This window comes from Zingiber officinale, chromosome 8A (genome assembly GCF_018446385.1).
Source record: "Zingiber officinale cultivar Zhangliang chromosome 8A, Zo_v1.1, whole genome shotgun sequence".
NCBI classification, from domain to species: domain Eukaryota; kingdom Viridiplantae; phylum Streptophyta; class Magnoliopsida; order Zingiberales; family Zingiberaceae; genus Zingiber; species Zingiber officinale.
Window position 1 is genome coordinate 15,841,798 of NC_056000.1, and position 111,191 is coordinate 15,952,988.

At 37.4% G+C, this 111,191-nt stretch overlaps 7 protein-coding genes across 10 annotated transcripts; 4 read left to right on the plus strand and 3 right to left on the minus strand.

The window, feature by feature from the left end:
- The first annotated feature begins 9,086 nt into the window (after nt 1-9,086).
- On the plus strand, nt 9,087-14,248 carry LOC122012796 (F-box protein At5g67140-like). Of its 2 annotated transcripts, none has more exons than XM_042569434.1 (5): nt 9,087-9,287; nt 9,367-9,504; nt 10,512-10,647; nt 11,500-11,598; nt 13,878-14,248. In XM_042569434.1, exons 1-5 carry the CDS (start codon nt 9,199-9,201, stop codon nt 14,082-14,084), a joined length of 669 nt encoding a protein of 222 aa, XP_042425368.1. In that variant the 5' UTR covers nt 9,087-9,198; the 3' UTR covers nt 14,085-14,248. The 2 variants fall into 2 exon arrangements, with proteins under 2 accessions (XP_042425368.1, XP_042425367.1); XM_042569433.1 differs by having other exon boundaries at nt 9,089-9,287; nt 9,358-9,504.
- Nucleotides 14,249-14,754: 506 nt separating this feature from the next.
- LOC122012715 (putative chloride channel-like protein CLC-g) lies at nt 14,755-19,082 on the minus strand. Its single transcript, XM_042569342.1, has 7 exons — nt 18,756-19,082; nt 18,057-18,257; nt 17,793-17,970; nt 17,151-17,413; nt 16,398-16,667; nt 15,167-16,295; nt 14,755-15,007 (listed from the first exon to the last, which is right to left on the minus strand). Exons 1-7 carry the CDS (start codon nt 18,932-18,934, stop codon nt 14,861-14,863), a joined length of 2,367 nt encoding a protein of 788 aa, XP_042425276.1. The 5' UTR covers nt 18,935-19,082; the 3' UTR covers nt 14,755-14,860.
- Nucleotides 19,083-23,709: 4,627 nt separating this feature from the next.
- On the plus strand, nt 23,710-30,077 carry LOC122012716 (probable ATP synthase 24 kDa subunit, mitochondrial). 3 transcript variants are annotated; one of them, XM_042569343.1, is made up of 8 exons: nt 24,982-25,300; nt 25,400-25,432; nt 26,240-26,342; nt 26,436-26,580; nt 27,453-27,563; nt 28,986-29,132; nt 29,551-29,673; nt 29,852-30,077. In XM_042569343.1, the coding sequence occupies exons 1-8, from the start codon at nt 25,262-25,264 to the stop codon at nt 29,913-29,915; spliced, it is 765 nt and encodes a 254-aa protein (XP_042425277.1). In that variant the 5' UTR covers nt 24,982-25,261; the 3' UTR covers nt 29,916-30,077. The 3 variants fall into 3 exon arrangements, with proteins under 3 accessions (XP_042425279.1, XP_042425278.1, XP_042425277.1); XM_042569345.1 differs by lacking the exons at nt 24,982-25,300; nt 25,400-25,432 and adding an exon at nt 23,710-24,002; XM_042569344.1 differs by lacking the exon at nt 25,400-25,432 and having other exon boundaries at nt 24,978-25,300.
- Nucleotides 30,078-31,097: 1,020 nt separating this feature from the next.
- Nucleotides 31,098-37,373, plus strand: LOC122012717 (IST1 homolog). The gene is made up of 6 exons (XM_042569346.1): nt 31,098-31,288; nt 31,662-31,794; nt 31,908-32,011; nt 35,539-35,710; nt 35,821-35,961; nt 36,029-37,373. Exons 1-6 carry the CDS (start codon nt 31,239-31,241, stop codon nt 37,058-37,060), a joined length of 1,632 nt encoding a protein of 543 aa, XP_042425280.1. The 5' UTR covers nt 31,098-31,238; the 3' UTR covers nt 37,061-37,373.
- A 437-nt stretch (nt 37,374-37,810) lies between these two features.
- On the minus strand, nt 37,811-61,303 carry LOC122012718 (shikimate kinase 3, chloroplastic-like). Its single transcript, XM_042569347.1, has 10 exons — nt 60,738-61,303; nt 40,620-40,684; nt 40,467-40,521; nt 40,314-40,386; nt 40,121-40,208; nt 39,756-39,838; nt 39,546-39,675; nt 39,120-39,198; nt 38,367-38,431; nt 37,811-38,269 (listed from the first exon to the last, which is right to left on the minus strand). The coding sequence occupies exons 1-10, from the start codon at nt 60,955-60,957 to the stop codon at nt 38,183-38,185; spliced, it is 945 nt and encodes a 314-aa protein (XP_042425281.1). The 5' UTR covers nt 60,958-61,303; the 3' UTR covers nt 37,811-38,182.
- A 4,035-nt stretch (nt 61,304-65,338) lies between these two features.
- On the plus strand, nt 65,339-65,929 carry LOC122011646 (transcription factor ILI5-like). Its single transcript, XM_042568024.1, has 2 exons — nt 65,339-65,518; nt 65,594-65,929. The coding sequence occupies exons 1-2, from the start codon at nt 65,417-65,419 to the stop codon at nt 65,747-65,749; spliced, it is 258 nt and encodes an 85-aa protein (XP_042423958.1). The 5' UTR covers nt 65,339-65,416; the 3' UTR covers nt 65,750-65,929.
- An 18,194-nt stretch (nt 65,930-84,123) lies between these two features.
- Nucleotides 84,124-92,383, minus strand: LOC122007917. Its single transcript, XM_042563456.1, has 13 exons — nt 92,062-92,383; nt 91,688-91,804; nt 90,178-90,242; nt 89,492-89,597; nt 89,332-89,400; nt 89,051-89,110; nt 88,794-88,923; nt 88,521-88,714; nt 88,226-88,407; nt 87,832-87,956; nt 87,387-87,571; nt 86,209-86,452; nt 84,124-84,984 (listed from the first exon to the last, which is right to left on the minus strand). The coding sequence occupies exons 1-13, from the start codon at nt 92,296-92,298 to the stop codon at nt 84,248-84,250; spliced, it is 2,451 nt and encodes an 816-aa protein (XP_042419390.1). The 5' UTR covers nt 92,299-92,383; the 3' UTR covers nt 84,124-84,247.
- Between the last annotated feature and the right edge of the window lie 18,808 nt (nt 92,384-111,191).

The following is a 111,191-nucleotide window of genomic DNA, read 5'->3' on the forward strand; positions in this document are numbered from 1 at the left end:
TGGTTACTAGGACTTATCCTATACGTGTAGAATTTGAGATCGATGCAAATCTCCTTGACTTGAAGACAGTTATAATGACTCTATAATTGAGGTGGGTAGTTCCTATTTTGACCTATGTAGTTCTCTTGATCTTAGTGTATGATTTCGTTATCTATATTTTATACGTAATAGTTACTTATGTTATCTTTACTCTACTCTATATATTCCTTAAGTTGACTTTTCTTGTTTGCACTTGTTTTAGTCTATTTTGATGTTCATATAGTTTCGTTGTTATCCATACTATTTATGGTCATTTATGCTTGTACTTTTATGCTAGTAAAATTATGCCATAACATAACTATTGAATATTGAACAAGGTTACCAGCTTGATATTTATCCATGCTTATGTATTAGTGCTAACATATCATATGATAAAATATCGAGTATCCTACTAGACCTTGATTTGTTATTTAGGCTCATGCCTATATGCTAGATAGGTCAAACCAAGATGTAGCTATAAAACATCATATTGGATGTGATTATTTATTTTCTGCTTATCATTACGTGGTTATATCCTAACAACCAATGTCTCTTATTTGTAGTTGAGAGAGTCATTAGTGACTGTTAGTATATCTTGTCGACCATTGTCTCCCATTTATGATTGAGAAAGTCGTCAACGATCATGATACATACGACTGCCCACAGGACCATCAGTGGTAGTGTGTTGTCGCCCGCAGTTCATAACTAGATAGCTACACGTCCTATCTGCCCACTAGACCAGATAGTGGTAGCGTGAGTTCGCCCGCAGATAGCTAGTGACATTTATACGCTCTATTTGCCCACTTTGCCACTAGACTAGATAGTGGTAGTGTAATTCTACCTGTAATTAGTAGTTAGGGAGTTTGATAGCTACTTCATCCTGTCTGTCCACTAAACCAAATAGTGATAGCATGAGTTTGCTCGTAGACAGTGACCCTAAATGCCTACTAAACTAGATAGTGGTAGCATGAGTTTACGCGCAGTTAGAACTTGATATATGTTTGTTATACACTTGTTATATGGTTGTTTTATGTAGGTGGTTTTTGGATGTATTGTATATACTTTCGATTATTAGCTATATGATAAAATACCAAAACTCCTCTCAACACTAAGGTGACGTTTGGTTTAGAGGTTTGGGAATGAGGGAATGAATTCATTCCCAAACCTTGTGTTTGGTTGATGGGAATGGAATCAAGATTTTGGAATGAAACCCAAAAATTTGGGTATAGATGAAACACACCCCCTCCCTTGGGTTTTAATGGAATGAGAATAAAAATTAAGTTTTGGACGAAAATACCCTTAGTATATTTGTTCAATTTTTCTTTCATTCCACTCTCTCTCCTTGTTCTCTCTATCATACTTTCTCTCTCCTCATTCTATCATCACATTTTCTCTCTCAATATAATTCTCTCTCCTTATTCTCTCTCATCACACATTATCTACCATTTTCTCTCTGTATTCTCTCTCATCACACACACTCTCTCATTATTTTCACTCTCTTCATTATCTCTTCATTTTTTCATCATACTTTCTCTCTCATCATTCTTTCTCTGTCTTCAATCTCTCTTACCATACTCCCTCTCCATATTTTATCTCATCACACTTTCTCTATCTTCATTCTCTTCCATCATACTCTCTCTCCTTATTCTCTCTCATGACACATTCTCTACCATTTTCTCTCTGTATTCTCTCTCATCACACACACTCTCTCATTATTTTCTCTCCCTTCATTCTCTTCTCATTTTCTCATCATACTTTCTCTCTCCTCAATCTCTCTTGCCATAATACTCTCTCTCCATATTTTCTCTCATCACACTTTTTCTCTCTTCATTCTCTTTCATCATACTCTCTCTCCTCATTTTCTCTCATCACACTTTTCCTCTCTTCATTTTTTCCCATCACACTTTCTCTTTCATCACATGTTCTCATCATACTTTCTATTCTCAATCTCTCATTTTCTCTCATCACACTTTCTCTCTCTTCATTTTTTCCCATCACTCTTTCTCTCTCATCATACTTTTTCTCTTCTCAATCTCTCCTATCACGCTCTCTCTCCTTATTTTCTCTCATCACACTTTTCCTCTCTTCATTTTTTACTATCACACTTTCTCTCTCATCATATGTTTCTCTCACATTCAACTTTATCTTCCATCTAATTTTTTCTCTTATTTTCCTCTAAGGGTAAAAAAGAAAATTTAAGTTCATTCTGATTGAAAATATTCAACAAACCAAGCATTATTTTTAGGAATGATACTCAAGCTCATACTCATTCTCATTCTATAATATTATGATACTCATTCCCATTTTAATTCCTAAGAGAGAACCAAATGTCACCTGATATAGCATAGGAATGACCTGGATCGTCTCTCACAAGAAATGTAGACAATGAATTCTAATCTTAGGATTGAATTGTTATTAGGTTTGAGTTCTAGGTTTTAAGATGTAATGTTAAAGGTGAGTAATGAAAGACAACCTAATCTAATCTAACATATGATTGTAATGGATTAAGAACACAAGGAATTTTAATGAACTTAATCTAATCTAACCTATTGATCTAATAGACAATAATGGAAACTAACTATGAAAATAATTCAACTCATGAAATTTAAAAGAAACAAGTAATTAACCCAATATGATCTAATGGATAGAATGAAACAAGAAATACAGTAGCATCAAGGGCGAACTTAGATGTAAATCAATAAACATGGAGCAAGCAAATTCAAATCAAATGTGTTCTAGAATTTAAAACAAAGCATCCATCACATTGATCACACTAATGGAAACTCCAACAAAAAATAAATGAATCTAAGGATCTCAAGGTGCTTACAACCCAGCTAGGGCATCCCAAGCGTAGATTGGATCAGACTCGGAAAGAGGCAGAACAGATGGTGATGCAAATCATAAATAGTGTCGACTGGAATGGAGATGTGGAGGTTGAAGATCAAGATCAAATCTGCAAGAAGTGTAGGGTAACTCCCCTGCGCTTCTGCATCTCCGGCGAGGTCGAAACGGTGGTCGGAGGCAACGGAAATAGAGGAGATAAAATGGCAAATCGACGGTCAAATATGGATTGAGGTGGCTTGAAATTTGAATATGGAGAAGGAGGGAAGTCCCTTTCCTCTCCGATGATCAGATTTCGATGGTCAGGATGAAGCTCTGATAAGGTGATGGAGATCTAGTGACTTTCTCCTCTTTGAGTGCGTCCTATATTCCTTGTTAGCGCAATATATCCTGGGTCAAAGTTGATCAGTTTGACTGAGCTTCAGTTGACTCAAGTTTATGTCTTGATGTTTGAATTTTGATGTTTGACAATATATGAAGATTACTGGTACAATTGTCTATATGGAGATTGATGATCAAAGTCTGACCAGAAGTCAAGTAGGTTAAGATTAACCGGATACTTGACTAGAAAGTCCTAACCAGAGGTTAGGCAAGGGCAAGCCCAACTGGAAGGTTGGTAGAAAATGAAACAGTGTTGACAGACACTTGGTGTAGAAGTCTTGGTGAGTGAAGTCAGACAACTAGAAAGTCCTAGTGAGTGAAGCTAGACAGATAAAAGTCTTGGTGAAAACAATTTGGAAATCCTAGTGAGTGAAGCCAGGTAGTATGAAAGTCCAAGTGAGTGAAGTCAGGTAGTATGAAAGTCCTAGTGAGTGAAGCTAGGCAGTTGAAAATCCTGGTGAGTGAAGCCAGGTAGTTTGAAAGTCCTGGTGAGTGAAGCTTGACAGTATGAAAGTCCTAGTGGCTGAAGTTAGGCAGATAAAAGTTCTGGTGAGTGAAGCCAGACAGTTTAGAAATCCTTGTGAATGAAGCCAGGTGAAAATCCCTAGTGAGTGAAGTTAGGCAGAAGGAAAACTCTGATGAGTGAAGCCAGACATGTGAAAATCCAGGTTAATTAAGGTTGATCTAACACAAGGTTGATCTAACACCTGGTGTTTGGAAGTCCAAGTAGGTCATGGAGGACTGGATACTTGACACGGGGAGAAAAGTCCAAGTGGGTCAAAGGTTGACCGAACACTTGGCACGAGGAGAAAAGTCCAAATGAGTCAAAGTTTTGATCAAACACTTGATGATGAGCTCTTAGCAGGTTAAGATTGACCGAATGCTAGGCATAAAGAAGTCCCAATAGGTTACGATTTACTAGATATTGAGTAAAGGAATCCTAGACTTGAATGGAGCAAGTTAGAGTTGCTTAATCGATCAGGTGATCAATTGAGCTAGAGTCCAATCAATCAGTGGATCAATCAAACAATGCTTTTTGACACAGGGAACTCAATCAATCAAATGATCAATTGAGAGTAAGTCACGTGTGCACAGAAGGCTTCCAAATCGATCATCTGATCGATTGGGAAACTCTAATCAATTAGGCGATCGATTGGGACTTTATTTCTCATAGTATTGCGAGGAAAGCCGGAATCGATTGGTCAATCGATTCCGAGGACTTTTGTGACAGCACAGAAGGATTCTGGATCGATCAGTCGATCAATCCAGCTGCTCCCAATCAATCATCCAATCGATTGGGAGATGACCATTGCATAAGTTGGGAGGTTTGGACGGCTAGGATCGCGCAGATTTGAGGTGGCAATCGATTGAGAGCGGGCTCAATCGATTGGGAACCCTAAGAGCTCAGATATAAAGGTAACAACGAGGTTCAAACACAACAACGCTTACACATCTCTTCACTCCATCTTCTCCGCCAGTTCTTGGAAGCTTAGGGCTGAGGTATTTGTCGATACGGTCTGACCTGGCTGTTGTTTTGATATTGACACTGATTTAAGTTTGTATCAGATATTAATTAAACTCAGATTGATTACTGATCAATGTTGATCGGTGGAAGGGAAAAGTCCAAGTATGAAAACTTGGCACGCGAAGTCAGAGAGGGCTCGGTAGCTCGTTCTCCGGACTAGGTCAAAGAGGGCTCGGTAGCTCGTTCTCTGGACCGGACGAGGTCAGAGAGGGCTCGGTAGCTCGTTCTCTGGACCAGACGAAGTCGGAGAGGGCTCGGTAGCTTGTTCTCCGGACTAGGTCAGAGAGGGCTCGGTAGCTCGTTCTCTAGACCGGACGAAGTCGGAGAGGGCTCGGTAGCTCGTTCTCCGGACTAGGTCAGAGAGGGCTCGGTAGCTCGTTCTCTGGACCAGACGAAGTCGGAGAGGGCTCGGTAGCTCGTTCTCTAGACCAGGAAGGCTTTAGGGTTTAGGGCTGGGAAGTTCTAAACCTACCTACATAGGCATTGGATCGGTCTGTTGACCGATCCAGTGATACTATGGATATCTGATCGGTCTGTTGACCGATCCAGTGATACTATGGTTATCTGATCGGTCACCAGACCGATCAGTAACCAATCAGTAACTCACTGTGAGAATTACTGATCGGTCTGTAGACCGATCAATAACCAATCAGTAACATTCTGTGAGATTTACTGATCGGTCTGGAGACCGATCAGGAAGCGATGAAGTTGGGAGAGAGTATAGGGGATCGGTCTGTGGACCGATCCACCTATAGCCTGATCGGTCCATAGACCGATCAGAACTCTCCTGGACCGATCAGGCCATAGCCTGATCGGTCCAACAAGCTATGGATCGATCTGTTGATCGATCCACAAAACTGTCTGAAGTTTCTGCTGTTTCTCTGCAACTTCTGATCCATCTGATTTAACCATCTGTTGTTAGCTTTTTAAGTTACAGATTGCAGGTATCATGCCAATGCTCAAATTCAAATTAAGTTCCATCAGAAGAATAAGACAAAAGGTTCTTTCTGCTGTGTTTCGCTGCAAATGGTGAAATTGGAGCATCAACGGTTACTGGCTGCGATCAGGCTGTGATCTGGCTGCGATCAGTTGGGAATCAGCTTGACTCTTGCTCATTGATTCGAGCTCAGAGACCCCAGTAAAGACCATGGGTTCTATTGGTGTGAGTTCAGAGAACCAGAGGAGGAGGAAGAGTGATTGGCGATGTCGTAGCTTGCAGTAGGGATTTGGTGCAGGTTGACAGCAATTCGGGACAGGCTGAACGCAGTGGAAGCAGAGGCATAAGAAGAAGGATGAAGAGAGGTTCTAAGAGAGAACTCTCGGTCGATCAAGCAAGGGTGCTGAGCTTTGAGTTCTTGGTTGTGCTTCCTTCTTGTGCTCTGTTTAACTGCTGTCTTTGCGTGGATGTGAACGTCCTTCCTCATTCTCTTTAGCCACTGATCTGTAAGTCTTGTGCTTAATTTTTACATATTTTCTGAGACTTTGTGGAGAGGTTACTCCACCGAGAAGGAGAAATCTTTAGCCGGTATCTATCCGGGGTGTGATCTACCGAAAGATCAAGGGATCGTCCACCTTACGGACACGCCGAGGAGTAGGGGCAAGTTATCCTCGAACCTCGTATATACTGGTGTTAGTGGTGTGTGTTTTTCTTTTCCTTGTATTAGATTTTCATGTGCATATTTCCGCTGCGCTAACGATCTGATTGAAGAATTTAGTTAAGTTTTAGAGGAGGTTATTCACACCCCCCCCTCTTTAGCCATCCGAAGATCCTAACAGTATTGTTATACTTCCAAGCTTGCAAGAGGCATTCACAAGCAACAAGATATCAAGCAAGAAGGTTTTTCATTTATATTTGTGTATTACTTTTTATTTTGAGTTGTATTGCTTGTGTGAGTTGTAAGAAGTTTCTCCACGTCCAGATTATTTCTGAGAATGAGTGTTTTTGATAGTGGAGAGTGTGCTTGGTATGGATCCTTGGATTAGTCACCTCTTCTTGAAGTGGATACTAAGTAAATCCTACTATTAGCATTGGGAAGTTTATCGCTTTGAGTTTATCTGCTGCAACATCTACGAAGCGAGCAAGACAAGCTATTCACCCCCCCTCCCCCTCCTCTAGATTCGGAGTGACCCAACATTCCTCTCCCCAAAATCATGATCCTGAGAATTGTAGCTTCCCTCCCATTAATTTTGAAATCGATCCATATCTGAATCAATAGCCAGAATTACTCTGGATCTGGATTAATGGCTGGAACCAATTCAAATATATATCCAAGGCTTCATATCTTGATTGATGGTGGTGATCTACTCTATTGACTTAGATGGACCATATCTTGATAGATGACTCAGATCTCCTCAAATCTTGGATGGACGATCCAAATTTCTCCAGAGCTTGTTCTCCTCATTTAACCCAGATTTAAACTCAATTTGATCCGATTTGACTCGGGTCCATGATCCTTTGATGTGTACAGAGAATGCATTCGAATATTAGCATCAAATATCACAAATATAAGATAACTCAAAATTAAGTCCAAAAATATATGCAACTTATGAAATATGATATAAAAATGAAATTAACATATGAGAGGATCAAAAAGTATACCTATATGAATCAAAATATCATGATAAAATGATGGTTATCACTAAACCTGGTGGAGCAGGTCAGTGAAGGATTATGTTAGTTATTATTTATTTAGTAGATGATTTTATGTTAGTATTCTTACTTTTGTAGTAAGTATTATTATCTAAAATTATATTCTTTGATCTCCTTATATTATATTGTTCATGCACTATCTTCTTATACTCGTTGAGTTATTGTACTCACTATTCCTTGCTTTTCCTTTAACTTTCAAGTTAATAGATTGAGGATGTGTTGTGTCGCTCAGAAGTCCTGGTTGTTGATCCCACTCGTTTGTATTTTCTTTTTGAGTTGCTTGGTTTATTTTATACTACTTGTGTTTGTAATTTCTGTATATATCGATTTTGAATTTTGTTAGAATAGTATGACTTTTACCTTCTTCAGTTGAGTATATTCACATTTACATGTATATATACATGCATTAACATTTGTAACTTATTGATTTTTATTTTGCATTGATCTTTATTTTGCTTGATCTGAGTTCAATTCGATATCATATTTCTGATATTGCCACTAGGGTACTGTCTGATTTGACAGGCAAATATACCCTTGGGGTGTGACAATATTTCTTTCCATACTACTCAACACATCATTGCAAATAGTTCGAACTCATCCTTTGAAACCATTATAGATAGGTAAATGTCACAACGCATGATAGAAGTCATATTGATCGTGTTAGGATAACTCCAGAATTAGGTGTGTTTTCATATACTTCGGACCACTGGAAAAAATAAAATACAATGACTAATGGATTCATCGTGGGACTTATATAACAAACAAAAACCCTCAATTGAAACATGCATTGCTTTAAGATTTATTGTTTTAGGACTAATATCTTTGGATGTCCATCACAAATATATCTGAACCTTAGGGGAAATTTAAAGTTGTTAAATAAATTTCCACTATGATTGATTGGCATGAGAAGATTGAAAAGGAAAGAGATATTTAAAGTTGTTAAATAAATTTTTACTATGATTGAAAAGGAAAGAGATATTTAAAGCTGTTGAATAAATTTTTATTATGATTGATTGGCATGAGAAGATTGACAAGGAAAGAGATTTGAGATGTTCACCTCAGATTTAACTGTATATAGATTATTAAAACTTCCCTACTAAAATTGAATATTTTCAGTTCCTTGAAATTCAACGGTATATTTCAATTTTAGTATGATAAAATTTATATGCACCATTTAGTCATCCTACATCCCGTCTGTGATAATAGTAAACTTAAATTAGATTAAACAAGTAAGTGCATGGGAAAAAGCCTTTAACGATTAAATTTTTTAAGAGATTTATTATGAAGAGGCATTTACATTTTTTTAAAATATAATTTAAGTATTCAAAATTCCAGTGGTAGATGATCTACCTTTTAATTCATTTATTGGATAAATTTCAAGCACATATTTAGAAGTCATCTCATTTACAATTCGAACCTTATTATTTCTCTTATGGCTTTATCGTTGAGAGAAGGCATTTTTAAAGATTATATATATTAGTAATAATTGATTATATGGGCAACTTTGGGTAATTATCATATGTGAGGGGTTCATGTGATAAAATGTCTTCCGGTCGAGGTCGACAATTCCAAATTTTCTACAGAGTTCACGTGGCTCTTCTCCTACACGTACCTACCTCACGGATGGCTGCATGCTCGTGGGACCAACGATGATACCTCCAATCAAATCGCTACTCTAATCGTTCGTTATGACGGCGTTGTAAGGATGAGGCGGACGTACAAATAGCGAAGAGGCGTCGGACACTTTCCCGTTTAAACTTCTCGACACCGAAGGCCGGTGACGATGGAGACGGAGTTGGAGATAGAGCGGCTTCCGGTGGACCTACTCGCCCACATCTTCTCCTTCATCCTTTCCTTCAAGGATTTGGCACAGTAAGCACTCCTGGAGCCCTAGTTACGTGATGTTGGTTTGACTTGATGGGTTTGATTTGGGATTTGGAAGGGCGAGCAGAGTGTGCTGGAAGTGGCGGCGAGGGGTGAAGGAGTCTCTTTCGAGGAAGGAGCGTCTCAGCTTTGCCGGATGGAAGGTGGACGACGAGTCGGCCGCCAGGGTGGTGCGGGCCGCCTACAATATCAAGGAGCTGGATATGTATCTACTTCTCTTCTTCTTTTTTTCCCCTTCTTGTTCCCTTTTCTTGATTTGTTTCAATTGTTTCTCCCCTTTTTTGTGATGCTCTTTTACTCACGAGGCTAAAGCATTGCCTTTTGTAGTCTCGTATGAGATTCTTGTGCTTGAAAATGCTGATTTTTTTGTTCTCAAATTGATCAGTAACGTGGATGAAGGGATCAAGTTTGGTCTTATTCAAAAACGTCTACATATCAAGGAGCTGGATATGCATCTACTTTTCTAGTTTCTATCGTATTTTCCCTCTTCTATATATGGTGCTGTTTATGCATGAGCTCAAACTAATGACTTCTCTAGTTTCGTAATCGATGCTTGTGTTGAATAAAAATGATGATTTTGGTCTCAAATTGATCAGTAACGCAGGTTGAAGAGAAGTAGTTATTTGGATGTCAGTTTTAAAACGCCTACAATTCGAAGGGGCTGAAAATGTATCCTATTCTCCTTCTTTAACCACCCACCCATGACCCAGCCCCTCCGTTTTTCTTGCTTTGCTTCGATTTTTTTCTCACTGTCATGGTGCTGTTTACATACAAGGTCAAAATATGCCTTTGTCTAGTTGATGCATTCTTATACATAAAATTGCTGATTTAGATCTCAAATTGATCAATAACGAGGTTGAAGAGATCAGGTAGTTATTTTGATCTCATTTCAAAATGCCTACAATATCAAGGAGCTGGATTTGTATCTTGTTCTCTCTTTCTTCCCCATTTATTGCCTTGTTTCACTGGTTTTCCCTCTGTTATTGTGTTTTTTATGCGAAGGTCAAGGTACTTCTTTTTGTAGTTTCTTAATTCAGTTTTGTGCTTAAAAGTTACTGATTTTGGTCTCAAATTGACTAGTGACGAGGTTGAAGAGATCAAGTAGTCATTTTGATCTCATTTAACTAATTTGTTTTTCATGTAGGTATTTGACAGTCTTCTATCTTTTTTTCACCTTTTGATTTGATCAAAGCTGTAATTCCTTTGGTGTAGATCAAGGAGCTGTTGGGGTTGCCAAATAACTGATGAAGGGCTATACAAGATTTCGCTGACAAAATGCGTCGGTAATCTATTATCGATATCAATGTGGGGCATGGCTGGAATTACTGACAGAGGAGTAATTCAACTGGTAGTACTATATTATGCTTACTGTAATATGGCATTGGCTATGAGTGTCAACTTTTCAAAGTTCAAACATACCTTAAACCATCTGTCTTGTTATATTTGGCATAGTTGTATGCTTAATGAGTTGGTTGAGAAGGCTATAAAAACCTGTACTATTTACTTCGTTCGGAGAGTTAGGTTGATAGAATAACCTAGTGCATATATGGAATCCTTTTAGGATCAAAATATTTATGTAATTGAACCATATACTCTCGTTGGGGAAGAGTAGCACTGGAAGAACTGAGTCAATTTTGGATGGTTCTTATAATCTATGGTTCTTTATTTTCCTATCATCCCATTTTTAGTTAAATTTTCTTTGCTCCTCATGTTTCTTCTCTACATCATGATAAGTTAAATCTCTTATTGAAATCTTCTATTGTGCTCTCTCAGAATGAGAAGATGTCTAGAAAATTTTGACAAATTTTTTATAATCAAACTAATGAGAATCAGCCTTAGTATCAAACACTACAGGGATCCTTCTTTTCATAAATTGTTCTACTATGATAAAAGAAACTGATCAGAGTCAAATCAGCACTAGCAAGTAGCTTTATTTAATAAAGAAAACAAATGCATGTGCCACTTAAGTAGGAGTTAACAACTAATTATTGTGCTCCCTAGTTCTGATACATGAGTTATCTCAGGAAGCTATACTTTACATCCTTGTTTATCTGAGTATATTTATGCTGCATCCAATTTTTGAGTCTGTATTCTTTAAAATTACATGCTATGAACTTGTAGTACCTTGCAAATAGTATATATTGTGATTTTTTTCCCTCTATATTTGTACTTTCATTATACTACTATTCACTTTGTTCAGGTGACTCAAGCTAATTCCTTACAGCACCTGAATATTGGGGGTACATTTATTACAGATGAATCCTTGTATGCAATCGCGAATAATTGCCCCCAAATCAAGGTACTTTGACAAGTTCTCAATGTGTAATTTTTTAAGTCCTTTCTTCTATTCCCTCACAAGAGTCTACTTCTTTGGATGAAAGACATAAGCGATAGAACTCAGGGGGCGTTTGATTCTTTCTTAGAAATTGAAATTGAAATGAAAATCATAGTATTATGGAATGTAAATGAATATGAGAACATGAAGAAAAAAAGACAGCCCGGTGCACGAAGCTCCCGCTATGCGGGGTCCTGGGGAAGGATCCATTGTATGCAGCCTTACCCTACTTTTTGCAAGAGGTTGTTTTCAGGATTCAAACCCGTGACCTTTTGGTCACATGGCAATAACTTAACCATTACGCCAAGGCTCCCCTTCAATATGAGCATGGATATCACTATTAAAAGTAATGTTTGGTTAGTTGAATATTTTCTATCGGAATAAATTAAAATTTTCTTTTTTACCCTTAAAGGAAAATAAGAGAAAAAAATTAGATATGAGAGAAAAATATGATGAGAGAGAATAATGAGAGAGAAAGTATGATGGGAAAGAATGAAGAGAGGGAAAGTGTGATGAGAGAATGAGGAAAAAGAGTGTAATGGGAGAGAGCATGATGATAGAAGATGAGAGAGAAAATATGATGAGAAAGAAAGTATGATAGAAGAGGATGAAGAGAGAGAAAGTGTAATGAGAAAAAATAAGAAGAGAGAGTCTGATGGGAAAGATTGAGAAGAGAGAAAGTATGATGAAAGAGAAAACGTGATGAGAAAAAAAAAGAGGAAGCGAGATTGATGAGAGAGAAAGTGTGTTAAGAAAAAAGGGAGAGAGTGTGATAGGAGAGATTGAGGAGAGAGAAAGTGTAATAAGAGAGAAAATGTGATGAGAGAGAAAGTGTGATGAGAAAAAAAAAGAAAAGAGAGTGTGATGAGAGAGATTGAGAGGAGAGAAAGTGTGTGATGAAATAAGGAGAGAGAATAAGGAGAGAGAAAGTGATATGAAAGAAAAATTAAATAAATATATTTTGATATTTGATATTAAGAGAGGAAATTTTAGTTTTAGGTCAAGGGTATTTTTGGAATAAGGAAATATTTTGATTGTTGAAAATAGAGTAATGACTCATTGAAGGGGGACATGGGAATGAGTCATTACCCAATTATAAGGATTCATTCTCTTATTTGTATTTCCATTCATGTAATCCAAACATTAACAATGACAATCAATGATTGTTATTCCTATTCCCCACTCTTATTCACCTAAATCAAACGCACCCTCAATGTGTAAGAGCATCTCCAATGCAAGCTTTGTCAAAGGTTTGTAAAATTTAAAAACCTCATTAAAAAAGCTTTTATGATTTTGTAGGTGAGGTTTGAGATTTTTAATTCAAAAGCAAATTTGAGTTTTCAAACTTGCTTTTTCTTTTGAAGGTGGAGTCAATAATTAATGTACATGATTGACCCTTTTTAAATAATTTAAAAATAAATTATTTGATGAGCTAATTATAATGTTTCAGTTTATAAATAATTACTAATAATTAAAATTATATTTTTTTCTTTTAAAAATAAATATATTTAAGATAAGTTAAAAAAATATACAAATGACTATAATTAAATTGAATTTATAAAATAATTAAATATTAAATAAAATGATAAATTATAAATTATAAATTTATTAATTTTTAATTATAAATAAATTAAAGATTATAATTAATTAAAATGTCAAATGGAAATTATATAAAGATATTAAATGAAAAAATTGTATGCAGATTTTTTTTTTAATTGTGGAGAAAATAGTAGATTTGTATTTAAATTGATGTAATATGTATGGAGCCATGCATATGGAGAGAATTAAAAAAAAAAAACTCACTCAAACCCATATAACTAGGTGGGTTTCATTCCGATTTCCATTCCACTTTCCTATCAAACTCATATCCATAGTTATTCTCATCATTTAACCAAACGTCACCTTAATGATTGGGAATGTTTCAATGAGTTTTTATAATAATGAGTTTTTATAATGTTGATGTGGCATGTTAAAATTCTAAAAAAAAAAATTATTCAAAACTTTAACGATTGGAGATGCCCTAAGACTCTTTCGCTCTTTTCCTTCCTATCTTCCACTCTAGTAATCGGACCCTATATTTCGCTGGGTAACTTGTAGCTTAAGTTTTTTCTCTTAGCGTTCAACCCTAATGTGATTATGCTATAATCTAATTCTTGTTCATCCTATTCCATCTATTACTTGTATACAACAACATATAAATTAGGTGATTTACTGCAAGCTAATCTTTGGCCCTACAATTGCAGACTATCATTCTATGGAGCTGCCGCCATGTCACAGAGAATGGCCTCAAGAAGCTCGTCGATAAGTGTTGTAAACTCAAATCGATCAATGTTTGGGACATGAAGGTTCCTGTGGATTGTTTTTTGAGATTGCTTGCCATCAACCCTACTTTGGAGTTAAAACCTCTCACTCAGCATCTGGGTGTTGGAAGGATTTGGCCAGCATCATAAACAAGATTGATTGGCTGCTCTATTTAAGCAAGTGTGTGTACAAACTTTTAAGTTAAAATTCATACAGTGACGGTATGCAAATGAAATAATAATTAAGGGTGTAAATTGACTCTCCATTTTATGTTGTTTATACATGTAAGGAGTTAATTCTTCAAGTGCATTAATCTTATAGTGCAACTAGAAAGTTTAGAAGTTTCTAGTTTAAAAGTATCTCTTAGAAAAAGCAACGTGAAACCCTAATTATTTATCAAAATGTACCATCAAAGGATTTATTCTTTGTAAAATAACAAGGGAAAACCACAAGGAATATTGCAAGAATATGACAGGAAGTCTCTGCTAAGTATTTAACTGTGAGCATGATATTTTACAATAAATTAACATAGTTTACACTAATACTTTGAAACTCGAAACCCTAAACCTTAATCAATTGGCCAAATTGATTATAAAAATAAACACCACATCTCATTCTTCCATGACCTTCATTGGGGAAGCAATTAATTTCTAGGAGAGGAGCTATTAATTTCTTTGGAAGCAATCTTGCACTTCACCCAATATATACACTTAATGCATCTCTGGGTAAGACTGTTTCAACAAATTCAAAATCAAATTGTTCCTACTGGTATCGCAAACTGTAGGGAAGGAACTTAACAGAACTTACTGGCCAAAAATATAAACAAAATTCATACGAAGCTGATTTCATCCTATATAAAGCAATTGTATCAGAAAGCTAAATGATGAATTCCCAATCAAAATAACATTGCGTTTCAGTTCAGCTGTCATTTCTTGAACAAACTAAGATCACTAGAATTCAATTTTCTAAACCATAATTTCTTCCAGCTGCTCCTGCATAGGAAAGGATGCAATCCAAGTATATGCTCGGGCATGAAATCGTGCCTCGTTAATATGCCAACTACAGGTGCCCTCTGCATAGTCCAGAAAAACAATGCCATGAAGCCATACAATTAACTGAAAGGATTTGCTTATTTTAAAAGATAACTGAGTTAAAAGAAAAAAGAAAAAAAGTTGTAGAGTAAGTAGATTTGACTTATATACAGAAACATCATGCAGCTGAAGTTTCATACCGAAGAGGACTTGGGGATAACCAAGAGATGTCTCAGACCAACTTCTCGAAAAAGAATCAGAGCTTTCGCCAAAGACATCGTCTCAACAACAGTGTAAGGCGAAGTGTTTGTGAATGGGTGTAAATCAACATACATATTCATCTCTTCAGCAGTCAACTCAATGCCTTCAATAAATTCATGCTTGCCAGATCCACGTTTGGCAAAATCATCAGCTGAGAGTTGTATTGAAGCTTCGGAACCTGCAACTGTGCGGGTACAAACAAATTGTTTCTTCTTCAACAGAACAAGTAGATGCGAACGAAGAATCAGACCGAAAAGAACAGGTGTATCAGACAGAGGAGGCTCGTCTATCACAGGGAAGCCATGATGTCCAGTGCTCTTCAGCACATGGAATATGTTGCTAACCTTTTCAATCCCATTGAATAACTGCAAAGGACCACTAACCACATCACCAACTGTAAGATGTCTCATGTATGGCTCGGCATGAGATTCAAGATAAGGGAGCCCCTTCAATTTCACAATCAAATCATAGACATCAGAATTAAAAGCATCAGCTACAGTCTTGGATATAAGCAAAACCAGCATGACCAGGGGAAGAAGTAGAAGGTTGTTGGTTAATTCTAGCATAATTACACAGACTGAAACAGTCATTCTCATTGAACCAGCTAGAAGGGAAGCAGAACCGAGGACGGCAAAGAGACCATGGTTAAGAGTCGAATGGGAACCCATAAGCATACCTACAAGGCGTCCAAAAGTTGCACCGCATAAAATAACTGGCACAAAAAGACCAGAAGGAACTGCCAGACCATAACTGATAATTCCAAGAAAATAGGAGGTGACAAAGAACAATAATACTGAAGATTTCTGGAAAACATTATCTGTGCCAGCACTGTAGAGGTTTCTGATTGTATCGTCATTGGTGTTGAAAAATAAACTAGCCAAATCATTATAGTGGTCAGGCGCACACTGAAACTTCTTGAAATTACCAGATCTTCCTATTGATGGACAAGCTTCGGATAACCCAGCCGGGCAAGGTTTACAAGACGCAAGCCAAGGTAATCCAAATAGGCAACAGGAGGTGAATATGGAAACTGAAGCAGCAAGAAAAAATTTGTATCCATGGCCTTTCCTGAAAATGAAAGTTTGAATATGCTCTTAAAAAATTGTTGTAGGAAATCTTTGGGACACAAGTAGAACTACAAGTTCAAATCTAAGAAGCGAGAATACATACTTGTGAATAAGATTGTAGACTTTAAGAACCTTATCCAGCACAAAATTGTAGAAGCTTCCCAAAATTCCACCTATTACTCCTAAAACAATGACGGGAGGTAGATCAACAAGGTGATAAGACACATCAGCAGAAGTGACATCGAACATGATAAGTCCGCCCTTCCCAAATAAGCCACATTTACCACTTCTACAAATATCAATCAATGCCCTGAGCACAACTGCGACCATTGCTGTAGTGAAGAATGCTCTCCATAGCAATGCACTTCGCCACCTTCAAAGGCAAGTAAATTCATATCAAGAGATATTATTTGAGATTAAATGACTTCAGAATAATAAGTAAAAGGCATATGGTGGAGCTATATCACTCTCCAGTATAGAGCACTTTTTACCATGACTAATGTGCCCAAACATTTCAACATAAACTCCAGTATGCTCTCAAAGACTCAAACTCAGATTTAATATTCTTCCCATAACTACGCCATTCGACAAAATGATATATCAATCCGCAATAGTCAGTTTGCAGAGACCATATGATACAATTGCAATAATCATACACAAACCTCAACTTATTTGTACCAAGTTCTCACCTGATGTCAAAGTAAACTTACAGTATCCATTTACTACAATACCATTGAGAGAAAAAAAAACAACCTTGCAGCTTCCTAGTGGGAAACTATGAATGCAATCTTTATTTTAATAGAATACACAGAGAAAAATAATGGTTGCATCAGGAAGATATCAAGAAGTATGATACCATGAGGATACACATTCCAATGCAAAAAGAACACCGCCAACTGGTGCACGAAAAGCAGCAGCAATTCCAGCACCAGCTCCGCAGGTTACTAAATCCCGTCGATCTCTGTCATTCTTGAAGTACCTCAACCATCTCCAGGTTAGGTTGTACTTCCGAGATCCTCCTTGCCCGAGTATGGATGCAATGCAGGAACTTGTATGAACTAACGGACCAGCCTTGCCCACATGAAGAGATGAGGACACCGCAGCAATGGAACCTACCACCTGTTGATTCATTAAAGTCAGATCATCATCTTCAAGACACTATACGGGCAATGGTTTTTCTTTTTTCTGTATAATTCGAACGATTGGAAAATGCTTTTGCATAGACATACAAAAAATGAGCCAATCAGATTAAGACATTAAGTACTTGTTGAGTGTTCTTATTTTGTACAAAAGAAGAAGAAGAAGAAGAAGAAGAAAACTCGTTGTTCAATCTGTTCTGCCGATCAGATATGCTCCACAGATGAGTGGAGTAAAAGCAGTTCAGCATTTAGAAAAAAGAAAGAAGCCAAGTTCATTTACTTCACCCCCATTATAGACTGGACAGTGAATAGAATAATAGGAAACTTTTTTCAATGCAGAAGAAGTCCAAAAACCTCACCTTCACACACAACGTCTTCAATGAGAAAATTTGAGGAGCATCGACACCGTTCAGGTATGCCTTCACTTCAGGAATTCCAGATCCAGCTGCCGCTGGCGAGATGAAGATGGTGATGGCCGAAGCAAACATGAGGAGCACAAAATTTGACCCCGCGAACACCGCAAATGCCCATCCATACCTGCTCCAGCCAATTGAAACATCAACCAACAAAATAAGCAAGAAACAAGAGAAGTGTCTGTTCTATTTGCCAGAACACGACCGTACTTGCTGGCAAGCATCATATTGGAGGTAATCACGAACTTGACACCAGCGATGTTCTCGACGGCAAGGTTGTTGAAAAATCCAACAGCGCCGGACAGGGCGCCGACGAGGAAGCACAGAGTCCACTTGAGGATGACGTATTGCACGATGTGCACCGGCTCCCGGCTACGCCAATCCTGCTTGAGGAAGTCATTCTCGATCAACCTGCAACTTCTCCTCTTTCAGATCTCCGATTCCGTGTTGCCACAACCCAAATTTCACAAAAGAAAAAAAAAGTTCGTATTTTGCTCAGGCAACAATCTTAAACTGGGGATCGGAGAAAGATAAAATTCGATATTTCAATTCTGCTGTCAAAGTCAAAGATGGAGAAACAAATGAAAACATTCATGCTTTTTCACCCTAAAATTCACACACACACAAACACACACACACACACAAAAACCGTGCTTTAATCATCCTACAATTTCAAAGCCGCGAAAAAGATGGGGGGTGGGGGGTGGAACATCCATTAATCTTCCTACAATTTTAGATACATTAATAAGCAGCAGGAGAAGCAGGCGACAAAATTCCAAACTTTTCATTCCGTACTTGCACAGAAGGGGGGATCCGGCCTTTAATCATTCCGAAACCCCAAATCGAACAAACGAGATGGAAACAAATCAGCCTTCCACAATCTCAAGGAGAAATAGAGTGAGAGAGTACTCGTAGTCGAGGCTTTCTATGGGGCAGAGTTTGGAGCCGATGATCGCGAGCTGAGAGGTGGTGTTGGAGGCCATGCGGCGAATGCGGGAGGCGCGATGCTCATCGAATTGCGAGTCACCGGAGAGGAGGGACGACTCCAGATCGCCGCCGCCGCCGCCGCCGCCGTACTCGGCCTCCATCGGCAAACGCTACCTTCCACTGGCAGTCGCAATCGACCAAGTAAATGGGGAAGTTGTTTGATGTTTGTGCATTCCCTTTGCTTTATTAATAGAGAAGGAGAAGATCCAGAGAGATGGATTCGATTGACTCCTTGACCGAAATAATTACTAGCGACGAGATGGAACAACACGCAGGAACAGAATTCCTAAAAAAAAAACCAAAAAAAAAAAATTGATAATTAAACGATTTTTTTTTTTTGCAGGGAAACCTAATTTTCTGTATTATAAATTAGCACTGATGATGTGAAACGTAATAGAGACGTGCAAGATATGGACACGATCACACGACCTGACCAATCGTGCTGGCCTAGTGGCTAGTGCAGTTCGAATATTACACATCATTTATCGACACATTTATTTGTTTTTCTCAACAATTTCACTCATTCAAGTCCTCTGAAATAATCAAAATAATATATTTTATAATTGATCTCATCTATCTTTCTGCTAAATGATAACAATATATATACATATATAACAATATATAAAATATAGACTGCAGATTAAATTGTATATTGATCCAGTGGAGCAGGTAAGGCGCGATAAAAATTTTTATCGCATACCCATTTCGTTCAGCATAATTAAATTATCGATATTGGAGCGAAGCTAGATGACCTTGATTGGGATGGGGCAGGCGACCTCACACGCAGCGGGGTCAGCGGGTTTTTTTCTGGGGACATTTGCTTAGCTGAAGATTAGGAGATAGATGATTTATATTTATAATTATAATTAAATTATGATTTTAATTTAACTATAATTAATTATGATCTCTTTATAATTCATTATCTCTTAATTTTAAATTATAATTTGGATCGGGACGAATAACCGGAGATCGTTCAAAAACCGTCAACGATGAACAAGTGGTCAGATAATCTGACGTCAAGCGAGAGACGACCTCCGAGTGACCTCCTGTCACAATTTAATCATAATTATAAATAGTTCATTCCCTGATATACCCATTACACATAATGCGAAGGTTGCATATGGTGCTGTATAGAGATATAAATAATGATACCTCATGCATGAAACTTATAATTCCAAGTTAATCCTTTGGATTTCGCCCTACTCTTTAATACATTGGTTAATAAAGATCTTAAGCTGTTGATTATGGATCGCTAAGATCTAATGATAATGCCAGCCGTCTGAATTAATATCACGTGCATTGTCTATAGACAGTTCGTCTTTGCTAATACTTTTCTAGAACGCATGCGGGCCGTGAAATATTAGTTTACATGATAGAGAAATTCATTTTAACCATTGATACTTATCTCTTTTTTCAAAATAGCTTTTTAGATTTTAAAATCATCAAAATATGCATGAGTTTTTTTTTTTTGAGTAGTTACTTTTAATTATTTTAATTATTATTGTTATTAAATTTTATCTGTTGGGTTAGGGTCATAAACAACTCAATAAAGTTTTTAATTTGGAAGTATTTAAAAAGTTAATGGTGAATAAGAGAATGTGACATTAAATGACTTTAAAATTTGAGAGGATTTTGAAAATAGATAAATATATGGAGCATAGTGAAAATTTTCCTGTATTAAACAACGATGAGGAGAGTTGGGAAGCTAGAGGAAACATTAATTTTTGATGTGGCATGCTACAATTATTTTATTCATTTGAAATAATTTAAAATTATTGTGATTTTTAAATAAATTTAAATATCAATGGATCACGGAAGTTTGAATCCATAGCATTTAAATTACTAAAAATATATTAGTCTGATTTAGATATTATTTATTTTTTTTATGAAATTTAGTAATAGAGATAAAAAAAGGAAAAAAAAATAAGAGGGGATTAAGCTTTGGAAAATTGTTTTAAAAATATTTTTAATGTTTTATGTAACCAAAAATTATAGCCAATATATGTTTTTAAATTAATATAAAATTTTCTGTAATAATAAAAAATTTTAAAAATCTTAGAAAAAACCACAAGTTCTTCATTTTATTAATAAATTATTATTTATCTTTTAAATTTTTTTCTCTTGTTTATATATATTAATCCATTTAGGAAGATAAAAAAATTATTTTAGGAAAGATAAAAAACATAATTTACTATTTTTCTATAAAAAATTCTTCTAATAATCCTGAACTTAATTTTTATAAAAAATTACGTGTTGAACTTTTATATTTACAGGCCAAAGTTTTGGTACATGAAAATCAAAATATATATATTTTATTCTATACAAACTCTATGTTTTTAAAAATCCACCGTGATGGTGAGAAAAATTGAAAAAGGTTATTCATGGTGCATTTGCTTTTGTCTTTTTAATAAATTTCTCTGTTTTGCTACTGGAAAAATCTATAACATAACTTATGTATAGAGACAATTTTTTTTTCCTCCACATAAAATACATATTCTATTAACACAGGATGCCATTAAAATATTTTAATTATTATATGTATATTTTGATTTATAACGTTAATGATAATATTTGAAACAATAAGCCTTCAAAATCAAATCAAATCAAACTAATCAAAACTAATCAATTGAGTTTGTTTAACAAACTAACTAAACTTTTTAATAAAAATCAAATAAATCGAATAAAAAAATTGAAATAACGATATTTTCACCCATGATGATATTGTGGGAGATTTATATATTAGTTACGAATTTATAGGTTCACTTACTTAGAAATTTATCTATTAATTTTTTTTTGGGAGTTGTTTGATTTATTTAATTTAATCGAATAAGGGATTTTAAAACCGAAACCTAGAAAGGAAAATTTAAAATTTAAAATAACTAAACCAAGTTTTTAAATTCAATCGGTTTGCTCAGTTTAATCGAACTTTTATTTATCTCTACTACTTCATGTCCTCTTCCTTCATCAATGTCCCAGGAGTATGAATTAAGTTTAGATGTTTAATAGGGATATCATCTTTTAAGTGGGAGAGATTTGATACAATAGTTGTCTATCTTATTCTGTTTCACCAAATACTTATTTGAACTCTTTTACTTGATTCAACTATCTTTGATACATCGAACTAATGAATTCTTATAAAGTTTGCTTGGATGAAATAATAGAACTCCAACATAGGATATTAGAATTGAATAGGCATCGAAACAATTGGGCTTTGTTTGGGCCTCACACACTTACCAATTTGGGGTGATTCTAACTATGAGTTGAACATGGATTTTTAATGTGGATATATCCTTCAAGTGAGGGAGATACTTATTCGAAAATTATATTTGTAAGTTAAAGAAAGAGGTAAGAATGGGTTGACCATATCAAATATATACAAGGAAATTCCTACTTAAGGGGAAAAAAGAAACTTGCTTTGTTATCAGTTATTTCAAGTGAGAATGAAGATCATTCAAAGAGATCATTAAAGAATGGAAAATATATTTTACAAGAAGAGAAAGGCAGTAAATGTTACTAGCATAATTGACGAAACAAGTGTTTTGTTAACCACCAATCTAAACAAAAAAAAAAAAGTGAAATTGCAATGGTACTCAATGAAAATGAACATGCGAATTAAATGCATGGAGCCATAGGAATATTCAACAGGGTCAATAGCAAAGAATGTTTCATTACAATTTGGTGTACATGGTGGGTTAATAAAACGAGTTTATAAGCTTAGATAAGTGTTGTTATTGACTTGTGCTTATGCATTTTAGGTTAATAGTGGAGAGCCATTTAGTTCTCTCATACGCTATGGCAATTGATATTAGAGTATATTTAATCCCAGATTTGGTAAGATGTTGGAAAGGATAACAAAACCACCATTGGACCCCACGTACATACCAATTTGGGATGATTGTAGCTGTGAGCTGAACTTAGATCCTTAACAGGGATATCACCCTCTGAGGGAGATTTGACACATTAGTTTTGTCCATCTTTCTCTATCTCACCAGATACTTATTCGAACTTTTTTACCAGATTCAACTATCTCTGCTATACTGAACTAACGAATTCTTATATTGTTTGCTTGGACGAGGTAATAGGACTCTAAAATAGGATATTAGAATTGAATAGGCATTGGGAACTATTAGAAATGGTGGATAAAAACATAGCGGCGGAAATCAAACTAATGCCCACATGTCCAAGGGAAACCGTGGCGGTGGAGGACTGATTGCATACCCACAAGATTCTTGCAAGACGCGGCTATGCACTTTGTATGAAAGGAATGGACAATGCCGATTTAGAAGTGACTGTCACTTTACTCATGGCGCCGTTGAATCTGTCTCACCTTGCGTCTATCATTTGTACCAGACCAAATGATATTGATGATATAACTCAACCCCTTTCCACTTACCTCATCAATTACCATACTTTACCTCTTCCATTTATTTTTTCTTCTTATAAATATATGCTCACATTCTCTTAGAATCAAAATCAATTTTTTTCAAACTAATCAAATTTTATAATAAAAATTGAATAAATTAAACTAATAAAATATCAATTAATTGAGTAGAAAATCTAAATAATCAATTTTTTAACAATATGGATATTGTGGAAGATTTACTTAAAGTTTTATATGTTCTTATAAATTTACAGATTAATTTTTTATTTTAATTTATTAAATTTAATTAAATAAAAAAAAATTAAATAAAAAAAATTAACCGATACTATTATTTTTTTATTTTAATTTATTAGGTTTAATTAAATTTTTCTCATGCATAGATGCTTTACTGACAATGAACAATGAATTAACTTTTTATTAAGTATTTTATTATCTCTCCATCTTTGCTGGGCCAATATAATTAGAAGTTCAACTCACACCTCTCATCTCTAAAATATAAAAAAGCAGGAGAAGGGTGAAGAGTATCCGAAACTAGCTGTCTCTCACCGGTGAAATGTACCGCCAATAGGCGTCACCTGCTCACCGGATTCCTGACGGAGATCTCGATTCCGGCGGCAGCCGTCGGGATCATATTCGCCATCGTCCAGTAGCTCTGGTCTCCCAGGTCAAGCTCACCCCCGATCAAGAACCGAGGAACGACGGCGTCTCCGAGGACTTCATCATGGAAAGGAACAACGATCGCAACGTCGTTGCGAAATGCAAAGCGATCCAGAGCGCCATATCCGAAGGTAAAAAGTTTCAATTTTTTTTTTCCCGTTTGGTTTTAGTTTGATGTGGCATTACCAGCCCTGTTTTTTTCCTACTGCATTCGCTTTTGGTAAAGATAGAGTTTCTTTTTGCCCCTTTTTTTTCTCTCCATAATTCTTTGTTTTTTTTAAAAAAGTCTTTTGCTGCTTTCTTGTGCAAATTCCTCTTTCTGTTTCTTCTCTTTCAATGAAAGACTTGCGAAATTTCGTGAGAAAAAACTTTTTTCTTTACCTTCCGTTGGGAATACTGCGGAAAACTTCATGATTCTTCATGGATCCGCCTGGTTACTTGCAAAAAGTGATTATGCTGCCTACGTTTTAAGATTTGCTCGCTTCAGGGATGTGTTGTTCATTGAATTAAGACAGACATGTCCCTTACGTTTGAGTATTTGCAGTTCTTTATCCGCTGAACTTCTTTCTTCTTTTTGAATTTGATGATAGCTTTACTTGATCTTCTTGTTGATGATTCTAACTGGGCATCGTTTAAAAGGCATATCAAATGAGGTAAAAATTATGGGAAGTAGAAGATTAATTATGGCAAAAATTATGATCAGTCAGAAGATTAATTAATTTGATGGTTTTAATGGCCTAACTTGCAACGATCAAAATTTTGAGTTCAACTTTGTGAGTGGTTTTTGTTTTTTGAAACTTGCAATGGCCTAAAAAATATTCATGTCATTTTTTGTTATAATATTTTTAAAATTAGTATAAATTATTTATTTTATTAACTTTAGATAATTATTTTTCACTATATGCTATTAGATATCCTAATTTTTTTTTTCATTTTTTTATTATTTTTTCTCTCAAAATATTTACTTTTCATTAATAAATTAAATAACATTTTTCATATTTAGATAATGTATTTTATTTTTTAAATTTAGATAAATATTATTTTTTTAAAAAAATTTAGATAATGAGTAAGATAGTTGATATAATTTTTTTAAAGTAAATTATAAAATTTATAATAAATCCTGTGTAAAAAAAAATTTGATATGGATAATCTAACGGAGCAAATCGAATATTGCCCCCAAATCGGCTCAATGCAGTCGACCGGATCACAATTAGTCGATTTAATCCGCTACTAGGCCGGATTTTTCTAATCTTCAACCGTGCGATGCTGATGCAACGGTAGTAGATATCAACCCAGTAGCGTGTTAATCTCGCTGAGGCTGACGGGAAGGTGCAGATCACAGACGGAATTCGTGCAAAACGAAGCCGGACTGCTAATTACTGCAGCCGACATGGCGTTGGTTCCTCGTCTCCTTTCTCGATCCCGACAGGTGCACCATTTTATCCCTTCTCTCGTTCTCGTTAACCATCACGATTGGCATTCCTCCGTCTCAAAAACCCTAATATGCATTCTTCGACATGATCTCCAGATCCGTTGGAAAGGGCAGATATCGTCCGATCTGGTAACAGTCGCAGTCTCCGATGTTTTCTCTGAGTTATTTTTTATTTTTAAAATCATTTATGTGGCTATGGGTTTTGGGCTTTGATCCTTCGACATCTCGAAACGCCAGTTACAAGCTATCTGCGAGCACATCTATACTATTTCTGACTAGTCCTTGATTTCGACTTTTCTAAAGTGTAGGATTGGGGTGGAAACAATAGCGATTAGGTACTCATTTGGATGCGATATTGTTGCAGATTGTCTCAGGAAGATCAATTTACGTACTTGGAAATTTAGTTTGAGGTTCTAGAATTTGAGTCTATACAGATTGATGTGTTAGTAAAACGGAGGGTGACAAAACTTCCAAACCGTAGTGTGATGTGACATTATCATCATTTTCTCCCTACTATTTGGCTTGGCTGCCTCCGTTGAGCTTTATGAAAGAGTGATATTGACTAATGTGACAGTAAAGACAATATCAGGATCCTTGTGCTGTGAAAAATGGCCTCATGGATCATGGCTTGGTCACGCCAGCAAATTTGGCTGCATACTGACGCTTCTCTTACGTGCCAAATGCCTATGGCTTTTATTACTTATATCTCGGAAGCAGGACAACTATAAATTGCATGTTAGTTTGTCAAGTCAGTTACTCCAAATGCATATGTTTAGAGTTGGAGTTACCAGCTCCAATAGTCTGTGTCAATAATTTTTCCAGTTTGGTGCTGGCTGCTTAGCTATCATTCTATATCAAGATACAAATTGCACAAGTTTTTACAAATTTTATAATTTTGTATGATTGTAGACTTGTAGTTAAAATTTTATTTTGCAGTTATATGCTGGTCAGATAATTTTGCAGCATGATCATCTTATGGCAGTTCGATCCTTTGCAAAAGAAGCTTCACCTTCTAATCTTCCACCCCTGAAAGGAGATGGTGAGATCCTTAGGTTGGGTTTTGGCTGATAAATATAAGTTTATTGTTTAAATCCATCTCGTAGCTCATTATATCAATTTCTTGTGTTTGAAGAAATATTGAAGAACATCTTTTATGAGGTCAAAAACAAATATGAAACTGCGTTCGGTGTCCTTCGTAAGGAAAAAATTACTATTGATCCTGATGATCTGGCCGCTGTTTCCCAATATGCAAAAGTCATAAAGACAATAAGGGAAAAGTAAGTTTCTTTTCCCTTTTGAAGTGCTATTGTGTATGTATTATACTTTTATCCTCCATCCATGCAAAGCCATGATATATTTTTTTTCTCTTGATTTTTGTTGTGCTTTATTCTGTAATCTGATCAGAAATCTAGAAGGTTTTTTTACGTGAGGCATTTCACAAGATTCTTAGATTTCAGATGCTTTTAAGGATTTTTTATTAGCTAATTTAATAGTTTGATTTCTAGAGTCTTCCTGGTCATTTCATATATGCGTTTCTTTTCGGTATACCAAGGAATCTTGTACATTTTATTGTAACTATTCTTACGCCAGTACAAATATTTTAGGATGCTGTGACTTGTGAACTCCTGCAGTGCAACCTCCAATATTCTAGCTATGCCAACAATCAGTACTAATTTGCAAGTACTGCAGGATGTGAGACTTGTGACAAATTTCTCTGTAGCTCACCTTGCTTCTTGGCTATGGTAACTGTCAGATATATGTCTCAATTAGGACAAATTTTCTATAAAAGCATGGCAGTGCTTTCTGTTGAATGGTAATTTGTTGCATCATTTCCTTCAACATGGAACCAACTAATTATACTTAAAAAACAACTTGAATGTTATAAATTGAAAGGTTTTAGTTAATTGCTCGGACTTTATAATATTTTTCTTGTATATGGAAAATGAGAATTAGGGATTCTATCTAAACTACCTTCAACACTTGGTTTTACATGTTCATTCTGTTGTAACCTATAAATCCATCTGAATTTGAGTCCTTCACAATGTAATGTTGCTGCATAAGATTTCTTGTATTTTGTTATTCTTGTGTTCATGATTTATTTGTTACCATATGTTCTTGCGTAATAACTTAACAATTTGTTATCCTGCAGAGCTGATCTACTATCAGAATCTCAGAAAATTAAATACATAATCGATCAACAGACACAAGACATTCCCGATGCTAGAACATACCTGTTGACGTTACAGGAGATAAGGATCAAGTATATAGTAGTTGTGGACCTCTCTCTCTCTCTCTCATTGCTAAAAAAAAAAGGCAGCTTGGTGCACAAAGCTCCCACCATGCGGGGTCCCCGGGAAGGATCTATTGTACACAGTCTTACCCTGCTTTTTGCAAGAGGTTGTTTCCAGGATTCAAACCCGTGACTTTTTGGTCACATGACAACAACTTTACCGTTGCGTCAGGCTCTCATTGCTAATAATATGATATTTGAAGGGGTGCCTCGATGCAATGGTAAAGTTGTTGCCGTGTGACCTAGAGGTCACGGATTCGAGTCTCAAAAGCAACCTCGTGTAAAGCAAGAAAACATTGCATACAATAGATCCTTCTCTTGGACCTCACATTGGTGGGAACTTTGTGCATCTAGCTGCCCTTTTAATAATATGATATTTATTTCATGTTTTAATCTTTATTTATATGTTTGGTTCTCATAATCATATTGGTATTAATGTTTGTACTTCTTATGTGTAGCAATTAAATCTAGAAATGCTTTTTATATAGGGAAATGTTGAGAATTTTTTTGTGCTTTTTTATCTCACAAGTTCCTGAGAAATTAAGTTTAACTTCAAAAACTATTGTTGAATAAGATAATTACTAACTAAATGAATTCAATATTGATGATGCATTAAGTACCATTTTAATCATTCAACTTTTATGTAAGATATATGTAGATTGCATTGCTTTAACAAACAATATATGGTGAGTGTTAAGTTTTACCCTGCAGTAGGTACTTGATATGATGAAATTGATACTGTGAGGGATAATTGCATAGCTAATTCTATTGATGGTTGCTGAAAATCTCTGTAATTAATAGTTCAAAAGGCATACTAACTGTTGCTTATATGCACTCTATTCTTTATACATCAAATTAATAGGAAATATATCCATTTTTATAGTCACCTATTCGGTATGGGAAAAACACCTCGAGCAACATTTATGTTTGCCAACAACAACTTATATTTTCTTATTTTGAAATTATTTTTTTCATGCTTATATTAGCAAATGGAGCATTGCTTTTAGATGAAAGGTTGGAACCAAGTTGATAACAAGATCTTTCTTTTCATGCTATTTTTGAATTTTGAAAGTACAGGACCAAAATTTGTGGTTTTTAAATATGATTAAAAATATATATATAAAGCTAAAAAATAAAGTATTAGATAACTTCATTACTAAGTAAACCTTTTTCCTTGTATGCTTCTATTCTGGATTGTATTGTAATCAAGATACAGAAACCCAGGAGAGGTAGCAGGAGAGTTGCTGTATGTTTGTTCTGACTATGCAATAGTTTATTGGTTGCACTGCTTCATTTTTATACATGTAATTGTTTGTAGAATGAAATTCTACTTTTATTTCATGTCACATCACTTCATTCTTACTACTATGATACTACAATTTGCTTTCGCAGGAATGGCCTTACAGATGATCTTGGTGCCGAGGCTTTGATGATGAAAGCTTTGGAGAAGGTTGAGAAAGAGATTAAAAAGTCACTTCTCAGATCTGACAAGAAGAACATGGCCCTTCTTTTGGCTGAGTTTGACAACATCAACAAAAAGTTGGTGGATATCTCTGTACCATTTTGATAATGGCTTTCGGTTTTTCTCGACAATTTTGTTTCTTGTTTCTGCATATCAACGATGTGCCTGTTTTTAATGGTTTCAAATTTGTTAATTTGACATGCCCTTGCAGTAAAAAATATCTACTCATTACTACCGACAGTATAGTTTGATACTGTCAAATTCTATCCTATCAAAAGAAAACTGCAGCATAGAGTTGCAAGCTTCCTTTGGCATTTAACTTGTCTTCTTATCATCATTGTGACTTGTGTAACGCCAAAGTTACATTTCTAATCTACCCATTGATCTAACTTTCAGATTAAATCTATTTACAAGCCGAAGATTGATAGTTTTCTGCATATATTGATAGGCAAAAACCAGTGTATTAACAATCTTGATTTCTTAAACGTGAATTAGGCTAGGGATTAGGAAGGAAGACCTTCCCAAGTATGAAGAACAGTTGGAACTTAAAATCGCCAAAGAGGATTTGGAAGGTCTGAAGAAGGATGCTCTGGAAGCAATGGAAATCCAGCTTAAGAGGTCTACCTTCTCTCTCACTGTAACTTAAATAAGACGAGCAATTCTTCTTGTCATGTTAGTTAGTCTTTTGGAATATTTTTAGAAATAGTTTTGTGCTTACTTGTCAAGTACTATAAAGTGAGTGAGGTAGTTGAATTAGTTTTTAATATGCACTGATGATAACTCGAAACTCTTTCAGGGAGGAATTCAAGGACGAGGAGATGGTTGATGTCAAATCGCTAGATATTAGAAACTTCTTATAAGATGGAGTTTCTAATATTATTTCCTAAATCCTGAAGTGGGCCTTCTTTTCTCTCTTAGTAATGTTTTAATCTGCTAGGGAACAATAATGTTCCGACATGCATTATTTGGACAATTCCTTATTTCATCCTAATAATACTAACCACATGAGTGAGCTTTGATTTCTTCGGTTGTTTTACAGTTCATATCGGTGAGAAAATAGGTTATCGAACTACCAGTTACCGGTCTTGGCACAATAAATCAGGCAACTATTTAGGAAAATTTATTGATTTATGAAATTGTGAGACTTTGCAGTATTAGAGTTAAAATTTGAGAAACAAGATTAATGACCATAAACTGTCCTTGTGGGAGGCCAAGAGGTTTGTTTACAAGGGAATTTTACCTGTTATAGGAAATAGTTTTTATTAATCAATCACTGCTGCTGTAATCAGGGACGATCTGCTCACCCATTTAACTATGCACACACGAGGATCGAAGGCAGTATAGTGTCTACGGAGCAGAAGAGCTGAAAATCATAGTTCAACATATATAATTCGCACAGATTATTGGAATATTGCTTTTCTTATGAATGGATAGTGTCTCTGAATCTTGCTCTCAAGCAAAGTACTTGCATGTAAAAAAAAAAATCACAATATTGAAACTCCTTTACTGAAGACTAAATTTTGACTCAAAGATTGATGAAGCAATTGCATAAACGTGAGATAATTATTTTGTATAAATTGTTTGAACCCATTCAAATAAGGGTAAAATGAAGCAATGAACGTTGATGGCCATTTATAATACACTTACAATAGTAATACTTAACCAAGTATATATCAATAATATAACTACTATTCTATTAGTATTTTAAGTTTGCATATAATTTCTTAAATTCTCTTTATTTCAAATTTATTTGTGTCCATTAAACCAATATAACATAAATAAATATTTTTTTTTTGAAAAAAATAAAAGATTAAGGTAAGCTTTGGAACGAAGAGTCTTGAGAGTTTGCTGGGCCATTCTTCCCGCGTGTCGCCTTCATCCCCATCCCAAAGAATACTTCGCGACGAAGTTTATCACCTATGTTCTCATCACAACCGCGCGAACATTCGTGCCGGACAATATCTTCCGTTCATCTACCATTTCTCGTGCCGCATCTGACGGTCTTGATGAATCCAACCCCGCAAGGGGCGATAAATATCACCGCCCGCGGTCGGAAAACCGCAATTGAACTGCCCCCTCTCCTTTTCTGTTCCTGGTAAGCAGGTAGGGTTCGATCTCCGGAGGGCGGTGGCAGTCATTGGATCTGGTCTAAAGGTGCGGTTTCTGAGGAACACCGAATCGCCATGTCGATGCTTGACGCTTTCTTCAACAAGGGTTCCAGAGCGGCGAAATGGTAAGAAACTCATCATACATCAACTTCCCGATTGGCTCTCGGTTTCTTGCTTCTTGCTTCTTGCTTCTTGTTTCTTGATTTGTATGATACCCCCCTCTTGATTCTTTGCGAACGCTGAGAAATTTTGTCGCAGAGGATTTCTAGATTCTCCATCTTCTTAGTGGCGGCATCTGGGTGGTATATAATCTTGTTTTTCTAGGAAAACTCTTTCTTTTTCGTGTGCTTTTATTTGTAAGATTATGAAAATGAAACTGGATCTTGTGGATGTGATTATAGAGAAACCAGAATCGAGCTTTTTGAGAACATAATGTGGTGGAAGGTCTTTTTGATCGAAGCTAATTCATGACTGATTATTATCCGTTTTATGACTCAGTAAAACTCTGTTGAAATTGGCGATTCCAAGAATAAAGTTGCTGCGGAATCGAAGAGAGATTCAACTGAAGCAGATGAGGAAGGATATTGCCAAGCTTCTTGAGAATGGTCAAGAAGCCACTGCTCGGATTCGGGTATGATTTGGGGAAAAAAAAAAATCTTCTTAGGTCTAAGAGACTGATAGCACTTGTCCAATGTTTGTTCGAGGTTCCATAGACTGAAAAACAAGTAAATCTTTTCTTGAAAGGTAGAGCACATAATCCGTGAGGAGAACATCATGGCGGCGCAGGAGATCCTTGAGCTGTTCTGCGAGCTAATCACTGTCCGGCTTCCAATAATAGAAACACAGAGGTACATTTTAGCGCTAATCACACTCTTGTGTGTACTATGATTCTATACATGTGCATGATATTTGATATTGAACATTTTCCTTCCAACGTCAAATCTCACTGTCACGCTCTAGTGTATGCCATGATTATATTCCTATTCTTGACATTTTGTTATTGAACATTTGCCTTCCAACAGCATGTCTCACAAGGGATTTTTGTTTGACATGTGTTTGAATTCCATAAACTGAAAGATTTTGTTCCTATTTTAGTGAACACTTATCTTCGTATGTTCCACACATGATGATATTCAGCTAGCTCTAAGAAACATGCGCCCTCATTTTTGCTACACATTAAAGTTTACCTCCTTTTTCAAAATATCTTTTAAGAGTTTTAAAATTGTGGAAATACTCCTTGGAGTTTTAAAACTCTTGTCATTTCATCTTTTGATCATTGACACTATTAATTTATCTAATAGAACAATGACATAGAGGGAATGCCATGTTTGTGTAGAATCACTTTTCTATCAAGTATTTGTTAACCGATAGCCATGAGATGACAACAACATTCATTGAATATTTGACATAGTTTTGACGCTGGCTGGCAACCTAACGCAACCCTTCTCCTTTATCCGGGCTTGGGACCGGCCATGACTGGTCGTCATGGGCAGAGATGACAAGAGTTTAAAAATTCTGCAAGGTATTTAAATGATTTGAAAGCTCTGGAGGGACATTTCTGAAAGAGGGTAAACTCAGGAGGGTTTCCTGTCTGTTTATCTCTTTTGCACTGGTTACAACAGCAAGATGAGGGTTACTATGGGGTCAAACCCTTGGTTTCTTTTATCCAATTGAAAACTACCCCTACAATGCAATTAGTGAAACCAAAAGCAATCCAATCTGTTTAAATTGCTACTATCAAACTATGCTTAGGGACAACAATATCTCTGCACATTAGTTCCTATATACGGCTTACCTGACAAAGCAACTGTGTAAATTATTAAAACTTTTGATATCTCTTTTCCCATAACATTTTCTCTAACTAAAGAAATTGTCATTCAACCATGCTGCCTTCAGATATAACCCAAAACATCGTTCTCATCTTAGATTTCAATTTCAGACATGGGCGGGTCTAGGAATTAAAGATGGGCTGGGCTATACTAATCCCAATTTAACTGAGTCTCTTAAGGACATTGTAGAAGTGGTCCAAGTTCATTTCGCATGCGCACATTACTATCTTGCCTTTTCCCATATTTCACTAAATTTTAAATTTTTATAAATGATTTTTTTCATTATTTATGAAATTATTAAGTTAATTTACCAATAATGATATCTAATTCGTAGATATTGAAAAATTTGGGGGTCTTGACGGAAGACTTGGCCGCTAACATTGTTTTTAGAGAGCGTGTTGCCGACATTGAGGTAGAGTTAGTCGGTTCACAAGCACGCGTGCTTGGGCATCTCGCTGAAGATCTTAATCCACAACTGCTCGCCTTCGGCGTTGATGTAAGGGTATGTCAGAGTGGAGGACACGTCGATTCAGTCATGGTAGTTGCGGCCGAGGGCGGCCATGTCGACGACTATGCCTCTGGGGGCGAGGATTTGACCACAGAGAGAGTGGTCGTGGCCGTGATCGACAATCAAGAAAGGGCATAGGGACGAGCGAGGTGAAGGAGGGAGGCAATCGTCGAGGAAGGACGAGTATAGGACGACGGCGGGAGGAGTGGGGGGAGTGAGGCGGCCAAAATCAGAGGAGAATTGGAGTTCATAGCCGGAGTTGGCTACTAAGGAAATAGCAAATAAAAAAAGTGGCAGCATGTTTCAAGTTGCAAGTTTCATCTAAATGGATAGAAAAAAGAAGTTGATTTGTATTTACAATTACAATAAAATGGAAAACAAACTAATTAAATAAATATATAATTGAATTAAAAATAAAATTATAGGGTGTAAGAAATATTTTGTCAAAGTTACGGATAGGGATGACAATTTCACCCGAACCCGATGGGTAATCCAACATCCGACCCGAATGGAGGAGGATATGGAGGGAATTTTTATACCCGATTATAGTAAATGGGTATTCGGATATGGGGATTTTCAGGTATGAGTATGGAGGCGGATATGGTAAAATCCTATCCATACACTACCCGATATATGTGTATATATATATATATATATATATATATATATATATATATAAGCCTCATTTTTTATTGGGAAAAAAAAACTTTAGCCCTCTTTTTGCCTTGGAAAAAAAGACTTAGTTTGCCTCTTTATCCAGTCATCAACACGTATCTCATCTTCTTTTTCACGAGAAATGTTCACCCAATCGAAGCAGCGCGAGACAAGGAAGAGCAGACAAGTACATTGAAATAATTTTTAAAAAAATGAGAATGGTAGGGAGTAATAGGATGATGGGTAGGATATGAATACCTGAACCTCTAACGGGTATGGGGATGAGTATGAAAGTTAAACACCCGATGGGTATGGAGATGAGTATGAAAGTTAAACACCCGATGGGTATGAGGACGGGGATGAGTATGGGGATAGATATAATAAATGAGGATGGGTAAGGAGGATATGAAATTCTACCTAAATCCTACCCGTTTCCATCTCTAGATACGGAGGACAAAGGGCAGAGATACAATAAATTTATGTGACCACATCTTGAGAACTTCTTGGTAAATTAAAATATTTTGAATTAACGAAAAAAATTGAAAAAACAGGCACAACACATGCTTTTTTTCCCCTTCACTTGGTAGTTACTTGTGTGGTTGGGGAATTCATTGATTGGTCTTATTTTTTTTTCTCCGTGACTTGGTACTTAAGAGGGCTGGCTATAGCCCAGCACAGCTCATGAAGAGCTCCGTCTCTGATTTCAAATGTTGATTGTGGCATCTACTATTTACAACACCAACTTCTAATAATTGTTACTCCTATGTCATCAAAACTTTTTGATGATATCAGCTTATTTTACCACTTGGATCCAAATCGAAACACCAGTATCCATGCTAATCTACACTAGTCTCCGGATTTAATTACACAAACTATGCTTTCATCACCCTTCCTTTCTTTTTGAAAGAAAAAAAGAATATACCTGATATATAGGAGACATATATATGTGTTTATTTATACTTTAATTATCCTACTTTTATCACATGAATAACGCCTTCATCACGTTTGCCTTTCTATTTCAATTATTTATCTAAATTCTATCCTTTATATACAGTTTGTTATTCTGAACACAGTTTCCCTCATCCAATATGATTAGTTTGTATTAATCTCCTTGAGTGTTCTCTGGTATTGTTATTTGGATTTTAGAGAAGTTTAATGTCATTATTCTTAAAAAGCTTAAAAGAATCCTTAATTTTACTTTGCAAAAAAATGTTTAGTATACCTTTTTGTTATATGTTTCTGAAGGATTCAAACTAAAAGCAGGAACTGTTTGTCTGTTAGTCAAATCCAATATTTGTTTAAAATACTGTCCAAAATTTTCCAATTATTTGTTTACTCCTTGTCCCTTTATGAACATTGAATTATGTAATGTGCCAATTTTTAGAGAATGCCCATTAGACTTGAAAGAAGCAATCTCCAGCGTCTGCTTTGCGGCACCAAGATCTGCAGATTTGCCGGAACTTCTGCAAGTGCAAATGTTTTTCACTGCCAAATATGGCAAGGAATTTGTCACTGCAGCAACTGAACTGTTGCCAGATTGTGGAGTTAATCGTCAGGTAATGCTTACAGAGAAACATTATATGTTGATTCTGCTGGAGCAAAATCTTCTTGGGGTAAACTGGAAAAAGAGTACACTTAGCAGCGTCCATCTTGATGTTTCGTACAGATAATTGAACTGCTGTCAATTCGTGCTCCCTCAGTGGAATCAAAACTCAAATTGTTAAAGGAAATAGCTGAAGAACACGAGGTAGATTGGGATCCTTCTGCCACTGAAACTGAGTTCTTAAAGCCACACGAGGATTTATTGGTAAGATAAGGCTATTGCATTTTGAAATTACATAAACTTGAGGAACTAATATTTATCTTCTCATCAGAATGGACCACCTCAGTTCATGAATGGTTCTTCTCTGCCTCTTCCACCACAGAAACATATTGCATTATCTTCTGTTACTGTGAATGAGGCTATCAAATCGGATTCAGATGAAGAATTTGATTTATTGGGTCTTCCCGAAGTACCAAAGGATTCAGTTCGAGCAGCATTTGATGGTCCATTGACCACGGAGAATGATCCTGACCTACAATCTTACGCACATGATATTGACATCAATAAACATGAGCTTAACAAGTCCATTCCAAAAGAGGATTTTCCATTTGCTCCACCTATGGAACATGCAGTCAATAGTGATCCATCCGATGCATCCCTAGAGAATCTTCATCTTGAAAATAGAAAGTTCATTCCATTTGTTACTCCTCCCTCATTTCCTTCTTTTGTGGAATCCTCAAAGCAAAATGATCGTGCAACCCAGCCAGTACCATCATCTGCGGATTTGTCATCAAAGCAAAGTGAGCCTGATCTTTCTATTCCACCATTGCCTTCATTTCAAGAGCATCTGGATCTAAATGAGAAAGCATCGTCTACGAAGCAGAGTGACCCAATTTCTTCTGCTTCACTTTCTGCAAATAAGATGGAGTTACAATCCTCCCTCCTGTGGAACAAAAGCGAGATAAGGGCCGACTTACAGGATGTCTTAGTAGCTGCACAGTCAGCTGCTGAAACAGCTGAGCGTGCGGCAGTAGCTGCTCGTGCAGCTGCAAATCTTGCTCAGGTAAAAATTAGTGAACTTGTCGCCAAGAGCAGCAGTGAAACATCAGAGAGCAGTCTAAATGAGCTTCCTGAAGCTAAATTCCAACAATATTCTTTTGGACGCAATGACACTATTGCAGCTTATGATGAGGAAGGGAAAATTGAATCACCGACTATTCATTCTGGTGAAACCCTACTATCTTCGCATGTGCCACAGCGCTTGCCTTCGCTAGAGGACGATCCATACTTCTCATACCCCAACTTATTCTCATCTAAAGATGCTGATGTCAAGTCAGTTCATGATTTGTCCAACCATACTTAAGGTTAATCCAAGGTTTGTTGATCTGCAACTCCTATGTATCATGCTGGTACTATTTGGCATCTTTCATTTGTGATGCTGTGACGAAATGTTCATGTCATGTCTCCTATGTTGCATTTTGTGCACAAGAAATAAAGTTATGCAATGTATTGCAATTAGTGTGTTAGTATGTGAGCTTTTCTCGGTATAGTAGCAAGAAATAAAGTTATTCAATGTATTGCAATAAGTGTGTTACTGTTTGAGCTTTTCTTAGTATAGTTGCAAGAAATAAAGTTATGCTATGTAAATATATTGTTTCACTGGTGTTGCTTTGAAAGAGTCTTCCTATTTTGATGATGCAGTCCGAATCTATAGTTGATGCTGAAGTATATCAGTTGGATGCAGTTGAATATTTGTTTGATCCCTCAGTCAAAAGGGTTTTTTTTCCCCTCTGTCAAAGGGTTGCTTGCCCCCGTGAAAGGGTGTTTTGAATGTTTTTTGCTCTTTTTTATCAGGAGGCTTTCGTGAAGATGAGAACAGCTTGAATTTCAATTTGTTTGTCGTTCTAGATCCCGGTTGTGTCGTACAGGTCTGCTTGAACCAATTCGTTGGTTGGCTCTGCTGCTGTTACACTGAGCTTAGCAAGTGCTCATCCTGGGCCTAACAATGCCAACCCAAACATGGCACAGGCCCAAGCACAGTACGGAGCTTATTGAGCTGAAAAAAAAATTCTAAAAATTTTACCATAAAAATTTCAAAATAATTAAATGGACATTTGAAAATAAAAGGACAAGAAAAAAAATTTAGAGATTTGCACTACAAGATTTTTATTTGAGACAAATGTAGAACTGCCACATCAACGGTTCTCCTAAAGTCGATCCCATGGATATAAAGAGAGGTAAATGCAGATACACAGGCGGAGACGTTAACCCCAGACAGTGACACCCCGAGGATCGATCCCTGGACTTTTTAGTCACAGAACTATGCACTCCCCATCTATGCTACGCCCTGGGGACACAAGGTTTTTATTTGAGACTACAGCACTTAGAGATTTGACCGAGGATGTTTTTGAATGAACAAAAATCATGTACTGATAAAACAAGTTTCAAGAATTATAACTTTTCCATGGTGAAACATGAGTCTCAATTAATCTCTTCTTGCGCCTGTGAAATTATAGCGGCTACTTGAAGCATATGCATTGTCCATAACATAGTTCTCAATCTGCAATAGTGCCTGAAAAACAGGGACAGGGTGTAGTGAGGCATCTCTTGATTGTTCAAAGAAGAGGGAAGAGCCAAGTGACAAATTCATTTGGAGGATTGATTTATACCTCAAAAGCAATATCGGTTGGTGTAAGTGTTGAGACATCTCCATGCCCCTTTTTAGCTGCCATCTCTGCAAAATGGGTGAAGAAAAAAAATTATTCCTTTGAATTATGACTCTGCTACAAGTATTTATAATGTTATTGGGTTGTGAATGACAATAAGGGTTAAACTCTTGCTCCAAGCAGGAGTTTCAATCACTGGCAGAAATATAACAGTACGAGTTTCATGCAGGTGCGCCAATAAACAGAGAAGTGACTGAGATATGTGTCCCTGTGTTAAGTTTCATGTCTTGGATTTTTGTTGGAATGATGGGAAAATATGCAAGAAGCCTAACCCAAATATTTGACACTAACACGCTTATTATTTAGTGTTTTCATTTCAAGGATTGAAATTTCAGCACAAAATTTCAATCTTTGAAATGACAACACTACAATAATAAGGCGTGTTAGCAACAACTATTTTGGTTAGGTAGCATCCATCTTTTTCCATCATTCAACTCTATGCCATGTAATGTCATTAAAATATTTAGATCTTTAACATAATGACTGTCGGATTCAAATTGAAGAAAATAGTCTGAGGTTATTGTAGTCTTGAGTAAGTGAGAGAATACCTAACACAAATCCTGCAACCTAACGAAGATGAACAAAAGAAACTCAAAATTTTCAGTGCAAGGAAACTAATAGATGCGTAATACTTGCAACAAAACGTTGCAACAAATACAAAACAAGAAGAAGCATAACAGCTGCATGAAGGCTTACCTCCAAGGGAGACTCTTGCATCGGCATTCGCATATGCCTCGCCCCTTTCTTCAAATAGAGAAGTAAGCTTTGCTAAGGCCTGTGAAAAATAAAAGGCATGAATTGCAATATCATGTTATCAACTTATTTTAGCACTGAAATTTTCCTTTTCGCTGACACCTTACCATAATAGACCATGCATTCACGTTCCTTACCATTTTTTTTCCTTCTAAATGAATTATCTTAATATATTCCAAGTGTGCAAGGATAGGAGAGAAAGTAGAGATGCAAGTTATGCAGAGATTGTCAGGGAGAGTAATGGCTTTTCATGGTGCGTGTGGAGGGGATGGTACGAGGTATCACAAAGATGGTGAGTCATGGGATATGCATATTAACTAAAAATCAAATAAAAAACAAGATATGACTATTCAGTAAGGAAAAGGTTACCTTGGAGTAAGGATCACCAGGTTCATAATGCAGAAGAGGGCGAGAATCAGTACCTACAGCAGCAATCCGCCTAGCGAGAGCTTCTAGAGGAACATCTAGCCAGACGGATATCCCATGCTTCATAAATTTCCTATCAATTGAATCTACAATACTCGATTATATTGTTAACACAAAATTTATTAACAGAATTATGCTCATCCAATGTTTTACCAGTTAATAGGACGAATAACCGCTCCACCACCAGTTGCAACTACCAAACGACTCATTGAAGATAAATCCTTCAGGACCTCACTCTGTAGTATGGAAATAGAATCCTCAAGGAGTAATCCCACTGTTACAGATTTTTTGAACGAAAAAAAATCTGAAAGTTGGAACCGACTAACAATTTACTCCCATTGCGAAAGATGAAAGGATATAGAAAACAATCAACAAATTATAAGGTCTTTTAGTAATACTAACAATTATGGCTTGATGAATTCCATTGACACATTTAACAGAAATCACCAATATAATTGGATTTCATGTCATCACAAGCAGATATAACAATTGAAATGAACAAAATAAGTAGCAATCACCTCATTGTCCCTGAAGAAGGCTTCACTGTACTGCTTAAATATCTGGGCAACTGAAGATATACCAACTGTTTGTTCGACCAATTTGTCACTTAACCAAGATAAGCATAGAGTATTAAATAAAATAGTCATAGACAATGCTCTACTTTCATCAATTGATGGAAAATGTGGAGTATAAAAAAAACCAAAAGTAAACCTGTCAAAGAATGAATAACGTAGAACTTCGGATAAGATCTTTCCTATTGTAGTCTTACCTGAACCCATCATTCCTGTGAACAAGTAAAAAAATATTGAACAGTCATACAGCAATTACTATTCAGTCATTTTTGCTCACACACAAGATTCATACCAACTAGATAGATACAACGCTCATTCAAGTAAGGGAGAACTTCTTCTGATTTACTCTGAAATAAGACAAATAAAGGGATCAAACAGATGGTGTATAAGAGCCAACACAAATAAAGTCATTTTACTTGAGATAACAATAATAAAAACACCATACCTTAAGTAAGAGAGCTTCATCAATTGACTTGTGGTAGGTCTCTGTGCTTCTTTGACTGAAATGATCTGTAAGTAATTACCAAATGAATATAAGTATGTCAAAAAATTAATTAGGACAATATTTGAATACAATAAGTGCAAATAGGACAATGATCTCACCAATATAATGTTATATTATTGCAACACTGGTAAGATCATCCATAATAGGAGGGATATTTCTCTTAGATATTTGTGGTCCTCATTTCCACATTACTCTTCAAATATCTCACTCTTTAAATATCTCAAATCTCACAATCCAATATTTCACCAACCAAACATTTATGAGTCTCAACCATTAAATATCCCACTCTTAAATATTTCTAATTTCACAATCAAATATCTCAACAACTAAAAATTTATGGGTCCCATAATCATTTTATTAATTTATATCTAATTTTATATTTAAATAAAATTAATTATATTGTTCAATTCTTCAATTTAATATATTTCATCTATTATTTATTTATAAATATTTTTTACATATTATTTAAAATAATATAATAAATATTTAATATTAATATTTTATTTAAAAAAAGCAATACAAGACATACAAATTAAAAAAATAGTATACCATAGAAATACAAATATTTTACAAATTCTAAATTGAAATACATTAGTTACAAACCATATTAAATTAATAAAACACATAATAATAAACCATAGAAATTATAAACCACAATTAATAAAATAAACAAGGAGTTGATAAAATAAACAGATTCATTACATATTTAATCTTTTCTTCAAATGCTCACATATCCCTAGATGGTTCTGAGTTGTTCACTGTCATGTAGTCCATTACGAGAGTTGATGTACTTGGATGAGTTGATCCATTTTCTTACTGTTTATTATACTCCTTCAAATGTACTACTGACTGTTGCATAGCCTGATTCAATTCATCAATTAGGCCTACTCTTTCTTTGCCTTTCCTCTTTGTTGTCTTCTATCCCATTAGACGAGATTGAGCTTTTCTATCATCCACATCAACAGTTGTGTTAGGATTAGAAGAGTCATTATGTACACCTGATGATTCTGATTTCTTATTTTCTTTGTTGCCCGTCGCTCTAAGGATTGAGGAGCGTACGTCGGATTATCTTTCACAATCCTCCACATATGTTCATATTGAAAAGTAGATTTAAAAGTACTCTTGTATTCTTCATGAGCATGCACCATTAAATCATCGTTGTTCCATCTGCTTGGTCAATAATTGTACAATTTATTGTAGATTCCATTATATCTATTCACCATATTTTCACCGAAGCCCAATGTAATTTTTCTTTATCCGCGATTCTCTTTTTAGCTCCCTTATCTCAATTGGTATAGTAGTATACTGTTGGTGCAATTTGCACTAACGGTCTAACTCAGATTTTGATGAATGTCAAGTGAGTTAAGTTAGGTGTTATCGTAATCTAACCTTGCTATTGAGTGTGTAGGGTTGACTAACTTGATGGGTTAAAAAGACCTGACACTAAACAGGAAGTCCAGTCAGGATGTTCGATTCCCGAGTGGCGAAGTTCGAATGTGCGATTCCGGCAGGAGATCGGGATGTGCGATTCCCAAGTGGCAAAGTCTTGATGTGTGATTCCGATAGGAAGGCCTGGTGGATCGAATTTGTTGGTGCAATTTACACTAATAGTCTAACTCAGATTTTAATGAATGCCAAGTGAATTAAGTTAGGTGTTATTGTAATCTAACTTTGTTACTGGGTATGCAGGGTTAACTAACTTGATGGGTCAAGAGGACCTGACACTAGGTAGGAAGTCCAGTCGGGATGTGCGATTCCCGAGTGTCGTAGTCCGGATGTGCGATTCCGACAGAAAAACTTGGTGGATCAGATTGATGTCAAGAAGGTAACTTGACACACGGTAAGTAAAGGTAAGCCACTGGAGGAGAGTGGCTAAGTGAGGACGTGTCCTGGTTGAGGGGGCAATAGGCGTCAATCCAATTTAAGTATATTTTGGAAACCTAAATTGAGACCCTGACTAGATCTTGGTCTGAACGACAGGATCTAAGTCATAAATTAATTATATTATTATTGTGCTAACTTTGTTTTGCAGGTTAGATATTGTCGTGTTGGACTAACTTGACTTGCAGGGCAAAATGAGCAAAATGACCTCGGGTGAACAGTACCCGAGGCACCTTCAAGCATTGGAAGGCGCCTTCGCACTGTTAAGACACCTTTGGTGCTATGGAAGGCGTCTTCCAAGGGATAAAGTTCAGACTTCGTCACAGATAAGGAACGAGTTCCGGATCAGATTTGACATGTTGGAGGCGCCTTCAAGGCTTTGGAAGGCACCTTCTATACCCTTTAAATGGGTGTCTCGACCAAACCGTCTTCAACAATTTCTATATGAGTTTCTATACGTCCGATGACTGCTCCGGCTTCCTGCTGCTGTCTTGCTACAACTCTGCTACGCTCAACTGTCACCGAGAACTACACGAAGGGATTACGGACTCAAGGGTAACGAAACGTGATCTATTATTGAATTTTTTTATTTAATATTAAAATGCAGGACGGAGAAACCGCAAGCCAATTACACGCGAAGATCAAAGATATCCTCAACGGTCTACACATGATCGGATATCAACTCGAGAATCAAGATGTAATCAGGTACGCTCTGAATTCGTTCTCTCGAAACTCACTTGGGCATCGATCGTAGATGCCTATAAGGTTTCGAGGAACCTCTCTAAATTAAAACTAGACGGATTATTTTGTGAATTAAAGCTACATGAACAAACTAATGACCCAAAGGTCGAGAAAGGAATTGCTTTTCTTGCAGGTACTTCGAAGGGAGCTAAATCGGAAGCAAAAACTGAATCTGAATTAGACGAAGAAGAGCAACTAGTGAACCTGGTAAGAAAGATGTTCAGTAGGCGGAAGAAAAGTTTCATCAAACGCGACATGAAGAAGATGTCCAAATCTGCATACAACAACTTAAAGACAAACGTCACATGCTACGGCTGCAACAAGAAGGGACACTTCAAAAACAAATGCCCAAATGAAGACAAAGCAAAAGAAAGTACTAAAGACGACTTGGGATGAGTCTTCTCCAGACAGATCGAGAGTAGACGGACCAAAGCAAGCGAGTTACCTCGCACTGATGGCAACCAGAAGTGAAACGGATCAAGACGACGAGTCAGAATGCAAGTCGAGCAATGGATCCGCATCCGGTTCAAACGAACCAACTAGGGTAAAATTTAATTACACTGCAAATTTCTTTAAAATTATTTCATGCCTAAACAAAAAGTTAAGTAAAACTGAGAAACACGATAAACTCCTCCTTAAGGAAAATAACATCCTTAAGGAATAACTGAGTTTGATCTCTTTAACTGACAAAGTTCAAAACAGAAATTCAACTCAAGTTGTAAATCTTGAGGAAGAAAATTCTATTTTGAAAAATCAAATTAAAGAGTTAAAAGAATAGTTGGAAAAGTTTATCTCAGGATCTAAGTATTTAAATATAATACTCGGATCTCAAAGAGTTGTATATAATAAATCCGGACTCAGATACAATTCTAACTCAACAGTTAAATCATTTTTAATTCTAACTCAAAATAAAAAATTAACTAAAGCCTGAGTTCTGAAAGCGTGTCTAATCACACAATTAGGATTCAATCAATATTATATACCAAAAAATAAAATTCACTATATAAATTAAAATAAATCAAATAAATCACTCTTAACCTTAAAAATTAAATCTCCAAAAATAAATTTAAACCTAAAGACTAAAATAAAAACAAATAAACCTAAAATAATTTTTAAAAAAATTTAACCTAAACTCAAACTATAACCAAGTATATTATAACTATAAAGCAAATGGACACAAACCTAAAATCTAAAAGTTCAGTAATTCAGAGGGAGACTTCAAATTAGTTGGTACCTCCAATAAATAAGGACAAAAGTTTAACTTGACAAATGGTACTAGAGAAGTTTTTGATGATAGTAGGTTAGGAAAGCTCTGCCTATGCATGTCTAGGAAGATATGATTTCGACTTTAGCATTTGACTTAGTGGAACTAACTGAAGTTACCTCTTACTAATCCTAACTGGTTAGACCAAAGTTTTATATTAAGTTCAGTGGATAGGATTATTTGAAAATTTTTCAAAGGCATGGTTACTTTAATAATGTCTAGGTGACTCACCATAACTTAGAAGTTTATCCAAAGAATGTCTATTTGTTGAACCTAAAACTAAACTTGAATTTAACACAAGTTAAACAAAACCCTGAAATTCAACTTAACTCATCTCACAAAATTATAGGATTCCCTGATTGAAAATATAAATCGGGTGAGATAACTAAGGATTAAAATTAAAATTAAATTCAAATCAAAATTCAAATTAAAGTTAAAAATAAATTCATATTTAAATAAAATTAAAATTAAAATTAACATTAAATTCAAATTCAAATAAAATTAAAATAAGTTAAATTCAAATTAAACTCAAACAAAATTCACACTTAAGTTAAAATTTTCTTTTTCCTACTCTTTATAGGAATCTAGATGGATATTGGACACTGGTTGCTCCCGACACATGACCGGGGATCAAGCAATGTTCACAGAATTAACCTTCAAAAGTCTAGGAACAGTTGCCTTTGGAAACAATGACAAATTGAAGATAATTGGGATAGGTAACATTGAGCTAGAATCTAATTTCATTAATCATAAAGTACTACTTATTGAAAATTTCAAATTTAACTAACTCAATGTCAATCAATTATGTGATTCAAAGTATAAGGTTAGGTTTACATCCACTGAATATGTAATTAAATATATGAAAGACCATACAATAAAATTAAAAGGACTTAGGAATAATAACATTTACACAATTAACTTCACTTAAATGTCACCTGACACAAAAAGAGGAATGTGGCATAGGAAAATATCCCACACTAACTTTAGAAATCTCATCAAACTAAATGGAGGACTACCAAAACTACCAAACTTAGACTCAACAATTTGTAATATTTGTCAACAAGAAAAACATACCAAGTCAACCCACAAACTAACTAATCAAACTCAAACCAATTCAATACTTGAATTAGTACACTTAGATTTATTTGACTCATATGAGATTAAATCTATAATGGAAACTTATACTGTCTTGTAATAATTGATAATTATTTAAGATTCACTTGGGTAAAATTTTTAAAAAATAAAGATAAAACATTTAAAATATTTAGTAATTTTTGTAAACAAACTAAAAATGAAAAAGATTCAAAAATTAAAAGAATTAGAAGTGATAATGATGGGGAGTTTAAAAATCATAGGTTTACTAAATTATGCTTAGAAAATGGCTATCATCAAGAATTCTCATGTCCTAATACACGTCAACAAAATAGAATAGTCAAAAGGAAAAATAGAACTCTCCAAGAAGCCACTAGGACAATGCTTAATGAATACCAATTATCAAAATATTTTTGGGCAGAAACTGTTAGTACAACCTGCTATATACAAAATAGAACAACAATTAATAAAAAATAAAATAAAACCTCATTTGAAATTTACTATAATAAATTACCAAATATTAAATACTTTAAGGTATTTGGATGTCCTGTATACATGTTAAATATAAGAGAATACTTAGGAAATTTTTTTTCAAAAGTAGAAAATAGAATCTTTATAAGATATTCCCTAAACAGTAGAGGATATAGAGTTTACAATAAAACCATTCTAAGAATTAAGGAAACAACCAATGTAAGATTCGATGAAATTCCCAAAGAATCTAACTCAACTTAACCTCAATACCAACCAATTGATTTCATTAGAACTAATACTGATCTAGGGGGAGAAAATGAAAATCTAAGATACGAATATGAAGTTGAACAAAATCAACAAGAAAATGAACAAAAACAAGCTGAGCCTAGAACAATAAGAGTCAACTCAGACCACCTAATTGAGCAAATTATAGGTGATCCAAACCTAAGAGTTCAGACTAGATCATCTTTCAGAAACCTAAGTCAAATATCATTAATTTCTAAAATCAAACCAAAAAAGTTGAAGAATCCCAACTTTACCCAGACTGGAGCATAGTCATGCAAGAAGAATTAGCCCAGTTTGATAGAAATGAAGTCTGACATTTAGTATCATTACCTAATCATAAAAATAGAAATAAAATAGGTATTTAGAAATAAATTAAGTGAAAAAGGGAAAATTGTTAGAAACAAGGCTAGACTAATAGCTCAAGAGTTTAGTCAAGTAGAGGACCTTGACTATGATGAAACATATGCTCCAGTAGTCAGACTTGAGTCTATTAGAATGCTACTTAGCTATGCAGCCCATAAAGGATTTAAGCTTTATCAAATGGATGTTAAATCCACCTTCTTAAATAGGCTAATAAAAGAAGAAGTTTATGTTGGTCAACCACTTGGATTTGAAAGTATAGCTCATTCTGACCATGTGTTTTGATTAAAGAAAACCTTGTATGATCTTAAACAAGCACCTAGGCCTAGTATGAAAGGTTGACAGTCTATCTAATTTTCAAAGGGTTCAACTAAGGTCAAATTGATCCATCTCTTTGTAAAATCAGTCAAACAAGATATCTTCATAACCCAAGTATATGTAGACGACATAATTTTTGGGTCAACCAACTCAGATTTTTGTAAGATTTTATAACTTTAATGGAACAAGAATTTGAAATGCACCTAGTAGGTAAACTAATTTATTTTTTAGGATTACAAATTAAATAAACAAATAAAGGAAATTATGTTTACCAACAAAAATACATTAAAAAATTACTTTAAAAATTTAGAATGGACAATACCAAAGAAATAAAAACATCAATGGCAACTAACACAACCTTAGATAGCGATCCAAATGGAAAACCCGTAGATCTTAAATATTATAGGAGTGTCGCAGCATTTTATACTTAACTACAAGTCGACCTGATATTTTATTTACAATTAGTATGTGTGCTAGATACCAAACATATGCTAAGGAATCTCACTTAACTAATGTAAAAAGAATTTTTAAATATTTGAAAGGCACACCAAATGTTGGAATTTGGTACTCTAGAACACCTAATTTTAAACTAATAGGTTATTCTAACTCAGATTATATCGGCTGTAAACTAGATCATAAAAGTACAAGTCGTGGGTGTCAATTACTTAGACCATCACTTGTGGTTTAGTAGAAAACAACACTGTGTTACTTTATTTACTACTGAAGCCGAGTGCATAGCTATGACTGAATGTGTAGCACAACTGTTATGGACAATGCACGCATTAAAAGACTTTAACTTAGAAAATAAAAATATAAAAATTCATATTGATAACATCATTACAATTAACTTAACCAAAAATCCAGTGCATCATTCAAAAACCAAACATATTGAAATTAAACATCACTTTATTAGAGATCACGTCGCCAAAGGAGACATTGAACTCGACTATGTTGAGTCCAAGTCAGATTTAGCTGACATTTTCACTAAACCACTACGAGAACCTGAATTCATCTACGAAGACGACTAGGAATGTGTACGATATGTTGGTGCAATATCCCTAAGTCAAGGTTGACCTGGTTGACTAAAATTGAGTTGGCTAACGCTTGAGTCTTGATTTTTTAGTTTCGATGTTTGACAATACATGGAGATTACAGATGCAATCGTCCATTTGGGGAGATTGTTGATACAATTCCCCTCTAGTCAAGGTTGACCAGTTAGATATGAAGAAGAGTCAAGTAGGTCAAAGGGTTGACTGGATACTTAACTAAGAAAGTCCTAACTGGAGGTTAGGCAGATGGGAAATCCTGGTGAGTGAAGTCAGGTGAAAGACCTAGTGAGTGAAGCTAGGCAGTTGGAAAATCCTAGTGGGTGAAGCTAGGTGAAAGTCCTGGTGAGTGAAGCCAGGCAGGTGAAAGTCCCGATGAGTGAAGCTGGGCAGTGGAAAGACCTGGTGAGTGAAGCCAGGCAGGTGAAAGTTCCGGTGAGTGAAGCCGGGCAGTGGAAAAATCCTAGTGAGTGAAGCCAGGTGAAAACCCTAGTGAGTGAAGCTAGGTGAAAGCCCTGGTAAGTGAAGCCAGGCAGATGGGAAATCCTAGTGAGTGAAACTAGGCAGATGGAAAAACTTGGTGAGTGAAGTCAGGCACGTGGAAATCCAGGTGGGTCAAGGTTGACTGGACACCTGGTATTAAGAAGTCCAAGTAGGTCAAAGGATTGACCGGATACTTGGCACAAGGAAATCCAGATGGGTCAAGGGTGACCGGACATCTAGTGGAAGGAAGTCCAAGTGGGTGAGGACTGGACACTTGGCACGAGACAGTAAATCTAAGTGGGTCAAGGAGGACCGCACTTGGTGATCAGAAGTCCAACGAGAAATTGGCAAAGAGAAAGTCCTGATGGGTCAAAAGTTGACCGAATATTTAGCGGTCGTAAGTCCAATAGGGAGTTGGCATGGAATTAGGAAGTTCGGACGTAGTAAACTTCCGAGGGTCATAACTTTTGACTCGAATATCGGAATGAGGTGATCTTGGATGCGAAACGAAGCTCATTTCAAGCTCTACACTGTTTTCTGCTTGTCAATCGATTGAGGGTTCAATCGATTGATTGACGTGATTTTGTGCAAAAACCTTCTTGATCGATTGGGTAATCGATCAAAACTTCCCCAATCGATTGGTCAATCGATTGGGAGAATTTCTGAGCGAATAGTGAGCTTCTAAATCGATCAGTTGATCGATTGAAACCTCCAATCGATTAGCCAATCGATTGGGAAGCTAGAAATCGTGCGATAGAGGCTGAATCGATCGGGCGATCGATTCAGGCGTTTTCCAGAGAGTACAAAGGCGCTCTGAATCGATCAGCCGATCGATTCAAAACCTCCCCAATCGATTGAGAGTCATTCAATCGATTGGGATCCGACCGTTGCGCAGGTTATAGCCGTTGGCGAGCGTCTTCTTCGCGTATTCCTCTCCAGCGACTACAGTGCGATCTCAGCGAGCTTCTCCACACTTTCACAGCCAGTTCTTGAAGACTCTTGGAGACAAGTGTAGTCATACTTCCAAGGCTCAAAAGGCAACAACAAGCAACAAGTAAGCAAGAAGAAAGAGTTTTCATTTGTATCGTTTGTATTTTCTTCTTGTGGGTGTTATATATTGTTGTGTGAGTTTGTACGAGACTTCTCCGCCTCCGGCTGTGACTGAGGAGTGTTTTGATTAGTGGAGTGTGTATCGCGTGTGGATCCTTGAATTAGTCACCTCTTCTTAAGGTGGATACTAAGTAAATTTCTTGTGTTAGCGTTGTAAGTTTATTTCTTGTTCATTCCGCTGCACATCATCACCAAGAAGCAAGCAACGAGACGCGCGACGAGCTATTCACCCCCACTATTTCGACCCTAAAACGATAGAGTAGGACTACTATTTTCAAACAATTTTCAAATGATTTGCAAGTTCTAGGGAAAATTCTTTACTTATATTTTCCAAAAACTTCCCATTTCCTTAATATTTCAAAATTTGTTTTGCCCTTAGTTTAGATTAAATCCATAGAAAATATGTTCCTAGGTATTGAACATCTCACAAACACAATAGGTGTATCTTGATTGTGTATTCACAAACATAAAACGACGTGAGATGCATAAACTCATTGCCTGGACTTTAGATGCTTATATCATCAACACAAATCCGGGTGAAAAATACCAAAATTACAGTGATCAGGTTAAGTAATCTATTTTAGTCAAACACTAATTGGATACATTTACTTAACTTGACTAACCGAGTGAACATTACTATCTTTTGATAGTTAGTTAATAAATAACGGTTAGACATTTAAGGCCGAATTTTTAGATGAGCATTGTTTATATATATCAGGTTCAGGGGAGGATAATTAAAAATGATTTTCAAAATAATTCATTTCCTAATACTTGTGGCAAAAATCACTTTCAAAATTGCTTTCAAAGTTCTTTTTGCAAAATACTTTCAAAAATTACTTTTAAGATACTTACTTTGCACAAATTCTTTTTCAAACCAACTGTTTTGAAAAATACAAGTGTTTTAAAAATTATATTAACACATGTTGAACAATATTTAGAAAGATATTTTCAAAAAAACACTTTTAAAAACTACTTTGTAATTATTTCCAAAATTATTTTGCTTGGATAAAGTTTTTTTATTTTGAAAATATTTTTGAAATGATTATTTGCAATGTAATCTCAATTATTTTTTAAATCTATCTTAAAATTGGTTTGCAAAATTTAGTATTACACATGATTTAGGTGGAAAATCAATTTTTCAAAATGTTAAAAATCCTTTGAACAGTAACAAATTATTGTTAAAATACTTTTAAAATTTTACTAACTTCTCCCTCTAATAGACCTGCAAGTTTTTTTATTACTATGCACTAATTATTACTTGCTTGTCTATTTACAATTTGGTATGCCTCTACATTGTTTTTGATGAATGTCAAAGGGAAAAGGTAAGGGTTAAGTAAGAAAAAGACAAACAAAATCTTCAATTTGAAAACCTTAACTCTGAAATGATCAAGAGAATAAAACAACAATTGATCTATCTTAAGTGTTTTTCTCTTGAATCAGTTATTATTACTATTTTTGCATATCTTTTCCTAGCTCTAACCCGCATCAAAAAGGGGAAGATTGTTGATATAATTTGCACTAACAATCTAATTCAGGTTTTGATAAATGGCAAGTGAGTTAAGTTAGGTGTTATCGTAATCTAACATTGTTACTAAGTGTGCAGGGTTGACTAACTTGACAGATCAAGAGGACCTGACACCAGACAAGAAGTCCAGTCGGTATGTGCGATTCCCGAGTGGCGAAGTCCGGATGTGCGATTCTGGCAGAAAGACTTTGTGGGTCAGATTGACGTCAAGAAGGTAACTTGACACACAGTAAGTAAAGGTACTGGAAAAGAGTGACTAAGTGAGGACGTGTCTTGATTGAGGGGACAATAGACGTCGATCTAATTTAGGTACATTTTGGAAACCTAAATTGAGACCCTGACTAGATCCTAGTTTGGACGACAGAGTCTAAGTCATAAATTAATTATATTATTATTGCGCTAACTTTGTTTTACAGGTTAGATATTGTCGTGTTGGACTAACTTGACTTGCAGGGCAAATGGAGCAAAAAGACCTCGGGTAAACAGTACCCGAGGCGCATTCAAGCATTGGAAGGCACCTTCGCACAGTTCATGGAAGACGCTTTCGGTGCTATAGAAGGTGCTTTCCAAGGGATAAAATTCAGATTTCGTCACAAATAATGAGCAACGAGTTTGGGATCAAATTTGACATGTTAGAGGCGCCTTCTATACGAGCTTCTACAAGTCCGATCGACTTTCTGACTGCTTCGACTTCCTGCTGTTGTTCTTCTACAACTCTGCTATGTCCGACTGCCGCCAAGAAGCCAACCAAATACTGAGCTCGAGTCAATTATCTATGAAACATGTTTGGTAACAAAGCATTAATTCCTTTACTTAATTACTACAAACGAAAAGTGTAGTTTGTTACACTTTTCGATACTTTTTGTACTCGCTCCCTTCTTTCGGCAGTTCTGGAAAAGGTGATTCAGTGGATTACCAGTTGATAGGTCCGCGGGACCTAAGTCTTAAAGTAGGAGTTGCTGAAGGTTTCAAACCAAGTAAAAAAGCGATTCGTGTCTTTTACTTGCTTTTACTTTTCTGGTTTTATTTCTACTGCATATACTTTGATTTCGAATCCGAAAAGATAAGATTTTTGAAAACCGCGTGATTCCCCCCCCCCCCCCGCCCCCCCGCCTCTCATGTGTGTCTCGATCCAAGAAGATTGACGTCAAGAAGGTAACTTGACACATTGTAATTAAAGGTAAGTTATTGGAGGAGAGTGATTATGTGAGGACGCGTCCCGGTTGAGGGGACAGTAGGCGTCAGTCCAATCAAGTTCATTTCGAAAACCTAAATTGAGACTCTGACTAGGTCCTGATCTGGAAGACAAAGTCTAAGTCATAAATTAATCGTATTATTCTTAATGTGCTAACATCGTTTTGCAGGTTAGATATTATCGTGTTGGACTAACCTAACTTGCAGGGCAAAAGGTGCAAAAAGACCTCAGGTGAACAGTACCCAAGGCGCATTCAAGCATTGTAAGACGCCTTCGTACTGTTCATGGAAGGCGCCTTCGATGCTATGGAAGGTGTCTTCCAAAAGATAAAATTTAGATTTCGTCGCAGATAAGAAGCAACGAGTTCAGGATCAAATTTGACACATTGGAGGCGCCTTCAGGCTATAAAAGACGCCTTCCACACTCTTTATAAGGGTGTCTCGAGGAGCCTTTAATACACAACTTCTATGCGAGTTTCTACGCGTCCGATCGGCTTTCTGATTGCTCCGGCTTCCTACTACTACCCTGCTACAACTCTACTACGCCCGATTGCTGTTGAGAAGCTGTCCAAACACCAAGCTCGAGCCAACCATCTACAAAAGTGTTTGGTAACACAATTTAATTTCTGTACTTAATTTCTGTAAATAGAAAGTGTAGCTTGTTACACTCTTCCGATTCTTGTGTATTCGATCCCCTCTTCCAACGGTTCTGGAAGAAATTTTTATTAGATTACCAGTCGATAGATTCGTGGGACCTGAGTCTTGGAGTAGGAGTCACTAAAGGCTCCGAACCAAGTAAAAAACCAATCACGTACTTGTGTTTTCTGCTTGCTTTCCTATTTCTTTCTTTTCCGCTGTGTATACTTTGTTTTTTAAAAGAATAAAGAAAAGTTTTTGAAAACCACATGATTCACCCCTTCTCACGCGCGTCTCAATCCAACATATGCCACCACCTGTTTCCAAAAAGACCCACTCTTCTGGGTATTACCAACTATTGAATCTTCGCTCATGAGCCGCTACAAGGAGCTTATCATCTGCTATTGTCCACATTGTTCCCTTGTTATGATCTCCATCCGATTCATTGCCAGTCTCTAGTCCCTGTTGCTTCATCGATAATAATATCATCAAGCCCTATTTCATATGAGAATGGCGAAAATAGTGAATCAGGGACTGCATTGTTGGAACCCCAAGGTTGTTTTGGTGTGATCAACAAGTTAAGTTAGGTCCTGTTTGTTTCTAACCTTGTGTCTAAGTGTGCAGGAGCTTAGGAACATAGGTAGTCGAGCGGAAGACGTAGCTAGCGAGAAGGACGGCAGTCCGAGGGACGAGGTGCTGCGGAAGAGTACTCCGGCGGACGAGAAGGAAGCGTGCGGTGGTTCCGAGGGACGAAAGCCGGAGCGGAAGATTGCTCGGGGAGCAAGAGACACAGCTAGCGATAAGGTCGGCACGCGGTGCGACCGAGGGACGAAGACTGCGGATGAGTACGCTGGTGGACGAGAAGGAAACACGCAACGATTCCGAGGGACGAGAAGCCGGAGCGGAAGGCTGCTCGAGAAGACCGGAAGTTGGGTTCGGGTGAGCCCTTTTCCGGATGGCAGAGATCACCCAAGCGAGCGGATCCGGAGGAGAAGAACCGGACCGAGGCGGGACTGAACCAGAGAAGAAGTCCCGGACGAAAAAGTCAACAACTGTTGACTTTGGGCTCCGGGGCGCCCCGGAGGGCTGTTGACTTTGGGCTCCGGGGCGCCCGGAGCAGTCCGGGGCGCCCGGAGCAGTCCGGGGCGCCCGGAGCAGTCCGGGGCGCCCGGAACCCTCCGGGGCGCCCTGAGCAGTAAAATTGACTAGATCGAGTTTTGACTCGATCTGAACGTTGGGGGATAAGTTTTATCCCCCCAGGGCGCTCGGAACCCTTCCAGGCGCCCCGACCAAGCCTATAAATATAGCTTTGGTCCAAAAGCTTTGAATCAACTCAGTAATTAGCATTCTAAACACTTGTGCGCTTACTATTCTAATTTAGCTTCTGTTTTTGTGCTTTCACCGGTGTAAGAGGCTTCTCCACCCGAAGGAGTTTTTAGTGCGATCACTTTCCTTGGATTAACAACCTCCCCGGTTGTAACCAAGTCAAACACGGTGCCTCGTTTCTTTCTTGTATTTCTTCTTAGCTAATTTTATACAAGTGTTAGTTTAAGAGTTCGAGAATGGTTGTTTTTGTTTTTTCTTATAGGGCTATTCAACCCCCCTTCTAGCCGGCCCAACGGTCCTACAAGTGGTATCAGAGCCGAGGTGCTTCAGGAGGACTAACCGCCAAACAAAGCAACGAGATGGCCGGACCAAGCATTCACCCGCCGAAATTCGAAGGGGATTTCGCCACTTGGAAAAAACATATGCAGGTATTTCTTACAACAGATATTGAATTATTTTTAACAATGAAACTTGACTTTCAAGCTCCAGAGGACAAGGAAATAGATAAATGGACAAAAAAGGAGCAGGCCGACTTCGTAGCGAACGGCAAAGCAGAGTACCACCTGCTAAGCGTTCTTCCGCCTCAAGAAGTCAACAGGATCGGTAAATACAACTCTGCAAAGGAACTTTGGGAGAAGTTCCTCGAGCTGCACGAAGGAACGTCCGAAGCTAAGCTCGCCAGAAGAGATCTGCTTCGCAATCAGCTCACCCGCCTGCGACTTGGGGAAGACGAGTCAGTCACGCATCTACACTCGAGAATAAAAGAAATTATCATCGGTCTTTCGAATCTCGGAGAAAAGGTAAGTAACCGAGATTCGCTCAGGTACGCTTTAAATTCCTTTCCTAGAAATACCAAATGGCATCATTAGTAGATGCATTTTACATTTCTAAAGATTTAGAAAAGATTTCATTAGAAGAATTCTTTTCAATATTTGAAGTGCATGAGTCAAGATATGCAGGAATGAAGGAGCCTAAAAACAACGTCGCCCTCAAAGCCTCGAGAGACGAACCAGAATCGGAATCCTCTCTCGACGACGAGGAAATGGTAATGATGGTAAGAAGATTCAAGAAACTTTGTAAATCCAGATCTACTAACCATCCGCAGGGAAAGAGGAGAAGAACGATCCGCTGCTACCACTGCGACGAAGAAGGGCACGTCAAGGACAACTGCCCCAAGCTGAAGAACAAGGACAAGGAGAAGGGTAAGAAGCCTATCCAAAAGCGAAAGGCCCTAAAAGCGACGTGGGACGATACATCGTCCGAATCGGAAGTCGAAGCTTTCTCCGGACTCGCACTGATGGCGAGTCATCAAGACGACGACTGCGATTCAAGCTCTTCCGAAATGAGCATCGAGAGCATCGATGAAAGGGGAGACATGTCGGAAGAAAGCAGCAGCTCAGGGGGAGAAACGGACAACGAGATCGACAAGGTAAGTCAGGTACGATCTCTTCCTCCCGATAAAATGTTTAAGTTCGTTAAACTTTTAACAAAAGATTGCTGCAAATTAGAAAGTGAAAATAAAAATTTAAAAGTAATTCTAGCTAAGTCTTGTCCCTTAGAAGAATTAAATAAATTAAAACTAGCAAATGAAAAATTGAAACTTGAAAATGATGATTTGAAAATGCAAGTAGATAACTTGAGAAACCATGCATGTTCATCTAAAACCAATGTTAGAAGATTTAATAATTTAAATTGGTACTTTAAATATCACCCTGGACAAATTAGAAACATTTCAAGAAAATATGTTCCTAAAAACTTTTTAGTTAATCCAGTAGGCTGGAACCTATATTGGGTTCCGAAGTCATGCTTAAATTAATTTTAAAATTAAAATTAGCGCTTTAAGTGAGAAAATTAAACAAAGAATTTCTTTATGAGGCTTTGTCTAAGGAAGTGGTTGTTGCTCCAATAACCAAGAAGGCCTAGTGCCTCGCCACGACCTGGAAGCCAAAATATTGAAATAAATGTTTAATTAACTTACTAATGAAGCATTAATACAAGAATTAATTAGTGCTTGAAAAAGGTTATTCAAAACATTTTATTTCAAATTAGAAATTTACTTAGATTTTTTTTTTGCCTAAGTCAATTTTTTTTAAAAAAAAAATACTTAAAAATGTAAGTTAGGATTTTTTAAATTAAAATTTTTTTTATTTAGGATTTTTTATACTTAGAAATATTCTCAAAAATCATTTTTTCCTAAGTTAAGAACTTTTTCTTGAAACTAGAAATCTCAGCTTAAATTACTTAGAAAAATTTTCTAAATCTCTTAAAAACTTAGAAATTTTTTTTAGAAATACTTTTTCTAAGTCTTGAACCCTTAGATTGTTTTTCTTGGAACCCCATTTTTTTGTGATCAAAGGGGGAGAAGGGAAAGTATAAGTCTAGGGGGAGGTAGATAGATTTAATTTGATTTTATCTTTTCTATCTTTTTGCACTTAAATTACAAATTAAGTTAATTTACTTAATGTTATTTAATATCTATTTTAACCTAGCTTAACTTGGGTTGATCACACCAAAAAGGGGGAGATTGTTGGAACCCCAAGGTTGTTTTGGTGTGATCAACAATTAAGTTAGGTCCTGTTTGTTTCTAACCTTGTGTCTAAGTGTGCAGGAGCTTAGGAACATAGGTAGTCGAGCGGAAGACGCAGCTAGCAAGAAGGACGGCAGTCCGAGGGACGAGGTGCTGCGGAAGAATACCCGGCGGGCGAGAAGGAAGCGTGCGGTGGTTCCGAGGGACGAAAGCCGGAGCGGAAGATTGCTCGGGGAGCAAGAGACGCAGCTAGCGAGAAGGTCGGCACGCGGTGCGACCGAGGGACGAAGACTGCGGATGAGTACGCTGGTGGACGAGAAGGAAACACGCAACGATTCCGAGGGACGAGAAGCCGGAGCGGAAGGCTGCTCGAGAAGACCGGAAGTTGAGTTCGGGTGAGCCCTTTTCCGGATGGCAGAGATCACCCAAGCGAGCGGATCCGGAGGAGAAGAACCGGACCGAGGCGGGACTGAACCAGAGAAGAAGTCCCGGACGAAAAAGTCAACAACTGTTGACTTTGGGCTCCGGGGCGCCCGGAGCCCTCCGGGGCGCCTTGAGCCCTCCGGGGCGCCCTGAGCAGTAAAATTGACCAGATCGAGTTTTGACTCGATCTGAACGTTGGGGGATAAGTTTTATCCCCCCAGGGCGCCCGGAACCCTTCCAGACGCCCCGACCAAGGCTATAAATATAGCCTTGGTCCAGAAGCTTTGAATCAACTCAGTAATTAGCATTCCAAACACTTGTGCGCTCACTGTTCTAGTTTAGCTTCTGTTTTTGTGCTTTCACCGGTGTAAGAGGCTTCTCCGCCCGAAGGAGTTTTTAGTGCGATCACTTTCCTTGGATTAACAACCTCCCCGGTTGTAACCAAGTCAAACACGGTGCCTCGTTTCTTTCTTGTATTTCTGCTTAGCTAATTTTATACAAGTGTTAGTTTAAGAGTTCGAGAAGGGTTGCTTTTGTTTTTTTTTATAGGGCTATTCAACCCCCCCCCTTCTAGCCGGCCCAACGGTCTTACATGCATGAGGTGTTTCTGTAGCTTTATCACTATCAGTTGCATCAACACTAGCTCTTCTCGATTCATTTGATTGAATCCCCGATGATTAAAGCAGATTAATTCCATGAGATGGAGTTTGTATGAAATATTGACTACTCTGCTAATATTCCAGGGAACATGTATAAAACGGAGCTCGAGGGTCGACACTCAAAGAATTTGGATAGCTTTGAAAATTATGATAATATGGTAGTGGGTATGGAAAAAGTTGGAAATTAGGTGGTCGTTGAGTGGAAATGGAAATTGAGGATGAAGGAGATTAGGACGAACTTGAGAATTTTCTTCACTAGGATTTTCGTCGATATTTGGAGAGTTAAACCAATCCCTAAAATAATGACTAGAATTTTTATCCATTCCTCTCTAAATTTTTGATTTGCAATGGTTTTTTTATGGTGAAAGATAGATGAAAGAAATGATGTATATATAGGGGAAAATCCGAACGTTGGCAACGTTCATTTTTTTATTTTTCCAAATGTTGATTGAATTTTTCAAAAAAAAAAAAAAAGTTGGCAACGTTCATTTTTTAATTTTTCCAAAAGGTAGGCATGATTGCATGCCACAAAAGAGATATCACCGGGTGCAAACTTGTGTCTGATGACTTCTAATATCTTTCAAATATCCCCCTCCAATAGGGGATATTTGAGAGGGGGGAATATTCATTCACTATGAAATCACTCCTTCTCAGAAACAATTTGGAGGCAAAGAAGCCTCGTACTCTTGTTCTCACAAGAACACACAAATACAATAAGAAATGAAAGTAAATACAATGAATATACAACATTACTTGAATCTTTCTTTTTACGCTTTCTTGTTGCTTAGAATTGTCTCTTGTAGACTCATAAATGCAGCAGAACTTCGCCTTGAATCTTCCAAGAACCAGCGGAGAGTGTAAAGAGAAGAACTTGAGTTTGAATCTTTATCATCATCTTTATATCTAGAGGATTAGGGCTCCTAATCGATTGACCTTACCCCAATCGATTGCCACGTTAGATTCGACCGCATCCAGCCATCCAAACCTCGCAACGGATCTTTTTCCTTTCACCCAATCGATCACCTGATTGATTAAGAGCTTCTAGATCTATCGCTCAATCGATCACCTGATTGATTAAGCGCTTCTGGATCAATCACTCAATCAATCCAGATCGCCTTTGTGCTCTCACTGTGTGTCGCGAAGAAAATGTGCCCAATCGATTAGTTACGCAGCCCGATCGATCACCTGATCGATTGAGAACTTCTCTACGTCGTGGAGAAATGCGGTCAATCGAGCACCTGATCAATTAGCACAACACTCAATCCATCACTTGATCGATTGCCCAACCCTAACTTGCTTAACCCAAATCTAGGATTCCCTTGTCCAACCTCCGGTTAACCGTGACCTATTTGGACTTCTCCATCAAGTGGCTGGTCAATTTTTTGACCCACTTGGGCTTTTCCAACCTTCTATTGGACTTCCGATCACCAGGTGTCCGGTCAATCTTTGACCCACCTGAATTTTCCCATGCTTGACTTCACTCATCAGAATTTTTTCACCTAGCTTCACTCACTAGGATTTTTCCATATGCTTCACTCAACAAGATTTCCACCACCTAGCTTCACTTACTAGGATTTTTCCACCTCGCTTCACTCACTAGGATTTCCTTAATGCCTAGTTTCACTCACTAGGGCTTCCCAATTGCCTGACTTTACTCACTAGGACTTTCTATTTGCCCGACTTCACTTACCGGGACTTTCCATCTGCCCGACTTTACTCACCGGGATTTCCATCTGCTCGACTTTACTCATCGGGACTTTCCAACTACCTGACTTCACTCACCAAGACTTTCTCACCTGCCTAGCTTCACTCATCCGGACTTTTCACACCAAGTGTCTGGTCAACATTGACCCACTTAATTTTTCTTCTTCTGTCAATCATCCCGTTGATCTTTCCCTTGCTTAACTTCCAGTTAGCATTTTCTCAGTCAAGTATCCGATCAACCTTGACCTACTTACTATTCTCTTCAAATTGGTCAACTTTTGACCAGAGGAGATTTGCACTAACATTCTTCCTAATGGACAATTATACTTGCAATCTCCATATATTGTTAAAAATCAAAACTCAAACTTGATACAAACTGGTCAACTTTGACATAGGGACAATTGCACCAACATGGTATACTAATAAACTTGATGGTGGAGATTGAGTTAACCCTGCTTAAGTTGGGATTCCTAAAAATCTTATCAATCAATCTTCCACATTTTCAATGTATCATGATCTCTGTGGAAACAACAAAAGTAATTTGAGCAAAGGTACATAAGATTATCTCACCATTTCATAGATTCTGAAGCGTCCATCTATTGCCACCCTCCTAAGACATCCTATATAAAACTCCTACTAGAATCAACTAATACATAGACTTCTGGTAGGCTCTTGGCCTTCTATTCTCTCTGAAAATAACAAGGAGCAAATAATAACCAAATCTGTCAAGATTTCTGTTTGATACCATATTAGAGGAAATGAAACTAAACGTTATTCTATGTGAACATTTCTTATTTGAGATATATAACGTTATTACCGAATCCCAAATAATAGTAATAATTACAAAAAACTGAAGATTGACGCCAAAAGGCTAAGAACATTTGATTCAGAGCAATGGAATTAAAAGCCACACAATGAAAACTATCTCCTATCTGCACCAGAAGGTCTACAACTAAGACAACACTTAATATCAAAGAAATATGGGGACAAAATAAGGGTGGGGGAAAACTCACCTTGGTGCTTCTTATAGCAACAAGAAACCTTGAGCTCGACGTGGCCAGATCGAACAGAGGCTCTGTTATCCCTCCGATTACAAAATCTAACCATAGAAGACCTTCGCTCCTCTCTGTATGGGTCCTGAAACCTCCAAGAACCTCCACTACTTCTCCGTCCTTTAGCCTCCGAACCGACCCAAGAGCAGGGTTGCAGATCCAAAACCGCACCAACCTCCATCTCCGCAAAGCTACCCAAGATGAAAAGATCCCTCCTTTTTCCCTCCCTAATCTCGATTCATCCAATCCTTACGAGGACGGCCGATCTGGCACTACTCAGCACCGCGTCAAACTCGATCGGAAGGTCAAATCACGCTAATTCGGCAACTTTGAGCTCGAGCAAAGCTATCTTGGTGAGATCGGATCGAGATGGTGGATAAATTATAGGATCAACATCCGACCAACAACCGTCGGCCGGGGAGCTCCACCGCGCCGCCAAGGTATATGGTGCGTGAACGGCGCAGGATAAGAGGTAAGTAGATGAAAAAGGAGGCCGCTCACCCAGGCGCGGAGTCACCCATTCGCGAACTGTGTTTATATCGCCGCGCAATCTATTTGAGTAAATTCCCTTTCACCCCCAAAATTTATATTTTTCTTACCATGTTTTTAAGAGTTTTGAAAATTATGGAAAAATACCCTCGAAAGTTTGAAGACCATTAGTCCTCCGGAAAATAATAATAATAATAATAATAATAAAAAAGCTCGTGATATATTAAATTGGGAAATTATGAAATAGGCCCTGCGATGATACACTATCAGACAAATAAAAGAAATAAGGTTTGATTTTCACATTCACGTCGGATGTATGTCATGCTTGAAGACAATTGAATTGTGGATGTCTATACTTTTTAAATTTATCTTAATAATCAATAAAAAAAAAATTATGAAATTAAGCCGTCCATCTCCATATTTAATCGGATCTTAATTAATAAAGAAATAATAATAATAATAATTTCGAGACAGGTTACTAAGGTGTGATTTGAGACAATCAATGTCAACTAGAAGTTTCTATGTAATGAATTTTAATGAAAACTTTCATTTTATACTCCTTAAAATCTAAGTTATTTTCAAAAATATTCAATCATAAAATATTCTGACGTTAATCAAGAATCAGAAACGCTAATGTGTATTATACAATTAAATTAAAAAATAATAATAATAGTCATGAAGAGCATATGGTCCTGAGAAAGTTGGGTGTGGTTGGTGAGAGGAGTGGTGGTGGAATGGTGGCCACATCTGACGCCCCAAGTATTCTTCTACGTCAGCAAAAGGTGGGTGAGAGTTTCTGACTGGAAACGGATCTTGCTTATCGACCAATTCACTAATCGCTTTGCATAATGATCATTTAGATATTTATAATTCAATTTTTAACTCTAATATATTTATAGATTTTTTTTAAAAAAATAGGACATATAATAAAGTGATGTTAAACTTCTAGATTATTCGTCCTACTATTATTTTGATGAACGATAGAAAATTTTATTAAATTGAATTGATCATTTAGTTTTAACTAACGTTATTTGATTTGATTAATTATTTTTTAAAAAATCAATACTGACCAGGAGTAATAACATCAACTTTTTAATTTAATTAATAAGATGCTTGAAAAAATTTTATAGGGTTAGAATTAATTAACATATGTTAAATATTTGATGTAAACAAAAAAAAATTAAAAACAACACTATTTGTAGGTTAATAGACTTTGTCTTATCTTGGATAAATGCCGACGCTCTCGATAAGCAAAAGGAAGAAAATTATGAATCATTTAATGATTTAGTCGATCCTAAATCTTAAATTCTAAAGTTGGCATCGATTCATTGTCTCCTCCCCTGTTGTCACTTTTACCACTCTTAATTAGCAAATTAATATTGATCACTCATATATCTTCACACTGTCAAGTGGGACTTTATAGTCCTATTCGAGTACAAGGCACCCCCAACAAGAAGTCCCCATTGATTGTTGAAAAGCACCTCGTAGGCTTAGCTTTGTGGGGCGACATGAATGCCCCACATCGGCAAGCCCTCGTCCAAGAGGTGGCTCAGGTTGATATTCTACCAAGATACAAGGAGCCCATCCGACTTCTATAGATCACTTCTTCGTTAATACACTTTAGTTTTCATGGGTGCGAAGCAGTGTTAAAATATTTAGGGAAACAAATAAGAGAAGGAGGTCGATTTCTAAGTGTACATGGACCACCAGATCTTGCAGTGGTCCTCGCAGAAGATTTTGCAGCACTTCTGTCATTAATGCCCAAGCCCCATTGCCATGCTTCAGTAAGGTCTCTGTTTTTTTCCCCACTTATTCAATGTTTTCCTTCCCTGTTTTGATTTTCTTTTTTCTGTTGGAGGGTTTATCGGATTAAAAGAATTCAAATGAAATATTTATTTGAAATTTTATTGTGTATTTCACTCTTCATTCATTGTAGCAATGGTAGTAAAAAGGATGATTACACTCCTTCTCCTCATCCCTAATAATTTGTCCTATCGGAAGTTGATCCTTTATTTTACTATAATTAGTTTTTTTCATGGTGATAAAAAGATGAATACGTTCGCCCCCAATGTTTCTATCAATCTGTCCCAAAGTCAACACGTAGGAGGTAACTCACGGACGGCTACTAGCATTTGGAAAGCATTTACCTCAATTTCACTAAGATTCGAACCTCAGATTTTATGATGACAACACCTCATGCGCTAGCCACTAGACTGTCGCGAGGAAACTTATATTTCACTCTTCATGGCGGCAAAAGGCAAATATACTCGTCCCCAGTGCCCCCGCCAATCCGTCCCAGGACCAACACGGAGGACATAAATCACGGTCGACTACTAACCTTTGGAATAGTAACTAGCACATAAAAGAGGTATATTTCACTCTTCATGATGGTAAAAAGACGAATACGCTCGCCCCTAGCGCCTCCGTCAACCCGTCCTAGGATCAACACGGAGGAGGTAAATCACGGGCGGCTACTAGTCTTTGGAATAGTGACTAGCACATAAGGGAGACATTTACCTTGACTTTGTCGAGATTCGAATCTCAAACCTCATGATGATAACACTTCATGCGCTACCTATAAGATCCATCCGAGAAGACGTATATTTCACTCTTCATGGTGGCAAAAAAAAAAGCGAATATGCTCTCCCTCCAGCGCCCCCGTCAACCCGTCCTAGGTCCAACACGGAGGAGGTAAATCACGGGCGACTACTGGAATAGTGACTAACACATAAGGGAGGCATTTACCTCGACTTTGCCGAGATTGATTCGAACTAAGACCTCATAATGATAACACTTCGTATGTTAACCACTAAATCCATCCGAGAAACGTATATTTCACTCTTCATACACATTCAATTGGTTGTCTATTTGGCTCCCTTGGAGCAAATTGAATTTCCTACTTATCTTCCTCTGTCTATTTGGTCCGATCAATTTATTTGATCGGGCGTCTTCCCAGCCAGTTGACTTAGTCCTGCTTTTATAGTACGTCTACTAGTCCGATCCACTGGTCAAGATATCCAACCCAATTTATAAAATCAAAATATATAAATGGGATATCTGATATCAATTAAAAAAACAATTAATTATTCACCGACCTGTCTAATGTCGACGTTCATCTCACCAACCCAAAACCAAAAAAAACAAAAACGCGTGGGCAGTCCAGCGAACATACACACCACCGCGGCCGGTCTCTCCGGGGGCACACCTTGTGGAGTTCGCTGCCCAGACACTTGATCGTATTTATATTTCTATGACAAATGCATGTGGACTTGTTGGAACCAATTTAATTTATATCAAGTCATGTGGACGGCGAGGGAGAGGGAGGACAAGTTTAGTGTACAGGACAAAAAACATGATAATATGATATGTGTGCGTACATAGAGCTCAGCTCGATGTTTATTGTCTCTCCAACGGTCACGTGGACTCCAAATAAGGGCGTTCTCTGTCCTGTTCCATTAGAATTCATCACATAACATGATGAGTGGAGGTCGACCAGGGCCTGCCCGAAATGAATCTGCACAGTGGCATACTGGCATTGATAAGATGGAAACCAGTACTCATGTACCATGTGAATTTGTGGGCTAGTTGTGAACCCAAAAGCTAGTTTGACTTGGTTTCGTAGGACTTTTCCAAGGAGCCGTATGTTATTGGGGAACCACCTCACATGATCTCCTTAATGGCCATATGGCCCGCATGGCCAGGTCGATTGGGTCGCTACATCTTAACTAATCTCCCCGCGTGTTGTGTTATTCTATGATTGGATCACAAACATAGATTTAGCTAGATTCAAGTTCTTCACTAAAGAAGCCACAAGCTTGGATAGGCCAAGCACACTATATATATTAACAAGTTTCTTCTACTACAAATTAATTAACAAATTAATTAATTAATTAATTAATTGAAGTGAGATAGAGAAGCATTATCTTATGGACACAGAAACGTGGCGAGTAGGGATTGCGTGGGGCCAGTGGAGAAGGCCGTGCCCTATTGGCTCGGAAGCTGCGTAGAACGGTGGGACTGGACAAGGGACAGCCAGTGGACATCAGAGCCTCCCTTGCCTGCCCTTCCATCCCCGGTCCTATAATACACACGCCACTTTTCCTTCTCCCACACAATCAACTCACTACTACCACTACTACTAGAGATTGAAGATGTCGAGCAGAAGGACCAGAGACGCAGAGCAAGAGATCAATGATCTCATCGCCAAGCTTCAGTCTCTACTCCCGGAGACCCGCCGCCGAGGCACCGGCCGGGTAAGCAAGCATCCGTAATCTAGCCTCAGAAACGCTACATTGACGACGGTCAACTGACCTTGTGTGTTTGCTCAGGCATCAGCAGCAAAGTTACTGAAGGAGACATGCAGCTACATCAGGAGCCTGAACAGGGAAGTGGACGACCTCAGCGGCCGGCTCTCGGCGCTCATGGAGACCATGGAAAGCAACAGCGTCGAGGCAGAGATCATACGGGGCCTGCTCCATTCTTGATTGAGATATGATACACACATGTACCTCTGTTCTGAGCTTAATTAGGATGTTCGGGCTCGAGATGTTTTCAACTGCAGACAACCGGCCTTCACACCTGGTTAAGAAACAGTGATGCATGTAATCGACATTTGGCTTAATTATACATTGATATATATTTTATCTGGAGCTAAATTCTATCCATAACGCCTTGTTTATCGTCAAACACACACAGTCACGATCTCTAGCCGTTAAGTGTATGGTCTACATTCCTCAGGGACTTCCCTTACTGTATTGGTATTAAATTGCCACAGGCCACGGTCTCTATCTCTAGGTGTTGAGTACATGGTCTACAATCCTCCAGTTCTGCCCTTATCTCTTAGGTCGTGATGACTTGCCACTTGAACAATTGCCAATGCCAACTTTTATTAAATGGATACAACAACTAGGCGCTCATTTTTAATGGCAGTCGAGTTTTGAATAGTTAAGAAAAGAGGACCTTGCATGTGGCGTTTGCCAGCTTCTTCTGAACCACTGTAGCTTGAGAAAGAAATTTCTTGTTTGCCTAAAAATTATATATATATATATGAAATATATTTTGATTAGATCGCAAGGATTGTGATGCAAGGTGGAAACACTGTAGTCTGTAGGCTGAATGGAGTGGACGTGAGATTGGGCAAAGCCCATTTAACGATGTTGCCCATTCGTAAAGCCCATTAATTTGTTCTATTCACCCAATCAATTTGGCTCGAATCCATTCGACTGATCGTCCAGCCTCCCTCTACTCGGTTAGTCTAGACCTGACCCTGGTGATGATTTGGAACCATCGGTTCGGCAATTCCTCACAGATCGATCTTTAACTTTAATCATTCAAAACGATTATAATTTACGATTCAGAACTATTGATTCACAGTTTGATTCATGGTTTATTATAGTTCATCGTAGTTCAAAATTATTACATTAAAAAATTAAATTAAAATTTTGTAAAATCATTTGCTATTGTGATTATTAAGAATAATCATGAACTATTAATTAATTATTAAATAATTAACTAACACATAAAATTATTTATCGACGATTATAAATTAACTAATAAATAAATAAATAAATATCTCACTTACTTTTCTTCCAATTATTAAAATTAATAATATAACAAAAGAAAACTATTGATTAGTTATTAAATAATTAATTAATATATAAAAATATTTCTAATTAGTTAGGATTGAGCTACAGTGTAATACTTTCTTATTAACATCTATAAAAAAAAATAAAATAAAAACTCATCAAAACGACGGCTAGTCTGATGCGTAAAAAGAACCTTAACCAGCCTTGCAAGAGGCGGTTACAGTTTAGGCCCGTAATTCGGATCAACGAGTAACCAGCACATCAGTCCATTTGGGCCCGAGCCGGGCCGGTTAGGGGCAAGTCTAGGTTAGTCCAATTTTGACCCATAAAATGTGTTTACTCTTTTTAATTATATTTCAGCTGCCTACTTGTTCAACTTAGATGTTTCAATGTACTCTGCTCCATTTTTACTATCGATTTTGAAATAATTGATATTATATATTTTTTTTGAAACGAGTAGAAGAATGAATTGTAGATAAATAATTTATGATTTTATTTTATTTACATTTCTAATACCTTTTATTTTCTATATTACTAAGTAAAAATTATCGGACCTTTATGATGAAAATTATATTTTACACAAAATTATTGATTTTTCTCAATTTTTATTTTCAAAAACAATATTATGAAAACAACAAAAAAAAATCAATATATATATAGATCCTTTACTAATTGACGAGATATATAGTTAATTGTTCTTATAGTCTTATTATTCCTTTCCTTAGTGAATGAGGGGGTCCCAAACTAAGAAATGAGTTATTTATACTAACAATTTTTCTTATGATTAAATCCAATCTCCTGATCCTTATAAAAAGGAAAAAGAATTTCATGTTCTTCCTTTTGAGAAGGGGCGATTAAGGAAATCCTATTACTTGCTGCTTTCTCCGTATCTCCAGGAAAAACATGAAAGAAGGCCTGAATGGTACGATCCCTCCATCACCCTAAAATGAAAGGGGTGATCTCGTAGTTCTTGGTTTATGAAGATGTGTTGTTAGGCGCTCCATTTTCCCATTGAGGTCGAACCTAAACCTGTGCTAGAGAGATAATTGTCCATACACTGATAAGGGATGTATGAATTCTTGAGAAAAGAGGAGCCGCGGTGGTCCCCCTCGGACCACCCGGATCCTACGAGTGAATAGAAAGTTAGATTTACATTGGATCTCACCTGAATCACCCCATCTATCCCCTAGAGGAGAAGTTTGGTTTCAAACTCTGATTCGAACAGGAGGAGTATGCCATGTTAATGTGCCTTGGATGATCCACATCTCCGAGTCAGATGCTGATGAGCACATTGAACTATCCATGTGGCTGAGAGCTCTCATAGCCCAGGCACAACGATACAATTATCAAGGGCCTCCCACTAGAACTAACTTTGGTTAAGCCCAAAATAAAATTACGTTAATGTCCTTTATTATTCACACCGAAAATAATTCAAGGTTTATTAATAATTTCCACAGACGCATCCACTATAAAAATTTCCTGGTTTACCGACGGAATATACCGACGAAAAATTATTCCGTCGCTATTTGTTACACATTACCGACGGAAGTTAGTTTCCGTTGAAAAAAATGGATTTATCGACGGAATTAGGTTCCCGTCGGTAACCCCCGTTGTTTCCAAATGGGGTTTACCGACGAAATTTGATTTCTGTCGATAATCCCGAAAATATTAGGGCACTAATCCCCTTTCTTTCTCTCGCACACACGTATTACTGGATCTTCGCCAGCGGCGGCGACAGGCGACGTTTCACTCCATTTTCTCCAAGTAAGCTTCTTCTATCGTTGACAGGTGACACACCACCAAGCGCGGAGGCATTTCCGTCCGCCAGCACGCGGCTAGCGGCGTCTCCGTCCGCCAACACGCGGTTGGTGGCGTCTCTGACCGCTAGCACGCGCTTGGCAGCTGTACAGGCTGCTAGAACGCGGTTGGCACTGTGTCCTGCTGCCAGCAGCCTGTCCAACCGCTAGCCGCGTGCTGGCGGCTGTGTTGGCCGCCAGCCACTTGCTGGCAGCTGTGCCCTCCGCCAGACGCGTGCTGGCAACTGTGTCGACGGCCAGACGCATGCTGGCGGCTATGCTAGCTGCCAACGGCCAGCAGCCAGCCAGTCGTGTGCTATATTTTTTATTTTAGCTATTTTTAGTTATGATTGTTTCAATTTAATTTTAACTATTTTTTAATTTATATTTGGTAGGTAACTACATCTGCTGCTCTTTTCCTATTAGCCTACTCTCTTTAGGTATTTTTTCTTAAACAATACATTTATATATTTACTATATTAAATAGTTGACATGTTGAAATCGATTTTGTTGGATCGATGAATTCGCTAGAGGGGGGGTGAATAGCGATTTAAAATTTATCGTAAGTACGCAGCGGAAATCACCAAAATAGAACAACGCAAACACAAGTAATTTTTACTTAGTTCAGAGCCTTTGCCGACTCCTACTCCAAGGCCCGCACTCGTCGAGTGCTTTTGTTGGGCAATCCACTAGTAATTCGAAAAGTTGATTACAAAAGTACGGTATAGAAATGTTAGTAAAAAGAATACCGACAATAATTTAGAAGAGAGAAAAACAACACTTGTCGGAGAGCTTTCGCAGCGTCAAGAGCACAGCACATCAGAGTGAGCGATGGAAGATCTTGTTGTGAGTTATCTTTTGCTTCAGCCTTTACCCTTCTTATATAAGAGGCTCCAGGGGCCTGGATCCCTTCAGGGCGCCTAGAGTGTGACGTAGCCCTGCCAACCATGAAGCTCCACGTGGCTAAGCGAGTTGCGGATAAAACTTGCATTTTCGGGTGCTCAGACCCTTGTTTTCTAGCAGCCTCCTTCCTGCAAGAAAATGTTAGTCCGAAGCAAATGCAAATTATACTATCCTACAAAACAAAGTGTTAGCACAGTTAAAGTATAGAGTAGTAATTAAATTCCGTCTCACCGAGACTAGAATCTAGTCAAGATCTCAACTTAGAGTTCCGAAATGGTTCTAAGTTGGATCGGCGCCTAATGTTCCCTTCCTGGGAACGCGTTCTCACAGTCACTCCCCTCCAGTAACTTACCTTCACTTACCTGCCAGAGGTCCGGTCAGCCCGTCGACTCGTCTAGACTTCATGCCAACTATCTGGTCGACCCTTTGACCTAGCTGGACTTCGTGCCAGACATCCGGTCAGCCCATCGACCTGTCTGGATTTCGTGCTAGCTATCCTGTCGGTCCGTCGACTTAGCTGGGGCTTCGTGACAGATATCCGGTCGACCCGTCGACCTATCTGGATTTCGCACCAGCTATCCGGTGGACCCATCAACCTAGCTAGATTTCTCCTGTACACTTGGTCAAAGTGTTAGATCACAATTAAACTAACTTAATCTACTTTGTCATTCATCAAAATCTGAGTTAGATTATTAGTGCTAACCGCACCAACAATCTCCCCCTTTTTGATGCAATGACAACCTGAGTTAAGTTAGTGAAAACATATGCAAGTAAAGCAAGCAATTTGATTTTTAAGTTAGTTTTGATTTTATATCTTATATCTTGTTGCTTTAACTAATTTAAACCATCTAACCCTTCCTCTTTAACATTCATTAAAAATAAATAAATAAATAAATAACATAAAAAAGTTTAAAAAAAAAACTAAGTTAAAGGAAGCATTGAGAACTTGGCAAAAAGCTGGCTACCTTAGTCCAGAGTTACATGGGGGAATTAGCTTTTCAAACGTCAGTCAAATTGTTCAAAAGATCAATAAGTTAAAAGGATTTTGAAAGTCTACTAACTTTTTCAAAAATATAGTTGAAATAATTTCCAAAATCTATTAACTTTTTTTTATTGTTAAATTCTACTGACATTTCATAAGTAAAAAAAATCTTGGAAGGCATTTTGAAAGTGAATTTTGAAAACATTTGACTATAACTTTCAAAATAGTTTAGAAATCATTTTTGAAGATTTGAAACAGATATAAGGGATGTTTTCAACACTGATAAGAGAAAACAGTTTAAAAAAGTTTAAGTATAGCAGTTTCAAAATTTAATTTTGCAAATTTTTTTTTTAAGGATAGCAGTTTTAAAACTTAATTTTGCAAAGAAAATTTTAAGCATAGCAGTTTTAAAACTTAATTTTGCAAAAAAAATTTTTAAGGATGCCAGTTTTAAAACATAATTTTGCAAGGAAATTTTAAGTATAGCAGTTTCAAAATTTAATTTTGCAAAAAAAATTTTGAAGGATAGCAATTTTAAAACTTAATTTTGCAAAGAAAATTTTAAGCATAACAGTTTTAAAACTTAATTTTGGAAAAAAATTTAAGGTACGGTTAAAAAATAATTTTGCTAAGCAGAAAATTAATTTTAAAAAATAACTAAGTGTGGAAAAATATTTAGCCTTCCCCTAACCAGACATGAGTTAAAGATAAGACAACTAGCAAATGTTCTCAACTGTCTAACCATTAGTTATTTACTAACTATCAAAGGATAGCAGCTTTCACTTGGTTAGTCAGACTAAGTTTATGAATTTAGTTAGAATCTGTCTAAACTGAAACACTTAACCTGATCAATGTCAATTTAACGCCCACACTTATATTGATGCAGTGAAATACACATCTTAAGTCCATGTAATTGGCCTATGCATCTCACCCCTTTTTAAGTTTGACAATCACAAACAAGTTAACCCTAATGTGTTGGTGAGATGCTCAAACCTTAATTCTATAGGAACATGGATACTAAGGGTTGAATCTAGACTAAGGTTGAAAACTGATTTTAAAATTTCTAGAAATAGGTAAATTTTGAGAAAACATAAATAAATTTAGCTTAGGAGTTTAAATGAAATTTGAAAAAAAAAAATAAAGGTCCTAGTCTATTAAGCACAGATTAAAAAGTCTCAATCGATAAGTGAAAATGTACAGCATAGCGGAAATGTCAGTTAATAAGTCGAAAATATAATACAAGAGAGATAATCTAGTCGTCATGGAATACAACAACAATCTGATCTACTGAGATGATGACGGAGGTGATCCGGAACCGAAAGATCATAACAATGCCATCAACTCAGAGTAACGGGTCCGGTCATCCTCTCGAAGCTGGAAAGGTCACGTCGAAGATCGGAGATCTCCTGCCGCATATCCTGTTGCAAGTCGGAGACCTCCGGTCGCATCTCCCGACGTAGGTCAGAGACCTCTCGTCGTATATCTCAGTGAAAATTGGAGGTCTCTTGCTAGAGACTTGTCATAGATCTCTCTAGGCCGGCCACTCGGTCCCCTAGAGTGCGAGGAGCGGGACGTGATGCTCGAGCTGGAGACGGTGTTGGAGCCGAAGCATCCTCGCCGAAGAGTGCAACCCAGAACTTGTCGCGCCCGACGTCCCCTCCCTGTGCATTAGGATCGACAGCTGGATCGGGCTGGTGCTGTGCCCCTCTCCGCCAGGACATGACACCCTCACTATCGGTATGAACACCTCCTAAGGAAAAGTTCCTAGACCCTACGACGTCAACTCAATCAGATGTCGGACGTCACCCCTAGTGATGTCAATATGTAAAGAGACAATATATGCCGTCAAGATGTGACAGTACGACATATGAACCCGTCCGCTGGTGGTGACTTCGGCGGAGTAGATAATAGCATGAAAGATAAGTAAACTAACATCTATGTCTAACCCATGGCAAAAGGCATATAGAAGGAAAGAGTGGAATGGACGCATCACTGCGATGTCGTGGGTGGTCAACGACAAAATACACGAGACTAAGACCCGATAGAAGGCATAGTCCTAGACTCGAAGAGAAACAGACCTGAACTGGGTGACAGTGGGTACTCGCTCTCCCCCAAAGAAATACGAATATATCGTATCAAGAGTAATGTGCGAGTAGGGATCACCAAATGGTGGATCCCTAGGGGGATAACACTGAAAGGTGCATGCAGATGGTCGTAGATCTAGAAAGGTCCTAAGGACACTTAGAGACAGTGTGATATCAATGCCAGTAACTCTAGAGGTATATGTAAGATCATCTACCTTAATTAAGTTGTTGTACAGTTCAACACATAAATCTATATTAGCTGGACTGGTACAGTAAACTAGACCTGTAGCTGGTAGTAGTCAATAACCTCTACAGCTGGAATGCAAGACTTCATAACATATTGTCTATCTAGACACCTAGTCCAAGTGGACATATAAATGGTAGACTCAAACTTAATCCTAAGTTCATCGATGGAAAATCTAGGGTCCGTACTAGCGGTCGAGGGTCCAGCAACAGGAGTAGAACGTTTCCTAATTTTTCAAATAAAACTAACTAAGCAAGAACGAAACTTTATTAAAAGAACTTTTGGAAGAGTACAAATTTTACTGACGCATCGTGGAAAATATTAGAACTGACGACCTCAGTTGTTTCGCAACAGCGTAAGAGCCAAAGGAAAGAGGAAAATTAAAATTTTTAGACTTTTTGCGTTAAAGCCTAGTAAATGGTTTTCCCAAGAGGAGGTGCAAAGGTTGGGGGGCGCCCATCCCTTTCTTATTATATAGAGTGGTCTGGGCGCCCGGATGGAGTCCGGGCGCTTGGACCACAGTGAGGCGAGGCGCCCGGATCAGCTCCGAGCGCCCAAAGACTTATACCAGGGGCGAGCACCCCTGGTTTCTGATTTTTTTTTTTAAGTTAATTTTTTTTAAAAATAATTAAGTTAAACCACCTAACTTAATGTTTAAAAACAAGTTAAATTTTTTAAAGTAATTTTTAAGTTAAGATTTTTGAAAATAATTTTTAAGTTAAATTAATTTTGAAAATAATTTTTTTTAAAGAATTTAAGTTAAAATAATTTTAAAAATAAAATTTTAAGTTAAAGAAAATTTTTAAGTTAAATTAATTTTTAAGTTAAATTAATTTTAAAAATAAATTTGTAAGTTAAATTAATTTTGAAAATAAATTTTTATGTTAAAAAAATTTAAGTTAAATTAATTTTGAAAATAAAATTTTAAGTTTAAAAAATTTAAGTTAAATTAATTTTTAAGTTAAATTAATTTTGAAAATAAAATTTTAAGTTAAATTAATTTTGAAAATAAATTTTTAAGGAAAAAAAATAAAATTTTAAGTTAAATTAATTTTGAAAATAAATTTTTAAGGAAAAAATTTTAAGTTAAATTAATTTTGAAAATAATTTTTTGCGTTAAAAAAATTTTTAAGTTAAGTTTTAAAAAATAATTTTTAGGTTAAATTTTAAGAATAATTTTTAAGTTTAAGTTTTTAAAAATAATTTTTAGGTTAAATTTTAAGAATAATTTTTAAGTTAAGTTTTTTTTAAAAAAAAAATTAATTAAGTTTTTTTAAAAATAATTTTTAGGTTAAATTTTAAGAATAATTTTTAATTAAGTTTTTTTTTAAAATAATTTTTAGGTTAAATTTAAGAATAATTTTTAAGTTTAAGTTTTTTAAAATAATTTTTAGGTTAAATTTTAAGAATAATTTTTAATTTAAGAAAAAATCTTTGAAAATAATTTTTAAGATAAAATTTTTAAAAAATTTCAAGTTAAATTTAAAAATAGTTTTTAATTAAATTTGGATTTAAATTTAAATTTGATTTAATTTAATTTGAATTTGAATTTGATTTTAATTTGAATTTAATTTGAATTTGATTTTAATTTAATTTGAATTTGATTTACTTTAATTTGAATTTGATTTGAATTTAATTTGAATTTTATTTTAATTTGAATTTGATTTAATTTAATTTGAATTTGATTTTAATTTAAATTTAATTTGATTTTGATTTGAATTTAATTTGATTTATATTTGAATATCTTAGTCATCTCACCCGATTTACATTATCAATCAGGGAATCCTATGATTTTGTGATATGAGTTTGATGTTCAATTATAGGGTTTGGTTTAACTTTGTGTTAGATTCAAGTTTAGCTTTGGGCGCAACAAATATGTATTCTTTGGATAAACCTCTAAGCTTTGGCGAGTCACCTGAACATCATTAGAGTAACCATGCCTTCGAGGTTTCCAAATAATCCTATCCACTGAACTTAGTACAAAATCTTGGTCTAACTAGTTAGGATTCGTAAGAGGTAGATTCGGTTAGTTCCACTAAGTCAAATACACCAGGTCGAAGTCATATCTTCATAGACATGCATAGATAGAGTTTCCCTAACGTACTATCATCCAAAACTACACTAGTACCATATGTCAAGTTAAACTGTTGTCCCTTTTTAACTAGTCCTAATTACTCTGCCGGATAGGTTAGTTTTGGAGGTGCCAGCTATTCTGAAGCCTCCCCCTGAATTATTGATCTAGGTTACTTTTTAGTTTTGGGTTTATGTTGGTTATTTTTATATTTGTGACTTACTTGATGAAAGTCTTGGTTTGAATTGGTTTTGTGGTCATTTTTGAATTTTGTTTTAGTTGGTTTAGTTTTAGTATTAGGTTTTTAATTTGGTTTATTTGATTTTATATAGTATATCTTATCTTTTGGTATATAATATTGGTTAATTCCTACTTGTGTGTTTAAACACGCTTTTGGAATCCAAGTTTTATTTTATTTTTTATGTTGGGTTATTAATTATTTGAATGTTTTATTTGAACTTGACTGATAGTCAAGTCAAGTTTTATTGTAGACTGTCTTTTGACTATTTAAAATTAGATCTAAATTCTTAGATCTTGTTGTGAATTTTTCTAATAGTTCTTTTAGTTTATTAGTTTCTGTTTTTAGTGTTAAATTTTTCTACTCAAGCGTTAGGTCTTGAGTTAGATTAGAATTTGTGATTTGTTCCTTGAGGTTTGGGTTTTCCTCAAGGAGCAATTTATTTTCATTTCCTATTGTAGTTAATTTCTTATCTAAACAAGCAATGATTTTAAAAAATTTCTTGTTTAAATTAGAGTATACCACTTCGGGACCTTCGGAAACGAGTACGGACTCGTGGCTCGATTCGGGTTCGGACCCGTCTTCCGATTCGTCCTCTGATTCTGCTTCGTGGGCCATCAGCGCGAGATGATTCTGGCGCTTCTGATATTCGGCCTCCGATTCTTCTGAAGACGAGTCATCCCATGTTGCTTTGAGAGCCTTCGTCTTGGTTTTCTTCATTTTGTCACTCTTCAATCTCGGGCACTCGTTCTTGTAGTGACCCTTCTTGTTGCACCCGAAACAGGTCAGTTCCTTGGTTCGGTTGGGGAGTTGATCTTCTGCAGGTCCTTTTTGTTCAAGCTCTTCTTCCTCCTGGTGAACATCTTCCTTACTAGGTTCACCAAGTACCCTTTGTCTTCAGAATCCTGGTCAGACTCATCTTCATGTTCAAGCTTGGTCTTTGTCTTGTCCTTGGAGGAACCTGCACACAAAGCAACACCTTTCTCGGTTCCAGCGTTAGTCTGCTCGTGTAATTCAAGTTCGCAGAAGAGTTCATCTAGTTTTAAATTTAGATAAATTTTTTAAAATTTTGTAGACATCCACGATAGATGCCCACAATGTATTACGCGGGAAAACATTTAAAGCGTACTTGATTAAGTCGTGATTTTCCATTTCGTGGCCTATCGCGTGGAGTCCGTTGAGGATATCTTTGATCCTTGCATGAAGTTGATTCGCTGTTTCTCCTTCCTGAATTTTAATGTTAAAAAGTTTATTTAAAAGAAGGTCGGGCTTAGTTACCTTGGCGTCGCTCGTTCCTTTGTGTAGTTCGATCAGCTTGTCTCATAATTCTTTCGCATTTTGATGTGGCCCACTCGGTTCAGCTCTTCCTTCGTCAGCCCGCATTGCAACGTGTTAAGAGCCTTGAAGTTCGTCGAAGATTTCTTTCTCATGTCCGAAGTCCACTGTTCTGGGTCCAGTGGATTTCTGAAGTTGTCGACCGACACCTTGTAGCCTCTGGTGACGCTGAACCATTGGTCAAAATCAATCTTTAAGTAGACTTCCATCCACTTCTTTCAGTACGAAAAATCATCCACGTTAAATAGAGGAGGACGTACTGTGATGAAGCCTTCGACTTGAGACATGTTTATCCTGCACACAAATAAATAAGAGACAAGGAATCTTAAAACTTGGTCTTGGATTAGTAGTGCGGGATTAAATTAAAAAGGAATCTAAAAACTAAATTGGTGTTGCACTAAATTAGATTAATTGCGACGAGAAGATTTCCAAAAAGGTAACGATACTAGTTTGGAATATAACGAAAACTGAAAATCGAAAAAAATGGAAAAAGATTTCACCCCTTGTCTGATTGGTGGTTGCACCAAATTAGAGTCATACCTGCTCTGATACCACTTGTTGGATCGATGAATTCGCTAGAGGGGGAGATGAATAGCGATTTAAAATTTATCATAAGTATGCAGTGGAAAACATCAAAATAGAACAATACTAACACAAGTAATTTTTACTTGGTTCGGAGCCTTTGTCGACTCCTACTCCAAGGCCCGCACTCATCGAGTGCTTTCGTTGGGCAATCCACTAGCAATTCGAAAAGTTGATTACAAAAGTAAGGTACATAAATGCTAGTAAAAAGAATACCGACAATAATTTAGAAGAAAGAAAAACAACACTTGTCGGAGAGCTTTCGCAGCGTCAGGAGCACAGCAGAGCAGAGGAAGCGATGGAAGATCTTGTCGTGAGTTATCTTTTGCTTCAGCCTTCACCCTCCTTATATAAGAGGCTCCGGGTGCCTGGATCCCTTCCAGACGTCTGGAGTGTGACGTAACCCAACCAACCATGAAGCTCCACGTGGCGAAGTGCGTTGCGAATAAAACTTGCACTTCCGAGCGCCCGGACCCTTGTTTTCTAGCAGCCTCCTTCCTGCAAGAAAACGTTAGTCCGAAGCAAATGCAAATTATACTATCCTGCAAAATAAAGTGTTAGCACAGTTAAAGTATAGAGTAGTAATTAGATTCCGTTTCACCGAGACCAGAATCTAGTCAAGATCTCAACTTAGAGTTTCGAAATGGTTCTAAGTTTGATCGTCACCTAATGTTTCCTTCCCGGGAACGCGTCCTCACAGTCACTCCCCTCCAGTAACTTACCTTCACTTACCTGCCAGACGTCCGGTCAGCTCGTCGACCCGTCTGGACTTCGTGCTAGCTATCCGGTCGACCCTTTAACCTAACTGGACTTCGTGCCAGACATCCGATCAGCTTGTCGACTTGTCTGGACTTTGTGCCAGCTATCCGGTCGGTCAGTCGACCTAGCAGGGCTTCGTGCCAGATATCTGGTCGGCCCGTCGACCTATCTGGACTTCGCACTAGCTATCTGGTCGGCCTGTCGACCTAGCTGGATTTCTCCTGCACACTTGGTCAAAGTATTAGATCACAATTAAACTAACTTAACCTATTTTGTCATTCATCAAAACTTGAGTTAGATTATTAGTACATAGTTATTGGCATACTTTAGATTACTTGTGTAAGGGATGCTTGTTTAATAATATTTTAAATTATATTCTCATTAGGTGATAATGTTTATGAACAAAGCTTGGATATACAATCAATTAGAAAATAGATTTATTAAAGATGATTTTATTGCTAAAGTTGAAGAGTTTATCAACTTTGCTAAAAGTGATCTAGAATATATGAATGGTGTCGAATTAAAGTGTCCATGCAATCATAAAAAATGTCAAAATAGTGCTTTCTGTGATGAAGATACTGTAAAAATGCATATATGTAAAAATGGTTTTATGTCAAATTACTACAATTGGTACTGTCACAGAGAACCTTATTTGTATGAACTAATTGTGCCTTCTGTTGGTTCATCATCTGACACAACTTTTAATATGTCTGACTCATCAACATATGATATTGGAATACAATCAATGGTTAATGATGCAATGAATGTCGCAGTTGATTATTCTAATGTTAATGTTATGCATGTTTGTAGATATATGTTATTATGTAGATATATTATGTAGATATATTATTACCAGTACATGTATGACATGTTATTTTGCAAATATATTATTATGAGTGAGCAGCAGACAGTAACACCCCGTGATTACAAGGTTATTAGAGTTGTCAGAGATAGATATGCATTTTTTGTTATTAGTAATACAAGTTCATTTATTTCTTCAATAATTTCCATACATATTTTTTTCTTACAGATTTGTTCCTGATGATCACCGAGTAGCCTCTTATATCACTGCAAAGTTTAAAGAGCGAGTATATTCCACTAGTACTACATGGAGACATGTAGATAAGGAGATGACATTTTATTACAATGAATTCATATTAAGTAAAATTAATATATTTAGTATTCAATAATATATTTATCCTTTCATATACTAAAATCTCAACTTATGATTGCGGAAAAAATATACATGAGAAAATAACTAAGAAAAACAATTCAAAACTATATGAAATAGTTATTATGCTAAACTTTACATAGACCTCGTCTATTATATAAGGAAAAATGACACTAGGTTGGCGTATGTTTCGGAGACGGCATGGAGTGCATGGACGGTCACCTGTGCTGCAGAAAGATGGCAAGAAAATACTGAAAATGTTCGATCTAATAGAAATACAGAACCAAGTGGTCCGAACATCGGAATCGCTCGGCATACGTCTAGAGACGGATTTACGTATGAGCTGTTATGGATTGTAGCCCAGCCCTGCTTAAGAATAGAACCCTTGCATTTTCATCCATCGCCGCAGTTTCCTCCGTTTTCGGACTGTGACGGCGGAACCACCGGTGGTGCGATACTATTTCAGATAGGTCTCCGCTTGCTCCGCATACTTCCATCTTCATATAGTGAGACATAGTGTCGAGCAAGTCGGAGGTCGCTCAGGCGGTGGCAGACTTGTCGATCTTGTCAGGGGCACCCCCGAAGGCAGACTTGGCCACGCCTGCCACCACTTTTGCGCTGGAGAAGAATTTGGTTGGGTCCATCTGCCGGTGCTCGTGGCCCATGGGAGTCTCCGGATCCGAGCTGGTCGGCGCTATTGCTCTCGGAGCCGTCGAAAGCTAAGGATAGAAGCTTGCTGAAGAAAGCAACTTCAAAGCAGATGCGCTGTCGACCTTTGTCATAGAGAGCATTAATTAGGTTGATAGAAGCGACGGCGATGAGAGCATCGCTTCGGACGTAACGCCCCGTTTTTTTTTACGACTATTAGATAGTTAAAAAAAATGAATGTCTCATTTCAAATGCTGCCTGTCATAATTAAATTATATTTTCTAGTTAAAAGATTAATATAATTGGTGACAAAGCATCTAACAGCCTGATGGCATTAATTATGCTTGTGTAACATTAATAATGGGAGGGGCATCTTGTCAAATTAATCTTTTTATTTTTATTTTCTCTCCAATTGCTTTGTAGCCGATTAAGTGGAAGAATATAGATAATTAAATACAAATCAGCATTTTGATATTTAAAAAATTAAATATAATTAAATGATTGAACGCCGTTGTTGAAAATCTTAGACATTTAAAATTAATTTAATATGAACAAACATTATCAATTTTTTTAATATTTAAAAAAATAAATATATTTTCTAATAAAATATAAAAATATTTTTGAAATAAAATTTTATTATTTATTGTAAAATATACTTTTTTACTATTAAATTTATTATTATATATATTTTTTTACAATTTTTTTTATTTGCTTAGGTCTTTTCATATTCAAAGCCCAGCCCATTCACTTTTTTTGGATCCGTCTCTGCATCGAAATCTATTATTAAACATGCTATGGATTTGGTAATTTAATTTAAAATTATACTTTCTAACAAATTTTGATTTTATTATCACACTAGTATGTATAATTATGTCCTAAATTATTTGTGTATGCAAGAACATGATCTTGCTGAACAGTCCACATGCATGGAGGTCTTTCTGAATACTCATAAGAAGAAAGATGTGTCATTTGTCAATTCTCGATCTCGGGCCCTGCACGTAAGATTATTAACTTTATTACATTTGTTCATTTCTATTTTGATTAACTTTAATAATCGTTATCAAATTAAATATTGATCAATATTATAATTTTTCACATAGGAGCAAATGAAAGAAAGAGTGGCTCAGGCCTCTCAGCCACCATCAGAGGGGGAGGAGTCACAGTCTCTATTCACCGACGCGCTAAATGAGATATATTATGATGTTGTCGATGGAAGGACAAAAAACTTCATCCTCTACGACCTTGCCTCCTCGACCAAAGTGACATTTGATCATTTGAGGACTCTTAGGAGTTGTGCTAGTTCCTCTTCCTCTAGTGAGATGCAGTTTTAAGACTCGAAAATGAAGAACTGCGCACTCAACTGGAGTCAATGGATGAGAGGATGTCTTCTATGGACCAGTGGAGGGCCGCTGAGAAGAGGAGGAGGATTGATGAGGAGCAGAGGAGGGCTGAGCAGGATCGGATCAGAGCTAAGCATGATACGGATAATGATGCTCTCTTTGCCCGTATGCAAGCGATAGTGGCAATTTCGCCCCCACCCAGACACCACATGCTTTTGAGTCACAGGAGACTCAAGACTCATCAGACCGTGGTGATTAGCATGTTTTGAGGTTTGTTCAACTACAATTTAAATTTTTATTTATCATACAAGTTGTTAGTAATTAGCCCTAAGAGTCAATCATGAGATGATTAGGCTTTTTGGATTAATCGTTGAGTTAGACTCGAATGAACCCACTTATTGGATTAAGTATAATCCGAATTAGATTCATTGAGTTAGACTCAAATGGATCCAATTGTTGGATTGAGTCCAATTACATGGGAATCAATGGGTTAAACTCATTGGGTGAACTTGTGTTCACCAAGGAAGTTGAATGGTCAAAATTCAACAATTGGATTGAATGGTTGATTTTGAGTCATTTGATTAGAAGTTGAAAGGGTGGAGACTCTTGATATTCCATGAGATGGTTATAAATATCATTTAGATGATATTTTTCGTAAGTTTTTCATTGCTTGAGAAGGTGAAAAGTCCCCTTGATCTTCTTCTTCCTCCTTCCCTTTACTTGGTCGAAACATACATTTGAGGTTGCTAGCACAACCTTGTGTGTTTCCTTCTCCATCTTGTTGAGTTTGTGAGACAAACGAAGACAAGGCTTGTTCGCATGGATCCGCTGGATAAGAGGATCCAGTAATTTTTCCGCTGCGTTTCCGCGCCTTAGGCACGCTAGATCCCAACACAAGTTACATGCAAAATATATTTGATTGTTTTATTCTAATCTGCTTATTTCTAAATATTATATTATTATATATTTCAGGCGTCAGGGTGTACATATTCAGCACGATCATCATCATCATCATCTTCTTTCTATCTAGGTATTTATTTTTTACATGTAAACTTCATTATACATATGTATAATATTTTGAATTATACATCAATCTGATCATAATTTATTATATTTTACTTTTAGCAGGATTTTATACTATTAGTTATTTTTGGAGTATTTGTTATCATGGTATGAATTTATATATTTGAGCATGAAAATATTTTGATCTATATATGGATGTTTTGTTTATATTGTGTTTGTTTCTATATGTTTTTTATTCACAATACTATTTGTTTATTTTTGATATATGATTGTGTGTATGAATTGTGTTAGTTTGTTTGTATGTATGTATGGATTGTTATGATTTGTAAACTGTGATTGTATGAATTGTTAGTATATGTAAAATATGATTGTGTGTATGGATTGTATAACATGATGTTTATATGTATGAATACCATCGATTGTGATGAGTTTATATGGATATGCAATTTGTAAACACGGTTGAATTTGAATACAATTGGGTGTTGTCATTTTTTTTTTAATTTTCTGACGGAATATCGACGGAATACCTATTCCGTCGGTATTGTGTATCGCCACTTACCTACGGAATTCCGGTTTTTGTCGGTAACTACCGACGGAACTTCGATTTCCGTCGGTAATTACCGATAGAAATCACAATTCCGTCGGTAATTGTCGATACGGATGACCAGTTTCGTCCATGATCCCAACTTGACCCCGATGGAAATATAACTTCCGTCGGTAAATCACCGACGGAAAAATAATTTCTGTCGGAGAATCTGGTGGCAGCTGTATAGTGTTTTCGGCGGGGTTTACCGACGGAATTATAATTCCGTCGGTGATTTACCGACGGAAGTTATATTTCCGTCGGAAAATAAGACTCCGATGTATATTCTTGCAACCGATGGTTTCCCGTCGGAAATCTGTCGGGATAAGGATTTAATAACGGAATTCCGACGGATATTCCCGTTGGTAAACCAGGAAATTTTTGTAGTGATCAATCAAGGATCTAGAGTTCAAAACTCAGCTGCGGTGTATTATTGAGAATTTTTTCTCATTAATCAATCAAGGATTTAGAGTTCAAAACTCAGCTGCGGTGTATTATTAGAAATTTTTCTCATTAATCAATCAGGGATCTAGAATTTAAGATTCAGCTGCGACGCATTATCGAGAATATTCTCATTAATCAATTAGGAATTTAGATTTTCTTTAGTCCCACATCTTAGAATTGACAACACTGTGTGCAAATAAACTTCTATAAATACCTTGGGCCAACGACATTAAAAAACATATTTTTCTCGATTTTTTTAGCTAAGATCAAATATGATATATTAAATTAATTTTTATAAGGGTGAGTCCATTACCCTTGCATTGCACTATTACACCCTTATTTAATTTATGGGTGGTCTTTTAGCTAAGATTAAGTGTAGTATTTATTCTTATAAAATTTACGTGTATTCATGTATTATATTACACACGTAACGTATGTGCACAATTGCTAGCGTTGCCCTTACATTGCACTGTTACATGGGTTTGGTGCACCCTTATCCAATTTTAGGCTATTTTTTGGCTAAGATTAAGTATAATATTTGTTCTTATAAAATTTACGTGTATTCATGTATTATATTACCCACGCAACATATGTGCACAATCGTTAACGTCACCCTTGCATTGCGCTATTGCATGAATCTGGCATACTCTTATTCAATTTATAGACAATCTTTTAGCTAAGATTAAGTGTAATATTTATTCTTACAAAATTTACATGTATTTATATATTATATTACACCCACATCGTGTGAGCACAATCGTTAGTATATAATGAAAATGACAATAAACCACAATAAATATATATAAAGGAAACAGTAAATCATTTCTCTAAATGTACATACAGACATATGGCAGAAATTATATAGTTAAATCTTCTAAATAACAATGGGATCAAAAAGACTAAAATGTATTAGTACATATGTTTGAGCAATAAAATCGACAGGTTTAAACTTTTTTTTTTTACAAACAGTGCAAACAAAGAATATAACACACAGCAAAAGAATTATCAACAACCAGCCCCCATAATTGATTCTTTGGAAGATTTAACGTTAACAGCACTTTTGATTTAAGTTTAAGGAGATCCCATATAGATTCGGCATTGTAGCTAGATCTTCAAACCTCTTGCTTAAAGATTGACTCAGGAAGACGAAGGATAAGTTATCATGAAGCAAACTAATTCCGATGGTATTATTAACTACTCAGAATCTGGATCAGCATCAACAATACCAGGTAGTGAATCAAGTGAAATTGAATCAGAATCATACATAGGAGCTAGTTCTCTTTGCTTATCACGGACATTTTCAGTTGACGCTGTCCCTATTTGGAGTTGTTTTCCCATGTCAGGAACATCCAAGCTTTTCCAAGTATCAACCATAATAGTATTTTCAAAAACTCTTCCTAGTATCTCTGGAGCTCCTGAACTACTGGGGTGTTCACCATTTATAATGTTAGACACCATTAGATTATTGTTGTCAGTTTCCATTGGTACAACATGGACAGCTACATCACTTTCATCAGAAGCTTTATTTTCGCCACCTGTAACAATAGTTTGGACATTGACATCTTCTACTTTGCTTGGCCCATCCATATCTATATCTTTGCTTGGGCCATTTGTGCCTGCTACATATTTCCTTGATGGTTCTCCATTAGTGTTTTTATCAGAGCGCAGCCAGCCATTCAACAATTCATCCTCGTCATTGTTGTTATCATCCATATTATTTGTTGCACCTATATTACCTATTGGAAAAGTAGATGTCTCCGAATTTGGATAACCACCGTAAAATGTATTTCCGTGGTATCTCTGTTTGCAAGCTTTAAGAATTGAATCTTCAGTATTTATTAGAGGAAGTGCTCGAGGATGGATAAGATTTTCCAAGTCCAGTAGTGCAACACCACATATTGCAGCAAGTACTGCTCCACCTTCCAATTTTCCTGTAAAAACATGTGCATAAGAAGATGTATATAATAAGTATTCGGTTAATAATCAAACTGAATTAATCAAAAATCGATTTAATTTTAGTTAACTGAACCAAACTAAAGTTTTACTAAAACTGAATTAACCAAACCGAATTCAAAATAGATTATTTTGGTTAACACTAATTAATTGAATTGCTTTAAAAGATAATAAAAAAATATATACAAAATTAATAATTGAAATTTGATATGTTAAAATAAAAAAAATTATACAAATATTATAAATTATATATAAAGCCTAATAAATAAAACTCAATTTTTTTTTAATAATTTGGTTAATTCGGTTAGCTGAATTTTTTAATCCGAAAATCAAAATCGAACCGACCAATAATTTTAAAAATAAATCCTAAACCATAAATCCTAAATACCAAATTTATCAAATCGAATTTTTGAAATAAAACAATTCGTTCGATTTTTTCGATTTGACTGCATAATTGCAATCCGTATAACATATGTTAACTTCATTGGATTAGTATACGCCCACAAACACTTTGCATTTATGAGTGCTAAGAAAAATGCCTCCGAGGTTTTACTTTTTCAAAATGTCTCAATTTTTTTTTTTTAATATTGTCAAAATGTAATCATATGTTTTAATTTCATTTCAAAATGTCTCCTCATAAAGAGGGTGTTAAAAATCAATTTAGCCATGGATTGCATGAGGACTCATTGCCTACCAACGCTGCCTCTAGCGTCCATTGTCAGGTTCGCTACCAGCAAAAACTTCACATATTTCCACCGTCCACCCCTCCGAGGACAATTGCAACTATAATCCATGTTCTTAGAGGTTATTTGTTGCTACTTATTACTGAACTAACAACATAGACTCAGTCTTTAAGAGGAGCTATGACGACAATGTTGTGGAGGAGGAATGGGTTGTTACTATGGTTCATCAGCGCAATTGTCCATGAAGGTGCAGTGGCAAGAGCACAGGAAGCTACTTCATGCAGCTGGCATGAGTGGTCATTAGACGAGACCAAAAATTAGAACTTCTTTTCATTGGCCCACGTTCGATGCACGATGACCCAAATTAATTTTTCCTTACCCTCTCCATTATTGTTAATCCCATATTAGTATCATCGTAATGTTGTGTTTATTCTTCTACTTGCATTATTAACTTCCACTTCCATATTCCTCCCATGTTTTGATGCTAAATGAAATTGAAAGCATAATTAATTAGTTTACCTCTGTGAAAAATCTCAAGCGCTTCACATAAGTGAGGAGGGCGAACATGTGACGTAGATTTTAAAGATATTAATAGAGCAGACAATGCCGTAAGCAGAAAATCAAGTCTGGAGGTGGTTGATTCAGGTTCCACAGTTGAAGAATTCCCCCCGTTAGCCCATCTCATATCAAAGGCATTTCTTGCTACAGCTATCAACAAAAAATCCGTGTCTGATCGCCAAGCTTTTGATTTCAAAGGACCACCCTACAAAATCCAGATTATGATATAAGTCAATGGAAAATTTCAATGACTTGGTTTGAATTGGTGCCGAAGGAAAAACATTATATAGATTAACATAAATATGGAACTACTATCCCACAAATAAGCACAAGGTAAAAAAATATCACAAAGTGAACTATGGTAGAATACAACTTGTTCTCTTTGGACAAAAAGTTGATATATTTCTTTTGGTCCAAAAGACATCCAAGGATTATGCAAAATGCATATCAAATGTAGGGCCGAGCAAAAAATCAGTTAAACATAATAAATCGACCAAACCAATCAAATTTAAAAATTCAGATCGATTTTTTCATAATTTCAATTTCTTTTTTTCTAAAAAAATCAATTAATTCAGTTCAGGTTCAGTTTTAAACTTACTTATTCAGTTAAACTAAATAAACCAAAAACTAAATTTTTAGACTGACTTAAATTTTAAACCCTAATTTTTAGATTGAAACCTAATTTTTGTTAAACCGAACCAAGTTTTTAGACCCTAATTAGAAAAATTCAGTTAATTCGATTTTCGATTGAATTAATAGATATTTTCAGTTTGATTAGTTCAAAAAAAATTGATATGATTAAGTTCGATTCAGTTTTAATCGAATACTCACTCCTAATCAAATGTAAAATTCATCAATCCTCTTTAAATAAATCATACTATTTGCAGTTGATCAACTGGAACCTTTTTTATTTGTTTGCACTATACTTCATGAATTATAGCATGATACATGATTCAATCAAAAATAAAGAGAACAAAAAATATTCGATGTAATTCTGAGAAACTACTTAGTAAATAATGACATGAAGAAATGATTTGTTAATGCACTTAGGAAATGGAAACTTGGATTAGTTGCATCAGGATTTCACTATATTATGTTAAATATGTCAATGCAAATTAAGGTAAGAGTAAAGGGCGTACTGCAATAAGAAGAGCTTCCAATGCCTTAAGTGCAGCTGTTTTAATAGAAAGGTCGTTTTGTGTCATAGCTTGATCAAATTCTATTGACAAGTGCTGATATGATATATATGTATTGCTTCCCGAGTGATCATTCAAATCAGCTGAAGCATTATTGATTAGCTCTTGAGCAAGATACAAAGTTATTCCTGATTAAGATCAAAACTTGCAAATTAGTAAAAAATTTAATCTGATCATAAGGAAATGAACAATCCACTACCATACAACATGCACTTAAAAATTTTCACACGAGAATGTATATGCAAGTGTAAATTCACAGTAGTAGAAAAGTACCATTGTTGTAATATAAATTCACAATTAGTTTCATCAGCTAATACAGATTTACTCCAGCTTTAATTTTATCATGTAAAACATACAAACAACACCAGTATGAATGGAAGCTACTTACCAGCTCCCATGGAGAACAGCAAAGACTCCACAGAATACAATTTTATCCTTTGAGATGGCAATATCTCTCTCTTGGAATACTCCATCAGAATTCGTGCAATAGTGGCAGCATGTGGTATGAGTTGACTGTAGTTAAATGTCAAAATTAGAGAGAGAAAATTCCAGAAAATATTATTATAATAAGGACAAGCTGTTAAACTTATTATATCCATAACACCACAAACTTAATGGAAAGATGAGCTAAACTCTACATTTAGAAGTTACCACAGAACAAATTAATGACATTTTCTACAAGAACTTCAAATGCAGTATACAAACTGAATGAACATAAACTTGGTCAATTCCATAATGGAAATATAGCAAACAAACGACAGAGCAATAGAATTGGGTCTCACCTCTTAACTCCTTCTATAAGAGCAATCAAAAGATCCATGCCACCCAAGTGTAATGTTGGATCATGGCATACAAGATCTTTATCAATGATGGTTGTGAATCCAGTTAAAGAAACATGTGATGAGCCATCTACCATAAGCACTCTCTGAACCAGTGCAACTAAGGGGGAAATAGGAACAATAACCTATGATATAATAAGAACAATGGTAATAACATTATTATCTTATGAAATATCTTATTGACCCATTAAAAAAATCCATATACAAGGGGTTAAGCTATAATGTGCATGTATTGAACCTGAATAGGATAAGGATTGGTAAGCATCATGCAGCAACACTGCATAAGAGTGACAATTGTAGGGACTACCAATTTGAGAAATCTTTTTGTTGATTGCTCTGAAACTTTATTCAATGATGACAGTATGCCCAATCGGGAAGGGGGGTGCCTTCCTGGTGGAATCAACAATCTCACAATTGAAGAACTTCTCATTTCTGCCCAAATATATTTAATTATTTTTGTTATTATAAAATTTATTTAAAAAAGTAGAAAAAAGGTATTTGATTTGTGTACCTCCTTCTAGTCCTTGCAAGCTATAATTCAAAAGAATATCTATCTCCATGATAATCTGCTGCATCATGAGAGACCAACTATCTTCATCGATTTTTGCCATAGGGAGAAGTGCCAAACAATTCGCTATTTTCTGGGAAAGCAAATAACAAAAGTAAGCAAAGAAACGACGAGTTTAATAGAATAAAAGACGAAAAGGAAATAATGCCAATAATGCAAAAAAAAATAATACCAATATGGTTAACACAACCACCACTTACCTTTGATAAATCTGCATTAGAACTTGATGGCACAATCTTTGCGACAAGAGCAGCCTGAACCTGAGATAGTATCACCTTAAATCATCATTTCATACATGTTCTTTTTGATGCATCAATTAAGTTGCATGCATATCTAATTTCCCTAAATTTACAAGATGCACATGAAATATTAGCATTCAAATTAATGTTGTGCTTCCACAAGCATAGCATGCTCATCTATCCAGTGGAGTATGAAAGTTCATCCATATTAAGCAGAAAACAAAGCAAGAAAAGAAACCCACATTGTCATAGAGCCCATGCAAGGAAGGAAATAACTTCAGAATGGTGCATAACAAAGTAAGAACCCCTTCCTGCAAGGAGGAAGATAACAAACTAATTAATCATCACATCACCAATTAGCTGGAGACAAGAAAACTATGATCTCCTGGGGATGAATCTGACCAATACAACATCTGATCCATTCTCATTCAACAACTTGATAATTGGTGGTATAACCTTCCCAGCAAAAGCTATTCCAACTTTCTTCAAGTTTGAAAAAAGAGCCAACCTAGTTTCACAACAGATGTTACTTTCAAGAAAAGAAAGAAATCACATTTAAGAGTTAATAGCGTAAATCTTGCATTAATATAATAAAGAAACCTGTTGAGAATTATGAAAACAAAGCATAGCAAGCTCACCGCATAAATGAACTAATTTAAACATCAACAGAGTGTAATATTGCTACTTTGAAACAAATTAAAACAGGCAATTATATTTATCAAGGAATGAAGATGCAAGTAATTATGCTAAGACAATTTCAAAAACCTCTCCTGTTACGATAGAGAATATCACCCATTGTTGTTGGCTTATGTACAACACAGCAATGGATACAACAATGTGCTCTGCCAAATCCAAACAGAAAATAAAAGCAGCAATTAACACAATCCACATTGACAAAGAAATGGATTCTGGTCTTTATGCATATCTGATGATTCATGGTAGATGAGGCAATGCGCCAAGGCATTCAAAGATAACCCATAATAAAAGAAATAAATTGAATTAATTAAATTAACAAGATCAGTTGGTAGTAAGAGCAAAAAGGTGGGCAATGTTTGACTATAAAAAAAAAAGAAATCACGTCAATGAACCTGGTGAAAAGATCAGATAATGAAGTACAAACTGCCACTCTTACAAAACTGGAGTTGGGTGGTAGCTGGAAACAACAAACAATTTTGATCAGTGAAATAAAAATTATGATATCAGATAACATGTTCTCATTTACAATCTGAATGATAGCATGCCCTCTCTTCTATGAAACATTGCATATACAATAGAACTGTTGTATGTTAAAACAAGGGACTACAGACCCATTTCCAAGAAAGGAAATCAATAACTCTGATATCCAGTATTAAAGACAGAATTTCAAACATAATGCCCAGACCGGAAAGGAAACGCCTAGAGATTTACGTGCAAATTATCTTCAGTATACGAAGTAGCTGTGAGTAACATTAAATATTAAATTTGAATTATACAATTCAATCAAGTTTAGATAAACAATTAATGTATACATAGACTTAGTAGACTGAATAATTGAAAGTTTATGATTCAGCAACATAATGGTGACCTTGTCTACACCAAATTTATATATTCTGTGATTTTGACAAGTCAGCATTTTGAAGAGGCTATCAATTATAGTCGATAATTTCAACCTGGACTTCACTAAGAAGTACAGAAGCGAGAAATAATGATTTGCCCAATATGCAACTTGTGTTGTTAATGAAGCAATAGTGAATAAAATTTAACATGAAGATCCTCGTGGTTAAATCCATTAAAGCTCTTTCAATAGCATGAAGAGCTTAATGACAGTACTTTTAAGTTGCTATACAACCCATCACCATAGTGTTTATCTGTTAATTTATGATTTCTTAATACATATTATACTTCAAGGAATGCGACTAAGTTACCCCAGGGCATAGCTGAGTTGCTAACCACATAGTGGATTAGCATAAATGGGCAAGGGTCGATTCCCGACGGAAATATGACTGTGGGTCAGACTGTGTGGGGCGTCCGGGGTTAGCGTGTAACCTTTTGCATAAAAAGGAATGCGACTAAGTTTATTTGCATAGTCTCTTAAGTCATCTTGCATCAGTGGACTAACAATATTGGTCACACCATACAATCTCATAACACGATGTGACTTGAAACACGAATTACATAGACAAACCCCTGAAAGTGGCACAATTACAAAAGAAATATACTAAGCAACCTGATTTCACATATTAATCAAAGAAATGAATTTTTGAAAACAACATTCATATCATATTATCTTATTTATAATAGAAGTATTTTTTAAAAAATATAAAAACGTGCAAATTTTATATACAGAATACAATATTGACAAAAAATGGTGTACTAAGTTACAATAAGACACAAATTGCTAGTTTGCACCGTGCATATGAGGCTATAGGTTATTTAAAATTTTATATGCATCCTTTATTTGCAGAAAGAGTCAAGTTACATATTTGAAACAGATGGATGAACTTATTAAAATCAAGTATCTTTAAGATTTACACTGGCAAGTAAAAAAATAAGATCTCCAAAGATCAGTGAGAAATAATGTCAACAATGTAAATCACAATAGGTGTCACTAATCAATACCTGAATAATTGACAATAGCTTCTGGAACCAAACAGAATAAGAAGTAATGAAACGGGCAGAGCTGCACTTTCCACAAGTCACACCTAGCAAGCTTACGCCCACCCAACATTTGTCTGGCTACAACAACTCAAAAATATGAAGAAAATGAGTTGCTATTCAATATCCTATTACATGAACAATCAAATTTTTAATTATGAAAATCAATCTAAACAACAAAAGACCTGACCAAAGTTGCTATTAATACCCATCTACATAGCGAAATTAAAGTTAAGATAGGCCATGAATTTAGTAAAATCTTTCGAAAGGACGAAACTTTTAATCATATAATACTCTCGACTAGATATTAAACTGTGAGCACGAGTGCAATGCGATACCATTTTACTAGATGTCAACGAGATGACGCGTTCTAACCAGGCATCCATGGCGGCTCGCCACGCCTCCACCAGCTTCGTATTGGAGGGATTGGGGAGTCGCTCGGAGAGTAGGTCGACAGTCTTGATCTTGGAGATGATGAAGGAGAGGTCCGAGAGGACCGGAGTAGGGCCGCTCTCCTCGGGTAGGCAATCCCTCACCAGAAGTTGGAGCAAGTAAAGTTTCTGGGAGGTCTTCATGTTCTCTATCGCGTCGGGAAGAGAGAATTAGAAGCGGCAGAATAGAGGAGCGGCGGAAGGAAGGGCTCAGACCTTTACATAGATCACAGAGAAGTTTTACATACGAAGACCTATTAAACAAATACCTGGTACCAATTGTACGAACCCGGGAAGAACACCCAATAAAATTAATCTCAAAATCTATACGACTGCACCTATCAAGAGCCATTAATTACATATTTAAATAACTGAATTGGTGTTAATGATATTTGATTGAGCTTATTTAATTCAAAAATTTTGTTTTTAATAAATATTCTGAATTTGTGTATTTTTTACATACTTTAATATTAACTAAAACTTTTAATATTGATTAAAATTATTTTAATTTAAAACTAATTTAATATTATATCTAAATTATTTATATTATAATCATTATGGTCAAAATTACTATAACGGTTCCGCGATGTAGTAATTTTAATTAATACTAATTCACATTATAAAATTTTTAATCAAAACTATTATAAAGACAATAAATTAATCCAGTAAAAAAGAGAAGCTAGAAATAAAACTTATTTTGAGATTGTGTTTTAATGTTTTCTCAATATAGGGTCTCTTTTTCCATCGTAACAAAAATAACAAACTCCTTTGTTTATTCATATTTATTTCTAAAAGATTAATATGGTCAACTAAAAATAATTATAATAGTATCTAAAAAACAAATCCATTAAAAAATATTTAAAATTTAAGAAGAAAATACCGAGATAATATACTTATATGGTTATATGTATAACTAAAAATAAAAAATTCTTTCGTTTCCGATTTCAATACGGTAATGAATTTTAACAATTGTTTATATGCAAATATTTTAATAATTATTTAGTTTAATATGATAATAAATTTATATCTAAATGATAATAAAAATTTATTTAGACAAATATAATTTTTCTAATTTTATTTGATTATTTTTTATCTGATATTTTTATGAACACGGACACAAACACTTTGCGTCTACTACTGCTGAGAAAATTTGAACAAAATTTCAAAATACCCCCAAATTTTTACTTTTTCAAAATAACTTAATTATTTTTAATAAGTATCAAAATACATATTTTTAAAATTTCATTTCCAAATACCTCCTCTTTCGCATTGTGTTAAAATACAATCATATTTTTAATAAGTATCAAAATACAATCATATTTTTTTAATTTCTTTTCCATATTCCTCCTCTTTCGCATCGTGTTAAAATTCAATTTAGCCATGGTCTTACAGAAGGCTCATTGTCCAACACGATCACCTTTGGCATCCATTTTTGTTAGTTTCATAAGATATAGCTAGTTTCTTTCTTGGATCTAGCTAGCAGCAGAGCTAACGGAAGCTTTATGAAGAAATTAATAGGTAAAGTAAAAAATAACATAAAATTCTTTGATAATTGTATTATTAAAGTAAATAAATTTATTTATAGAAGTTGTTCAAAATAATAATGAAAAGATTAAATATAACATATAATCATAATAATTATAAATATAGTAATATAATAGTCTTAGAAATATTATTTTTACTATTTTATTTATGTTGATTTTGATTGTGATATCAAATATAATAAATTCTAATTTATCGAAATCAATCAGAGATTATTTTCCATTATTGTCATTACCCGACAAACTCAACGGGAGTGTCTGAACGTTGAATTTGAGTGTTAACTTGGTGAAACATTGTCTAGATAATGACTTCGTAAATATATCAGCAATTTGATATTATGTAGAGATGTAAGAAACTGAAAGTTGTCGACTCGTCACATGCTCGCGAACAAAATGAAAATCAATCTTTACATGCTTGGTACGAGCATGAAAAACAGGATTTGCCGCAAGATAAGTTGCTCCAATATTATCACACAAGATTTTAGGCGTAGCAGTTGAGAAAAAGTGTAATTCCGAAAGAAGAGATTGTAGCCAAATATTTTATGACGTTGCGTTAGTTATAACTTTATATTCAGCTTCAGTACTTGAGCGAAAGACTGTATGTTGCTTCTTTGAAAGCTAGGAAACAAGATTTTGCCCAAGAAATATAACATATCTACTAGTAGAACGTTTATCTTCAGAAGATCCAGCCCAATCTGCATCATTGTAGGCAATCAACTCTCGTGAGGACTAACGATATGAAGACCGTGTCTTTAAGATATCAAAGAATTTTCTTAACACCTTCCCAATGATGTGTTGGACCCCGTGGTTGTTTTGATGTGATCAACCAAGTTAAGTTAGGTTCTATTTGGTTTTGATCCCTGTGTCTAAGTGTGCAGAAACTTAGGAGCATAGGAAATCGAGCGGAAGACGCAGTTAGCGAGAATGATGGCACGGGAAGGGAGTCAATGGGTTCGGTGCATCTGAGGGATGAAAGAGCTGCGGAAGAGTACACTGGTGGACGAGAAGAACGTACAAGACGTTCGAGGGACGAGAACCCGGAGCGAAAGCCTGCTTGAGGAGAAGGCCGGAAATTGGGTGCAGGTAAGCCCTATTTCAGTTGACAGCAATCACCCAAGCGAACGGAGGTGCATAAAGGTGGGGTCCGATAAAGCCAGGCAGTAAGAAGTCAAGGGGATGTGGTAGTCAGAAGTCAAGGGGACGTGACAGTCATAAGTCAAGAGGACGTGGCAGTCAGAAGTCAATGAGGCGTGGCAGTCAGAAGTCAAGGGGACGGGGTAGTCAGGAGTCAAGGGGACATGGTAGTCCGAGGTTATGCCCAGTCGGGTATTGGCAGATCAAGATACTAGCCCTGAGATACGAGAGACAACACGAAATAAGGTTGGATCTCCCTGACTGGTCTGGGATTCCCAAGCCCGATTTGCAAACAGCTGCCTGAGCTGGAGCCGGGTAACACACTTAGGAAATCATCCCGAACTGTCCCTAGGACACCCAGAGAAGGGTGGACGACACTAGGCGACAACGAAAGTAGAGAATTGCAACTACCTGTCAGACGATACCTGCAATAAGTCAGGGAATATTCCCATGGTCGACCATCGCCTGTAATGGAACCTTCTTCTAGCTTACCAGGTGGCGCCACGCGTCCTCTGCGGCACGACAACTCCTGACACCCAACATTCTCTGACATCGCTCAGACCCAGAGGTACACACCAACATATAAAAAGGGAGGTCCTCTCCCTCCAGCAGGTGCGCGCGTAGATACCGTCTCTTACTTTCCTTCGTATACTTTTCTTCTGGGGAAAAAGTACCTGACTTGAGCATTGGAAGGCTTGCTCCGGGGATTTTTTCCCTGGTTCTTGATCTCTAACGTCCCCTATGTTCGTCTGAGTCAAGGGGACGTGACAATCATAAGTCAAGAGGACGTGGCAGTCAGAAGTCAATGAGGCGTGGCAGTCAGAAGTCAAGGGGACGGAGTAGTCAGGAGTCAAGGGGATGTGGTAGTCAGAGGTTATGCCTGGTCGGGTATTGGCAGATCAGAATACTAGCCCTGCGATACAAGAGACAACACGAAATAAGGTTGGATCTCCCTGACTGGTCTGGGATTCCCAAGCCCGATTTGCAAACAGCTGCCTGAGCTGGAGCCGAGAAACACACTCAGGAAATCATCTCGAACTGTCCCTAGGACACCTAGAGAAGGGTGGACGACACTAGGCGACAACGAAAGTAGAGAATTGCAACTACCTGTCAGACGATACCTGCAATAAGTCAGGGAATATTCCCATGGTCGACCATCACCTATAATGGAACCTTCTTCTAGCCTACCAGGTGGTGCCACGAGCCCTCTGCGGCACGACAACTCCTGACACCCAACATTCCTTGACATCGCTCAGACCCAGAGGTACACACCAGCATATAAAATGGGAGGTCCTCTCCCTCCAGTAGGTGCGCGCGCAGATACTCTCTTGCACCCGTCTCTTACTTTCCTTCGTACACTTTTCTTCTGGGGAAAAAGTTCCTGACTTGAGCATCGGAGGGCCTGCTCCGGGGACTTTTTCCCTGGTTCTTGATCTCTAACGTCTCCTATGTTCGTCTGAGTGTGTGCAGAGCTCTAGTACCACCATATTCGTTAGCGCCACCCGCCAGCACCACGTGGGGGTTCCTATTCTGCTTCGCTCGTGAAAAGAGGATCCCAATCATCCTCTCGTCAACATCGCTAACAACTGACCCCGCCTTCGTCTGACTCAGATTCCGGACAGGATCACAAAGAAACCACGAGTTTATTAGTATGAAAGATGAAAAAGGAAATAATGTCAATAATGCAAAAAAAATAATAATAATACCAATATGGTTAACACAACCACCGCTTACCTTTGATAAATCTGCATTAGAACTCGATGGCACAATCTTTGCAACAAGAGCAGCCTGAACCTGAGATAGTATCACCTTAAATCATCATTTCACACATGCATTTCCCAAGTTCTCTTTGATCCATCAATTAAGTTGCATGCATATCTAATTTCCCTAAATTTACAAGATGCACATGAAATATTAGCATTCAAATTAATGTTGTGCTTCCACTAGCATAGCATGCTCATCCATCCAATGGAGTATGAAAGTTCATCCATATTAAGCAGAAAACAAAGCAAGAAAAGAAACCCACATTGTCATAGAGCCCATGCAAGGAAGGAAATAACTTCAGAATGGTGCATAACAAAGTAAGAACCCCTTCCTGCAAGGAGAAAGATAACAAAATAATTAATCATCACATCACCAATTAGCTGGAGACAAGAAAACTATGATCTCCTGCAGATGAATCTGACCAATACAGAATCTGATCCATTCTCATTCAACAACTTGATAATTGGTGGTATAACCTTCCTAGCAAAAGTTATTCCAACTTTCTTCAAGTTTGAAAAAAGAGCCAACCTAGTTTCACAACAGATGTTACTTTCAAGAAAAGAAAGAAATCACATTTAAGAGTTAATAGCATAAATCTTGCATTAATATAATAAAGAAACCTGTTGAGAATTATGAAAACAAAGCATAGCAAGCTCACCGCAAAGATGAACTAATTTAAACATCAACAGAATGTAATGTTGCTACTTTGAAACAAATTAACACAGGCAATTATATTTATGAAGGAATGAAGATGCAAGTAATTATGATAAGGTAATTCCAAAAACCTCTCCTGTTACGAAAGAGAATATCACCCATTGTTGTTGGCTTATGCACAACTCAGCAATGGATATAACAATGTGCTCTGCCAAATCCAAACAGAAAATAAAAGCAGCAATTAACACAATCCACATTGACAAAGAAATGGATTCTGGTCTTTATGCATATCTGATGATTCATGGTAGATGAGGCAATGCGCCAAGGCATTCAAAGATAACCCATAAATAAAAGAAAAAATTGATTGAGTTAATTAAATTAACAAGATCAGTTGGTAGTAAGAGCGAAAAGGTGGGCAATGTTTGTCAACAGTAAAAAAAAAAATAACATCAAATAAGAAATCACGTCAATGAACCTGGTGAAAAGATCAGATAATGAAGTACAAACTGCCACTCTTACAAAACTGGAGTTGGGTGGTAGCTGGAAACAATAAACAATTTTGATCAGTGAAATAAAAATTGTGATATCAGATAACATGTTCTCATTTACGGTCTGAATGATAGCATGTCCTCTCTTCTATGAAACAAGGGACTACAGAACTGTTGAATATTAAAACAAGGGATTACAGACCCATTTCCAAGAAAGGAAATCAATAATTCTGATATCCAGTATTAAAGACAGAATTTCAAACATAATGCCAAGACCGGAAAGAAAACGCCTAGAGATTGATGTGCAAATTATCTTCAGTATACGAAGTAGCTTTGAGTAACATTAAATATTAAATTTGAATTATACAATTCAATCAAGTTTCGATAAACAATTAATGTATACATAGACTTAGTAGACTGAATAATTGAAAGTTTATGATTCAACAACATATTGTTGACCTTGTCTAACACCAAATTTATATATTCTGTGATTTTGACGAGTCAGCCTTTTAAAGAGGCTATCAATTATAGTCTATAATTTCAACCTGGACTCCACTAAGAAGTACAGAAGTGAGAAATGATCATTTGCCCAATATGCAACTTGTGTTGTTAATGAAGACAATAGTGAATAAAATTTAACATGAAGATTCTAGTGATTAAATCCATTAAAGCTCTTTCAATAGCATGAAGAGCTTAATGACAGTACTAAAGTTGCTATACAACCCATCACCATAGTGTTTATATATTAATTCAGGATTTCTTAATACATATTATACTTCAAGGAATGCGACTAAGTTGCCCCCAGGCATAGCTGAGTTGATCATCACATGGCAGATTTGCATAAATGGAGAAAGGTCGATTCCTGACAAAGCCGACGGAAATACCCTCCCATGTGGTAGCCTACTCGGTTTCCTGATTTACCTCTCTACAGATGATTGTGAGGTCAGTCGTATGGGGTGTTCGGGGTCAACGTATGACTTTTTGCATAAAAAGGAATGTTACTAAGTTTATTTTCATAGTCTCTTAAGTCATCTAGCATTAGTGGACTAACAATATTGGTCGCGGCATACAATCTCATAACTTGATATGACTTGAAACACGAATTCTATAGACAAACCCCAGAAAGTGACACAATTACAAAAAAAAAAATATACTAAGGAACCTGATTTCACATATTAATCAAAGAAATTAATTTTTGAAAATAACATTCCTATCATATTATCTTATTTATAAATAAAAGTATTTTAAAAAAAATATAAAAACGCACAAATTTTATATACAAAATACAACATTGACAAAAAAATGGTGTACTAAGTTACAACATATGAGGCTATAGGTTGTATAAAATTTTATATGCATCCTTTATTTGCAGAAAGAGTCAAGTTACATATTTGAAACAGATGAATGAATTTATTAAAATTATCTTAAGATTTACACTAACAAGTAAAAAAAATAAGATCTCCAAAAATAAGTGAGAAATAATGTCAACAATGTGCATCACAATAGGTGTCACTAATCAATACCTGAATAATTTACAATAACTTCTTGAACCAAATAGAATAAGAAGTAATGAAACGGGCAGAGCTACACTTTCCACAAGTTACACCTAGCAAGCTTATGCCCACCCAACATTTGTCTGGCTACAACAACTCAAAAACATAAAGAAAATGAGTTGCTATTCGATATCCAATTACATGAATAAGCAAATTTTAATTATGAAAATGAGTCTAAACAACAAAAGACCTGACCAAAGTTGCAATTAATACCCATCTACATAGTGAAATTAAAGTTAAGATAGGACATGAATATAGTAAATCTTCCGAAAGGATGAAACTTTTAATCATACAATACTCTCGACTGGGAGCACGATTGCAATACGATACCATTTTACTGGATGTCAACAAGATGATGCGCTCTAACCAGGCATCCATGGCGGCTTGCCACGCCTCCACCAGCTTCGTATTGGAGGGATTGGGGAGTTGCTCGAAGAGGAGTTCGACGGTCTTGATCTTGGAGATTATGAAGAGATCGGAGAGGGCCGACGTAGGGCCGCTCTCCTCGGGTAGGCAATCCCTCACCAGAAGTTGGAGCAAAGAAAGCTTACGTGGGGGCGCTTTCATACTCGCAATGTCATTGGGGAAGGGAGAATTAGAAGCGGCAGAATAGTATAAAATAAGAAGCTGCAGAAGAGAGAGACTAGATCTCCTAAGTCATATTTTTGGATCGGATCATATAAGATTATGATCCGTTTATGATCATGATTCGATCATAATTGATTGTGATTTTTTTTATGAGTTTATCGTTCCTCATCTCTTGATTTATATTTTTATGGATAAGGGGATGAATCATATGGAATTACGGTCGGATCGTGATTATAATCCGACCACAGTTGATTGTGATCCCTCCCTAAGTTTACCATCTCCAGAATATAGTTTGAATCAGGAGGGTGGCTGGAGGTCGCTCGGAGGTTGCCGATGACGGGCAAGTGGCCAGGTTGCTAGGCCCCAGCAGGGGCGGCTTTCGGATGGCCTTCAGTCACTCGTCCCGACTCAAAATATAACTTGGACGGAAAAAACGTAATCAATTATGATTGAATCATGATCATAATCCGATCATAATTCTATATGGTCCATAGTTTTACATGATCTATCCCTAATCCATAAAAATATAGATAAGGGGATCGGATCCCCTATCAATCTGTAGAAATTCTGGATTAGACATATCTGATTTCAAAATATATTTTAATCCATAAAAATTCTGGGTCAGACATGCCTGATCCCAAAATATATTAAAGTAAACCATATATATATATATATATATATATATATATATATATGTATATTGTTTTCAAAAATTAATTTCTTTGATTAATATGTGAAATTAGGTTGCTTAGCAAAAATTAGATATGCATGCAACTAAATTTATGTATCAAAAAGACCTTGAGAACTAAATTTAGTATCAAAAATATCCTAAGCAACCTGATTTCACATATTAATCAAATTAAATTTTGAAAACAACATTCATACCATATTATCTTATTTATAAATATAAATATTTTAAAAAAATATATAAAAACATACAAATATTATATATAGAATACAACATACAAAAAAAAAATGATGTACTTAATTACAACAACAAGACACAAATTGCTAGTCTACTCAGTGCACATGTGGCAGTGCACTGAGTAGACTATCAATCTGTGTCTTGTTGTTGTAATTAAGTACACCATTTTTTTTATTTTTTTATTTTTTGTGTATGTTGTATTCTATATATAAAATTTGTTGCATCCTTGTCTACTCAGTGCACATGAAGCTATAGGTTATATAAAATTTTATATGCATCCTTGATTCGTAGATGATGCGGATAGTGTTTGATGGCAGAAGAGTGATTAGGAGGAGTAAAAGGGGCAATTCGGTCTTTTGGGTATGTTAAGGGTTTGTTAAAGTGGGCACTGTAACAGAGCGAAAAGGGGGGGGGGGGGGTTCGTGCTCGGGAGCCGCCAGGAGCAAGGAGAAGGTGTCTTCTTCCTCCTCTCGGGTTTCTCGCCGGCGCGGACGTCGGCCGCCGGCCTCCGTCTCCTCTTCTCTCCCTCCGGCCGCAAGCACCCCTCTTCTCCATGCTCACGCCTGCTGTCGCGAGCTCTCTCGCCTCCGCCACTTCGCTCGTCGACGGCCCTCGCCACGGCTCCTCTTCTCCTCTTCGTGGTGCTGCCACCGGACGGGCACGACGCCGCCCCCTGCGGCCATCGCCTCCTCCTTTCCCGACCGCTGCCACCTTCTCCCGCAGCCACTGCCGCTGCCTCAGACAGGCGCTAGTGCCTCCAGCAGGAGCTAGCCGCTACCGCTGCTGCTGCCTCCCGCGAGTGTTGCCGCCCCCGGCGGCCATCACCGCTGCCTCACGCCGCCTCCGGCGACTACGGATGCTACTGTCGACGCCCTCAGCGGGCATCGACATTTCTTCCAGCGGCCACCGGCGCTTCCCGCCGCTACCATCGACGCCGACGTCTACAGCAGGTGTCGCCTCCAGTGATAGTCGCGACCACTTCTAGCGGTCGCCGTCACTCTCTGGACAGCCGCCATCTGGCGAGCTCAGGTTTGTTTACTCCGGCCTTCGGGCTAAAATGATGTTCGGCCTACGAGCCGATTTGGTTCCGGTCATCGAGCCGTGGTATTTCATTCTTCGCACCATTATTATGCTTGTGAGTTATCTGTACTATCCGGCCTGCGTGCCGCGTATCGACCTGCAAGCCGTTGTCACATCCCGGCCTACATGCCGCTTTCCGGATCCAGGTTTCACCGGATTTCGTGCCGTCACCCTCAGATCGGGTTCCTCAGCGGGTTCACATCCATCCACTCGTCCGGGCCGTGATCGATCACAGCGCGATCAGTTCACCCATCCATCCGAGGGCGCCCCCCGGGGTCAGGGTACGTTACCGTATCTTTCCTGCATTTATTTCACTATTCTGTTATTAGTATTCGACTGCTTATATATTCGCGGGACCCACCTCGAGCATCGAGGTACTAGAGACCGAGGCAACCTGGTCGCTGGCTACAGGTACTGTTGACCAGTGGACTCCGGGCGGCTTGGTCAACACAGGAGACAGCTCACCATCCGGGTCATGGAGATGCGGTCAACATTCCAGACACGTCATTTCGGCAGGTTTGTCTTCTCAGCTTCCCGACATGATCAAATTGGCGCCGTCTGTGGGAATACACTGGTCTGGAACGTAAAGGCGGACGACCCGGAAAGTTTCGACATCCTCATAGCCTTGAGGGGTTTCGACGAGTATATCGTATCCTCCTCACTCCACGGGTATTCGGGAGTTGAGAAATTGAGTCAGAACCTTTGCTGGTCGGCAGGTTAGTTTTTCAGCTATATTCTCTTTCGGTCATAGAATTTATCATAGTTTCTCGACGAGGACTCCCATGCCGATCGGCCGGGCTTCCATCACATCCGAGCCACCGGCTCGATGTCGAAGACCCCGTGCCGTTCGGCCGGGCGTATATTATCCGAGCCACAGGCTCGATGTCGAAGACCCCGTGCCGCTCGGCCGGGTGTATATTATCCGAGCTACCGGCTCGATGTCGAAGACCCCGTGTTGATCGGCCGAGCGTATATTATCCGAGCCACAGGTTCGATGTCGAAGACCCCGTGCCGTTCAGCCGGGCGTATATTATCCGAGCCACAGGCTCGATGTCGAAGACCCCGTGCCGCTCGGCCGGGTGTATATTATCCGAGCTACCGGCTCGATGTCGAAGACCCCGTGCCGCTCGGCCGGGTGTATATTATCCGAGCTACCGATTCGATGTCGAAGACCCCGTGCTGATCGGCCGGGCGTATATTATCCGAGCCACAGGCTCGATGTCGAAGACCCCGTGCCGCTCGGCCGGGCGTATATTATCCGAGCCACAGGCTCGATGTCGAAGACCCCGTGCTGCTCGGTCGGGTGTATATTATCCGAGCTACCGGCTCGATGTTGAAGACCCCGTGCTGATCGGACGGGCGTATATTATCCAAGCCACAGGCTCGATGTCGAAGACCCCGTGCCGCTCGGTCGGGTGTATATTATCCGAGCTATCGGCTCGATGTCGAAGACCCCGTGCTGATCGGCCGGGCGTATATTATCCGAGTCACAGGCTCGATGTTGAAGACCCCGTGTCGCTCGGCCAGGTGTATATTATCCGAGCTACCGGCTCGATGTCGAAGACCCCGTGCTGATCGGCCGTGCGTATATTATCCGAGCCACAAGCTCGATGTCGAAGACCCTGTGCCGTTCGGCCGGGCGTATATTATCCGAGCCACAGGCTCGATGTCGAAGATCCCGTGCCGCTCGACCGGGTGTATATTATCCGAGCTACCGACTCGATGTCGAAGACCCCATGCTGATCGACCGGGCATATATTATCCGAGCCACCGGTTCGATGCCGAAGACCCCGTGCCGGTCGACCGGGTTTGAGTTATATTTGAAGACCGTCGAGCGACGACGTTAAACCCTCGCGTCATCGGCAGTCGAGCGACGACCTTAAACCCTCGCGTCATCGACGGTCGAGCGGCGACCTTAAACCCTTGCGTCATCGACGGTTGAGCGGCGACCTTAAACCCTCGCGTCATCGGTGGTCGAGCTGCGACCTTAAACCCGCGTCTTCACCGACCAGCTTATCAGAGCCTCGGATATTCTACCTTCCCCATCAGGGGTCGAGCAGACTTCACAAACATCTACCTCCCCCATCAGGGGTTGAGCAGACTTCACGAGCATCTACCTCCCCCATCAGGGGTCGAGCAGACTTCACGAGCATCTACCTCCCCCATCAAGGGTCGAGCAGACTTCACGAGCATCTACCTCCCTCATCAGGGGTCGAGTAGTCTTCACGAGCATCTATCTCCCCCGTTCAGGGTCGAGCAGTCATATCGGATCTCATATCCTCCTTGTTCAAGGTCGAATGGTCTTTACTAGTCACGAACGTATCAGAACATTTTATCTCCCTCGTTCGGAGTCGAGTCATTGTCGATGGTCACGAAAAGGAGCATCTCCACCGATTTCGAACCAGGATATCTCTTAGGGTCTGCGCTCGTTCGCCTCACGACTTCCGTTTCAGTTTCGCGTGCGATGCATCAGCGCGGCTCACGACTTTCACTTCCACGCGCCCTTGACTTATGGGTTACACCTCAGTTCAGATCACGTGCGATGCGCCTATCCGGCTCACGACTTTCGTCTCCGTGCGCATTTGATTTCACGAGCTATGCTCTCGCTTAGTTTTCGGGCTCCACTCCTGCTCAGCGCTGCTTTGCCTCTCGCTCAGCATTTGTCCGGTAACTCACTTGGCGTTCGCTCGCACGCCAGGTCAGAATTTTATGGCCACCTGGTTGACATTTACAGGTTGCTCGGTCACATTTTATGGCAGCCCGATCGACATCTCTCCGATCTTCTCGGTCGGCATCTTCGCGGTCGTGTGCTCGGCCCCCCACGTGTCGCTCAGTCGACTATTATTTTACAGGTTGCGCACTTAACGTTTTGTCATTAGATCGACATCGGTCCGGTTGTCGACTTAGACCCTCTCGTAGTTCTCTCGGCATGGCTACCGTATCTCTCGCGACTCTCTCTCGATTACTCGGTTCGCCTAATCGACATCTTCCTGATTGCACACTCAACATCGCTCGTCCGCTTTGTCTACGCGTTACCCCGTATGTCGCTCGGCGACTATCATGTTACTCATCGCTCGCTTGATGCTATGCTGCTCGCTCGGCACTTGGCCGATTTTCTGACTCGGTACTATTTTTGCATAGTTCGCTCAGCATCGCCACCCTCTCTCGTGCGACGCTATTATGACAACAATCACTCGTGTCCCATTATACGATGAGTTCAGTGATTTGACTTTGATATCGAGAGTGGTTCAACCCTTTGCGATAGACTGTCCAGTCAGTCGAACTTGTGCCTCTTTCGACTAGACTTGAAGGGAAAGCTTGTGATGCGGATAGTGTTTGATAGCAGAAGAGTGATTAGGAGGAGGAAAAGGGGCAATTCGATCTTTTGGGTATGTTAAGGGTTTGTTAAAGCGGGCACTGTAGCAGAGCGAGAGGGGGGGGGGGGGGGGGTTCGTGCTCGGGAGCCGCCAAGAGCAAGGAGCAGGTGTCTTCTTCCTCCTCTCGGGTTTCTCGCCGGCGCGGACGTTGGTCGCCGGCCTCCGTCTCCTCTTCTCTCCCTCCGGCCGCAAGCACCTCCTCTTCTCTATGCTCACGCCTGCTGTCGCGAGCTCTCTCGCCTCCGCCACTTCGCTCATCGCCGGCCCTCGCCACGACTCGTCTTCTCCTCTTCGTGGTGCTGCCACTTGACGGGCACGACGCCGCCCCCTGCGGCCGTCGCCTCCTCCTTTCCGGGCCGCTGCCACCTTCTTCCGCAGCCACTGCCGCTACCTCCGATAGGCGCTACTGCCTCTAGCAGGAGCCAGCAGCTGCCGCTGCCTTCAGTGAGTGTTGCCGCCCCCGGTGGCCATCACCGCTGCCTCACGCCGCCTCCGGCGGCTACGGATGCTACTGCCGACGCCCTCAGCGGGCATCGACATTTCTTCCAGCGGCCACCGGCGCTTCCCGCCGCTGCCACCGACGCCGACGTCTACAGCAGGTGTCGCCTCCAGCGATAGTCGCAACCACTTCTAGCGGTCGCCGTCACTCTCTGGACAGCTGCCATCTGGCGAGCTCAGGTTTGTTTACTCTGGCCTTTGGGCTAAGATGATGTTCAGTCTGCGAGCCGATTTGGTTCCGGCCATCGAGCCGTGGTATTTCATTCCTCGCACCATTATTATGCTTGTGAGTTATCTGTACTATCCGGCCTGCGTGCCGTGTATCGGCCTGCGAGCCGTTGTCATATACCGGCCTATATGCCGCTTTCCGGATCCAGGCTTCACCGGATTTCGTGCCGTCACCCTCAGATCGGGTTCCTCAGCGGGTTCACATCCATCCACTCGTCCGGGCCGTGACGACTCGATCACAGCGCGATCTGTTCATCCATCCATCCGAGGGTGCCCCCCCGGGGCCAGGGTACGTTACCGAACCTTTCCTATATTTATTTCACTATTCTGTTATTAGTATTCGACTGCTTATATATTCGCGGGACCCACCTTGAGCATCGAGGTACCAGAGACCGGGGCAACTTGGTCGCTAGCTACAGGTATTGTTGACCAGAGGACTCCGGGCAGCTTGGTCAACACAGGAGATAGCTCACCATCCGGGTCATGGAGATGCGGTCAACATTCCAGACACGTCATTTCGATAGGTTCGTCTTCTCAGCTTCCCGACAGGTTCAGTAGAAATGATCAAGTACATAGTTAAAACAAATGGATGAACTTATTAAAATTAAACATTTTTAAGATTTACACTAACAAATAAAAAAATAGGCATTTCTAAAGATCAATTATAAATAATGTCAATAATACACATAATAACATGTGTTACTGATTAATACCTGAATAATTGACAATAACTTCTGAAACTATACAGACAAAGTTGCAATGAAATAAGTAGAGTTGCACTCTCCACAAGTCACACCTAGCAAGCTTACACACCCACCCAACATTTGACTAGTTACAACAACTCAAAACATGAAGAAAATGAGTTGCTATTCAATATCCAGCAACATGAATAAGAGTTGGTATAACCTTCCCAACGAAAGCTATTCCATCTTTCTTTAAGTTTGAAAAAAGAGCCAACCTAATATCATAACAAATGTTGAGAATTATGAAAACAAAGCATAGAAAATAAGAATTGCAAATCCAAATAGAAAATAAGAATTGCAATTTAACATAATCCACATTGCCAAAAAAAAAAAAGGAAGATAACATGTCTGATGATTCATAATAGATATATACAATGCGCTAAGACATTCAAAGATAACCCATAAGCAAAAGAAAAAACTAATTGAATCAATTCAATTAACAAGATCAGTTGGTAGTAAGAGGGAAAAGGTGGGCAATGCTTGTCAACAGTACAAAAATATCAGCACATAAGATATCACGTCAACGAACTTGGTGAAAAGATCAATAATGAAGCACAACCTATCACGACCTGCACGAGTTAGGCCTATCATGAAACTAACTTTGCTTGCTGTGCATGAATTGTAAGTGTTAGAGCAAAATATAAATAACATCTAACTAACCTAACTAAATGCATGTATTTGGTAAAGACATTCCACCAATATTATTCATAAATCACAACATGTAATTTGAAAGTTAAAAACTTCATAACGTGAGCATCAAAAAATAAAGTGAGTGTAAGATAAAAATGCATGATGTAAAATAATACATTAAATAGTGAATATTATCAATTTTTTTACACTTAACCTTATTAACCTCTCATCACAAATTTCTTTTAAATTTACTCGGAAATAGTTCACTATTTCTCGTATTTCACGTTTTGCACTCTTACAAGTATTATTGATTTAAGTTGTGAAGGAGTCAACATATATAATATTGGTCAGTCACACAATCCCTTTCCAAATCTCTGTGGCTCTATCATCTCGATACTTACTATAAGTAATTTCGTAGCTCCTTTAGAGCGTAGAGTCGAAGCACTCTTATATAATTTATTTATTATTTGATTTGTTTAGCATAATTAATTATGTAATATAGTTCATCATAGTTCTCATGGTATTTCAAGTTCTTTTAAGGGGTCCATACTTCTTTTTAAATGTACAGTTAGTTTTTTGATAATCTAATCGGTAGGTTTCAACAGGTAATAAACAGAATAACTAAACAACTAGAATATAAAAAGAACAAGCAACTATCTGGGTGGTCGAGGGGGAATGGATTTGGCCATCCCAACCCATACAACAATACCTTGTGCCAAAATTTACCCAACCAAGTATGCCATATCTTTTTCTTCTTGGCCGTCTTCGTACTTGAAGCAGATAGTTGTTCCTTGTGAAGCTAGCTAGCTGACTTGCCATCAACTTTTGGAACTCTTTATGCAATTCAGATGCCTTGTCTGATAATTCCAGGAACTTAAGATATAGCTAGTTTCTTTCCAGGATCGATCTAGCTGCAGAGCCTCATGGAAGCTCTGAGCTTCCTTTTTAAAACAAACTGCAGAAACTTTCAAATATTAACACCAAGGCTCCCTGCACTGCGGCATTGTGAGCGTGCTCTAAGAAGACGAGACGAGATCGTTCTGCTGCGACTCCTGGGTAGCGAACATTGACTGAGCGCTGGATGGTGGAGACAGAGACTAGGAGGGGGACGGCTATGCGGACGGCGGTGACTCACGGCTCACGATTGAAGCTCTCTTCGCTGAAAACTCTAAACATTTACAAGAATGACAAATAGATCACTGGGGCTGGATGGTAGCTGGAAACCGTAACTGAAATATGTCCTACTAAGATAAATTTCGGGTTTCGGGATTATGGTATCGCGGTAGGATATTCAGGTTGTCACTCAAGTATACCCTTGGTTCGAACCCTAGCTATGGTGTATTTGCAGGAATTTTTCCTCCAAATGAGGGCATAACCAAAGGATGTCGGGCTTCTGAGCTGACCACTGCGTGCGCTTCCCGATTTACCTTGATGACCAGTAGAAAACTTCCGTGAGGCCGGGTCGGGCTGGTCACCCCAAAGATAGTCAATGAGGTTAACTGGGATTATCAATTTTTTTATCAAGATAAATTTCGGGGTCCCTCGAAGCGATGCAATAGTTGAAATATAGAGTGTTGTCATATAAACTCTTAGAGTCAAAACTCGGCATGTTTGAGCAAGGGTGTAGCCAGGCCTGGACTTTGCTAGGCTATAGCCCAGTGCAACTCAGCAAGCAACCCAGCAATTTTAGGCCTCAAGTTGATTATGATGGGCTGGGCTTTGCTAGGCTCAGCATTTTTGGTCCAGGGTAGTATAACTAAGCAAGCAACTCAACAATTTTAGGCCTCAATCTGGCTATGCTGGGCTGAGTTTTATTGGGCTCAACATTTTTAGCCCAAGATAATTGTTCAACCTGGCTACATCATTATGTTTGAGCATGTCTTCTTTCATATCTTGACTACCTATGCTAATAATTAGTAGTCATATGTGATTTACTTCGTATTAACTTAAAAATGGATTGACAAGAGCATCGTGCTAGTCTAAGGAATCGTCTTGTGTCACGTATAAAGACAAATTTGGAAAGCTTATTTCGAAATCAATAACTCTCTCATATTCACTTTAAAGATAAATTTTAAATTAAAAAAATGTAAACTATTGCAATACGGTGACGCCTTCACCCTTCATGATGGTTCATAAAGGGTTTTTTTTCCCTCGCGGAGTGGGAAGGTGTGATAGTTGAGATATGGAGTATTATCATATAGAAAGGATATTTTGGTTTTTTCATATGAGTGCTCCGGGGCTATGGTATAGTGACAGGATATTAAGATTATCACCTAGGTATTCGTAATTTGATCTCCAGCTATGGTGAATTTGTAGGAATCTTTCCTCCAAATAGGACGCGAAACCGAAGAATGTTGGGTTTCTTAGTCGTCTGTCACGAGTGCTTCCTGATTTACTCTAATGACCGATAGAAAAATTTCGTAGGGTCGGGTCGGTTACTCCTAGGGCTAGTCAATGAGGCTAAGTGAGTTTATCATATAGAGAGGGTATTTTAAAGTTCCCTCAGGGTAGTGCGGTGGTTAAGATATGGAATGTTGCCACATTAGGTCATGAGGTCAAAATCTGACGCATCTGAGCATATCTTCCTCCATACCTTGACCACTACACTAATAACTAGTAATCACCCGTAATTTACCTCCTCTATGTTAACATAGGGACGGATTGACGAGGGCACTATAGATGAATGAATCATCTTTTGCCATAATAGGGGAGGTATTTTATCTCAATAGAGTGAGCTTTTATTTAGGAGAGGTTTGGTATATTTTTTACCCATTTCTAAGAATTTATCTCAAATTCTATTGAAATAAATATTCATGCTAGTACCACGTGCAATTTTTTTTTAGAAATTTACCAAATGACGCACCTAAGTTTCTGAATTGACCAAAAGGTATATGCTACTTTAGTATTTATCAAAGGATGCACCTTTTCAAGTGCACTTTTTGTTTTACTCTTTTTACAAATCTAACTTTTCTATCATTTTTTTCTCTACCATTTCTCTCTCTCTCATATGCATGCAACTTTCCGCTTATTTTTCCTCTCCTCTCTTCTCTTTCTTCCCTTTTTTACATATATGCATAACGTATGGATAACATTTTATAAAGTTTAGTTGACTTTTTATAATATTTTAATATATTTGGAGAAATCAAAATAAACAATGGATAACATATTTGAACTCCTTGCAACCCCAGAAATCCATAGGAACCGAAATGGATGCAATTTGAGATCTCTAGATCTATTAGTGAGTTTTGACTGAAATCCACTAATGGACCTAGAGTGCTTCGATTCAACTATTTCAGTTCCTATGTGTTAAATCAGATGAGTGCGATAGAGGGGGGGGGGGTGAATATCGCGCTTTCCAAAACTTTTCTTTTACTTTAGAAAACAGAATCGTGCAGCGGAAAGTAAAATGAAAGACTAGTTCGTTTACTTCGTTCGGAGTCTAGGTTGACTCCTACTCGAAGGCCCGTGATCCTTGACCGCACTGATGGGAAATCCAATATAATCCTTCTTTTTGAAATCCTCGGAAAGAAGCAGATCGTACAGATACAAAGATATAAGATAGTAACAATCCTACTATCTTATATGAATTTAAGTGCAATACAAATAAAGTATACCAATAATAATAAGTGAAGGTTGAAGCTCAGTTGGTACTTCCGGTCGGAGTAGCTTGAAGAGTCATAGAAGACTTGCAGCATGATCCGCTTGCAGAGATGAGCTTTGAGATGATCAGAAAACAGTATTATCTAGCCTCAGATCTCGAACCCCTTTTTATAAGTATCAAGTCGTGCTGTGGAAGGCACCTTCAAGGACCTTGAAGGCGTCTCCAACCTGAGA

What these genes read in the sequence shown, in the direction of transcription:
- LOC122012715 (XM_042569342.1), bottom strand. Translation starts at nt 18,934, where the DNA reads ATGGAGGCCGAGTACGGCGGCGGCGGCGGCGGCGGCGATCTGGAGTCG. An exon ending in AATATGATGCTTGCCAGCAA is followed by an intron (nt 17,971 to 18,056) that starts GTACGGTCGTGT and finishes TGGCTGGAGCAG; the next exon opens with GTATGGATGGGCATTTGCGG. An exon ending in TTATCCCCAAGTCCTCTTCG is followed by an intron (nt 15,008 to 15,166) that starts GTATGAAACTTC and finishes TGGACTATGCAG; the next exon opens with AGGGCACCTGTAGTTGGCAT.
- LOC122012716 (XM_042569343.1), top strand. Translation starts at nt 25,262, where the DNA reads ATGGCGTTGGTTCCTCGTCTCCTTTCTCGATCCCGACAG. An exon ending in TCCTTTCTCGATCCCGACAG is followed by an intron (nt 25,301 to 25,399) that starts GTGCACCATTTT and finishes CATGATCTCCAG; the next exon opens with ATCCGTTGGAAAGGGCAGAT. An exon ending in TTACAGGAGATAAGGATCAA is followed by an intron (nt 27,564 to 28,985) that starts GTATATAGTAGT and finishes TTGCTTTCGCAG; the next exon opens with GAATGGCCTTACAGATGATC.
- LOC122012718 (XM_042569347.1), bottom strand. Translation starts at nt 60,957, where the DNA reads ATGGAGGTTGGTGCGGTTTTGGATCTGCAACCCTGCTCTTGGGTCGGT. An exon ending in TTGCTATAAGAAGCACCAAG is followed by an intron (nt 40,685 to 60,737) that starts GTGAGTTTTCCC and finishes AATTACTTACAG; the next exon opens with ATCATTTCAGTCAAAGAAGC. An exon ending in TGCAAGAGTCTCCCTTGGAG is followed by an intron (nt 38,432 to 39,119) that starts GTAAGCCTTCAT and finishes CCCATTTTGCAG; the next exon opens with AGATGGCAGCTAAAAAGGGG.
- LOC122012717 (XM_042569346.1), top strand. Translation starts at nt 31,239, where the DNA reads ATGTCGATGCTTGACGCTTTCTTCAACAAGGGTTCCAGAGCGGCGAAA. An exon ending in AAGCCACTGCTCGGATTCGG is followed by an intron (nt 31,795 to 31,907) that starts GTATGATTTGGG and finishes TTTTCTTGAAAG; the next exon opens with GTAGAGCACATAATCCGTGA. An exon ending in CCAATAATAGAAACACAGAG is followed by an intron (nt 32,012 to 35,538) that starts GTACATTTTAGC and finishes GCCAATTTTTAG; the next exon opens with AGAATGCCCATTAGACTTGA.
- LOC122011646 (XM_042568024.1), top strand. Translation starts at nt 65,417, where the DNA reads ATGTCGAGCAGAAGGACCAGAGACGCAGAGCAAGAGATCAATGATCTC. An exon ending in GCCGCCGAGGCACCGGCCGG is followed by an intron (nt 65,519 to 65,593) that starts GTAAGCAAGCAT and finishes GTGTTTGCTCAG; the next exon opens with GCATCAGCAGCAAAGTTACT.
- LOC122007917 (XM_042563456.1), bottom strand. Translation starts at nt 92,298, where the DNA reads ATGAAGACCTCCCAGAAACTTTACTTGCTCCAACTTCTGGTGAGGGAT. An exon ending in TTATCTGATCTTTTCACCAG is followed by an intron (nt 89,598 to 90,177) that starts GTTCATTGACGT and finishes TTGTGAAACTAG; the next exon opens with GTTGGCTCTTTTTTCAAACT. An exon ending in CCAATCCTTATCCTATTCAG is followed by an intron (nt 88,408 to 88,520) that starts GTTCAATACATG and finishes ATTATATCATAG; the next exon opens with GTTATTGTTCCTATTTCCCC.
- LOC122012796 (XM_042569433.1), top strand. Translation starts at nt 9,199, where the DNA reads ATGGAGACGGAGTTGGAGATAGAGCGGCTTCCGGTGGACCTACTCGCC. An exon ending in AATATCAAGGAGCTGGATAT is followed by an intron (nt 9,505 to 10,511) that starts GTATCTACTTCT and finishes CCTTTGGTGTAG; the next exon opens with ATCAAGGAGCTGTTGGGGTT. An exon ending in ACAGAGGAGTAATTCAACTG is followed by an intron (nt 10,648 to 11,499) that starts GTAGTACTATAT and finishes CACTTTGTTCAG; the next exon opens with GTGACTCAAGCTAATTCCTT.